Source organism: Rosa chinensis, chromosome 7 (assembly GCF_002994745.2).
Source record: "Rosa chinensis cultivar Old Blush chromosome 7, RchiOBHm-V2, whole genome shotgun sequence".
NCBI classification, from domain to species: Eukaryota; Viridiplantae; Streptophyta; class Magnoliopsida; order Rosales; family Rosaceae; genus Rosa; species Rosa chinensis.
In genome coordinates this window covers 15318038-15459704 of record NC_037094.1, presented here as the reverse complement: position 1 = coordinate 15459704, position 141667 = coordinate 15318038, and the positions used below count along the sequence as shown (strand labels likewise).

The following is a 141667-nucleotide window of genomic DNA, read 5'->3' as shown; positions in this document are numbered from 1 at the left end:
CCAAAAAAGATGAAGGCCTGAAAAGCTAGTGGGAAGTCGGTTTGCACTTATTAGGGAAAATCATAAGGATAGCTACTGAGATTTTCTTAGTTATGATAATATCTTTAATATCTGACACTATGCACGTAACATTAGTAATTGGGCAAGTAGTATTACGTATAATTAATAAGCTGAAAGTTTATTTACGTACTACTATTACGAAATTTCAAACATGGAGTTGAAGAGCGTCTATGTGGTGCTAATGATAGTGATTCTATTCATCAGTACTGGAGATGCAATAGATAAGGAATGTCTCGAAGATAGCCGCTTTAAATGTGGAGGCGAAGAATTTTGTTTCTATAGATGTATAATACAGTGCCCGGGCCGAGCTCAGATAGGACGAACACGCTCACCATTACTATTGTAAACCTGGCTGCTCTTCAAGCCAGTGTCTCAAATATAGCAATGGTACACAATCGATCTCCCCTTTCTTTCTTTGTGCTCTCTCTCTCTCTCTCTCTCTCTCAAATACATACGTATGCTTAGTTGTGTTTTCATGGCAGATAAATTAAAGATGAAAAGTTGCATGGATCACTGCGAATACACAATCTGCAACATCAAAGCTGGAGCTCCTAGTCTTGATTAGTCCGGAGGGTTAATTTTATATGTATCATTGTGATCGGGCTTGTCCATGGCACGGTGTCAGTGCATGATGGGAATTTAATCAATTTATGATTCAATAATGCCCTTCTAATAATAGAATTAGAAACTTCGAAATTAAGTTTGTATCTTAGAGTTACTTTTTCTTGTTGCAGAGAGGATTTCTTCAAATTTAAAATTCTATATTTTCTCAAATTAATGTGATTTAATAATCAGTATCATTCATTTTTTATTTCCCTTACAATTAAGCATCAATACTCCTACAAACAAATTAAACATATGAATAGGAAATTGTTTATCCATGTGATAAGCCTAATTTAGTTATACTATTACCAGATAGACGTACTGTTGATGAACTAGAGCTTCAACCATGTATTTTTAGTACCCAGGAACTCTAATTCGAACTTGTTCAACATTTAACATGTGATCAATATGACATTTACTTTACTGCTAAAATCTATAATATGCGAAAAGATCAAAAAATGAAATGGCAGCCTATAAAACCAGCAGAGAAATAACAGTAAGGGTTAAGTCGTTATAATTTGTAGTACAAAAGAAAAATGGCCCACCCACGTGGAAATTACACTTAAAAAAATAATATTCTCCAAGAAACCAAAACTATGATTTCTCACGCACCATTTTTGGCCAAAATTGCATTTTCATATTTTCGTACCAAAATTTACCCACCATAAAATAATGATTTATAAGCACTTCTCAAACTAACATAACTCAGAAATCGAGATAATTTTTTTGTTACGATTTATCATAGTTAGAAAACAATATTTATGGTGTTACTCCGATATAAAGGAGTAGTGGAATGGCCGAAATATCTTCAAGAAGTAAAGGAGTAGAAAAGTGGAATGTCCGAAATATCTTCGAGAAGTAAAGGAGTAGAAAACAATATATATATATATATATATATATATATATATATATATATGAAATATTCGGCCATATATATATTCAGAATGGAATGGCATGTCGAATTATGCTAAATCTCAACTACTAAAAGGAGTAACGGCCATATATCTCAATGGTAGGAGAGATATATAATGGAATGGCATGCCGAATATTTCGGCATTATTTGCTGATATATTGTTTTCTACTCCTTTATCATAGTTAGACAACCTCAATGGCCGTTACTTCTTGAAGATATATATAGTGTTAACAAGATTTAGCATATTTCGGCATGTCATTCCATTGCATACGTTCCCCTATGACACCTTCTAACGCGTCAAACCATGTCAAACCTCATTTCTTCAAGTTTTTATGTTTACCAATCTCAACATTTGTAAAACGTGATTTTTAGAATGTGTGCCAATTGTTGGAATACCAAAATCTCTAACGATATTTTTTTAAAAGATTTTTCAAAATCCAAACGTAAGAAAATGTATTTTTGAAATTTTTTTTTAATTTAGTGTTTCACAGGTTTAGTCACATTTTGAAAATCATAATTTATGAATACTAAGTTCATGACATAGCTAATTTTAAATACATATACAGTACATAAGGTGAACCATCAACTTTTATAATGTCAAGTATATGTTGGTTAAGTGAAATCAAAGTAAGCATATGATAACCACGGCAAGTGGTTCAGTGGATGCAATAGGTCTTGTCATGGGAACGTTTAAGATGTAAAACTTCACGTCCTACATACCAACGCTGGGTTGGTTATTTAGTGTTATTTACTGAATTATAAATATGATCAGAGGTGGGACTGCAATGCCCTATTAGCTATTCGAGCTCCCAGTGGATTAATCTTTGGATCTAAAAAGTCTTTGGGATACCGCGAACAATCCAAAACAAGTGTCAGAGGGGAAAAAAAAAAGGGTTAGTGGATGCAAGGGCGGAACCAGATTCTAGGATTTTTTTTTTTGGCACGGGGGTGGGGGGCTTTAATTTTTTTTGTTTGAAGATAAACTTGTTTTTTGTTTTAAGAGAGAATACAAAATGTCGTATATAAAAAGGGTGGTGCTATTTACACACACTTATTTTCTCTATTCACACACCCCATCTATTTTTCTATTACTTTAATTCAATTTTTTATTTATAAATTACGCTAACTACCCTCTCTTGCAATTATGTTTTTTTTTCTTTTTTCTATTTGGCGAGTCCATCATAAATCAAACATCATTATACAATAAATCATTTTTTTTTTGCTACTAAGACATTATGATACTAAGATCTTCCAAGTAACACTAATTTTTAGCAGTAAATGTAGTTTTGCTCTCCACACTCTGATTGTTAGGTAAAAAGATACCAAACCTAATTCAACATTGTGAAGAGAATGCCAATACGGTAACTAGTTGGTTATTTAGAGTAGTAGTTACAGTTACTGAACTGAAATGTATAGATGGTAAAAAGTTGGTACGCATATAAAAATGAAATGCATAAACCATAGTTAGGGCTACAAAATCAGAGAGTAAAAAGTTACACATGATCTTACAGTTGCAAAGAGCAAGCTATCCTTATTTCAACACATCTAATTCCTTCCAACTAAAAGCAATGATAAAATTGTCAACACAAATACTTCAATAATGTATATCAGAGCATGAATTACCCCAAATAATTTGGCAGAAAATAACAAAAACCAATGTACTAGCCCACAACATTGCTTCATAAAAATAAAATTAAGCTTCAAAACCAATCAACCATCCATATAGAAAATACAAACCCTTGCTGAAATCCACCGCACCCCTTCAAACAACCACTCCTTATCTCTGAAACCCCCTCATATTATAGTTTTCCTATGACAAAATCTTTAGTATTCTAGCATAATATAGTAGAACAAATCATCTCTATAATCACTAGGCTATTGTGAAGTTCTATAGTTGCTTAATGGATTCAAATACACCAAATAATTTCAATTAGAATCTAACCAGGAATGATGGATTCAAAGAGGCTCGAATGATCACTGAACTCATATTTTTCTTCCATGTCTCCATTACAAATTAAGTGTAAAATTTTCTCCAAAGATGGGTCTAAATTAAGTTGCTTGTTCTGCTTTGATTGAACTTCAAAGCATCACATTAGAGAGATAGAATGACTATGCTAGAGAAGTTTTTGATGGAAAAAAGAAAAGAAAAGGGAATCAAAAAGAGTTTTGAAGTCCTCTGTGCCTACGGAAAAATAAGGGTTTAGGATTTGAGAATGATTGAATTGTCAAATAGAAAAAGAAAAAAGAAAAAGAAAAAACTTAATTGCAAGGAATGGTAGTTAGGATAATTTGTAAAAAAAAAAAGAATTAAAGTAATAGAAAAATAGAGGGGGTGTGTGAATAGAGAAAAATGGTGAGTGAATAGCCCCACCCTATAAAAAATGAAATATAAATTGTTAATTATGTTATGCTTATTAAGGAATACAAATAGGAAAAGAAAGGAAATAAACATTTCAAATTTGATATAATTAACATAATGTAACACAAATTGAAAGAACTGATAGATAATTTTTTTTTTTTTGAGTAAAATGAGGTCAGACCTTTATTGAAAATTTGAAATTGAAAGATTACAACGATACCATGCCAATAGGCATAAAAAAGAAAATAAACAATGCAAAAGGAAAAGATGCAAAAATTTGCATCTGAAGTACAAAGCATTAAAAATGCAAGAGCAGTAGTGTTGAAACGCAGCGTTGATTTTACACTACGGACTGCAGCCGTGTAGTGAATTGAGTAGTCGGTGGTTTGACTACCCATCGAACTCCAACGCACAATTTGACAAAAATCAACTTGGCGCCAAAATGAAGGCACTCTCCCACCTAAAGATTGAAGCCGGCCAAGGGTGTCAGAACATGGTCATGTTGGCAGACGATCTTTCACGAAGAGGTACCATAAGCTTGGGTCTCGAATCCAATACCAGTAAACAAGAGTCCCAAACCAATCTATCAACTGATATGCAACCCACCAAAGATAGTGGGCCATATACCAAGCCCAATCTCCACCCGGATCCCAGATCTAGACCCGTGTGACAAAACCACCTGGATCCCAGATCCGGATCTGGAACCTTCTGCATATCTGCCATCATGATCCCTGATGGCCAATCCACCGCCACCGCCTGCTCAATCCTTGATCCCCAGCCCACCATCGACTTGGAGAAGTCGAAGAGAGAGTATGAATCAACCTGCACAAACAAAACCAAAGGCCAGAATCACCATGAACCCATAAACCCCCAACAGTCGAACGTGAAAACCAACCATGGTCACCATTAGCCAAAACACCACTGTGAGCGACCGCCGAAGACCATGATTGGCCTTGCACTCCTTTAAGGCCAGAACTCAGAACCTTCGTCCCCGAGTCTCCAACCCTCAATCGGCCAAAATCCTGGCAAACCACCCCATAGCAAAAGGCAGGAAGAATGATAAGAGACGGACCAAAGCCAGTGAATAACTCCATTGAAGTGGAGTAGATACAGGGAAGACCGATCTCAAATGAGACGCCACCGCCCCAAACCCTAGCAGAGCTAGGTCGAGAAAGAAAGGATATAACTTGTTTTGAGATGAGATTGATTGGGTTTTTGAAATGGCAATGACTAGATAATTCTTTATTAGATTTGAAAACAAATGCATTTTTGTTAATCTATGGATGGTCCATTAATGAATTTGAGTAAGAAATAAGCTATAATTATGCTAAACAAGGAAGCTTAGTTAAAGGGGGGTCTGGACCCTCCCTGGCCTGGCTATAAAGTCCGCCCCTGAGTGGATGATCTGTATCCTCGTTGGATATGACATAAGCAACCAATTAATGACCATCAAACTTTTGATATCACTGTAATTTTCTGAGTTATGACAAAATCCGTCCACTATTACACTAGAAAAGAAAAGAAAAATCTAGTTGAAAGTGGCTTTTCTCTGCTTAGGTTAATTACAGTAATCAGATTTTCTGAGTTGTGATTTATATGTCCGTATCTGATTTTCACCAACCTATGATCAATGGGAGGGGAATGAAAACCATAAAAGGTGTTCTTGGGTCCCTGGTTTGGTCGACAAGGTGTATTTCAGTAGTATTCTCATCAAAGGCTTCAGAAGCTGAAACATATATGTACTAGTATATATTACGAAAGTTCAAATTAAGAATTTAAGATGGAGTTCAAGAGTATCTCTGTGCTAGTGATGATGGTGATTCTATTCATCCATACAGCAAATGCAGATATGAAGTCATTCAATCCAAATGGGGATGCGAAGAAATGTATATTTGATTGCGCTGATAAATGCCCAACAGGAGACGATCTATGCTTCTTGAACTGCCTACAAGATTGCCTGAAACAACCTCAGACACCTCGAGATCCCCATTACTACTGCAACCTTGGCTGCTCTTCAAGCCAGTGTCTCAAATTTAGCAATGGTACCTCTCTCTCTCTCTCTCTCTCCCTCTCTCTGTGCTTGGCTAATTGTGTTTTTCATGGCAGACAAACTGAAGATGGGAGATTGCGTGGATCACTGTGCAGACGGAATCTGCAAAACCAAATAATTAAGATCCAAGCCCTAGTCCTCTGTGTTAATTTAATATATGTATCATTGTGGGCTTGTTATACCATATTATATAGGGTTTTTTGCACCAACAGTGTCTGGAGACTTGGGTGACTGACAATATGATACCCGAACTTACAAAGTTATCAAAGTAATACCCAGACTCAATTTTTCGTATCAACGTGGTACCTATGTCAATTTTCCGTCACGTCTCCGTCAATCCTAACCACGTGCGATGCACAGACTCATTAAATGAGGCTAAAAAGACTAATTTGCCCCTCAATTCATTAAATTTTCTCTCTTATTCATCGTCTTCTTCTTCTTCTCCATTTAGGCGGACACCCAAGTCCTGGTCCCGATGATTAGAATGGCGAGACTGCAAAGGAGATGATGACGTGGCAGTGGGGGAGGAGGAAGAGGGAAAAGGATGGAGGAAATGTTGGTGGGATGAACTGGTGGAGTTTCCCGACCGTTGATGTTCTTGAAATCTCACCCAGATTCAACAAATCTCGGCCATCCATTTCGGCTCCGTTGGCCCCTTCTTCTTCCGAGAAGAAGATGGAGAAACTAGCGGTGGTGGAGTCGAAGCTGGCGGAGTTGCCGCCAAAGGAGGAGGATTCAGAGTGTGGGCTGATGCTGAAGTTGGACTACGACGACGTTTTGAGTGTTTGGTCCAACAAATTGTCGCCATTTTCGGAGGAGTTGTAGGGCGGCGCCGATGGAAACGATGTCTCTGTATGTTTCTCATCTCTGGAGGGATTGGAGCGAGGCGGCGGTGGTGGTGGAGGTGAGGGAGGAGTCAGGGAAGATGGCGTAGAAAACTGGGTTGTCTGGAACGCGGGAGTTTTTGTGGAAGAAGATGGAGGAGGATGCATTCTTGGGGGTTTCGGTTTCTTGAAGATGTTGGTTGATCAATTCTTGGTCTTTGCTTTCCTCTTGCGTGGTAATGCTGCTATTTCTCTGCTCTAGCTACTGTGATTTAGTTCAGTCCTTGGTTTCATTGCTATGATGATGCTTAGCTCAGTGTTTGGTAACCTTCAAATTGAGGAGAATTGAAGTGTTGGGGCTTTGATTTTCACTCTGCATTGCTGCAATTTGATTTCTGTAGAGATTAATTGGTAATTGTTTGTCTCTGTAAGTAGGGTTATTTTGTAGAAGAGATCATATTCTTGGTGGAATCACTTCCGCTGTGGTTTTCTACAGCTGCAATTCTGCAAAACACATGTCATCCAATCTAAATCAAAATTGGGGAGGGAGGAAGTGATGTGGGTTTGATGGAGGGAAAGAATGGTTTATTATTACCAGGTGGTGTTGAGGAGGAGAGGAAGAGGGTGATGGGTTGGAGAAGAGGAAAGGAAGAGTGAAAAAGTCCTTTTTAGCCTCATTTAATGAGTCACGTGCGTCGCACGTGGTTAGGATTGACGGAGACGTGACGGAAAATTGACGTAGGTACCACGTTGATACGAAAAATTGAGTCTGGGTATTACTTTGATAACTTTGTAAGTTCGGGTATCATATTGTCAGTCACCCAAGTCTCCAGACACTGTTGGTGCAAAAAACCCTATTATATATGATGTAAGGGTTCTTGTTCTTACTATTTGGAACTTAAAAAAACAATGAAAAAGACAAAGAAAAGTTTTTTTTTCATCATAATTTGGCCTATATTCAGAGGCACATGACTGCTATACTATTTTTATATATATCTTATATAATTAAGCCAATTCTCAAATGAATGGTTAAATTTTTGAACTACTATATTTGTCCTCACATAATATAGACTAGTGAAGATATGGAGGATAATGAACATGATGGAGATGGTCTGGGAAGACAAGAAATGGAGGTGTTAAGAAATGCAATTGCACAAAGTCTAATGAATGCATCTACTAGTTCCATTTAATTGCAAATTTCAAGTGACTTTAATTTATTTTGTGTAATAGTTCCTGTTGAACTATGGGCGAGAAATTAATCCAAATATTCTATACTTATTTTGTGTAATAGTAAAACATAATATGCATATTGAAGGGTTTAATTTATTCGGTCCAACCAAGAGTAGAAGAATAATACATGAGAAATTTTTTCATTTGGTATGATTACATAATCAAAAAACAAAATTATGTATTTTAGTAGCATATCTTACTATGTATGCCCATTTTGGTAATTATACACAGGCAAAACATTTTTGCCTTGCAACTTACCAAACACCTAGAAATTGTTTTTTGTTCTCACATCACTTTTCAAAACAGTTTACCAAACACCTCAACTGGTTCTTCTCACAGCAAGTTCGGAAGTGCTTCCTCTTACAGCACAGCAATCCCAAACTAAGCCTTATACTGCCGCTGCATAGAAAATTTTTGATCGTAACAAACCTACTTAGGGCTAGTTTGGGATTGCTGTGACTTTTAAAAAAAAAAAACTGTTGTTGAGGTGTTGTGAGAATAATCAGCTGTGAATTAAAATAGTTTCGTGTTTGATAAATAATATTTTCAAAAGTGTTGTCAGACAATTGCAAAGTGTGTTTTGATCCACAACAGCTTCTAAAAACAACCTCTAGGCTGCTTCTAAAATCTGCTACATGTCAATTGACTTTCATTTTTATGTTTTTTATTTTAAAAAGTTATCTTTCCTGATATTGGGAAAGTTTCTTCTTTTTTAATGGAAAGTATTGTAAATTTTTAAAATATGACATAGTCAATTGACTATCTTATCCTCATATATAAATAATTTATTTATTAATATCTATATTATGTGAGGACAAATATAGTAGTTCAAAATTTTAACCATTCATTTGAGAATTGGCTTAATTATATAAGATATTAATAAATAAATTATTTATTAATTATATCAGATATTAACTAGACTCTACTGTACCATCAATCCATCTTTTTTAAACAAACTAGAAAGTACTCCCGAGCGATGCTGCGGGTTTAGGCGATAAGAGTAGTAATCACAATCTTAGAATGTTTGCCGAATATGCTATCGTTTTACATATCATAAAAGCTGATTCACAAACTTTTTCACTAACTCTTACAAACTTGAGACTATTCCAGCCTACATGCATAAGAGAAGACAATTGGTAAGGAAACGGATGAGGTACGTTCATTGGTTTAAAATGGTACTAACTTTGGAAGTAAGTTGTCCTTTCGCATCTCTTCTAGGACCACATTTCTCATTGATGAAATTTACGAAATCTTTTAAGTCTCAGCCTCCACCATACTCTTCACCATCCTTGTTTCCCTTTGGAAAAAAGAAATTCAATATCAGATATCAACTCACTCCATACTTGCACAGGACTTGCATTAGGCCATGTATTTATCCCTCTATAATATCATTTTTGTTTTTAAAAGAAATTCCTTTATCATACTTTGTCAATGTCAAAATAAATTGACCAAAACATAATAAACTCACTTCTCAACCACTGTCAGTGCTAAGATCACTCCAATTGCTCCTCCAGATAAGGATGCTACTATGGGATCAACTTCACTGCAATTTGATAGAGAAGCACGTCAATCAATATATGAAACTGGAAAAGACATTAGTATTAACATCATTAGCTTGATATCCACATACGTAACATGGTCAGTTTCCTAATGTCTGAAACTTGAGGATCCTGACCCTACTTCTTGATAGTTCTAAATCAGAAGATACTAAAATGAGAATAAAGTTGAACTGAAAAACAAAAGGTACATGATAAGGGTGCATGCATTAGTTATATTTTTCTCTCTAATTCTTCTATTATCAAATCTATACATTCCTCCATTTCTGCCTTACAGATCACCAGCCTCTTCCACATTGCAAGTTGAATTAGATGTAAGAGAATACTTCTGTGTGGCTGAACATTCCAGCAAGACCAACCTATATATAATCTCCTCGATTTTGGCTGCAAGGGACGAATATGCCAGAGCCAACAATTCCATAGTCAAAGCTTTGTTTTCTTTTCTTCTTTCACGTTTGCTCTTCACTTCGTGAAAAGTATCTACACAACTGCAAAATTCAAAAATCAATGATCAATGATCAATTGATGAAAAAACAAACATAACAAAAATCAATCACTGTATGTCACTATAAATACAATCTTCCAATTACAAAAACACCTCCAATTTCTGAACTAAATGACCACTAATAAATTTCCAAAAACACCTCCAATTTATGAAGCAAACACCTGATTTACAAAGCCAATTACTAATTACCTAGTCCTCCCATTTACTGTAAAGTTTGTAGGCTAATTCTAATCTAACAAAAACAACGAAAATCAACCATAAACTCAAAAAATACTTGATCAGCACTCCAAAGTTTGTAGTTGATTTGTAATATAAATCATGTCTAGAAACTGTCAAGCCTTAACAAATTCCCCTAGAACCTGCACCCAATATTGGCCAACTCCTCCATCAATCCAAGAATAATACCTGCATTCTAGTCTTATAAAGACTCGTACTCAAACTAATTGGTCTATAACTAATAATCAATGAGAAATTACAATAATTAAATCATGAACATTCCAGGTTTAACACATTGTAAAATCAAATGACACCATCAACTTGGGAGCAAACTTTTCTTTCAAAAACTAGATATAAATAAACGAATAAACACACAAGTTCATCCCACTTGGAGCTTAAAATGCTCAGACCATTCTAGCTGCTACGAATCAAAGGTTTACTATAATAAGTTAATAACCATCAAAACTTCTTAACATATACACTGCTTATTCAACTAGCAGAACAAGGTAGTCCATATTCCGCTTATCAAGCTTTAAAGATATATAAATCAGTTCTTCACTGTCACACTAAGCTTGCCTATGGTTCAGGTCAATCTAATTCAGAAATTTCACAGTGAATACTCTAAGGCAATGATACTACCTCTTCAAATAATCACTAACACATGAAACAATAACAATCAAGAACGGCCAGTGCCGAGGGGCCTTTCATCAAATTTCAACAATCAAAGCACCACAGGTAGTCAAATTCATCGCAAAACCAATCTCTATCTTAAGCAGGACAATTGCACTAACTCAAAAATTAAAACTTTCAGCTTCGTATCCGAAATTAAGCAACAAACAAGATTTAATAATGCTTAAAAGCACAAACCCAACTCACATAAGAATACCAATTACATGAGTACGAATCAAAAAAAGATTGAATATGAAAGAGTAAGGCAAAGAGAGAAAGATTGAACCTTTCAATGACGAGAATCCACGAATTGAAGCTCACCACCGATGAGCTGAAGAAGAAGACGCAGACGAAGGCCGCGAGAATCCATGACGAGTTGAAGAAGACGGCGCAGAGGAAGGCGACAATCCACCAATTGAATGAGGTCACCAGCGATGAGCAGAAGAAGAAGGCGATCTGAGAGAAAACTAGGGAGAACCAGACACCGAAGAAGAGGAAGGAGGAGATGTGGAATGGCAGTGACGGCATATCTGCCGCGATGGGTTTGCTGTTTCGATGTAATTTTTAGAAAAGGAGGAGGACAGAATTGGCAGTTCTGCAAATTTTCATTAAACTCTATTGTTCATGCTCTGTGTTTTCCCAAAGCAGGTCTTCAAAAGCTACAAATTGTAGCTTCCCAAATTCAGCTTTACGGAGAAGCAATTTCACCCAAAAGCAGCTTTTAGAGATTTTACCAAACATCATGTTTTTGGCCCAAAAGCATAAGCAGCCCCAAAAACACCTCAGGAATCAATCCCAAACTAAGCCTAAGTGACCCAGCATCTATTAGGTAATTTCAGCTCTTAATATTTGTAGTTAAACTTTTTTAATAAAAAAATACAGTTGATGTTGTTTAGCCATCCATTTCTGTGGGTAGAAGTGCACATCGGTGCTCGATCTTAATCTCTTTCCTACCACTATAAGTTACAGAATTGAGTTATAATTTCCAAAATAACTAAGAATGCACAGTAGGATTGATGGAATTAATTAGAGAGTGAATGAGAACATGCATAACATGTGCGTCGTATGCTATAACCAAACACTAGTTAAACCCAACAATGAGCAATCCCAATTTGGTTCATAACCAAGTGGGTGGCATTATTGGCGGAGGGCAGTGGTGTGAAGTAGGGGAATAGGAGGTACAAATAGAACAAATAATATGGACAAAATTACGAGGTCCAAAGAGTAAATAGGGAGGTCTAAATAAAATCACCATTTACAATTCAATAATTGTTTAAATTTTCCAAAACTGTTGACTATGCTGTTAGAGGTTCACATTTTGATAATAATAGGCTTTTATTTTTTATTTTTTATTCTACCTCATGTTTTATGTGCGTCTAGCATTTATTGCTTGTAGTGAGGTTGAAAAATGAAAATCAATGAAGCAAATAAAAGATTGTTGATGAGGATTGGGCAAAGGCTGCTGGTAGCGGATCTGTGAGGTTGTTAGAGTGGGGATTGGAGTCGAGTTAGGATGGCTCAAGCCTGCTGGCAGTCTTGGGGTTATGATGTTCTGGCGTCGTCGACGCAATGCGGTGGTGCAATTTCGAGCAGGGTGGTAGGGACCTTGCAATCCAAGGCTGGGCATCAGTGTGGCTTGCTGGTAGTGTCAGAGACCAGGTTGCGGGTCTGGGTGCCTAGAGGATTTTCTCTTGGGCTTAAGCCTATGCCTTGGGTCTATTTGGCCCTTTGTAGGTTGATGCTTTTAGGCCTACTCATTTATGGGCCCGTATTTGCGTCGTCTTCGGGTTCGGGTTTAATTATTATTGTTCTGAGGAAGTCCCCTCTGCATAGGGTTGTCATGGAATCTTTTGAATAAATTAGGGTTTGAACTCGACTAGCTCGGTTCATTTCCTAGTAGTGTCAGGTTACTTGGTATTTGAATTACATACATTGCTATCCAAGGGCTTCCTTAGTTAAGGTTTAAGCTTCTAGGCTCTAGGCAGTAGCTCGATTCTGACAAGCTGTGTATTCTATGACTCTCTACTTATTTAAAGGATTGACACCCCTTTGTTCAAGGAAAATTATAACATGGTCCCAGACCGTCGTACACGTGGTGGTTTGGGGTGATATTATTGGCCAATGTGACTCATAGTGATTTCTGATTGGTCTCTTAAATTAATTTTTCTTTTATTTTTTAACCCTTTGCATGGTCCCCACCACATTCGAGTGATATTATTGGTTGAGACCACCACATGGCAGTGTCACGTGGTACTCCGGGACCACAGAATAATTTCTCGTTGTTCAAAAAAAGAAATTAAAAAATACAAATAGAAGATTTTTTTTATATAAAAAAAATACAAATAGAAGATTGTTCAAGTAAATCCTTATTTGTGTGTCTGACCCAACTCTAGGTTACTTGACCTAGTGGTAATAAGATTTAATTAGAAGGATCTAGATATTCCTATTCAATGTATGATTACATTTCCTTGTATGATTCGGATTCAATGCATTGTAATCCTCTAAATAGGCCCTTGATATCAATGAGAATACACAACAATTCTCTCTCAAATATCGCTTCTCTAAAACACGTTATCAGCACGAATCCCTAAACCTAAAACAAATAGCCAAACCTTGATTCAAGAAGCTAAAAACCTTGAATCCGAATACAAAACCTTGGAGTCTTTTCTACCTCCACGTTACACCTTGAAGCACTCGATTCCAGGAGTCCAAAACCGGCGGCGCCACCCGAAGAACAGGCCGGAAACCTACCGAACCGGCCATCGAAAGCTCCATACACTACTAAAAAAAACTCCAATTGCGACGGCAGTTTGCGACGGCAATTTCAGTATTTGCGATGGAAATGACGGCGTTGCAATAGGTGGCGTCACAAAATCCATTTGCGACCGTAAATTTCCGTTGCAAAAAGTATTTGCGACGGAAAATGTTTCCGTCGCAAGACAAAACCTACTGCAACGGCAAGGTTGCCGTCGCAAAAAAGAAATTTTTTTATAAAAAAAAAAATTGGTGCTAATTGCACCATATATTTCTTCTAAGAACATGCAAAAGTAATTGAGACCCTTCATTAGAAATTTCTCATACATGATGGCTTATGGAGCCGAACTACACGTTTCATTAAATCTTGTTCATACCCTCTTCCCCCTTGTGAAATCTTGTTCATAAATCCTATCTCCCTCTCTAACATGCCACCACATTTGAGTTGCCTGAATTTCCAATGCGGCAAGCATTGATCTTGTAGCCACAATGCAGCTGAGTAGTAAGCAGTCATCATCTCACTTATGCTCTCGTGTTTCCTTCCCTCTTGAAATTCAATTAACAATGATATACGCAAGCTCCAAAGTGCTCAAATCTCTCCAATGAATAGCTGTAAAAGTCCACATGAAATGTTAAATAATACTCGAGCCTATCATAAATTATGGAAGACAGTATACAAATAAAAACTACTGACTATAACCACTCTTCATTATGAACTATATCATAGATAAAAACTACTAACTATAACCACTCTTCATTATGAAATATATCATAGATATATAAGAAGATAACATAAAAACCTTATATACTAGGAGCTACAGCCAAAACCAAAGCTTATAATGCGTGAACCACATGCTAAAGTAAAAGCATAGAAGTACAAGGTATGGAAAAGAGATTTACTAACCAGCACCTCCTTCCCTTCATTCAGTCTATTTGCTCATGGCACTCTGGGGCTTCTGCTGTTTCTATTGGTTTTTTCTTTGTTCTGCTTTATGAAAAGACACAAGAAATCAAGAGTTTAGTGAATGTCCAGGAATAAAAAACACAAATTTATCTCTTCAAACTAAAAGAACAATGCACACACACACACACACACACTTGATTACATAGTAGCGCCTTTATAGTAATTATGACATTACTCAACCACATAGTTTAGAGTTGAGACTTTAAGCTTGAGGTTTAGGAGAAAACCATATTAAGGACATAAACCAGAAAGCTAGAACAATGCACACACACACACACACACACTTGATTACATAGTAGCGCCTTTATAGTAATTATGACATTACTCAACCACATAGTTTAGAGTTGAGACTTTAAGCTTGAGGTTTAGGAGAAAACCATATTAAGGACATAAACCAGAAAGCTCTTGCAGTCTTGCCCATTATTGTAAGAAAAGGGAAAGAAATCAATCGATTAGTGAACCAGTGAAACTTGTCAGGAAAAATGCATAAGAATGAATGAAATGGAACAGGAACGTCAAAGGAGGAAGCATCAAAGAGGCACAAAGCTTGTGAGTGAAATCAACGTTTAACATCAATCATGGTTAGTAAATTCCATCATCAAACAAGTAATACATTTGGGAATAAACAACAGTAGAAGTGCAAGAAGCATACCATAGCAATATGTCTCCCAAAGTCCTTGTAATAAGAATAAGCTTCACCACGATGGACTGCAAGGTTGCCAGTTCATCTTCAACAATCCCTTGATTGCATGCTCAGGAAACTACCTTCCAGATTGGAGTAAAAAATAATTAAGTCCAGAGCAAGAAAAACTGAAATAGCATGCAGATGTAATGTACTTGTATCCATTCACTTACTGGGAAGTTAATGAGAAAGGACAATAGCAACTTCACTAAAACCATCTTCGAAAATTTTAGTTGAAAGCAGCAAATTCATTTGCTAGATAAATGTCTTGTAACGTCAATTGCACTTGATCAACCAAAAGTACTTTGCCTTAAAATTAACTAGTCAATATGTACCTTCTATATCCCATGTCATTATTTTATATATTCTGAAACGGAATTCAGGATTTTCATAATAAAAATTGAGATATAAGCATGAAAGAGAGGGGTAAAAGGAGCCTATACCAGCACTACACGAGGTAGGCGGATCCTTTTGCAAATCCTCGACCTCGTTCAACATGGGTTTTTACAAATACCCATTTAACATTGAGCAGTGATAAGCTAAACAAAGACAACTGACCAAGTGCATAATTAATTGTATGTTTCACATAACCAAATTGACCATCAAGCTCAAAAAAAGTAGTTCGTAACTTTGAATATCGATCTAAACACCTCAAGCTTCCAAAGCTAGTTACTGTACATTCACTGATCGAAAAATTGTATGGGTAGACACTCGGTGATTTATTTTCTTATTTAGAATTAGAAAATGAACAATGTCCAATAATTAAAGAACGCTTCTTCCTTTCATAGGGATAATTCTAACCATGAAATGAAATATCTATCTATCCAAATTTCTAAGCAACCAATCAAATAATTAATGGAACTAATTAGTCAAGGAAATTTCACAAGAACTGAGCAAATGGAACAACAAAAGCATATAATAAGAGAAGAACGAAGAAACAGACCACCATGAAAGACAGAGCGCTGAGTGGATGCCCATTACTGGAGCTAAAATCGATTTCTGGGGTGAATCTGAGAGACTGATCATTTGGGGAAAGGTCCTTCTCCCAATATTAAATCCTGAATACCCAGAAAGAAAAGCGAATCAAAATTAGATCTTGAGCCCTAAACAGACCCAAATGAAATCCACATAAATTCACACAATACCAAATTACAATCAAAGATCAACACAATAGATGAGCATGAGAGAGGAGAGGAGAGACAACATGGCGATAATGGCAACATGGAAAGAAATAACGGATAGCCGGATAGGTTACCATAGATCTGAAAACGATGCGAAGTATCTTGAGATCCAACTCCAACAGAGAGAGTGCAACGCAGATAACGATTTGGGGAGCCTTGCCACAGAGCTACGGCAAATAGAGCGTGAACCCGAGTCCTCTTGAATAAACAACACCCATCGGAATGCGACGTCGTGTCCACCCTTAATCATGCAACCCTTTTTAATTGCCGTAGCACACTTCTCAAATGTATGCAACAGCAAAGCTGTCGTCGTGTATCCCGTCGCTAATGCTAGGCTTTTGCGACGTAAATTGCCGAAGCGAATGCAATTTTTTTTAGTAGCGATACAACCCGCAGCAAATATTCCACCCTTTCACCATCTTCCGGGCATCCAATTTCAACCAAATTTTGTCAGCAGACAACTCTCAATTTGACGATTCAGGAACCGGAAGAAAAAGCACAAAAACCTGCCTAAAAGTGGGTGAACCGACCGACTAAACCTTATGCAGAAAACCTGCAGAAAAGAGAAGAAAGGCAACCCAAGCGGCAGCCACTGACGCAAGCCACGTCAGCAGCACTACCACGTTATCACTGGACCCCACTACCACGTCATCAGTCAACGACCGCCGGAAACTTTTTCGGCTAGATTTTCAAGCAAGTTTTCCAGATACCGGTGACTTTGCCGACCACTTTTTCCCGGCCAAATTTTCGAGCGACCTATTTCAAGGTACTTTTTACTAAACATTCCCGCTTTTTAGAGTTTTTTTAATTCAATTTCTCTTCTTTTTCGGGGACTTGCAAACTCCATTCTTCTACCTCCCTTTCTTCATCATAGGGGAGACCTAATTAAGCCGAACAGTGGGGGTTCGTGCTCACTCCAAGCTTTTAGAGCTTGTTGAGATCTCTAAACTTAGAGTTTGTAGAGAATTTATGATCGACCACTTACGTCATTGTTTCGATCTAATCCAATACCTCTTGGAATTGAATTTCTTGGAAGCGATTACGCTCAGAAATTCATAATTTCTTGGGAGCAACTACGCTCAGAAATCTTAAATGTTTTCGTGGTAGCCGTTTACTCTCTGAAACTAACCCTAATTTCTTGTTCTCTTTTAGGATGAGTAACCTGAACAAATTGGACTTTACTCCATTAGGAACAACTGGCTCTGAATATCACAGGTGGGTTCGTGATGTCCGCCAGCATCTCAAGGTCGATAGAATCCTGGATACGATTCTTGAGCCTAGCCAGGACATGCTAACTGTTGACAAAACTCAAGCTTTGGAAGCAAATAGAGTAGCCTTAGAGGCAAATAAGGTGAAAGTCATCATCTTAATGACTCTTCATATGGATGATTCGCTCCAGTACGAGTGTATAAATGAAGAAGACCCCTGAAGACTGTGGGTCTCACTTGAAGAAACATTTGGCAACGTTCGTGACTCCCTGCTTCCTGACCTAGAAGTGAGATGGCATAGCCTATGTCATCTCACTTCTGTGATTTTAAATTAGTTCTTGACTACAACTCAGAAGCACTTCGCATTAAATCCTTAATGGAATTCTGTAGTAAAGAGATCACAGATGCGATGTTGATTGAGAAGACTCTCTCTACCTTCCCCATCTCTGCATTGATGGCTGCTAAGAACTATCGAATCAATGTTACTGCAGGACGGATCACAAGGTTTCATGAGATTATTGGAGCTATGAATGTCGTTGAAAAGCATGACAACATCCTTGTGAAGAACTATAATTCAAGATCCATGGAAACATAGCATATTCCGGAATCTAATTATAGTCGTGCCTCTAAGAGAGGACGCCAAGATTGAAACCCTAATTTTAGGGATATTTCTGGATGTTCTGGTCCATATAATAGCTCTACTTGGGAAGGTAACTGCCAAAATAGGCGAACATGGAACCGAAGAGGTAAACGTGGAAAGAGAGAGGGAGGCAATGCCTCTGGCCATGTTGGTGGCACCACCAACACTAAGAGCCATCTAAATGACACTTTCAAAGCGCCTCAATCAATGGAGTCTGAGCAAAGAGATGTATGTTCTCGATGTGGAGTATCTAGTCATTGGGCACACATTTGTAGAGCTCGTGAAGAAATTATCACCGCCTACAAAGCATATTGTGAAGCAAGAGAAGCTCACGACGTGGAACAAGAAGATTAAGAAGATGATCTAGATAGCCAATTCTGTTTAAGTCTTTATTTTTCCAAAAGATGTAATAGGCGATTGCCATATATTTTTGTACTGAATGCCAATGGTTTAGTTTTTCTTCAAAGTAGGCTCACCCAAAGTAAGTGTGATGTCTAGGAAGGTTATGAGATTAGTGGTACTTAAGCGAGCCTTGCTCCATCGACATCTCTTTACTCACCTGGTCACATTTATTTTGGAATTACCGAAAGAAGTTAGACTACTACCATTGTTTTGCATTAGCTAGCATTTTGGATTAGATTTTCTCTCGTCAAAGAGACAATGATGTAACTCCGTTAGCTTATGAATAAAATTTCGAGTTCTTTTCATTATGACTCAATTTTGATTCTGAGCATATTACTTTGTGACTACGATGGCTGGGTCATCGGTATTAATTCAAGGACATGGAATAGCCCAAGTTCCACTTACCAAATGGCACCTTGATTACTGTCACAGAAACTCTTTACGTGCTTAGGGAAAATCGTACCCTATAGCCAACGGATTCCATGCGAAAACGCATATAGAGAACGGAAATGAGCTCCTTTGCAATACCTCTACTGATTGCGAATGTTGGACATTATATTCCCATAAACACACCCAATTGATCTTGCGAAAATGACTACGATGGTAGTCCGGACATTGGTAATGCACACTAATTTCCTTATATCCGCTTTGGGTGATGTAATATTGCATGCAGCTATGTTAATTCGTTTATGACCCATTGCCACTCAATGTACCTCTGCGTTATAGCTAGTGACTGGGTACAAGTATCGTACTTACGCATATTTGAGTGTGTCATTTATGTGTCAATTGCACTGCCACAATGCACTATGATAGGTCCTTACAGACGAATGGGCAACTATGTTGGATTTGAGATTCCAACAATCGTCCGACACTTAATGCCATTGCTAGGCGATCTCCTTACCGCTAGATTTGAGGATGTCACTTTGATAAGACAGTCTTCCCGTCGTTAGGGGGAGATAAGAGCACAAATGTTCAGTATGAACAACAGGAATTGTCGTGATCTGTCCCCACTATGTCTCATCTTGATCCCTGTTAAAGTGACGAGATCACACACATTTGCTGCAAATATGCCTGCAAGGAAGGACGTCCCTACGAGAGGACGTAGCGCCACCCTACACAGAGGTAGGCATGGCGCCAACGCCAAAGAGAGTGACACTCTGGCATTACAGGCCATGGCCCCAGCTAGGATATGGGGGAGGCCCATGGGTTCGAAGAATGCTTTAGCACAAACCAATCCTTGGATCATTGACACTCAAAATCTGTTTCATAAGTATCTTCCGGGTTATGGTTATCATTGGGGGATGCCTCAACGTCAGAACCTATTCCTGAGAATATAGAGCTCTATGAAAATTACACTAGTGTACAGTGTACATGAGACGTGGGATAGAAGCTCCATCATAATTGATGATGTAGTTGCGCATTTCTTTGTGCATGAGTTTGTTTGAGTCCGATGACATCAAACCACACTCCGTTGATGAATGAATGCCAACGTAGAGAGATTTGGCCTAAACGGAAAGATGTCATCCAGGTTAAGTTGGATTCTCTAACGAAGAGGAAGGTTTTTGAGCCAGTGATGCCAACTCCTCCTAACATAAAACATGTTGACTAATGGGTCTTCGTTAGAAAGCGTGATGAGAAAAAGAGATGGCAATCTTGCCTTTTGGCCAAGGCTTCTCACCAAACGCCCTGGAATCGACTACGATGAGACATATTCTCTCGTAATGGATGTCATTGCACTCCACTATCCTGTCAGTTTGGTAGTTTCCAAATAACTGATTATGCAGCTTACAAATGTGGTCATTACGTATCTCTATGGGGATCTACATAGGGAATATACATGAAGGTTCGTGGTGAACTTCATTTACCCAAGTCAAGTGGCTCTAGACCACGGAGCGCGTTTACAATAAGATTGAAACGCTTACTAAAGTGACTACTTGATTGGGAAGGGATATGCCCACGCGTTTCCATAACAAGTTTAGGATTCTATCGCGGTTCATGTTTGACATGATCTTCATTGGAAGCCCTTAAAAAGTTAAGGAAAACCGCTAAACACTTGAAATCCTAGTTTAAGATGAAGGATTTTGGGAGAACACGATTATGTCTTGGTTTAGAACTTGAGCATCGTGTTGATAAATGCTTCGGCATTTTGACAAGGTCAAGGCTTCAAGCACCCCCATGATCGTCCATAGTCTTGATCCTGAAAATGATCATCTTCATTCAAAGGATGATGACGAAGATGCTCTAGGGGCAGAAATGTCCTAGTTAAGTACAATAGGCGCACTATTGTACTTAGCTCAATGCACAAGACCGGACATCTCATTTGCCATGAACTTTTTAGCTATATATAGCTCTGCGCCAACGCGACGCTATTGGATTGGTGTAAAATATATCATTCGGTACTTGAGATGTACGATTGATATAGGCTTGTTCTATCCCTACAGAGAGGTGATGGATTCGGACCCATCACACACTAGGATCGCCGCCAACACTGGCCTGCTTCCTCTATCCCCATCCCAAAACAACATAACTGTTTTGGAAGGTTTTGCTGATGTTGGGTATCTCTTTGACCCATACAAAGGTTATTCTCAAACTGGTTAAGTGTTCACCATGGGAAAAGACCGTGATATGTTGGAGGTTTACAGAACAAGCCTTAGTCGCTATATCTTTGAACCGTGCAGAGATTATTTCTCTTCACGAAATGATTCGTGAACGTATATGGATTGGATCTATAGTTACACATGTTCAAACAATTGTGATTTGAAGTCTACCACAGATGAGCCTACGAGTATTTAGGATAATGCTGCTTGCTTTGAACAAATGAAGCAAATGCTACATCAAAAGCGACAACACCAAGTATAATCAGCAACAACAAACTCTCCTTAAGATCAAAGTGAACTAGGTTCGATCTGAGGACAATATGGCAGACTTGCTCACTAAGTCATTGCCTAAATTCCACTTTAGAGAAACATGTGTTTGCGGAAGTTATCCGAACTCCAATAACCGTAGTCATTAGGGGGAGATGCAGACATTAGGGCGAGGTGTCTACATGTATGGTCTCAAAACGTAAATGGTGTGTTGTGCTCTTTTTCCCCTTCGACCGAGGTTATTTTTGTCCCACTAGGTTTTTGTTACTCGGCAAGGTTTTTAGCGAGGCAATGAGAGAAGCACCGCGTTTGGGCGACACAAGGGAGAGTGTTCAAGTAAATCCTTATTTGTGTGTCTGACCCAACTCTAGGTTGCTTGACCTAGTGGTAATAGGGTTTAATTAAAAGAATCTAAATATTCCTATTTAATATATGATTACATTTCCTTGTATGATTCGGATTCTATGCATTGTAATCCTCTATATAAAGATGTCCCTGTTATCAATGAGAATACACATCAATTCTCTCTCAAATATCGTTTCCCTAAAATAAAGATATTTTTATTGAATAAGAGCAAAAGCATTTTTTTTTGGTCAATTTATTGTCAATAATAGTGATTTGATATGAGAATATATGTCATTTAATAATTTATAAATAAGAAAGGTCAAATGAGTAGATTTAGAGATGGAAGAAAAATCAAAAGACAGTTAAAAGACGCTTTGCATCAACTAGAGAAAACCAAAAGGAATTAATGTCCTCGAGATTTTTTGAGTTATGATTATATCTATCAAAGTATCAGTATCAGATTATATACACTTTTCTTTACTAATGGCTGAGCAAGGAGGACTATTTAAGTTGTGTTCATGGGGCTTCGGTTTGGTGAAGGCTTGCTTGGGAAGTATATATAGTTGTTTCATCGATCGAGTTCTCCAGCTTAATTAAACAGAAGCTGAAACTTGAATTCCTAATAGTATTGATCAAACTCAAAGATGGAACTGAAAGCAGGTGTCTCTCTGGTGGCAGTGATAGTGACTTTGTTGATTTGTACTGGAAATGCAAAGCATGAGGTGGCGTGTTTATTATTTTGTGTTGACAAATGCGGACCACATGCCCCTGAATGTGCCCATCAATGTTATCAAGACTGCATCAAGCAGAGACCTCTGGATCAAATTACTACTGCAGACTTGGCTGCTCCACAATGGGTGTCTCTAATTTAGCAATGGTGCACCACCTAAGAAATGGGTAAAAGGCAGACATGTAGTATCTGCAAAACCAAAGCTCCAAGTCCTTGTTCCGGCCGTGTGTAGATTTAATTTTTATTATTGTGTGCTTTCCTCATTGATGGCATACTATATGATGTCATTGGCTAGGTATGAGAATAAGTTTATGATTCAATAAAAAGCCTAATTTTAATGTGTTATTATTAATATATCACAATGTTTAAATAATTGAATAAGATGAGAGAATTGACATTAATTTCATTTCACAAGTACAGACTTACAATTTTACTGAGAGTTAATAATACAACACACTTTTTTTTTTTTTGAAAGAAGGCTGAGGTCCCAGACATGGATTATGCAATATTAGTTTTGTGAAAGGCAACAATGTAGGAATAAGGTCTCACCCTCATATCCAAAGTGAAGAAACAAAAAAATGATAGAAAAGTCTGAAAAGCCAAACAAAGGACCTCCCATCTCCTGTACAAAACCAACAGGAAAGTCAACCAAAAGAATGAAAAGACTAATACTCGATGACCTAAAGAGCAAGTAGACCAATTTGAAGCTCTAGCCTCGTCGTTGTAGCAGCTCCTAATGAAGAACATTTGCAACTCATCAATATATATACGTACCATAAGCTGCATTTTAAAATTGGCGGCATCCCTCCCCGTGCATCCCTTGCAAGGCAATTAATAATAGCATCAGCAAGACTTAGCTCTACCTTAATTTTCTTGTAGCAGCAAACTATATAACCACAAAACAATAAAGACTTGTAGTGAGCTTCCCATTCTTCCTCCCTTGCCCATTTGTATACGGCCAATGATGGCTTTGTCCGGCTCGATTTTCTTGTTCTTCCCATTTGGAACTTCAAGAAGAGCGTTGGGCAATGAGGGCTATAATATTTGTTCTTCCGAGTTGGGACCTTAGACATACTCACATGAGCGAACTAGTTTTAAGAATTAGTGTATCCAACCACAATTAGCAATCGAAAAAATAAAGATTATTATCTCTAAAATCAACTTCGCTCTCTAAAGGCGCCGCACCACCATTGGTCGAGTCTTCAGCCGAGATCCTCTCGTCCGGCGGCACTTTGGGTTGGTGGGGCTTATCTTGTCGTCGCTGGGAGGTTGCCGGACGGGTGTTGATGGTCTAGGGTTCCCTGGTTCATAGATCTACAGTGGCTCGAGGTTTGTGTCTGATCTGGTCGTGCTTGGGTCGAAACCACTCTGTGACTGGGGGAGTCGTGGATCTGCTTCAAGGGACGGGGCGGGCTGGTGTTTGTCTTCAGGCAAAGGAGGCAGTGCAGCGGTATCGCAGGGATGCAGTCGGTGCTCAAGGGGCACAGGGATCCTTTCTTTTTGGATCGAGTTTTGTGTCATTCGGGGTTTATTGCCCTCATGGTGTGGACAGTGGTCCTTGAAGTGGGCAGCGACGGCAAGGTGTAGGCATGGCAGCGGCTGGCTTGCGGTGTGCGGCGTCCTCAACACAGAAAGGCAGAAGCTCAACAGGGCTGGGTCAGCTAGTTGGGTTTAAAGTTCTGCTCTTCTTTGGGCCAAATGGGCCATTAGTTAGCTTTTATTATTTTCTAGTTCATTTAGGCCTTTTTTGAGGCATCTAGTGGTTTTTTCCTATCTAGTTTTTAGCATTGGTTTGGTCTTTGTCGATTTAATTCTTAGTGTCTCTAGTTGTACACCAATTGAGGTCTCTAGGTGACTAGATTTACTGTTTTATGAGTTAGGTTGGGAGGACTGGGCCTTCTAGCACCTCCGGCGTAGTACCAAAGGGGGATCCCGCTTTGTCTACGTACTTGCTTATACAATGAGTAGGTCTATTTTCCATGTACAATTGTGGGTACTGCCACTGTCTTCTTGTCTGTTTAGATGACAGCGGAAGGGTATGTAACGGTCTATTCTGGCTTCTGATGAATATATTTTCGCCTACTAGCTCTATTTAAAAAAAAAAAAAAAAAAAAAAAAAAACCATAATTAGCAATCAGTGGAGAAGGAGGCGTAAATGGTGGATTAAAATTAATTCGGATACGCACATCAATACATTTTCCTTCTCTCATTCAACAAGTTGGGAAAAATTCAATGTAAGGCAAACAAATGATGCTAATCTGCCATATATTGATGTTCTTGGATCATTATAATTGAGATATAGATGAGAATAGGCAGAAGATTGTATTTACAAAGAATGTGCAATCTTCACAATGAAGATTGTAATACATGAACTTTTACCTAACATAGTTCAACCTTGATTGATTTTGAGACCTCGATCTCGATCAGTTTGCCCATCATCACGTTTTCTTTTCTTGTTCAACAAGTTTGGCTTGCACTCATCGGATTGAGCCTTACAGACGAACGGGTGGGTCAAAAGTTGAGCTGTCGCGCGTCCACCTCTTGGAGGCCTCCTTGTGCATGCAACACTCAAGAAAGCTCTAAAAGTCTTCAGACGCGCCCTCCGGCAAGCATGGCGCCTCTCTAAAACAGATGGCTCACATAAGGGATGCCCAGTCCTGTCTCTAACCCTTGGGAAGCAAGGGAAAGTAACCCATATAGAGTTCCATTATAGTCACCCCAAAGCTCCAAATATCACTCGCATAGCCATTGTAACATCCACCATATCTTTCCGGGTCAAACCTCTCATGGACTCATATAAGCACAAGTCCCCATGTACGAACTGCAAGACTTGTCAATACTATTATGGCTCATGATCTCGCTGCAACAAAAGTCAGCGATCTTGACCTCCATCTTGCTATTCATTAAAAGATTCTCGGGCTTGATGTTGTTAAACAGCGACATACGTGACCCGTGACCTACCATTGTACCGATACTGTCCCAACTTAACCACCCGATAGGTGTTGGGTTTTAATCACAAAAGGCCTCAATACAATTGGGTGGGATCCACCCACTTATAATTTATATTTTATTTGTCACTTTTCCAATGTGAGATCTTTCCTCTCTAACACGCCCCTTCACGTGTAACCTAACTCTAGGTCTGCACGTGAAATTAATTAATCCAATTTCCACATTGGAAATTGGGACACAACTCTCATATCAGAGACTTGGTCAATACAATCCAAGGCCCACATTGGACACATGGTAATTTCGATGGCAATACAGGGAACCTCAATTTGGGCTCATGATACGTGCCTACGTGGAGACGCAATTGGAAAAGGACCCGCTCTTATACCATGTTAAACAGCGACAAGCGTGGCCCGTGACCCACCATTGTACCGATACTGTCCCAACTTAACCATCTGATAGGTGTTGGGTTTTAATCACAAAAGGCCTCGGTACAATTGGGTGGGATCCACCCACTTATAAGTTATATTTTATTTGTCACTTTTCCAATGTGAGATCTTTTCTCTCAAACAGATGTCACGGCGAACAATCTTGTGAGTGTTGTGAAGCAATCGAGGGCTTGGCGTGCGACGGGGGCAAGCTTTTCTTCGGATAAGGGACTTTGGGACATGAGCAAGGTTTCAAGAGAACCCAAGTCCATGTACTCCATGAGAACCGACACGTCTCCGGAGGGCTTCTCAAAGATGGTGTGGCAGTGGACAACGGAGGGAGAGCCGGCCGTGGATGTTGAGTTCACTGTGAAGTCTGTTGTTATGGGAGGAGGAGTCAGCAACTGGCTTGAGTTGTTTGAGAGCGTAAGTGGTGGAAATGGGCTTGTGAAAAACTTTGTAGACGGTGCCACCGCTTCCGTGGCCCATGATTTGGAGTCACTCGAGGTCTGAGGCCGAAGCAGGTGTGGTAGAGGAGGAGATGAAGGTGGTGGTGGTGCCAGCGGGGCGAGGAATGGTTTGAAGAGAGAGAAGTGGGCGGTGGTGGACAGAGATGAAGGGTAAAGACAAGGGGAGAAGGAGATTATTGATCTTGCGGCGTTCTTGGACAAGAGCCATACTGATCGAGGTCAGGTGAAGTTTGTGAGTGGGATAGTACACTGATGGTCTTGTCAGGCCCGGTTATATAAAAAATTTGGAAACTTTCCGTTAACTAGGTTTTTAACTTTTTATGTTTGGTGACTACATTAGGGTTTTATGGCTTGGTGACTAAAACTAGTTTTAATAATTCTCTGAAATTAAGAAAGTTATTGTTTATATATATTTTTTTTTTGGACTATGAAAGTATTTGATTGAAATTGCAGAAAAGCAGCAGAAACCCATACAAACTGTAAGAAGGAAAAAAATCCCCTTTAGGAGGTGCAGGCAAACCATCACTCTTCAGCACATTGACCAGAGAGGATGGAGGGTGCAAATACCCAATTACCAAGATCCATCCCTCTTTTAGCTCGACTAGCAATTCAATCCACAGCTGCGTTTGTAGATCTCTTAACCAAATTCCATTGACAATAATGAATAGCATACTTTGAAGTCCTCTAATGTCCATGAGAAGAGGGGAAATTCTAGTGTACTTGTGGGTATCTCATACCCACATTTACAAAAGTGACAACAAATTTGTTGTCAGAGTGGTAATGTTGAGTCCCATTTTGTGTAATCTTAGTTCTAATAATGGTAATTACATCTCTTACGACATTGTTACAAGCTTTTGAACAAATTCGTTGTTAATGTTGTAATTTTTGTTGTAATCTTAGTTCTAATAATGATAATTACACCTTTTACGACATTGTTACAAGCTTTTGAACAAATTTGTTCTCAATGTTGTAATTTTTGTTTAACTATATGTAAATAGTGTAAATGAATATGGTAACTTTTGTTCTCAATGTTGTAATTTTGGTTCAAATAATTGTAATTTTTTTTCAAATTGTTGTAAATGAGTGTATGAGATACCCACAAGTACCATAGAGACAAGAGGGCAGATTTTGCTTTTACGAAGTGGCCACTGGCAGTGAACTGATTCATGTTTAAATACAGAAATCCAAATCACAAAATAAGTACTGCAACTACCTACACTGGCCAGAAAAAGGAATTTATATGCCTTTGACCCAGATCAATATGATTGATAATTTCGGCCAAAGTAGTTAAGATATTTTGAATTATTTTTTCTTTTCTTAATATAAGAGGATAGGAAGGATCATCTCTTCCTTACCTATCCAAGCCTTTATATATAAAAAAATAAATAATTAAAAAATAAAAAGCAACAACAAGTCAACAACAACAACATCTGTCAACTCTAAAATTTTGCTTGTCTCTGAGGTGGTGATGATGGTGATTCTATTAATCACCGGATATGCAATGGCAGATGATTGTTTCCATTATTGCTTTCTGTACGTAATGCAAAGGTGATACTAGGTGTATCATGGAACAATGAGAACATGTTTGGCGCAATGTATGGGTCTTAAGCATCTGGATCACCATGACTTCTGTCAACTCAGGTGCACATTAGACCGGTGTCTCAAATATTGCACTGGTACCCTTCCTTCAATCCTATCTCTACGTGATACCATTTAAATCTGTCATACTCTCTCCCTCTCTTTATCTCTCTGATCCTTATAATGTGCTTGTGTTTTGTCAATGCAGAGACAAATAGGATGGGACTTTGCATGAGTCACTGCTCACATACAAACTGCGACATCAAAGCTCCCCTCTAATTTCATCCGTATCAAACTATCAATGCGGCTCTTTCCATGACTTATATTTGATGCCAACAAAATGCTGAAATTCAGTATGTTTTTAACATGAAGAGCGGACCAAATTACTACCTTCAATGCTCGACCGGTCGGCCCACAAGATATCAACAATGAACTAACTCGGTTACCCAAACAGTACTTTGATTTCTTCTTTCATATCAACATTTTGAGCAGCAAAAATAGGACGTCATTAACCAGGGGAAACCCGTTAAATTTATTCTCAAGACACAAAGAGGCTGCTGGAAGTTTCACTGAAATTTTTGTGCAATTCCCAGTCCCTACAAAATAGAAATGTATAGATTGTAGCAATAAGTTTTATCAACATATATAGATTCTAAGATCAACATAAACTGCAGTAACTATAATAACTGCTTGGAAGTTGGATCCAACTGTATCGCTGACTTTTTCAGGGATCTGCATGCAGGACTTTTTTCTGTTAATGGACTGTAAACCTCCCCTTGCTATAAATTAGACAATGCCTCTTGGGCAGTCTAATTTATAGCGAGGGGAGGCATTGTCTAAACTTATTGCTACTCTTTATTGAAAATTCTTGAAAATTCTACAATGTGTTAACGTATGAGAATAGGATGATCAAAATCATGTTGTTTGTGGATAGCAATGCAATCTACCATATCACCGTCTGTTGATAGAAAAAGAGAAAATTAGACAGCTAATTACAAACTGGTGAATCCAATATATTATACTGTCTCTACAACTATTTCAGCTACTAATTAAAGTATTAAACTACCTGGAAACTCTTTATTGCAGAATTTTTTTTTACATGTTTAAGCTGTGTCTCCAGCTCCAAGTCTTCTGCATTTGATAATCTTCCCAATCCTTGGCTCAGTTGGCTGCATCTTCGCAAGAAAGTTTAGCAAACGTTGCCAGCAATGCAATTATCATTTTGTTGGAGAGCCTAGCAGCAGCCCATTCTCATAGACCAGCTTATGAACATAAGAACTTCTGGATGTCAGTTTAATATGAACTCAGAAAATTGTATGACAGATCCTTATCTATTAGACTACTTATTTATATTCTGCCACTTCCGAGAGAAGATAAAATTTCACTCTGTATTAAATGAACAGAAACTATTAGTATTGTCGCCACCACTTTCAAACATTAAAAGTTCTGATTCACTACTTACCAAAAGCAAAAGGTGTTCTGATTCAATATTTACCAATGAGAAATGGGTTCTGATTTAAACTCTAGCCTTCAATAATTATCTCTCTTTAAGAGCATTGTGCATGTGAGGATCAACAATGGAATTAGTCCTTTATCAACCAATATGAAGCGTCATTTCAAAAATAAAAGCCTCATATTGACCAACTATCAACGCATGGACTGCTCATCCGGTCATATTATTCCTTTTCTTTAACTGTAAATTGGATTTGGGGGGATGAGGCAAAACAAGAAACAAGTGTACAGTAGAGGACTGCAAAGTGCAAACTATCCTAACACATAGAAGAGCCTAGGCACCCCAGCAAGATCTTTCTTTAAAGCAAAAATTAGTACCTAACTACCTGTATACAAAGTTATAAACTATACACAATATACAGGAAACTTGAGCCTTCTATTGGATTCAAGGGTATACCGCAGAGGAGCAGACCGATCATATGTACATCTGGCCATAAAGATGTGTTCAATGGTGTACTGCAACAAGAAACCTCAGAAATCCTCCCATATCGTGTCATCTCCCCATGTTGTGGTCAACTTGTAAAACTGTGTTTGCATGATGTGTTCGAGGAATCAGAAGGCATTTCAAGTATAACTTCAACACCCAGTTTTTCTAACCTACTGATGCTTAACTAATTTCCTTAGTCCAGCGCAGACAAATGTGCGTCTATATAGCAATATACTATTCGTCTGAAGGGCAGCTGCTAAATTATGGTTTCTATTATCAATTCTTCTAAAACATCTTCTACCATCTGAAAAATGACATCCTCAGCATCCTTCCGGATATCTATCCATGTTCCAGATCGTGCTATATCCATCTGAACAACCTGCTGCAATGTCCGGGGTGACGGATGAAGTGAGAGGTACCAGTCAACATACTTCATCACCTTATGAATCACAGTTTTCTCAATCGGAAGTTGTCGAACATTTGGCTTGATAAATGACAGCCAAGGGGAATATCGAAGGTCACTGTGGTATACTTCGACAAGGACTTCATCTATACAGTCAAAGAAGAGCATGCAATCACCTTGGAGTTGGTTTGCCTGCAGCTTTACTGTGTCAAACAAGAACGGGTCAAGCAGTTGGTCTGTTGAGTCGCACATCATTGAGATTTCATCCCAATCTAAGCTTGCAGCTCGCAGCACTGCCTGAATATACTCGGAGATCAATTCATGTTCATTCAAAGAAGAGGTACTGCTACTGTCAGTGCGGATAGGGGACCTCACATGACGAGCAGAATGGTGCTCTTCAGCTGCAGATATATTTGGCGTAACTCAATTAGAAGAATTGAATAGAGATAAAAGAAGAGAAAGAAAGGGGAAACGGTAGTACAGGATGACGGCCTACCAGGTTCAGATATGGTATCTACAAAAAACTGCTCAAGTACAGATACCGGACTTGGGTGCTCTCCTTTATCTTCGATGCTAGCAGAATCTTCCCCTCTCTGAATTCTTGGAGGTGACTGGAAAACATCAGGTGAAGATGTTGATGGCTGCTCCTGAAATGTTAATCGAGAACAAGCTTAAGATCAGTAGCGAAACAATGTAATTAAAAGCACATGAATTTGCAGCAAAAGTGAAACCTACATAATTTGAAAGACAATCAGTTCAAGTAACTCACCTGTCTGGAGGTCCTAATATATTCATCTTCCTCGTACAAGTCAGCTTTATCTGTACTCCAATCAAGAGCCTTGTCTTTGCAATTTAGTTCAGACTGTGTCTCTGCAGGATCAGTTTCTCCTTGGTATACAGTATCACTAGTTTCTGTGGTACTGGTCTTCTCCATGCAATTGGATCTTCTTAGAGCTCCCAAAGAACTATTTTCTCCTGGGTGGACAGTATCTTTAGTTTCCACAGTACCATTTCTGCAAGCACTTTCTGATTCAGAGGGCTGTTTTAAAGAATTGATTTCTCCTTGGTGCATGGTGCGATTATTCTCTGCAATTCAGACAGATGATTGCTAAACAAAAGAGCACATAAGATAATGCAAAATCAACAATTAGTAACTTCAAACCTGTAGGACTTGAGCAGCTGGTTTTTTCTTTCTGAAGCCTCCATTTGTTCTCATATAACAGTTGGCAGTTGCTGTTGGGTGAAAGTCCTACAGGACTGCGTGTAGGCAAGAAGTCGTGCTCAGGAAATGATATCACCCTTTCCAGGGTTTTCAGTTCCTGCTTTTTGTGGTTTTTGTCCTTGTTTCCACTGTTTAACAATTCCAACAATCTAGCCTCCAAAGAACTTTCAGACTCCTTTAGCCTAGGATGGCAAACAACTGAAATGTTTAAGTTCCCAAGACCACTTCCACTGGTTGATGCAGTTTCACACTGAATTTGTGATTCACATTCTCTCCCCTCGCTCATGTTGTCTCTTTTCTTTACATCAAGAGAAGACATTATCATTCCTCCACCAGGTGAATTTCTTCTAATGATCTCCACACCTTTTCCTTTACAATCCTCTTTCGAGCCTTCATAGGGAGATCCATGTAATGTACCATCCATTGACTTAGAGTGTTGCTCTTTTCTGCTTACCCCTATAGCATGTCTCAACTTCTTCTTTATCTGACTAAAAGAAATATTCGCAGGCATTTCACTCTGCCCGTTATTTCTCAAGCTGTAATAAGATTGCAGAGAGGAACACTTAATATTGTCTTCAGCACTTTGCATGCTACTTGGGCCGGGTTTCAAAACTACTATTCTGTCTGAAAAATGGGAATCATCACTTTCCTCAGAAGAGTAGGTATCACAGGATTTCGACTTCTGATTACCAGCAGGACCACCACATCGCCTTGGTTCTGAAACATTGATGTCAGAGGGAGATTTAATCTGATGTTTTACTGCCTGAGATTCTCTGAGGTCTTCAATATGTTTTGCTAGAAGAGAATTTGGGTCTTGTAGGAGCTTTATGAATAATTCTTGATTAGAATTCAAAATCTCTAATGCATCTGATAATTGTCTAGACTGGTGGTTCACCCCATCTGTCCTGATGTACTTTTCATCAATGAATTTCTGATTTATGATGGCCTCAGCTGCATTCTTCTGTACTTGTGGAAGAGTAATCTCATAATTAATACTTTTACAACCAAATCCTCTTCTCTTTTTTCCACGCACCTCTTTTGCCAATGCTGCCGAGTTGAGCTTGTTTGAAGATGTTTCTACTGAAACTGAATAAGAAGGTTTCCCATTCTTAGCTTCACATTTCAGACCCTGAGGTGAAAGAGGATGAGATATCTGACTAGTTTTGCTAGCCTTTCCTTTCTTCTTAGGTAACTGACAAGCAAGTTTTGAATTGGATTGCATATGTTTCAATTCATCAGAATCAATTTTCTTATTCATCTGCAGCTCAGTGGATAACTTTTCCCCCTTATGCTTTCTTTTACTTGCCATACCAGAATCAACTGTTTGAGTTCTGTCCGTCATTTTGTCCTGGAACAAGTAAAGTTGCTAATCAGCTGATCAAGTAATCAGCAGTCAATTACGTGAGAGAATACTGAAGGCAAAGAAAACAAAAGTAAATAAAGAAGAAAAAATCCTGCGTAAAAAGTTGATATAAAACTGCTAAAAGCTCATGCATCCAAAGACATCAGTCTGTTGAAGAAGCATTCTGAGTACTTAAAAATATGCGCCAAATTCATAATAAAATAGTTAGGTGTAACTTACATCCATGCTTTGGCTCTTCTCATCCAAATTGTTAAGCAAATCCAACTTGTTCTTAGAAATTCTATTATCTACATACAAAGGAAAAAAAATATATAAAGCTTTGATCTTATTGAATATGAAACAGGGGAATTTATAAAAAAATGCATGCATTTAATGAGAAATCAAGAAACAGTATAATCATGGTGTATCTTTTTCAGTACTTTTAGCAATTATGATTAATCAGATGTGGTAACCGGGGAGTAAAAGCAGCTCATAAGGACTTGCACCTGCCATCGTTCAAAATGATTCAAAAGTTCTTACCAAATCTGTTTGAATGCCTCTTATTATCTGAAAGCAGCTTCTTATCAGAATGACTTTGGCGAAAGTCGAAGAGGCCATATAAACGCCACATACAGCCTGTCTGGTACTTCTCACATACCATAGGGCTCTTTGGTGGTGTCATCCTTGCCATGATGACTGAACTATGAGAGCTTGCCTATAACAGACACCAAATTTACAGCATCAACCTAGGAAATAAGTAGAAACTTCATAGCATACAAATTTTCTTCATTTGAAATCCAATGATCCAAATAACAATCCTTTTCTTTTCTTTTGGGGCGGCATATTTGTTCTGTGCCCTGGAACGTAAGATTAGAAAAACATAATTGCACACAGAGAAGGTTTGCATGTAAAGGACAAGGCTTTCTAGTATCCAAACACATATATAAGTACAAATAAATCTATTTGTGGACTTTAATCTACTATAAATATCCAATATAATTTTCAATTATGGATGTGTTAGAAAGAGTATGATGTAGGTGTGACAGAAACAGGTGGGTCTGTGCTGAGAGAAAGAGGGGTCTTCTCTGCATTTTGTATAACTAATTTGTCTTGTTTTAGTTTGTCCTCTTTTTATGTCCATATGACCCACCATGTGTTTTCTTCAACAAATCATACCTAATAAGATTTGTTTATTGAAGAAAAAAGGAAAATTGAAGCAACCTGTTTTTTATGATAGAACATAACCCTCAAGTCATGACTCAAAACTTGAGTGATAGAAAAGCCATGAAGATGTGAATTCATTTCCCAAGAAAGATGGGACACTTAAAAGAGACTATTCCCCAATAAATGGAAATTAAAGAACAAAAAAGGAAAAAGAGGAAAGTCAGGCCACAATATCTTTAACTGTGTTACCCAAATCTTAGTGCTGTTCCACCTGTCCCTATAAGGTGATTATCAGCTAACTTAATACCAAAATTAGTATAAACAGGCATTTCTGTATGTTTCTGGGGAAAATTTCTCAGAAATGAAAATTTGTCAGATAACCAAAACAATTTTACTTAAATGAACCTACCCACAATTTCATAAGTCAGAAGCATCAAAACCCAGAAACAAAAGTTGCTTAATTCCTCATGAGGTAAAACATAACAAAGTGAACGAACAGAGAGAGAAGTACCTGAGACAATTAACTTGAAGATCCTGCTCAATGCTTGAGAAAAAAATGGAAGATTTTTGCTTGAACAGGACAGAGAACACAGAAAGCTTAAAATTTTAGCTCAAGGACTTGTTGTAGTAGTATACCAAGTTCAAATTTTTAGCATCAAACTGAAGTTATAAGAAGAAACCCCAGAAAAGTTGAATGTTGAATGGGAGCTTGAAGATTGATGAAGAAGAACTTGCTCAATGCTTGAGAGCAAAATGAAAGCTTCCTGCTTGGATTTGACAAAAAAGCAAAGAAAGCTTAAACCTTTATCTAAAGGACTTGTTCAAGTCCCATCCCAATTTGGAGTTTCTAACATGAAAATGGAACTTATAAGAAGAAACCCAGAAAAGTTAATGTTGAATGGGAGCTTGAAGAGTCATGAAGAAGAAGAAGAAGAAGGATCGAAGAATTCAATGTGGGATGAGAAATGTGAAAAGGAGAAGAAGAAGATAGGAGGGTTGGGATTTATGGTGACAGTGACTGATAATATTGCAATTTGGCAATGATGACACCAAGGATGAGATGAGGATTGAAGACAGAGAAGGAAACTGGAAAGCTTTCAACTGAAGCAAAAAGTAAGTTTAGTTGCTTTCTTTCCCACCTCTCTCTCTTTCTTGTTTCTCTCTCTAGGCAACCTTCAAATCAAACCGTCATTAGAGACCCATCACCTCCTTGCTTTCTCTCTCTCTCTTCACGTTAAGCCAAAGAGAGAGATGTCAGTTACGTGTTTTGATTTTTTTTAACATAAGATTTTCTGGTCTGCCATAAATAACTGCTTATAAGATCAACGTAGCAAAGGAAAATAATATTGTAGATGAATAGATTAATATATTGGAGGTATTTTTCATGAGGTCCAAAATTTGTATCGCTCATCCCCTCATATTAAAAAAAGAAGGAAAAAGAAGGTATAGGGATCAGAAATTGGTACTGATTGAAATGAGACTTTTTTTTTTTTTTTTTGAGAAATGAATGAAATGAGACTTGAGACAACGTTCTCGTGAAAAATATTAATTAAAATAGATATTATGAGCGATTGTTAATAGGCAATATTGTATCTACTACATTGTACCAACACGGAAACAAGGATTTACAAGAACATGAGCTGTCTGCTCTCTCTAAATTCTAGCCGTTATAATTTGGGGTTCCGTTGATGTCGCAAGGCGTTGGTTGCTGATAAATTATTAGGAGATTCTTTTTCGGTCTCTCATTATCTATTGGTCAGCGCTAGCGTCGATCAGTGTCAGCATTATCAAGATATGTGCGTTAGTTTCAAGATCACCGTGGATTGTCACACTACCAAAATCACATCTCATTGAGTTAGAAGTGTGGTCGCCGGCATGTTTGTTTTCAAGCACTCATATTTGGCAGCCTTAGGCATTGGATTTTGGGTAACATAGCTGGTATGGAGGCTTCGTCCACACAAGGAACGTCTCAAATATGATTTTTTTTTTTTTAATCAAATAAGGGATTATGCGATATTAGTTCCTTAGAAGCAGACGATGTATGGAGGAAGTCCCACCCTCAATCCCGAAGGAGAAGAGTTTGCCACACTTTGGGAACCCACCGCCCGTCCCCCCATTCATATTTTATTAATAAAACAAAAAAAAGGAAAAATACAAAAAACAAAGGGGGGGGGGGCGGGGGACATAAACCTTACCGCAGAATACCAGAGAAGCAAATAAAGCACAACTCTAATCAAGCACTATGCTGATAAGGAATGCCCATATCATCCCTAAGCAAGAAAGGAGACAGAGTAGATGGTGCGGTTGAGTACCAAACTAATGCAGTGGATGCCAAACCCATGTTTGTCAACCTATCAGTAACTGTACTCCCTTCACGGAGCACATGAGAGCAATGAAAGGTTAGCGAATGGATACAGGCTAAACAAGTCGACCAAGCAATCCTTATAGGCCAAGGAGGGACAAATGAAAAAGAGACAATGCAAGCAAGAACACTAGTGGAGTCACTTTCAAGCCATATGTTATTCCATCCAAATTGAAAAGTGAATTCAATTCCAATAATGACACCCATTAGTTCAGCGAAAAAAGCTACCTGATGACCAAGTCCTTGACAAAAGCCACCAAGATAACGACCATTCTCATCCCTAAAAACTCCACCACATGTAGCTGGTCCAGGGTTACCCATAGCTAAGCCATATGTGTTGAGTTTGATCAATGGAGTAATTGGTGGATGCCCAAAAACCAAGCGAGGAGCTACTTGTCTTCGTGAAATCAGTTGAATACCCAAACCCACAAGCAACTGAGAATCCACTAAACCAACTGTGCGTCCTAGTGTATGGGGTGCGATAAAGTGAAGCCATACTCTAATGGAGCGAAAAACACGTAATAAAGAAGGAATCTTATTGTCAAAGCGAATCTTGTTACGCGCTTTCCAAATTTCCATGAGTGCATAAAGACAGCCGGTTATCCAAAGATTCTTCAGTTGAGGTGAGAATGTTTTACCCTTGATTGTATTCCATAAATCAACAATGGTACCATGAGATGGCAGAGAGCAACCAAAGCAACATGTCAACCATTGTCATACCTGTTGAGCAAAGGAACAAGAAACAAACAAGTGGGTGGAGTCTTTAACAAACCTGAAAGAGCAAAACTGACAGACTGAAACTGTAGGGATGCCTCTTTTTTGAAGTTGCTCATCGATAGGAATTCTATTATGGAAAAGACGCCAGGCAAGCATGGAATAGCGAGGAGGAATAAAGTGTCTCCATATAGTAATGAATTCGGCAACTGAAGCAAAACATTGGCAAACCACATTATATCCCTCAGAAAAAGAGAAAATACATGAGCGTGATTTTTCCCAAATTAAAATATCTTTCTCCGGTTCAGATGGAAGAGGAAGGTTGGTAATGTTATTAGCCAAACCAGGAAAAATATTTGAAAATCCATATGGCAAAACTCATTGTTGATTAGAAATAAACAACTCAACCTTAGTTCTTAAAGGAACCAGGAAATTATCTGCCTGAAGCTTATCAATAATAGGAATATCGAGCCACTTATCTGACCAAAACATGACTGACTTTCCATCTCCAATTAACCATCTAGAATGTTGAAAAATTAGAGGAAGAGCAATTTTAAAACCATGCCAGATAGTAGAGGCACAGTAATGATACCGCATCTGATGACATATAAAGAATCGCTGACAAGCAAAAGATCCCCATAGTGATGTTGATGTGATAGTGCTTCAATCTAAGCTCAAAAGAGCTGCTTTGTTAAGGGACTGCAGACTTCGCAACCCAAGATCACTCTTTAACTTTGGAGCATAAACTTGTTGCCAGGAAACCGTTACAATTTTCTTAGTGGCTAAGTCTCCCGAGCATATAAAGTTTATGGCACAAGTAGACAAATGCTTTAGTAATGAAGAAGGCCACATATAAACAGAGAAGCTATGAAATAATAAGCTCTAAAAAACATCATGAACTAGCTGTACTCGCCCTGCCATGGATAATAATTTGCCAACCTGCCAAATGAGACTTTGCTTTATCAGCAATACATTGAAGATGAGCACGTCTTGGCTTTCCTTTAAAAATTAGTACTCCTAATTAAGTGAAGGGATCAACCCCTAATTTGAAGCCCAAAACAGGTTGTACATGGCTACGCCGATGAGAGCAGGAAGCCCCCACAAAAAAAAAGTACTTTTTTCTTTGTTTACCAATTGACCTGAAGCAGCACCATACTTATCAAGGAAGAGTTGAAGGTTCTTGAGAGATGAGTTATCACCACGTCAAAAAATAAATAAGTCATCAGCATAAAGCACATGTGTGAGTGTACAACCCCGTGGAAAGGAAATAGACTTCACCCGCCGAGTAGAAAATATAGATGAAAGTCCCCGACTTAAAGCTTCTTCCGCCAAGCAAAATAGAAGAGGGGAGAGAGGGTCTCCTAGCCTCACACCACGAGCACAAGAAAAGAATCCATGAGGAGACCCATTCAATAAAATAGACAACCTAGAAGAATGTAGAATAGTGCTAACCAAGTCCATGAATCTTGCAGAGAACCCGAATCGAGCCATGACATGAAATAAAAAATGCCAATTCAATGTATCAAAAGCTTTAGCAATATCAACTTTAATACCCACATTGCCGCCAGCTATTTTTCGTTCTAGTAAATTAAATGCTTCTTAAACAAGCCCGATGCAATCAACTATTCTGCGCCCTCTAAGGAAAGCTGTCTGCTGAGGAGAAATTATTCTAAAAGCAATAGGACTCAATCTATCTGCCATGATCTTCGGTATAATTTTAAATAGGAAATTGGCGAGTGCAATGGGCCGAAATTGGGAGATCTTATTAGCCCCTTCAATCTTTGGAATCAACACAATGAAATTGGAGTTGGTGTTAGGATATAACCAGTTTTGCTGAAAGAAGAACTGAACAAAAGCAATAACATCCTTACCAACAATATCCCAACAATTTTGATAAAAAGAACCTGGAAAACCGTCAGGACCGGGAGAACTAGTAGGACCCATAGAAAATACCTCACTGCAAATCTCATCTGAAGAAGGGACAAAAACCAAACTGGAGTTCTCATCATCAGATACCATATTAGGAATAACTCTACAAAAATCAGCCACACGAATAGGGGCAACCCCTGGGCCATACAGATTCATATAGAAATTAACAATATGATCAGCAATGCTCTGCGGGGATGAAAGTAAAGTAGCCCCATCTTGTAAACTATGAATTATAGCTCAAGAACATTTATTCCGAGCATACGCATGGAAGAAAGAGGAACATTTGTCACCTTCCTTAAGCCACCGAACTCTAGCTCGATCTCTCCAAAAAGCCTCAGAACGACTAGTAGCCTCAAGCACAGCAGCTTTAGCATTTACTTCGGCCTCAAAATTAATATCAGAAGCTCCATTTGAAGCAATTTCTTGTTAAATGGCAGTCAGATTAGCACGAGCCGTGTCAAGGTGTTGATGGACATTCCCGAATACTGTGGTGTTCCAATTTTTTAGACAAGCCTTCAAGGCCCTCAGTTTCTGCAAAGTAACATACATCGGGCACCCTACTGACATTGTAGTGGACCAACAACTGGCTACTAGTACCTTAAAAGAGGAATGGAGAAGCCACATAGATTGGAAGCGAAATGGCTTTGGACCACTTAGGAGAGACTTACTTGCTGAGAAAAGAAGGCTGTTGTGATCAGAGACTACATGTGGAAAAGCCAAGCAGCTAGACAATGGCCAAGCAACAAACCACCGGTCATCACATAAAGAACAAGTCGTCGCTCCAAATGATGTTGACCCCGCCTTTTAGACCATGTATAGAAAGCCCCAAAAGTATCCAAGTGTGTAAAGTTGCAAAGAGTAGTGGTACTCCGAAAGTCCTCACAAGAAGAACAATTTGGGATGCCCCCTCCCATAGCTTCATGGGCCCCTAAGTCTGCATTGAAATCTCTAATGACCATCCAAGGGACAGTGGTACTCTGTCGGAGAGATAACAATTCGCACCACAGCGTCCTACGCTTGGCAATTGTGGTCGCAGCATAGACAAATGTAACCTGAGTGAGAGACCCCTCTACTGTAAACTGAACATTAATTTGTTGATCTGAAATAGAAACATAGGAGATATCGCAAAAACTTAAAGAAACAAGAAGCCAAATATTAGGAAGGAGATCACCTCTATTGTTCAAAGAAAGTAGTTGAAGATTTAGTCAAGCCCAAAAAGAGGTTGGCACAGAGTCAAAAGGAACCATCGGCTCAGAGATGCAAACCAAGTCTGGACGATGCTGACAACAAATAGCTGATAACTTGGATTGAGAATCCGTGTTACCAATACCTCTAATGTTCCAATAGAGTACCTTAATTGGAATCGCTTTGGTTTATTGCGATCCCTAGATGGGTTGATGCGTACAGTTGGAGTATTGGTAATCTTCTTTCCTCTTTTCTTTTCCAACTTCTGCTGGGATTTTGTAAGTACTGGAATAAACCCATCAATATCTTCTCCATTTACAAACCTCGTAACAACATCCAATTCCAAAGCGGCACGGGAATTTGAACGGCCAAACCCAGGAGGTGGACCAAAACTAGGAGGAGCACTAGCTGGTTCTACTGTTTTTACCATTCCATCATGCTCCTCCTCAAAAATGGCACTCCAAGTACGAGAAGGAGAGTTATGAACATAAGAACCACTATCAAAGGAGTCATGACTCATGACCCTCATATTTCAAGTCATTATTGGCGTCTGTCACTAAGTGACCAACTTGTTCTGCAACTTCTTTATTCCCAATTCCTTTGTTTATACCAGAACTCTCATTATGCATACTTGGGGAGGCAATATTAGTAGCTTCATTTTGATCAATCTGAACAACCTGTTTGTCCAGGTTAATAGCTTCACTGGTCACTGTACATACATGTACATTTGCAAGCATAATTAGCTATAATGGGCCATGCTCATTGTACCGCCAAAGGTACTAATTCCAACCAAAGGAATGACATACAGACACACCGCCAGACGGGCTACAACCTCAGCATCGGACCACCTCCAGATCGCCACCAACGCGCCGCCACGCGCCGCGCCAAGATGGCATCAGAAGCTTCTGAAACTGGGAACTGAAGCATATCAGTCCCACATCGAAAACAAAGACGAGATCAGTCTCTTCCTCACCTATAAAAGGTTCTCTCCTCTCTCCTCATTAATTACGCATTCAATACTTACCTACTGTTACTTTGTCAACATAAATACATTGACTAACTTAGGCATCGGAGAGTTGAAGACCGCCCAGCGCGGTCACCCTCTGACGCCCATTGTATTTTACTTGACAGGTAACGGGAACTACAATACTAACACAAGTATCGATCCGCCCACCGGATCAGAGTTAACTAAGGTCCGGCTACCGCTAGACCTTTAAACATTAACAGTCACTAATTGCTCTATAATGGGTGACTCCTCCACCCTATTCAAAACAGGTGACTTTTCCACCCTGCTCACAATGGGTGGCTCTTCCACCCTGTTCACTCTCTCTGACAACATCATTGATAGTCTGATCCTTGTTAGCAGCAGCACCATCATTGTCAACCTGCAACTTATTTTTGACTCTATATTCTTGGTGTAGCTTCGTCTGCCTAGCCCTTACCTCTTTGGACTTCAGTTGTCTACAATTCTTCATTTCATGCCCTACAAGACCGCAATGAGTACATTGAGGTGGGAGATTCTCATACTCAATCCCAACTGGAAAGCAAAGATTCTCTCTTTCCACCATGATCGAGGTGGGAAGTGCACCTAGGAGGTTAACATCCACTAGAACTCGAGCATAATATCCAAATCTCTGCTCTTTAGTTGTCGCATCAAGCTGCAATGGTGTACCAACACTGCTAGCGATTTCCATGATATTTTGCTGATGCCATTACTCTTGACTGAGGCCAGAAATTCAGACCCATAATTGAGCATGTGTTTGAGGATGAACTTCTTTGGGTTTGAAGTCTGATTGCCATTGCGACAATCTAAACAGTCCTAACTCAAGAGTGCAAGTACCAACACCACCCCCCCCCCCCCAAAAAAAAAACCTTGTGCATATCAGCTTCAGAACCAAAATGGAGGTCATAATAACCCTTGCCTATAGGGACAAGCCGCCAAGGCTCTAACGGCTGCCATAAAGAGTTCAAAGACGCTTTAAGGGACTCTGTTTTCATTGGAGTTGTGCCTTTCAGGAGAAGTAATCGTCCGATGAGATTTGTGCGACATGCTTTAATCTGCTCTTAGTAGATTTGTTCATTGATCTTGACATACACGGTATCGCCTCGAATGGTTGGCGCTGACAATTGGCTAAGTGAAACATTAGGCTCTACGACTCCGGCAAGGATTGAGGCAAAAGTCTTGGGCTTCTGAACCTTTGGCGTAGATGTTGATGATGAGTGTCGAGTATCAGAGAGGGGATCCAGAAAACTCCACGGGCAGATCTCCTGCGGGTCACCCATGGATGGAGGACGACACTATAGCGCAGCCACTGGAAAAACCCTAGGTTCGAGTTTTTCGTCGTCTCAAATATGATCTTATTTACCTGTAGAATCAAGATTGGATCTTGATCGATGTTCCAAGTCCTTTTCAGATTTGGACCTGAGATTCGGGTTCTACAATAGGTTTGATTCTGCCCTGCACTTCATCTGATGAATAGTAGTTTTGATGCTTGTTTATTCGGTGGATTGATGAATACTACACTCTATGAGTTTATGTATCAACGTTATGTGAGTACCACAATTACGTACTTAGGCGAGCAGTTCAAGCTATGTTGAATGAGCATGGTATGGATCCGTCTGTTGTTTTCTTTTTCAAAAAGCACTCCATGGTTGTTTAATTCACAACTTTCAAGATATAATAATTTCACACTTATGGGTAATTATCTTCTTGGAGATGTTTACAGGTTTATTTGGTTTCTGCTCAAATCTATATAGTTGTTTTAGAGTTACGCTCAGCTTCTCCTGTAATAGGACATGCTATTGGTGTGTACATCTTTTAGTGTGGTATACATTAGCTCTAGCTTCAAGCAGTTTGTAGCTTGTGTCTGCTCTCAAAGTTGTTTGAGATGTCATTCTAACAACGATTGTAACCGTTAAAAGTTTCAATAAAATCTTAAAAAAAAAAGAACGGCAACATGTGTATACAATTAAGACATTCAATACAAAACCAATTGATCATGGGGTGAGAATTTAAAACATTATAAATTGTAATATGACTTTACACCTCGGTGAAGGAGATTCTAAATCAACACATTTTGTCAACTTGAGTTAGATTTTTATTTTTATTATTTTTTTTTTAATGAGGCAAAAAAATTGTCCATCACCCGTGTAAACGTTGTTGATACCTATACTCGGACCAATTGCATATTCGATTCATGTGTTCTATTTATATTGTAATTCCGGTAATTATTTTTATTGATGTGGATTGTGGAATACTAAATTTGGTCATTATAACGTCGTCAAAAAACTACCATTGCAACTGCATGTTAATGTAAGATCACATGAAAAGCTGCAGTTTTTTCTTGTCAGGGATTGGGACTTGTTCTATGGTAACTCTTTTTCTCATGAAATAGGGTGCGTTTTCGTATTTTGTGGAAGTGTTGTCGTCGTAGGTGACAAAATAAACTTATTAAGTTCTTGTCAATTTGATGATAATGTTGAAGCAGCCCCTCCCCTATAGATTTGATTTACTTGTCTCTCTCTTCTCTTCAAAGCTTTTGAAATTTTTCGTATCAAAAAAAGCTTTTGAAATTTTTGTCTTACTTATTTTTCAAATTTCAACGCCCTCGATTTCATTTCACAATGCTTCTGGATTGGCAGGCTGGACTCTCTTGCCTTGGCACTATCTTCTTCACTGTCAAAAAACTCAGAGAGAACTCATATTTCCAGTCAATTTTGGTGTCAGAAATAGTTAAGGCTCTCAAATCTCAATGTTTGAAATTTTATCGACTCCATATTTGAATGTGTAGTAAGTATCATATACTTATCTTACACCACGTAAATACAGTTCTCTGACAAATAAAATTATGGCCTAGAACTGAACATGTTAGTTCATTTTTCTAATATAATAATGGTTCTCTTTAATTTATTTGACAGAATTTATTGAAAACTATATTTTGCATGAAATATATTGGACCTTTAGTAGTGTTAAAGCTTGAAATAATTTGGCCGTCGTGGATTTATTTCATGCTCATAATCTTGTAAACCTTAAAGATTACGTGACATTAAATTGAAATGGAAGCTGTGATTTTCTCAGCAGCTGTGAGGGTTTCAAAATGAGCTAACTAGCAAGCTGTCGATGGTTGCCACACCACAAAATGTGATGGTCCCAAACTGGAGAATGTAATCAAGTGTCTTCTAAGCTCATATTCGTGAGCCAACAATGAACTGTTCAAATTAAAGACAAAGGGAAAGACATACTTCTTGGCTCAATCAAAACTAATGGCTCCAATAAGTTCTACGTACATAGCTCTACAATTCCAACGAGAACAAGGAAGATATGGGGACTAATGAAAGCAATCAATTGAAGATAGCTAGCTATATCAACTTCTATGATATCACATCCACTGAAATGAATTAGATACGCGTTTAAGGAGCGGGTTTAAAGAGTGTAAACATAGCAACTATCCAAGAATATCCTTGAAATCGAGGGGTATGTGGTAGCAACTCGATCGATCAAATTAATCAAAGTTCATCTCAATTATGTTTATGATGAAACGTACTAATAGTCTTGGTGATAGTTCAGTAACTTTTTTTTTTTTTTTGACTTTGTCAAGAGGAACCCAAAGGCTTCCTAGGCCCAAGATAAACTCCTTCAGCACATGTGAAATGCTCCAACTGTGCATTGCAGCACAGTGCCTGGCCACTTTGACAGCTTCGGGGTTTGAACCTAGGTTGAGGAGCACACCCAACTATGCAAGAACCACTAGACTACTTGCAGTGGTTTCAGTAACTTAATTATATATATTTGGAGAATATTTCACTGTGATCAGATATATTTGGAGAATATTTCTCCCCAGTAACCTTGTAGTACAATTAGGATGTGAAGCATTCACATGACTTATTAAAAATTAATTTTAAGATAAAACCTCACACATATGGTTGCATTTCAATGTGGTTAAGTGGAGATATATTCGTATTATATGCATAATAAGACTAAGAGCTAGTTTGGGATTACTGTGACTTTTAAAAAAAAAACTGCTGCTGCTGCTGTGTTGTGAGAATAATCAGCTATGAATTAAAATAGTTTCGTGTTTGGTAAATAATATTTTTAAAAGTATTGTCAGTACATAAAACAACTACAGAGCGTGTTTTGATCCACAACAGCTTTTAAAAGCAACCTCTGGGCTGCTTCTAAAATCTGCTGCCAGTGACCTATAACTTTCAATTAAAACTGCTTTTTATTTATTTATCAAACACAATAAAAACTAAAATTATGAACAAAATCTAATTTTTTTAAAAAACAAAGAAATCCCAAACGGGGCATAAGAATGAAGATCACGCATAATTCGCTACACAACATTGCATTTGCCTAATTTTAACCATTAAAAAATTGCATGGTAGTTTTAGCCATTACGTTGGTTAAAACGCTTTTAGGTTTAGCTAACTCGACTTCACAATTTTACTGACCATTCAAAACAACCTACTTGAGGAGGTCGATCGAATCTATTGATTTGGCCATATATGCATGAGAACTGGACAACGGATTTCCTTATATATAAACATATACACGGCACCCGATAGATTATCCAGTTATCAAGTCTATGATTATAATCATATATATCAAGAAAGAAAAAAGTCTACGAATCATAATGATAATTGATTTGAATATATGAAACTAGTATTGGCAATTGCATCTCATGCGTCGGCTACTTCGGGTTGGGAAATAGGCCAAACTGGGGAGAGTACCAACAACCACATGACGATGGCAACACAACGAAGGAGCATCAAAATTGTGATGGTACAATATTGTTGTTTGTTCACACAAGAAACAAGAGCCTAGTCTTATTCTAATTTACATACGGTCAATGCCTGTCTAGCTATATATACATAACAAATCTTAGTTAGATAATAGGGGTTGTTGGTGTTATGAATGACAATTGACATATGACCATCCATATCAGTGATTATAATAATAGGTTTTTTTTTTGTTCCGGTCGGATATACTTTTTTATAAGAGAATAGAAATCATTTATTTTGGACACTCTCGACATAAAAGTCATTATAAAACAACAACCTCATTCTTTCACTATAGTGATAACTTGTTTGTAATTTTTAGTTTGTATCTCTAAAATCAACGAAATACAAACTAACGTTAACAGAGTTAACTTTTTTACGGTTGAGGGACGAAATTACCCCTCAAAAGTTAACGGAGTTAACGTTTTTACTGTTGCCAGGTATGGAAATTCGGTCGGGGCCAAAACTTCAGGTACCATTATGACATTTTTTCAAAGTACAGGTATGAAAATTAATAGTCTGAAAAAATTCAGACACTATTTAGACGAATTTCCCGTTACCCTATATAAAATCGTAAATTATAACCAACAACCCATTAAATCATATTTTTTTTTCCAACATGATTAGGAGGACAGAACGATGTATCTATCAACTATTGCATAATGGTACCGTTCTACTATTCCTTTAATAGGGAAAATGATCGTTTACCCCATTTCTGTGACATTTGACCCCATTTACCCAAACACTCTAAGAGATTGCCCAATTAATCATTAGTTTTCATTTTTAAACCCCAATTACCCAACTTTTTAAACGTGTGGCTGTTTTATTCATTTTTGTGGACGCTTTTGCCCTTTTATAACTGAAAGCTCTATAACTGAACGTTTTGAAATCGTAACAGAAACGGGATTTAGGGAGCGAAGCTCTCCGATTTCAGTGTGAGAGGTTCGGCTGTATCTGTAGATAGAGAAGTTCTCCGGTTTTGAGTGTGGAGCTCTTTGATGTTAGAGAGAGAGAGCAGCTGTGCGATTTATATAGGCAGGAGAGAGAAGCGTCTTGTCCTGGTTAACGAATCTTCGGTGTTTTTGGTGTGTGAATCTTCTGCGATTTAGAGCTGGTGGTAGTAGTAGTGCGATTCATATAGGGGAGGAATTCTGCTGTGATTTTCACATGGATCGTGATTCAGATGCTCTTCGAGTTCATCCACTGAGGTTTGCTTTTGTTTCTTTACCTCTATCTAATCCGTTTGGCTTTTAGCTCTGTTTAATATGTTTGATTTTAGGTTTTTTTTTTGTACGAATTGTTGTCTTATTTGCGAACTGAATTTTCTGAATCAGAGCCTAAAAAGATAAAAATCCAAACATGGCTTTTGTTTTGATTATGAATTGTTTTTGTAATTTTGGTATTGAACTTCCAGGTGTTTTTCAGTGCATTGTGTTAAGTTTGAGTTTTTGTATTAATTTCGTGTTTCTTTCGTTGAATTCATGTTTGGATTTTGGGGTTGAGCTGGTACCCGGAGTGTTGCGGTAGTTCTGATTATATTCTTGGGAGGCAGTAATTTTTCTAGTGGGGGCCAATAATGTTGTTCAACGATATTTTAGTATCTATAATTGTTGCTTACTGATGATTTATTTTGAATACATTGCAATTTATTAATCTTACAAATTTTAAATGGCTGTTTTGACAATATTACTGGGGACCAGTAATTTGTGTATTGGGGGGCAGTAATGTTTTAATGTGTTATTAAGCAGTTGTAATTGTTGTTTTTTTTATCTTTTTAGTCATTTTGAAAGTTGTTTGGTTCTAATTCATCTTCGTTTTGGTAGGTTTGAATTCATTATTGGGGGGTAGTATTCAGTTTACTGGGGGCCAGTAATATGTGTTTTAGGTTTTAATAATAGATTGGTGTGCCTGTGTTTTCTTCGCAGGTCTATGCCTGATCCTCTGGTTGCAAGGTGTCTTTACTCTGGCAAAGGTTATATGATTCCTTTGAATCAATGCATGGACTACTCTGAGTTGTATGAAGACATTTTCCGTACATTCCAGTTTTTCCCAACTGATAATGTTGAGCTTCAGTATTCAGTTCCAGGTTGTGAAGTTTGTTTTCTGCGCAATGATCGTGATTTCCAGATGCTGTTTTGCTCTGCCAGGATTCATAGTCTAGAGTGTGTCGATATTTCAGTTTTAAAGGTTGGGGGAGTTTTTAGGAGAAACGGTTCTGTGGATAGTGGTTCGGAAGTTATTGATGAAGATGATTATTTGGGTGATGCATTCAGGACTGAAGTTCACAAGACGTATTTGTCTGATGAGTGGAGTTCTTATATCCATAATGTCGGGGATAAGTTTCATGGCGCTCTTGAGCTCCGTGAAAAACTCAGGAAGTATGCAATTGCAGTTGGTTTCGAGTTTGTATTTCTGAGAAATGATCTGGACCGTATTCATGCAGTTTGTGCAAACATTGGAACGGAAGGTTGTGATTGGCATCTTCGTGCTTTTTCATCATCTGCCAATGGTTGCCTGTATATCACAGAGTTGAATAATACTCACACTTGCAAGGGTGTAGTTAGGACTCAAAAACACAAGCTTTTGGGGTCCAAGGTTGTCAAGACTTGCATTGCTTCTGATGTTAGTTTTAATCTCTCATTGAAGCCAAGGGAGATTATGAGCAAGTTTAAATCAACATATGGGTTTGATATTTCATACAAGGTTGCCTTGAAAGCAAAGCATCGAGCCAAGGAAGCGATTTATGGTTCCGATGCAGACACGTTCAGCAAGTTATCTTGGTATAAGGAAGCTGTTTTGCAGAGTAACCCCGGCTCTTCATTTGTGTTGGAGGTTGAACCATCTTCCAATCGTTTTCAGAGGCTTTTTGTAGCTTATGGAGGTTGTGTAGAAGGCTTCCAATTCTGTTTGCCAGTGTTGTATGTTGATGGAACGTTTGGTAAAAGCATTTACAAGGGGCAGATTCTGTCTGCAACTGGAAGGAATGGGAATCAAGGTAACTGAATTGTTTATTCCCCCCCCCCCCCCATAAATTTATTCTTGTCCCCCAGTAATATTGTCCTTTGTTATAGTTTTTTCTGTGAACTTAATATTTATTGTTTTAGTTTCTTTCATTGTGATATATGTCATTTTTACATTGCTGTGCGACGTTGTGACATTGTACTGCCGTGAAATTAAAACATTATTGACCCCCAGTAGACTGATTTTTATGTGATCTGTTTTATGCAGGTTTCTATCCTCTAGCTATATGTTTTTGTGATTCAGAGACAGATGCAAACTGGACATTCTTTTTCAAACATTTGAAAAGTCTGCTTGAACCTCAAGGGAGAGTTATCACATTTATTAGTGATCGGGGTGTTGGATTGTTGAGCGCTTTCGATAAGGTTTTTGCTGGTAATCCTCATCTGTTTTGTTACAAGCACTTGGTGGCAAACCTTGCCAGTAAATATAGGGGTAAAGGTAATTCAAAACTGATAGAAGATGTAAAGCAGAAGTTTTTTAAGGTCGCATATTCGTCGACTCAGAAGGAATACCGTTTTAATTTGCGGTTGCTTAGAGCAGCTGGAGGTGCCGATATTATTGACCCTTTTCTTTCTGAATTGCCTGTGGAAAATTGGTGCCGTGCATTTTATACTAGCTGCCGATATGGAATTATGGCTAATGGGATTGCTGAATCATTTAACTCTTGGATTGCAATTGAGCGTTTGATGCCAGTCTACAGTATGCTTGACCAGACAAGAATTAAACAAATGGAGATGGCGGGTAAAAGGAGAGAAGAAGCAGAACGTTGGACCACAGAACTAACTCCCAAAATGGAGGAAAGGTTGAAGGTGCAGATGGAGAAATCTCGTCGTTTCAGTGTCCATTATTCAAGTCCTGGAGTTTATGAGGTTCGATCTGACTTTTCATATGTTGTCAACATTTCCGATCATGCTTGTTCATGTGTTAAATGGCAGATCAATTGTTTTCCTTGTCCTCACGGCCTCGCTGCATTACAAGCAGCCTCTGAAAATGTGTATGATTATATTGATAAGTACTTTCATGTTGGTATGTTCAAGAAGAGCTACAGTTTTCCTATCCATCCGATAACCAATGTTGATATGTCTTCTTCGGATTCTGCCTCTGAATGTATATTACCTCCACTTGCGAAGAGGCCCCCTGGGAGGCCTAGGGTGAAGCGGTTCAAGTCGGCTGGAGAGGTTGAAAAGAAGCTGATTCGTTGTGGTCGTTGTGGAAAAATGGGCACTCATAACAAGTTGAGCTGCACTGAACCTCTCGTTCAGCAGTAGTATATGTTTATGTAGAGAGTTTTTAGGGTTTGACTTTGTCTATTGGGGGGTAGTAATTGGTTTATTGGGGGTCAGTAATTGTTTATATTCATAATCAAATTAACATTTTTTATCTCACATGTCAGATTGCAACTGTTATGATGATAAAAATTGCATCTACATAGCACAATTTCAATTTTGCAGCAGGATTATTAATTATTGGGTGGCAATACTGGGGGCAGTAATTGAATTATTGGGGGCCAGTAATTGTTTTTATCCAGGCTGAAATAAACATTTTCTTATTTACATGTCAGTTTCTTACTGTTGGGATGATGATTTAACAGGTTTAATGCTTATTTGGTGTCAATACTGGGGGGCAGTAATTGGTTTACTGGGGGTCCGTAATTGATAGTATTCAGGCCCAAATAAACATTCCTCCCATTCGCATGTCAGATTCTTAATGTTGGGATGATTATAAGTCAATCGACGTAACACAAGTTCAATTTACCATCAGTGTTATTGCTTATTGGGTGACAATACTGGGGGCCAGTAATTGGGTTACTAGGGTGCAGTAATTGTTAGTATTCATGCTCAAATGAACATTTTCCCCTTCGCACGTCAGATTCTTAATTTTGCGAATGGTTAAAATTGAATCGTCGTAACAAAAGTTCAATTTTCCATCAGTGTTATAGCTTATTGGGTGACATTACTGGGGGCCAGTAATTTGGTTACTGGGGGACAGTAATTATTAGTATTCAGGCTCAAATGAACATTTTCCCCTTCGCAGGTCAGATTCTTAATTTTGCGAATGATTAAAATTGAATCGACGTAACAAAAGTTCAATTTTCCATCAGTGTTATAGCTTTTCGGGTGACATTACTGGGGGCCAGTAATTTGGTTACTGGGGGACAGTAATTTTGAGCATTTTTTTAGTAAAGCTCCTGCTTCTATTTGAAGTCAGCATCAGTATACTATATCATCTAATAATGCAGTTCATTTCAACATAGTTTGAATATTAGACTAGTACGATAACTGTACACGCCCTACTCTTCGGATATGAAAACTACATGTATAAATATGAAATATCTAATCCCATGACTCACTTTCTTCCCAATACTAGGTGCATGAACCTCTCAAGCAGTCTTTTTCTCATGTTGTCCCCACCTTCCTTGGTTGGTTCCACGCCGTTTACAATGCTCTCCATGTAATGTAGCATAAAGGGTCCGCAATCACCTCTGTAAAGAAGAAAAAATTAGACATGTTTAGGAATGTACGCAGCAACGACAAATGTTATACTTACAAATAATTTGCTTCAATGTACTTACGATGATGTGTTCTGTTGCGGGCAGTCAAAGTCTTCATAGAGTTCATAGTCTGTCTCCGCAACGTCATTCTGTAAGATCCAGTTCCTGGTCTGTTTTTCTTCCTCAGTCATTGCTTCCTCAACAATAATCAGGTTTTCGTTATCATCTTCGCCTTTGCATTTTTCTCGTGTGACATTGGGATCTTGGCTTTCTCCCGGCATTCTAATCTTAGTCAAGTTCACAGCATGTATGAACTTCTTTATGTGCTTTACCTGTTTTTAGCAGATATAGATTTTTAATTCCACAAAAGCATGCCAACAGTAATTAAAAGATAAAACTGAATTTCTGTAATTACTACATACCACTCTAGCTGCATTCAGGTGGTACTTCTCCTCATTGTTGAATTCATCTACTGGTGGCCTCAATGAATTCATATGGCTGAATCTCCTTGTTTCATTGTCGATTACCAGTAATGTGTAGTGCATGCTTGTGATGTGGTGAATTGGTAATAGCACCTTTTTGAAACGGAAGACGGACCACAGTGGTTCATAAATCATAGTCTCGACTCCACACTCAAAAGGCCGAGTGTCCTCTTCCTGTTCTTTCGTCTGTTCATACTTTATGGCATAATACTGTAAACATAACGTAACCAAGTTAATTCAATTTAACAATAAAACTTATCATTGAATCGAGTTCTAATTTTGCTCAATCAGTGGGGGTAGTAGATTTATTACAAGGGTGCATTAATATTACGATATGAAATTCATATACAGAACCGCTTCAAAACACAAAATTATATATACTTATTGCCACAAAGTGGGCCATAAACAATCTACTGCCCCCCAGTAGATAGATTACTACCCCCCAGTAACAACAAAGGTACTCCATATTTCAGCATGTTACTCAATGTGGCTTCCGAATAAACACATAACTGAATAGATTTGGTTTATGCTACTTACAGAAGCGTCTACTGTGAGGAATCCCACTTGCGAACTTTGCTTTTCTGCATCAGACTTCAGCAAGTCAATGTAAACGGCGATCACCTGCAAAATTCAGTACGTGGACTATGCATCAAAACTTTATAAGTAATATGACAAATGAAAATTGCATTAATTGATGACATTACTGGGGGGCAGTAATCATTAAAATGGGGTGCAGTAGATTATTGAATCGATCCACTGGGTATTAATCAATCTACTGGGGGGCAGTAGATGGTTGAATGGATGTCCAAATTGAAATACTCACGTCAGTTTCAATGTCCCCCTCCTGGATTATTACTCTTAGGTCGTGCTTCGTGATCCGGCGCAGAAGATCACTGCTGATCCAGTACTCGGTCCTATTGAAACAGAAACATTAAATTCCAACACATGTTTTATCTGTAAGTAAACTGGAAATTTAATTGTCACACCAATTTTAAACCACAATGTGTACTTACGTGTCTTTCTGAGCAACGTTGAAGAAGTCTCGATAATACCTTGCCACTGTAGGATCCAATGTCTTCCATGTTTGCTTATCGCATTTGACTCCCTTAAGCTTTAACTTGTTGTGAAATTTTCCAGGGGCTTGAAGCATGACTCCTGCCTTCTTAGGTGCAGCTCGCTTTGAAATTTTTGCCTCTTCTGGAGTGTCGTACTCCCACTCCTCCTCTCTAGCTTTCTTGGCACCCCTCCGGTATGTCTTCACGTTTTTCACTATCGAATGTATTTCCGGAGTTTTCTTAGTCTGTTCCTCATCGGCATGTGTCCCTTCCTTCTTTTTTCCCTTTTCAACTAATTGCATCACTTCTGCCTCAGCAATGTTCCTTATAATGTTGTCAAGCTGGGCATCTTCATCTTCATTCCCATGTTTTTGTTGCCCCAGTGGAAAACTGCTTTCATTTACTTCTTCAGGTACTTCCTGTGCAATAGGAAACGCTGACGTAACCGTGTCCGTCGACTTTCCCGCACTGGCTGCATGATGGGTTTCCTCTCCGACGCTCGGTCCAAAGTTTGGATTTTCATCCTCAACTTCATCATGGTGGACCACACCTTGCTTGAAAGGAACTATCTCAAGTTGGGTTTGAGGTGGGGGGACCTCTCCTTTCTCCCTTTCAAGCCGTATGTACAACGCCCTGATGAGGTTATTTTTGGCCCTCTTTTCAATTTCCAACTCCCTAATTCTCTCGTCGGCAACCCTCAGCTTTCCCCATAAATCCTTGTTCTGTGCAGTCAGGTCCTCATTTGCCTTGGCAAGCCTTGCTAACTTTACCTCCATTTCTTTTGCGGGCTTTGTCTCACCAATGGCTTCCTCCATCTCCCTAATCAGTTCCTTGACATTCCCTGTCAGCCTTTCATTTTGTTGCTCTTCTGCTTGGCTTGCCAGTGGTACCTGCCAACAGAACATAACCATAACCATCAAGCTATTGATCCCCAATAATGTGTTTACTGGGGGCCAGTAACAAGATTATTGCCCCCCAGTAGACTTGCAAAGAAGCACATATATACATGTAAACAATTAAATGATTTTAAATTTGAGCAACAAAGATCAGAAATTCCCTTTTTGGACTATGTTTATCGTATCTATTACCGGCCTATTACTGAATTAACACATTACTGGGTCCCAATAATGTGTTTATTACCCTACATATAGTACTGCCCCCCACTAGACAAGGTCAACATATTGTCTACTGCCCCCCACTAGACCTGAACAAGCATCACAATTTGCATCAAACAAACAACGCATCCCAAGTTTCACGGTTTATAGCAGTTATTCACAGTCAAAATAAACACATTAATGTTCAAATTCACACATTTAGATGGTAATCTAAATGTCTACTACCCCCCACTAGACACAGTTAGAAGCTCAGTTGTGCCACTCACCCAGTTGTCAAAGCTTGGTGTGTCCTGCACCTCTTCACCCAGCTCGATGTCTTCCAGTCTAATTTTGGCAGACCATGGTCCCGCTTTTATCAGGTCCTGATACATTTAACAGGTAAGCAATGTGTAGTCAACATTGAAAATAAGGTATAAATATATAATGTTTTTGTAATTTTCTTACCACGGCTAAGTTTTCGTTCATGTACAACTGCTCCAGGCTAAAAATTTCCTTTATTGACCATCGGATGAATCGTGGAGTCTCATTCTGCCTTCCAGGAATCCAGGTCTTTGCCTTGGTTTTCTCAAGGAACCAGTAATAGATGAGAAGAAGGCATCCATTCAAAACAGATGGACTGTTCCTCCTATACTTTTGTAACCCTTCCATCAAGAAGTTGAGAATTAATCTAGGCCAATTGTACATGTTAATGGTCTCAATCCGTTCACAAATCGCGACCATATCCCAGGTGATCTGAGCACCGGTTCGAGTGAAGAAGAATGTGCTGAATAGATATGTCATCATTAGCACGGCTATCTTCCTGGCATCTTTCTCTTTTGCCGGCTTTGTCAACTCATTTATCAGTGTCGACTCCACCCTTGTTCTGAGGACAGCCTGCGTCTTTAAAGGGCTGCCAAATATTGGGGAGTCTTCCATATCTTCCCTTACCACCCTCCTGTTCACATTGAACACTTCTCCTTCAGCAGGGATGTGAAACAAAGTCGTGACATCCTCCTCCGTTATTTCCATAACAATATCACCAAACTTCCACTTGTTGTCGGTACGGTCGAAGTGCCTTAGGAGTATCTCGAGGTCCGCTTCATGTTTGTGCAGCTGGATCTCTGTTATCTTGTCCTGCCAGAAAGGCTCCATCATTTCACCAAAGTTGGTGCCCATCAAAATATCTTTCGTTCGGTCTGGTATTCTGTCTTTGTGTCCGTTGACAATCCTCCAGAACGCACTGAGCGTGCACTTCTGTTGCTTCCACTCAATCTTTGCTTTCTTTGTCTCAGTTTGCTCCTCCTTTTTAACTGCCTTTTTCATTTGCTTCTTCACTTTCTTCTTTGGTTTTTCTTCTTCTGAACCCACTTCCTCTATAAGTTGTTTCCTTTTTGGTTGTTTTCTCGTTTTGATTACAAACCTTTTCGTTGTCTGTTCACCCTCTGATTCTGATTCTTCTTCAGACGATCGGCCTGAATATTCTTTAACTTCTTCTTCAGCGGATCCTTCTTCAGAAATATATGCTGCCTGTTGTCGCTTCCTCTTTCTTATTTCGACAAACTTTGTTTGCAGTGTCTGGTTAAATGTGGCCTCAGTACAGTTATCGGAACTCTGTGAATTCCGGTCTTCTTCCTCTGAGTCACTCATCAAAGTGAATTTTGGTCTACCCATTCTGCACCAAAAATAAAACCACAATGATAAATCAAAAATAGCTAATAGAAGGGTTCATACTACTTAAACCATATTATTGAGGGGCAGTAATGTGTATACTGTCATCCACTAACTAGTCTACTGCCCACCAGTAGACCATCAAACAGTCCACCGCATCCCATGTTTCACGGTTTTCAGCAGTTAATCACATCTCAAAACAACAATTAACGTACAAAACCCCACATTAGGATGTTCAATAAACTGTCTACGGCCCCCCACTAGACTGCATTAGGATGGTCAATAAACTGTCTACTGCCCCCCACTATACTACAAACCCCTCACAGTTTGCATCAAAAACTCCACCGCATTCTATGTTTCGAGTTTTATAGAAGTTATTCACACTCACAAAAACACTTAATGTCCAAAAACTAACACATCAAAAATTGTCATTATTCTGTCTACTGCCCCCCACTAGCCATCACAATTTGCAAAAAACCAAGTACCGCATCCCAAGTTTCACGGTTTATAGAAGTTATTCACAGTCAAAATAACAATTAATGTACAAATTCAAACATTTTAGATGGTAAATGTACCGTCTACTGCCCCCCAGTAGACTGCAACATACAACATATCTTAACCAGAATAATCGACTACTGCAGTTTTACACAAAATTATACCAAATAAGCATATTTCATTCAGCCAAATGTTTGAATTAGGCATAATTGGCCCCCAGTACGTACTCTACTGGGGGGCACTAATGATACCAATTTAAAGGGGCCTCCACAATACGCTACAGGTCCAACCTCATTGCATCTAAAATAAATGTTTGCATCAATTACTGATTAAGATTCGAAGCATATTTTCACAGGTAAGCAATGGAAACCCTATATTTCACCGATTTCAGTAATTGATGCAAACTCGTTCTAGAAATTTCGCAGAAATGTCACCAAAATGTAACTTCAATCAACTTAAAACGAAAGATTTTGTAATAGGTCCACCAGAAATCAAGCAAAAACTGGATAACGGAGTCGTAATATGGTTTTTACCTGTTTCGATATCTTCCAACCCGGAAAAAATTAGAAACACAACCGGCGGACAGTGAATCTTCGTCGACGTATAACGGTGAAAATTCAGGTCAGAGACACAGAGAGAAAGATAGTTAGAGAGGGAGTGAGACAGAGAGAGAGAGAATCGGGTATGGAGGGAGGAAGAGATTTGAAACGTTTTGACGTTTGATTGGGATTGGTAACTGACGAGTCGTGCGGTGTTAGTGCAGTGGCACTACTGTAATAATGTTTGTTTGCAGAACCTATATGAGTCTTGAACCTATAGAGTTGGGTAAGTGGGCAAAATTATATGAAGGTGGAGTGAGTGGGCATATATTGGGCTAAAAATGTGTAACTGGTCACAACCCCTTAATTTAATATGAATTGTGTCTTTATCCAAGTGGATCGCCTTATTATTGTCATGCAAATACGTCAATGTACAAATTAAAATTAAAATCAACATCAAACTCATATTTATTGTTGATTTATATGATGTTATTACAAGTTAAAGTCGTTGTTTGAGAGAAAAAAAAAACATGATGATCGAGGATAAATTTTGGAAGTAACATATACAAAGAAAGAACAAGGATAGAAGTTATGTATATTGTAATATATCATTCAAAAAAAAAATGTTATATATCATTCAAACATTGAAGTCTGAAAATGAACATAAAGGAAGAGGCAAGAAAAACTGCATGCATCTAGATTCTAGAATATCTATGAAGATAACGATGCAGGCTTATTTGGTCAAATTAGAAGTAATCAAACCCTTAACCCTGTGACCTATCTATTCTTTAGTTTGTTTACACGGTTTGAGGACTCGGAATAGAATAGAAAAATGTTTGATTTTTCATGTTTGGTAAGAGTAATATGGAGAAAATAAAAAATTCCTCTACAAGAATAGGGAAAAGGTCAAACTTCCATTCTTTTCATGATTTAGGGGACATAATGCTTAAATGGCAAGCAACATTACGATCATCCTCCATAAGAACTTTTAAAATAAAAACATTGAAAATGATAACAACATATAAGAACTAATCTATGAGCCACACTATTTGCTTTACAGAAAACACATACATTTAGATAACTAAAGCACAAATATCTTCCCTCATTTCATCATATATCAATAGTATCTTCCCCAATCACGGTGAAACAATTACTCTCACTTCAATTGACATCCCATAATTTTGAAGAGCGAACATTAACACATTAAGACTTAGACTCCACTTAGTTGTGCCAATCTCACACAATAAAACTTGGGGGGCCCAAACATTTGACAGTCCTTCTGCGGCCCAAATTCTCAAAGAAGCCCAAAACAAACCAAAATGGAAAGTCCGACCCAAAAGACTTTACCCGCCACGCGAGCAATAAACCTCCCTCTATCCAAAATCTTAAACCTCTTCCCCTCTCGCTCTCTGCAACTTTCACTCTCTCAGTCTCTAATGGCCTTCACTTTCCTCTCAATCCCCAACTTTCTCTCTCCCCAACCCAACTTTCTCTCCCTAAAACCCCAATTCGCCTCTCTCCGACCCTCCAGCTTCCCTCTCCCGGCCCGCCCACTCAAACCCGCCCACGCAATCGGCCCCGACGGCAAGTACTACCCGGACCCCTCCGACGACGACCCGCCCGAAGCCCCCGAAGACTCCGGCCACGGCGTCTCCAAATTCCAGCAAATCCAGCGCCAGGCCTCCCGCCACCAGAAGCTCCAGGAGGACGACTTCAAGAAGCACCAGAACACCATGCTCTCCGCCATTGCCGACGTCGAGGACCCGCCGGAGAACCCCGGCTCCGGAACTACCCCCAGCTCCGGGGACGATTTGTTCGGCGACATCGACGAAGCTATTGCCTTGAAGCGCAAGGAGTTTGTGAAGCAAGGGCTTTTGAAGCCGAACCCTAAGGTGGAGGCGGTGGAGGAGCTGGAGCTGGAGCCGGAGGAGGTGGTGGACTTGGAGGAGATTGATGAACTTCAGGGGCTGGCGATTGTGGGTGAGGATTCGGATGAGGAAGGGACTGAGAAATTCGACTCAAAGGTTGGTGATTTGGATGAGAAAGATGGTGTTTCGGTTTCGAGTTCTTTGTTTGATATGGATTTTGATAATTATGGTAAGACTAGGGCTAGAATTGTGGAACCTAAGTTTAAAATGAGCTTAGCTGAGCTTTTGGATGAGAGTAAAGTGGTGCCTATTTCGGTTTATGGTGATTTAGAGGTGGAGATAACCGGAATTCAGCACGATTCGAGGGTGGTCAGTGCCGGGGATTTGTTTGTGTGCTGTGTTGGGAGGAAAACCGATGGTCATTTGTATTTGAGTGAGGCTATTAAGAGAGGAGCGGTGGCTGTAGTAGCTAGTAAGGAGATATACATGGAGGAAAGCTTGGGGTGCAAGGCATTGGTCATTGTGGAAGATACCAATGCTGATTTACCGGCATTGGCTGCGTCGTTTTATAGGTATCCGTCAAAGAATATGTCAGTGATTGGGATAACGGGGACGAATGGGAAGACGACGTCAGCATATTTGATAAAGGGGATGTATGAAGCGATGGGATTGAGGACGGGTATGTTGAGCACAGTTGCGTATTACGTACATGGAGATAATAAGTTGGAGTCGCCTAATACAACCCCGGATGCTGTTTTGGTTCAAAATATGATGGCCAAGATGCTCCATAATGGGGCTGAAGCAGTTGTCATGGAGGCTTCTTCTCACGGGCTAGCTCTGTCTAGGTGTGATGAAGTTGATATTGACATAGCGGTTTTTACAAATTTGACGAGAGACCATTTGGATTTTCAGGTGACTGAGGAGGAGTATAGGGAGGCAAAGGGTAAGTTGTTTTCAAGGATGGTTGATCCAGAACGGCACAGGAAAGTTGTCAACATTGATGACCCAAATGCACCTTTCTTCATTTCACAGGGGAACCCAGATGTTCCAGTTGTGACCTTTGCCATGGAGAATAAGAATGCAGATGTCTATCCCTTGAAGTTTGAACTTTCCTTGTTTGAGACACAGGTTTTAGTCAATACTCCCAATGGTATATTGGAGATATCATCAGGGTTGCTTGGACGGCATAACATTTACAATATACTGGCTGCAGTAGCAGTTGGGATTGCAGTTGGAGCACCATTAGAAGACATCGTTAGGGGAATTGAAGAGGTTGATGCTGTTCCAGGGAGGTGTGAGTTGATAGACGAGGAACAGGCGTTTGGTGTGATTGTGGATTATGCTCACACTCCTGATGCCTTGTCCAGGCTATTGGATTCTGTACGGGAGCTTGGTGCAAGGAGGATTATTACTGGTATGCTTTTTAACTTTTAATTATAGATTCTGAGTTCTACAGCTCGAATTCTTGTTTGCATAATTGCAGTATTATAGCCATTAGTCTGCCTTTTCAAAACTTTGCTTTTCCTATTAGGAAGTGATAATGTCTAGGCTGACTAAATAGTGGGGTTGAAACCATTTTGTACGAAGATGATGACTATAATAGCATATTCTGTGTAAAACAGGCATTTTGACCATAATTTTTTTTCTTCTCAGTTTTGTTGATTAAAGTGCGATTATTGTTAGTTTGGCAGCCTATCAGTACTCATCTGAAATATAGGGTTTGCAAAGAATGCAATTTTTTTTTTCTTCTAAGCTGACTGACTTTTGGTGCTTTATGTGAAGTAATCGGTTGTCCTGGGGAGAGTGACAGAGGGAAAAGACCTATGATGGCGAAGATTGCAACAGATAAAAGTGATGTGACAATACTGACATCTGACAATCCAAAGAATGAAGATCCATGTATGTATAGCAAACTCCAGATTATAAAACTATGGTATAGTTGTTTTTGCATGCTACCATTGATTTTGAGGGAACAATTAGTTGACTCTTATAGATGTTCTTTTTGATAGATTGTGTAATTTTCATAAGTTTGCGTGGCTATTCATTTAGACATGGCCTGTGTGGGTTCATGTCTTTAAAAAAGCTAGTTTACAATATTTAGCCTTGTAAGATCAGATGCTTACTTTCCTAAATCGTACACTTACATCTCCATCAGTGGACATCTTGGATGATATGCTGGCTGGTATAGGATGGACAATGCAGGAATACTTGAAACATGGCGAGAATGATTACTACCCACCTCTTCCAAATGGTCATAGGATTTTCCTGCATGATATAAGACGAGTAGCCGTACGGTGTGCTGTTGCCATGGGTGAGGAAGGTGATATGGTTGTAAGTTCTTGAAGCCCCAATCTAACTCCATGTGCAGAATTTATGTCTAAACATTAGAAAGCAAGAAAGAAAGAAGTCACACAAAATTATATATCCACTCTCTCTAATACTGGAAAGAAGTTAATGCTTCATATTGGAATTTAACTACAGAAACATTTGGATTTAAATGGAAAAAGATTTTTCCCCCTTTTTGGGCCTCTACATTATCAGTTGTACAAAAGTTTCTAGTGGATGCACTGCATCTAGTCATTTCAAATCCTATATCTTATATTGTCAACACGTATCAAATACATTTTCTGGTGATTTTTTTTTCTCTGACCACGGAAACAGATTTTCTCTTAACATTGAATCTGAACCGCTCTCTTAAATTTTGCATCCAACTGCACAAAAATAATTGCTATTTATTTACTTTCGTAAGATGCAGAGTTGTGTTCATCTTTAGGTTTTGGAAGTACACCAGTTGAAATGACTAACAACCGTAAACATTTTGAGAAAGAAATATGCTTCAGGAATGAAGTGAACAAAGTATGATTACTCTAGTAACTATAATAATGATGAAAAAGGAAATTCTGATTTACTTTCCTTTTTGCTTGTGGTTAATGAGTTATAAACTGTACCCTTCCTTTAGTTTTTCTTAGATTATGTTGCCTTGCTCCAGGTGGTTGCGGGCAAAGGCCATGAAGCGTATCAGATAGAAGGGGACAAAAAAGAGTTCTTTGATGACCGGGAAGAGTGTCGAGAGGCATTACAGTATGTTGATGAGCTTCACCAAGCTGGAATTGACACAAGTGAATTCCCTTGGAGGTAGGTTAACTGTATTGCATTTCTCAAAGCACAATTTATCTCTGACTTTTAACATCTCTAGAAGATTGAACTATTCCTTTGAGGAACTATCTCCATCAATGGAAAACAGAAGGCTTGACTAATAGTTTCAGTCTTGTAAATGATAAGTTTATCCTAAGGTGCACCATGCACTGCACATCGTACAGAATGATATATTCATCTGGAGTGACAAACAGCAATCCTAGCCTCTCTATCGGAGTCTCTTTTAAATAACTATGGGGTGCTTTTTCAATATTTTTCAAGTGAGGTATCATCCATGTACTGTGCTGATCAATCTTTGTTTTTTTCAGGTTACCTGAGAGTCATTGACCTCTTCCAAAGGGAGTAGGTGAGTACAGGCAAATTTCAGGGAGCATTATGCGCACATGCTGTTGGTTGCAGTTAGGCGATTATTGCCGGAAACACACAGCACATGTGAACCAAGTGTATCAATCTGGGTTTGTAGGAGTGAATGATGTAGAATTTGTGTGAAGGCAGTTGGATAGTCTTGGTTACGAAAGAATGGTATAAATTCTACTACATAATCTTATTGCCCGATGTTTATTTTCTTAAAATACAAATGTTATATCTTAACTCTCTCTTTACGCAGGCTAGTGAGCTTTTGCTCTCAGAAGGGGTGTACTTTTGGAGAAGGCTGAAAATGTTCACCCTTGAAAGGTTATAGGTACAATTTTTGTAGATGTATCTGTAGACTGTATTGCTATGTAATCTGAAATCCTGGCAGTTTTAAATTAATCCAATTGGTTGGTCCAGTTAGTTAAAATATAGTAACTTTCTGTATAAATATCAATACGGAGCAGTGGTTGTGGTCATTACTCATGAGAACTTTGTTGTTGGGATGACAGAGGATCAATTGGTTGGTCCACAGAGTTGAGTTAGCTGTAATGGTTCATTTCTGTAGCGCAGTTCTTCTAAGAACACTTTCCTATGTCTCTCCGACACAAACAAGTCAGCAAAATTAAGTGTTAAAATGTCGTATAATTTTCGGGTTTGTACTATGTAAAAGTTGATATCGACCTACAAATAGTAAACTCTTTAATCTTTGGAGTAGCTATGTACCTGTGGGTTGGATTAGTTATTGGCTTAATGCATATACATAATATGTGGTACAATACAAAATATTAGTACATATAGATAGATGTACTGGTGTACTATATATATGTAGTGAGTTTTATGCGTGTGCATTTCATGTGTTCCATGCCAACCTGTGATTGGTACTAGCTTTATGAAACAAAAAGATGGTAAGCAAATCAGTCCTAGAATTATTTTAATTAATTCCATTCAATATATAACTAATTCAATTTCAAAGTAAAGCATCAAATACACTCCCAATTGTGTCAGCCTGGCTCAGATTTATTTTCATTTCTTTTCTAAAGGAGGATATTACCTACCTAAGATGAAACGTATTTCCAGTTATTTCACAACCCAAAAAACGTTTTTGAATAAACAAAAACTCGAAATAAAATGAAGAAATGATAAAAAGGAGAGACCTGCAAATTTTTATATCCAAAAAAGAACAAGGAAAGGCAGGAGAAATTCTTGGTGATGCAAACTCTGCCTGCCATCATGAAACGAAAAGGAGGGGTTTGGTAGAGGCAGATATGAAGTGTTGGGGTTATGAATTTGGGTTCAGAAAATAACCAACCTACTGCTAAATAAACTACAATTCACTTACCAAACCCAGAGCAATTACCCACCTCCATAATATTCCTATACCAAATTATATTTATTGGACATATCAAATGCCCAATAGGAAACACCACCATAACTTTCTCTCTCACTCCCCTCCCCCAACTCACTGAGCAACATACACTGCACACAGTGCCTGACACAAATTAATAATCCTCACAGCCCACAGATACTGTTGCTTTCCTTCTGAAAAGACCCAGAATGAGAAATCATATAGTCTGAGGCAAAAAAGCTACTTTTGAACATGGAGTTATGGATTAGGATGAGCAGAGAAAGTACATGCTTTCATCAACATTCCATCCACTGATGCTTTCACGGTTTGTCTTTGTTATCTTCCATACTATTGTTGATGATTTCATCATTTATTTGATTCCAATGTTTCATATTGTTGTGATCATGTTTCTGGGTTTTGGTGATATTATGGGATTGTGCATATCAGTCCTTTTTTTTTTTTTTAAATGATCAGTGTTTTCTTAACGGTTTGTTGTTGCATTTCTTTGATGATTATTGGAGATTGATTCACCTCAGTTACTTCTTGCATGTGAGTTTTGCAATTTGATTATTGATTGCTATTTCCAGATTAATGTTCTTGAGCTAGTGAGGCTTTTACATATTGATCAAAAAGGAAGCTTTCTGTGCATGTCTTCCTTGGCTGTTGTAGCTTTTGTGTTAGATATGGGATTCTTAATCTGATTGTTGTTCTTGATCATTTGCATTAAATGTGCCCCTTTGTAGAAATTGAGGTTTGTAGCAATTCAATTCCTCCATACCATATTTTGTTTGGAACTTTGGATGGTATATAAAAATTGGATATAATTATTCATTTCTGGATGAAATTTCTCCATGTAACTAGATTTCTGCTTTTTTTTTTTGTTCATCCATGAGTATATTGAGGTTGTTTTGTACTGTTTGATTCTGATTCAGCGATGTTTCTGATGACTACTCAATCTGTATACCAGTTATTCATTCAAATTTGCATTGGCTTCTCATTTTGCAGGTTTGAGAAAGTAAAGCAAGGAAAGATCCAGCCTAATTTGACTTCTAGATAGCCATATGTCCAACTTGATTTGGAAATAAGCGCAAGTGGGTGGTAGTGTTGTTAGCCAAAAAGTAATGTGCTTCAAGAACCAATTGGGGTATTGATAGGTGGGCCTCATAGTCTCTGTTCAATATTTTTTGGGTGTTGGGTTCATTCACAGTTCTTTAGTGATACCAACCGAGTAGTGCTGATCTGCTGTTACCCAGCTCTATCATGGGTGGTGACCTGAGGTGGGAGTTTAGGAGGAAGGACAATGGCGATGAGTCTTCAAGTGATGAATCTAAATCAAGTAGTGAGGCAGCTCACGAGAAGCATAAACTGGTTTCCTCTTTGATTTCGGTTGAAAATGATGAAGAAATTGGAACTCATAGAGTCAAGCAGAATGTCACGAGCAATCCTCATACAGAGGTTAAAATTATGACTGGGAAAGGCAAAAATGTGCATTCACAAAGGAGCGGAAAGGAAAGTTCAATTCATGATGGCACAGAGAGGGATTCTCATGAAGAAGGCAGTAGAAAAAAGAGTAAAACCAGTGTTTATGAGCCTGCTGCCATGGATGAGATTAAGAGATTCATGGAGTCCTTATTAGAGGATCTTAAAGTGACAAGAGATAATTTGTTTTCATGGATGAGGCAGGAAATGCAAAAATTGGTGATGGATGATACTCATCCACCTCTTGAACGGAGAGAACAAAGTTTTGGAGAGAAAAATCTCCTAGTGCAACATGGAGAAATCGTTGAGAACACCACCTCTAAGGAGAATAGACAAGTGAACAAAAGAAAGTTTGAAGAGAATATTCAGATACGTCATCAAAATAACTATCCGAAAGATGTTTTGGTGCCGCATGAAACCAACTTTGAGGATAATGTATTTGCACAACATCATAACAACTTAAAGGAGACAATCCAAGTGCAGCATCAGAACAACTCCGAAGAGGCAGATGTTCAAGTGCAATCTCAAAGCAACTTTGAATCTGGCATGAGAGCTCAAAAATGTAATATTGGATCTTTGGAGGGTACTGCTAGAAGCAATCAAGCAAGTGGTTATGATAATGGCTATCGAGTACTTGGAAAACAAGTTGATAATGGCCAAGACACTAGAGCCTTGATACCAAGGGAAAAGTTTGGTTCACTTGTCAAGCCAAATTTTCAGTCCTGTTCCACAGAAATTAATGCCCAGAGGCAGCATCAGACAAACTATCTATTGGGCATAAGACCTCCAAATTACAATTGCAGATCTTTGGAGAGTCCTTTGAAAGGCAAAGAGAGAGCTCAATCTAATAATTGCCATCCATGGATCGAACATCAAGTTGATTGTGTTCGAGATATTGGACCTGTTGCATCGTCTGAAATAGAAAGAAGAGCGAAGTTGACGGTACCTATCGAGTCAAGTTTTTCTTCCAATGTTTCCAGTCAGGTATCTTCTTCCATGTATTTGACATTACCCTCTGTGTTAACTAGGCCCTATGGTGAGGATCCTATCCTTGGCACTTCTTCATATAGTTATATTCAACCAACAGTTGCCGGAAACAGATTAGGCATGAACTATGAGAAAGCAAACACAATGCTCAAAGTAAATGCTCATTATGGAAACTTTACAGGCATGAGTCACCAAGTAAGAAATGGAAGCATTGCTCAAATAGGGTCCCAAAATGTGAGTTATAGTGATAGGCAAAGCATCCGTAGCTCAAGTATTGGAACTGGGTTCCCAGGTGCACTTCATCAAGGTATGGATTTTGGTGTTAGCTTTCCAAGCCAAGCAAGTATCGAATATCTTCATCGAGATGAAAAGAACATAAGGGGTTTGAGGATGAATGAAGGAGCCAAAATGTTCTCCGGAGGAAGCTATGCTGTACCCGAAGACTATGTTTCCAACAATTTTTTCAGTCGTTCTGTTAGTAAACCTCAAGGTACACTTCAAGCATTTCAAAAAGAAAACCTTGAAAAGGGCAATATGTTCCCAAAGTAGTACAAGTTATAAGGGGTTTGAAAAATGGGCAGGATTCAAACTCGTGTTATAGAATGCTTTTGTAGTAACCAAATGGTGCTTTCTCTACTTGGTTGTTCCAAAGCATGAAATGGTCAAGTGCAATTTCTCCTGCCCTTTTTGATGTCTTTGATCATTTTGATATTTAGATCAAATTTTCCTTGGTTTTCTCGATGAAAAGCTTAGAATAGATTGCCTTTCCCAATCTCGTTGTAGAAGTCTTCTTGACGAGTGGATGTTGATATTTGCTGCTGAGTATCTGAGATAATAGAACCTTGTGAATTCTTTTTTAAGATCTGGACATGATTTGATAGTGACAGTATTCCTGTTACTTCTTTGTCAAACTGTAACTATTGATCTGTACTGTACTTCTGTGAATCTTGAAATTCCCTACAACACTATTTGATTGTCTAGCGAAAATCTCTTTATCTTATTTGTCTGCCACTAATGACCAGCTAGGATCGAAAATATTGGTCGTCAACCTTGATCTAATCCTCATTTTGGAGTGCAAGAGGGCCGGCAACCTCTATTTTATTAAATTTCTATTTCCGCATACGAAATATTTAAAAGGGAAAAATTCATGAATAGTATCCGAAGTATTGCCCACTATTAATTTCAGTACACTACGTTCCAAAACATAAACTTTAGTACATGAGGTTTTAAAATCGACCCATTATACATACACGACGTCAATGACGCCGTTGGTATTGTGTCAGCTGTCGTATTTCAAAGGGTAAAACGGTCTCTTCACATTTTTTGCTCTTAGCACCCATCTATCTCTCTTATCTTATTCTGGGCACCTAACTCTCTCTCTCTCTCTCTCTCTCTCTGTCTCTCTCTCTCTCCCTCCCCAAAAACCCACCCTGGAACACGACTAGTCTACTGCTATCTGGCCTCACAGTAATGGCGACCTCCCTCTCCTCAATTCTGAACCAACCTCACCTTCATCTCTAGAAGCCATGTCATTTCGCTCTCAGGTTCCTCGATTGGAAATCGGAAGCAGCTTCAGGAATTCGATGCTACCATCAATAGCGAACCACTACTCTGCTACAAAGGAGGAGTTGTGGCTCCAGAAGCTTCTTTCACTCCAGCTCTTCTCTTCCAAACCACTTCAACGGCAGCAGCCTCTGCCACTTCGTCGCCTAGACCGTCGCTGTCACTACCTCTAAAGCCGGAGAGTCGGATCAGGTCGGTGTTGAGCTTGGTCCGGAGGAAGAACTAGAGCGAAAGGGCAGACGCCAGACGTGTGAGATTTCGGGTCGTGGACCAGAAAGACGGTCCCCATGTCTCCCTTGCAGAGGACTATGATGGCTTTGAGGTTGTCGAGGTTCAGCTCCGGTGAAAATTCCGACTGTGATGGGGCTAGGATTGAGGATATGGGCTGTAATCGGAGGTGGTGAAAAGCGGTGTAGAAGAGTGGTGATCAGTGGTGGTGATCGGTGACAACGAAAAGAATAAGGAAAAAAGATCCAGGCGGTGATGGATATGAGAGTGGCTATGAAGGAGATAAGAGGAAGAAGCGAAGTCACAAAAGGCCAAGGGGTCATGATTCTAGACCATAATCTAGTGCTTCTGATTCTTCAAGTGATGACAAAAGACATAGGCCTCTTGAACCCATACTTCTCGTCGTCAACGGTGGCGGACACGGGAGAGAAGTCGTCGGAGGCCATTGTTAGAGACGCCCTTCATTATGTGCATAATGGCATGCGGACTGACGGAGTTATTGACGTCGTGTACGTATATTGGGTCGGGCTTCATATTTGATGTACCAAAGTTTATATTTTGGAACTTAGTGTACTGAAATTAATAGTGGGCCATATTTCTGGTACTATTCATGAATTTTTCCCTATTTAAAAATATCAAGGTGAATGGTGTGCTTGGTGTTCAAAACTTGTAACATTTATGTTTGCGCCACAAAAATCATGACATAACTGGCTCCCCTTCAATCTTCAACATCAAACATAGTTCCTAGACTTCATTTACAAGTGCAAGTGTCAAAACAAAAAGACTATGAAATGGAACTCAATTTAATGGAGTTACAATTTTTTTTTCCTTTTTTTTGTCTGATCTGTACTTATGATTATCTATTTCTATTTTCACATACGAAATGGTCAAAAAGGTAAATCATAAATGTTATTATCTTGTTTAGTGTTCGAAGTCCCGATAATTTTTGAAGTTTAACCTTTGATGAGTAATGAATATTATAACACATAACTGACATAAGTTATTAATTGTATCCTTGAATCATAACACCTATGCTATCATTTTCTCATATAATCAATCTATTGAGTGAGTTATTTGCGGAATGAGTTTTTCTTTGTTTTGTTGTCAAACAATGTTAAGAGGTGGAAAATTTATTGACCAACAAGAAATATATTCAAATTTTTAGAATTTAAGAGGGAGGAATTTGAGACTCTTGAAATTTTTATGTCGTTGAGACTTGAGATGTTAAAAGTTGAATCGTAGAGATAAATGTTCTTGAACTCTTGACGCCAAAATTAAAGACCCTTATATTTATTATTATTATTATTATTAATTTTTTTTTTTTTTTGTGTTCTTGAGACTCAAGACTTGAGTTCAGCGTTTCACTCAATATTTTATCATTTTCTTTTGTATGTATCAATTAACTTCAATGGCATTTTATATCAATTTATGTTACACCTATGGACATGGCACATGCCATTTAAAAAACAACAAAACACAATGGCCGGTCCAAACACGTCTCTGTCGAGGACTTCTATGCAAAAACTATAAACAATAAACCTTTTATGGATCATTTCTGCGAAGAAAATAATGGAAGTGACATGGAGTAAGGACAAAAACTTTCTCTTATATATGAGAACACTAATAATAATTCTTATCATTTTTTAAACAACTTGGATTAGACTATAGAAAATTGGAGAAATGATCATTTACCCAATTTTAGTTTAAATATTGCCTACTTACTCAAATACTTTAAGAGATTGTCCACTTACCCAAACACTCTAAGAGATTATTTTCCTAATACCCAATTAAGTATTTTCTAATTCATTTTTATTTATCTTTGAGATAATTTTGCCCTCTCCTTTTTTGTCACTTAGAGAAATAAGTCATTTGAGACCTTGCTTGACTCCGGTGGCGGACTCCGGCGACCGGTAACAGGAATTCAGCGGCCTGTCACAGGAATCCGAAATCCTGCTACCGGTCACTAGATTCTGGCGTTTGAATTTATTGCCCCCTAATAATACCCAGTAACCATATTATTGCCTTCCAATAATCATATTATTGTCCCCCAATACTCATATTATTGACTCCCAATAATCATATTATTACCTCCAATAATCAAATTGTCGCCCTCCAATGAATTGCATAAACTCCCAAAACCAAAATGAATACACTACAGGCACAATTGATCAATTTATATGCATATTATTGCCCCCCAGTACTCATATTAGTGCCTCCCAGTACTCATATTAGTGCCTCCCAATAATCATATTATTGTCTCCAATAATCTTATTGCCCCTCAATAGATATATATAACTACTCAATAAAACTTTTTTTTTCATTCTTCTTTCTTCTTTCCTTTCATCATTGCTAACACAAAATCTAATCACCTCCCTGGTCTCATGCCCCAACCACGTTCCTCAAGAACAACAATTCTCAAAGCACAAGTCCTCCCACAATTAATATCACCGACACATAAAATAAAATAAAAAAACTCCTCATGCCCCGTGAAACGACGTCGTCAAATCCTTTTTCTTCCAAATCAAAAACCTAAAATTTCAGAGTCACGGACTGAGAGAGAGAGAGAGAGAGAGAGAGAGAAACAACGAACCCAATCCTTTCATGGCTCTCTCCTCGTCTTCGTCGTCACTGTCCAAAGGCATAGTGGTAACTGTCCCGGTACTGGTCCTCTCGGCCTCGATCGCCGTAGTCTTCTTCTTCTTCCTCCTGTCCTCTCTCTCGTCCTGCTCCTGTGGCAGTGGCAGTATCGCTGTCGTCGGCGTTCCGAGTCAGTCCAGCAGCGGAGATGTGGCTGCGGCGACTGGAAGGTGGGAGAGCGGTGAGACGATACGGTCATCGAATGAGGATGTGGAGTGGGTGAAGGATCAAATCTGAGTGAATGGGCTGCATATGCAGGATAACGTGTTGCGGAAGGGAATTAACCCTAGGGTTCGGGCTCAGCAGCTTCAGGATCTCTTTCAGTATGTATACTCACTTTCTGATAATCTCTCTGTGTTTCGATAGGGATGTTCCTCGCCGGAAAGAGAGAGAGAGAGAGATCGGTCAGCAGCTGTAGAGAGAGATAGAGGAAAGAGAATGAACCTGTAATTTTTTAATTAATTGAAGGTTGAAATTGTCATTTAACACTGAATTGGGTAAATAGAGTTAAAAAACTCTTAGTGGAGTAAGCGGGCAATTTTGAAGCTAAAATTGGGTAAGTGGTCACGTTCCCTTGAAAAATTTCTTATATTAAAGTGGAATTGTTGAAAATTTGTCCGGTCACAAATTACAATAATTATTAATTAAGACTTGACAGATCTCACAAGTTTTTTTTTTTTGAAATTCTCAACTGTCTTAGTTAGTAGTTACTCACTGCATAACTTATTGAATTACATAAATTTTGTCATTTTGTGAGTTTTCAATGAGTATATTATAAGAGCTTATTGAAAACTTTGAAGTTTAAACCAACTCATTTAACGAAGTCTTATCTATATTTGAAGCCAACATCAAAATATCGTGGAATGAATCCAAAACTTCTAGATCATTTTAATGCTTCAAGCACAGCTTTAATGATGTTTTTTTTATGATAAGTTCTTTTATTTATACTGTATTAGCCTTTTACTTGTGCATTTATAAGAACTCACAAAGGCACGTAAGAGCATTTTTAGCAATGCTAGTCATTTTTTAGTCAAATTTTAGCTAAAGTAGCTAAAAGTCATTTTAGCTAGCCACTTTAGAATTACGTCTGCATCAATGCTCTATATTTTAGCTAGTTTTGAATTTATATTATTTTTTAAATGAATATTAACTTGTTTAAATGTATTTATAAATTACATAAAATAACTTAAAATGAATGTTTAAAATTATAGAGAGTCTCATCCCGCTCTCTATATTTAGGAGCGAGATAGCTAAAAGTTATAATAGAGAGCCACTTATGAGTCTGGTGCAGCTGTGTTAAACATGCTCTCTAAAATAGCTAAGGAGCCACAATAGAGAGTCTGCTAAAAATGTTCTAAAAAAATAAAAATACTATTTTGTTAGCATGATCTTTAACTCTTTCTTTTCATCCTTGATCAACCTATTTTCCTTCCTTAAAAACAGCATAGGTGGTTAATTATAGTTTATCACTTTATCCACTTGCTTTTAAATGAGAGAATTTGGAATAAGTGTAGTTATCTATCATATACTCTTCTCAAGACCCATGTCTCTTCCATCATTATCTCTTTATTTATTTACTTGTGTTTATTTCTTTTATTTTTTACTACAATAACATTTGGGTGGTGCTATTCGCACACTCATTTCCTCTATTCACACACTCTCTCTATTTTTCTATTATTTTAATATATTTTATTTTTACAAATTACCCTAACTTAACAAAAAACAAAAAACTAATGGGCATAAAGAAGTGCAATATGTCGAAAGTTCTGCAATTAGTGCGGCAAAAAATTTAGGCCTCAAATAAAAAATCATGATGTAATTGAGTTTGGAGATTTATGCATGTCATGTCTGCTATACAAAACTAAAGAAAGGTATAAACTTATCACCTAAACTAAACAAGATCCAAAACCTCTCACATATGATTAACTAACATTGATTCAAGATACTATTCCAAGTGACATAAAGCATTTTGTAGAGTGATGATATGACTAATTTTTTTCAACCCTTTAATCTATGTCTAGCGTATGTAGCAAAAACAGAAAACAATAATAAGAATGTATTATGCAAGGCCAGAATAATCAAAATATGATTGAACATACAGTTGTCAACAATGTCAGTCAGCATCTTCTAAATCATGTAGAATGATTACCTCAGCAAAATTTCATGATACCACCAGTACTTTGTACTACAACACTATAGTTAATCTGGTTTCTAATATTATGAGGAATCTCAATAGAGAAAACTATGGAACCTCTGTTTCTAATCTCAAAAGAATAAGGAAAAATCGTCTAGCTCCAAAAGTTAAATTTATAATAGCAGAAAACTACATGAGAAAACACAAGAGTGCTTAGAACAGAACTTGCATCCAAAGAAAATACAATAGCACTTTAAGCAAAAGATTGTTCCTACGTCATGGCACTACAAACCTACACCAAATAAACTTCAAAGCATCACATTAGAGAGATAGAATGACTATGCTAGAGAAGTTTTTGATGGAAAATAAAAGAAAAAATCGCAAAGAGTTTTGAAATTCTCTGTGTCTGTGGGAATTTGAGATGATTGACTTGCCAAATAGACAAAATGAAAAATGAAAAATGAAAAATGAAAAATGAAAAATGAAAAATGAAAAATGAAAAATGAAAAAGGAAAAATGAAAAAGAAAAAGAAACAAAATTACAAGGGAGGGTAGTTAGGGTAATAGGTAAAAAAAAATTAAAGTAATAAATAAATAGAGAGGGTGTGTGAATAGAGAAAATTAATGTGCGAATAACACCACCCTAACGTTTATATTTATTTATCGGTGAGTCGTGACTTGTTGGTTAGCTAGCCTAACTAACACTGTGGAGGTCACGGGTTCAAATCTCACTGACATCAGGGATGTGGTGGGGTGGGGAGTTACATTGTCGTTCAGAGTCAAAAAAATAAAATAAAGTTTATATTTATTTATTTGAATTAACTCAGTAGGGATAATTAGAGTAGTTTAAAAGTAGATACTTATGTTTTATCTAAACTTAGGGCGTGTCGTCGGACGGGCCAAAGGGGACCTTGTATCCGGTGATTCGCCCAGTCGATGTAATGGCAGCGTGGGAGATGCTTCGCTGGTCAGAATGCGTGGGTTTTTTGTCAGGGAGAGGAAGGGGTGGCTGGCAGTGTGGAGATTGGATGGCGCGTGATGTGACCTGGCCGAATGGTGATGAGCGTGTGGCTGCACTGTCAGGATCTGTTGTGCTCTGATCAGATCAGAAGACAGCGATTTGGTTTTGGTTGCTAGGGTCCGATCTGAGGATGGAGGATGGTGGGAATGATGGCACTCCTAGCTGGCGGCCCGAGAATGATGGCGGGATAGAGGGATCTCAGCGCAAAGCAGGGGATGCCAATGACACTACATATGGTGGGACGCCATGGGATCTGCAGGCGGGCTGGTGGTGCAGCAAAAGTCATGTTGGACACCATAGACTTGGGCTTGGTAGTCATTGGGTCTAAGTTTTGGATTTGGGGCCATGTTGTTTTTCTGTTTTGTTTTATTATCTTTTACTTATAGTAGGTTATGGCTTTATGCCATCAATAATATCCTACTATGCTTTGGTAGGATGAACTGGGCTTTGTCCATGTATGCACACTCAGTGTGCCTTGTCTGGCCTAGAGAGGCAGCTAGCTATTTGTTTGATTAAATGAACGCAACCTCCTAGTGGCAGGATGAAATTGAGTGCCGCCAGATTTATTTATGTGAGGCAACATAGTAGGAAAACTGTGCTATTTGTAATTATGCTTCTTTGTTATAGAGTTATCTTTCCAATATGTCACAGCTATGTCAAACCAAATGAAGTAGCTTTTCGTTAGGGGTCATCATTTAGCCCGTGGGCCTAGTGGGCCGATGGAGGCCCGCCGGCCAGGAGGGCCAAAAGCCCGGCCCGGCCCGCTAAAAAGCCCGCCATAGGCCCGGCCCGGTGGGTAGTGGGCCGGGCTTGGTTTAGGGGTTAGAAGCCCGGCCCGGCCCATAGGCCCGGCCCGCCAAAAGCCCGCTAGGCCCGGCCCGTCAAAGCCCGCTAGGCCCGGCCCGTCAAAGCCCGCAAATAAATATATATTACATAATATTATATATATATATATATATATCAATATATGTGTTAGTGTGTTTATATATACACACACACACACACATATAAATATATATTTGTGTGTGTGTTTATATATATGTGTTATATATATATATATATATACATAAATCTATATATATATGTGTGTGTGTGTGTTTATATATATATATATATCAATATATATATATATATATATATCAATATATATATATATATGTGTGTGTGTGTGTTTTTATATATATATGTGTGTGTGTGTTTATATATATATATATATATAGATATATATATATATATATATATGTGTGTGTGTGTGTGTGTGTGTGTGTTTATATATATATATATGTATCAATATATGTGTGTGTGTTTATATATATATATATATATCAATATATGTGTGTGTGTTTATATATATATATATATATATATCTATAGAGATATATATATATATATGTGTGTGTGTGTGTGTGTGTGGAAGTTCTTATATTTTTATATAAAATATGTGCTAATGTGCATATATATATATATATATTCTACATATCGGTTGACCAATCCGATCGGATTCGAAAATATAGTGAAATTGGCTAAATTTTTTACCACACTCATAATTTATTGCAATAATCACATCCAACGGTCGGTTTTCTCATTTTCTTTGAATTGCTATATGTTGCTCTTTGGAGTGTATGATGTATAAATATAGATTTATAAGAGAAACTAGGTTTGACCTAGTTGATCGAATTCGAAACGAAAACCAAATTTGCTGGATTTTTTACAACCACCATAAAATATTACAATCTATCCATCAAACGGTTGGTTTTTCCAAATTCATTTTCCACTTCATGTTTGCTTTAAAATGAACCTCAACAATTTAAATGCAATGTACCAAGTCATACAACTTTAAGAGGCAAATTAGTATAGGCCAATGTATTTGTAATTAAAATTGATTTTTTTTTATCTTATGTCCACGCACATCCATCAATGAAATATATACAAACGTGATGTAAAAAAATGAGCAAGTTTTGCGGTCATCACGCCATTAGTCAACTAAGAAAACATGCAAGTGACTATGGTTGACCAATCCGATCGGGTTCGAAAATATGGTGAAATTGGCTAAATTTTTTACCACACTCATAATTTATTGCAATAATCACATCCAACGGTCGGTTTTCTCATTTTCTTTGAATTGCTATATGTTGCTCTTTGGAGTGTATGATGTATAAATATAGATTTATAAAAATTAGTGTCTTTAAAAATGTATTTATCAATAAATTAGTATCTATATATAAATATAGATTTTTTTGGGTACAATATAGTTATATAGATTTGTTATATTTGGTTGTATTTGATAATTATCCAATGAATTTCCAAACCCCTTAAAAAAAATATATCATATCTTTAAAACTTCTTTTTTTAATGAAGCCCGGCCCGGCCCGTAAATACGTGGGCTACCCGGCCCGGCCCGAAAAAGCCCGCAAGGCCCGCCTTTCCGGGCCGGGCTTGGATCTTGACATTTATAATAAAGCCCGGCCCGGCCCGGCCCGCTATTTTTAAAAAAGGTAATTAGGCCCGGCCCGAGCCCGCCATGAATGGGCCGGGCCGGGCCCGGCCCGGCCCGTTGACGACCCCTACTTTTCGTGTACTCTTTACTAATTGGTGCTTGTTAAAATACATAAATTTTGTGGAGAGTCCTAGTATTATTTCAGGATATTCTCTTTATGCTTATTGCAATATGGGGTTCAGACTTTACGTCACCCCTTTGTATTCTTCAATTTCATTAATCAAGACTTGAGGGCAGCTGTACCCGCCCTATTTAAAAAAAAAATTTATAATAGTTTAAAATTTAATGAAAATTAGTAGTAGAGATTTAAGAGTTGTTAACCATAACTGAAAATTTTGATATAAATACAAAAAACATAGAAAATCTGTCTAATATGAGGTGTAATAACGTCAGATAAAAAAAGCAAAAAATAACCTCACTTTACCTTTTATTAATATGTACTCTCTTACAAAAAATAGCCACTCAGCACCCAACACCTCATCGAGTGCGTAGAAAATTAATCAAAACCAAACCTGACCTGAACTAAATGCATGTTCTGTTGTCTTGAACTGCGTGAACGTACGGAGACCCATTGGGGTGACAAGACAACAATAGATAGTGATCATTCTAAAAACAAAAACTCAGGTTGTCAAGGCAAACTCACCCCAAACGCAGCGTTTGGTTCGTCTTTGTTTTCGGGTAAAACGTCAATCCCTGCAACAGTAGATCCAAAGGTTCAATTTTTATTTCTATATTCCCTATTCACATTTATTCCATTTCCAATTTTTTCTGAGCTAATACTAAACCTCTTTTCTGTTAGCAGTAGCATCACAAAACTTTAAAGTCTTTCACTTTTCTCTGTCTCTCTCTCTCTCAAAGCTTGGAGCTTTTTGATGCAGAGGAAGAAGACCCAGAAGGGTTATTGAGTCATCATGGATTTGCAGAGACTTTGTGGGTTGGTGTTTGTTTCAGCTTTGATTCTAGTGATCTGTAATCCCAGCTCTGTAAAAGGTGGGGATATAGTGCATGATGACAATTCAGCTCCAAAGAAGCCTGGTTGTGAGAACAATTTTGTTTTGGTAATCTAATGCTGCTTTTTTGGCTCTCACCCTTTTGTTGTTTTTGGGTTTTGGCTACTGGGTCTTTGCTCTTTTTGTGTATGAGGGTTTGTTTGTGGAAGAAAAATGATATGGTGATTGTAAAGAATTGATCTTTTTGTGTTATTTGGAGGTTTAATGAACCTTATGAAGTTGGAAGTAATGAATTTGCATTTGGTTTCTGTTGTTTTTGGATTGGAATTGGATTGTGGTTCATTTAATTAGGTTTACTCAATTTGACATAGACTTTTATTGTGTAAGTATCTACGTTATCCCCATCCTGGTGTAGGACTCAGGAGCATACTTAGATTTCCTTTCCTTTTCTCCCTCACCATCAAAATGTTGCTCTTTTGGGTTTGGAGGAATTTGGGCTTGAGTTTTAGTTGTATACCTTTAACACGTATTAACTTTGGTGATGTTTTTAGGTCCTTTGGTTCAACTGTACAATGATTATGGATCAAGAACTGGTAGTGGCAATGGTGTACCGGGCAAAGTTTAGGAGTTTTTGAGAAGTAGAAGAGAGAAACTATACCTAACCTTCTTAATTTTTTTGATTCAGAATCATGATATTTCTGTTTGTTTTCACTTCTCTGTTGGTTGTTGTAATTGACTTCTGGTCCTTTGTGATTGGGTGGGGATATTTGCAGATGTTTCCATCAAATATGCCTTTCCTATAAGGTTTAGTGAAGTTTATTCTGGATGTATCATATCTTTCACAGGACCTTCAAGTTACTGATATGTCACAAACTGTATTGCAGGTAAAGGTACAAACTTGGGTAGATGGTGTTGAGGCTAGTGAGTTTGTTGGTGTGGGTGCTAGATTTGGAACTACCATTGAATCAAAAGAGAAGAAGGCAAACCAAATTCACCTTATACTTTCAAACCCTCGAGATGGCTGCAGTCCACCGAAAAATAAGGTTTTGAGAGTTAACCTATATTCTTTAGACATTTAGGGTCATACGCATAAAAGAAAAAATTATATGTTTGTCAATATCAATGTTTTTCATTTATATGTTGTGTAGATTGCTCGGGATGTCATTATGGTCGACCGAGGCAACTGCAAATTCACAACCAAAGCAAATTATGCCCAAGCTGCTAATGCCTCAGCTATCCTTATTATAAATAACCAGAAAGGTAAACAATATATGTTTCCGTTGTATGATACATGTGTTGACTATTAATTCTGTGTCAAAGAAACTTCAGTATCCTGTATCCATATTATGTATACAGGAAAAGGTTCGGGTGCCAAAGTGCAAAGATGCACGGACTGTTCCAAGCTCAAACACTCAAATCTTTGGGAGTTTGAATGCTCAGTGCATTTTGCACAGTCATGTGACTGTCAATTTTATTTTTAGATTATTGCTGCTGTTCCATTTTAGGTATATGATTATTAGAATATAAAATGTAAGTTGCAGTCTGATTTTCATATCAAACTTGTCTCTTTTTACTACAGAACTTTACAAGATGGTGTGTGAGCCAGATGAAACTGCTCTAGATATACACATACCTGCTATCATGCTCCCACAGGATGCTGGCGTGACCTTGGAGAAAATGTTAATGAGCAATTCAGTGGGTAAGCTCTTCTATACTCTGATGATGTATATACCACACAAATTGTAATAATTTATTCCCTTAGCTTTTCAGTCAGATGATTCTTAAGCTATTTTTTTCTTCGAAATAATCGACATTTGTCTTAGCTTTTCTGTTGCTAGGTATTTGTGTACTAGTTGTTTTTTTCACCTGGGGTATAATATTTTTGCCAATTTTTTGGGAATCCATGTGCATGTTGTATGGTTTTTTAATTTTACTTTTCTACAGTGTCTGTGCAGTTGTACTCTCCACAACGGCCAGTGGTTGACATTGCAGAAGTATTTTTATGGCTGATGGCAGTTGGCACCATCTTGTGCGCATCTTATTGGTCTGCATGGAGTGCCAGAGAAGCTGCTATTGAACACGAAAAGTTGTTAAAGGTTAACTTTTGGCAAACTGAGCTATATAGGTCTCAGTTCTTTTTATTTTATTTCCTTGCTCATAGTGGTGTTCGGCTGACCATATTTTATTGTGTATTGATTACAATTTTTTTTTTGTCTTGTAGGATGCTGCTGATGAAATTCCAACTGTGAAAGCTCCTTTAGGTGCTGGTATCGTAGACATTACTACAACATCAGCAGTCTTGTTTGTCATTATTGCTTCATGCTTCTTGGTCATACTGTACAAGCTTATGTCAGCGTGGTTCGTTGAGCTTTTGGTTGTTCTTTTCTGCATAGGTGGTGTAGAGGTATGAGTGCTCCCAATTTTAATTATCAACTTTTCGTTCATCTATATACTAAAATTATTCAGTTATATATATATACTTGGACAAGAAATCTATCTCAACTTCCATTTTATATATATGCACAGTAAAAGTTTATGGTCCAAAGTGTGGGTGTTCTGCAGGCTGTCGTTTCGTAATTTGAATGTATTTGGCATTATGTAACTTGTACTTATTGCTTTGTCCAATAGTTTATTCTGCTTGTTGTATATCTTACTTCATTGTTTCTTTGTATCCAGGGCTTGCAAACATGCTTGGTGTCTCTCTTGTCGAGGTACGATTAGTTCCTTTCTTATTGGGATATAATGGCTGGAATTTTATGAAGATTTCTCTTTCGAATACTTAGCTAACCGTACAGTGCACTTGCTGGCTGTTGGTTCCAACTCTTGTATGTTACTTGGGAAGATTAAAATGAGTGTCATTGGTGTGATTGTATGCATGTGTCTTAATCAATTTATCCGTGTAATTATTTAAGTGTCCCGTTTATCTGGGAATGGTTTTTTATACACATTCGGAATTAGCTGTCAATGAGGACGTTGTCATTTTTCTGATTTTCTTATTCTTTCTTATTCTCTTAAATGTTTGCATAATCATTATGAAAGGTTTTGGGGTATTAACTAAACTCTTAAGCTGCTGTAAATTTAGCTTTGACATTTATCGACTGAATCAATTCATAAGTCAAGGCAGATGAGAAAACTGGTGGTGCATACTTCTCATGCAGTGATAACTTGTTTTAAGGCCTTAAACTAATTCTATACTTCTGCAGGTGGTTTAAACGTACCGGAGAGGCGTACGTTAAATTACCTATCCTGGGAGCAATCTCATACCTAACTTTGGCTGTTTCTCCATTCTGCATAGCATTTGCTGTTCTCTGGGCAGTTTTTCGCACTGTCTCCTTTGCCTGGATCGGCCAAGATATTCTTGTAAGATATATTTACCCATCGAAGAATTATTTTCTGTGGAATCTTAGTCTTCTTTGTGCACTTAAAAGTGTGGCCATTGCTCGGCTGTGGCTTAGTGCCATTGGTAGCCACACAAGCCATCCAAAGAGGAGCCCAAGTTCAAGTTTCCCCTTAAATGTTATAAAGCTGGCTATTACAAATGCCGAAAAGGCAAGTGATTGACTATTCATGGCTTTACTTTCAATGATTCTTTTGATCAGGGAATTGCACTGATAATCACAGTTCTGCAAATTGTTCGTATACCCAATCTCAAGGTAATAATCCAACCTGGATGATTCTTTAGCACTGGGTAGTATCAGTTTATGTCAAAATCTTTAATGAAATGAATATTGATTATGTGCATACATTCCTGGAAACTGATTTGGGGTACTTTTGTTAATCAGGTTGGTACGGTCCTTCTCAGTTGTGCCTTCTTGTATGACATATTTTGGGTGTTTGTTTCTAATAAGGTGTTCCATGAAAGTGTGATGATTGTGGTAAGTGATCCTTGTACTTTTCTCTTCTTGCTATAATTAATCTATGCCTGCATATTGGATGGGTTGGCTATTCAACGAGTTAAATGCTCGAGAGCTATTAACGCCTTTTATTTGTTTTGCAGGTAGCTCGTGGTGACAGAAGTGGAGAGGATGGTATTCCAATGCTACTCAAGATCCCCCGCATGTTTGACCCATGGGGTGGTTACAGCATAATAGGATTTGGTGACATCCTGTTACCAGGCCTGCTTGTTGCATTCTCACTCAGGTTTAAGCTTCAACCTATCTTAATTTGCGGAAAAGACTTGTGCTCAGCTTTGCTCCATAAATCAGATCTTGACACAAAGTAGTACTGTTGATTCTTTATTGCAGGTATGATTGGTTGGCAAGCAAGAGTCTGCGAGCTGGTTACTTCTTGTGGGCAATGATTGCTTATGGATTAGGTAACAAATTATAAACAGAATCACATCACATATTTCAAAACACATATTTATGGACAAATCATGTGCTGGTAAACTAGTTTTTTAGATTCCAACAAAACTACTTGATTAAGATCGCTTAGATGTGTTTTCCCAAAAAGGCATACATCTGATTCTTCCAATTCTATGGCAGGTCTTCTTATCACATATGTGGCATTAAACTTGATGGATGGGCATGGCCAACCAGCACTGCTTTACATTGTTCCATTTACACTAGGTAACCCATTCTTCCTCGTTCATAAGAGTATCATCCTTTCATTCAAAATTTAAGTAAGAATATCAGCCTGCGCAATGATACCAGAAGCTGTTGCTCTTTTGATAAGATAGGCATGCAAGGTGGTGTAATCTTGAATTATACTGATCTCACTTAAATGCAGGAACCTTACTGACATTAGGGAAGAAGAGAGGTGACTTACCGATTCTGTGGGGTAGAGGAGAGCCGGATAGGCTCTGCCCGCATGTTCGACTTGAACACAGTCGAGAACTGAGGGAAGAATAAATAGTAAGAATACTTGTTCCTTGTATGATAATGTAGTTTTGGCAATGTATAATCAATAGAAATCTGGTAAAGAACGGTGGCACAAGAACTGCACTTTACTGTAGTTTTGCTGTATGTATGCTTGTATTATAGCCTTTGAAATGAACAACGGGGCTCTTTATATTAATTAAAATAGATTTCATTTGGCATTTTCAGTTGGTCACCTCCTTGATGGATAATGAAAGAGAGTATTTAGTGCACCGACATGCACTTATACTAATAAGATAGAGGGCTGGATAACATGAAGTATTTTTTTATTATTATAAAAAAATGTTGCCCTTGATGGATAATGAAAGAGAGTAATTAGTGTACCAACATGCACGTAAACGGATTCAAATTTGCTCATTATTTTTATTTTGTGGTGATATCACTACTCAATGAAAATTTGTCACGTCATGTAGAATTAATGTAATACTTAAAATTTATTTGTTAAATAAAACATTATGATTAATTATAATTATGTTTTATAACACATGACAGTTTTATATTGAGTGGTGGTATCACCATTAAAGTATTGGTGGTGAGTAAATTTGAATCCCATTTATACCAATAAGATAGAGGGTTGGATAACATGAAATATTTTTTTATTATTAAAAAAAATATTGCCTATAAATATCAACGGTTGAGATCAACTAACTTTGCTGGTTCATTTGTATCGTTGGTGTTTTTTCATAATAAAACTTCATCGCATATTATGTTTATGAGTCATGAAGTTTGTGCGCGTCCTCATCAAGAAACATATGGAAAGTTGAAAAAGTAAAAGGGGCAAAGTGGCAAACAGGACTTAGTCCCAAACGGGCCTATCTGGATTAGCACAGCTTATGAATATTATGTTCATAAGCTTATCGTTTATGAAAGGGATTGAAATGCAAATGAAGCTGAATGATCTCAACAAGAATATAATCCGGATATTATGTGCTTATTATGCACATTTTAATCTTACAGAACTATAGAAGATGATATATTCGTAGAAAACTATCAGGAGGAAAAGAAGAATATTGTGATTCCATCACTGGCATGATTGTGATTGGTGCATCAGTTCAATGATTCCTCGTTCCTACTTACCAGAATAGCCCACTTCAATGTTTGGCAGAAGTGTATCCATTTATTTGTGGGAAAAGGCCCATTTACTCAATTTCAGCTTAAAAATTATAGAAAATTACAAACAAGTGTCATTTTGAAACTTAAATTAGCCATAAGGCCACTAAAGATTTTTTGTACACATAAGGCCACTTTTATCTTAAAATTATTTCCTTACTGACGATTTTGCCCTTCATGGAAGAAATTAAACGGACTCCATCGATCAGTCTCTCACCAAAACGACATAAATTCACTCACTCTCTCTCTCTACTTTTATCTTAAAATTATTTCCTTACTGACGATTTTGCCCTTCATGGAAGAAATTAAACAGACTCCATCGATCAATCTCTCACCAAAACGACATAAATTCACTCACTCTCTCTCTCTCTCTCTCTCTCTCTCTCTCTCTCTCTCTCTCTCTCTCTCTCTCTCTCTCTCTCTCTCTCCCCCCCCCCCCGACGAGAAAACCCTTGCTCAGCTCCGGCAGCTCCCTTCCTCACCATCTCGCTCGGCTCCGGCGGCACCCTTCCTCAACGCCATCGCCGATTCTGTCGCCGATTCCATCTCCATTACCTTTCTCAGTCGAAGCGGACCCGAACGGAGACGAGCCGGAGTAGATTCTCATCATCTCCGCGCATGAGGATAACGTCGCTGGAAAATGGATCATCGAGGTCCTTAAATCCACTGCCTCTAACACCAATCCGGCTATCTCACGATCCCGCAGCGCAAGGTGAGAAGGATGAAGGTGAAGTAGATCTGATCTGATCGGCGTCTTCGATACCGCCGCGTTGTTCAACTCCGGCGACCTTAGGCTCCTCGTCGAGATACGAGGTCGTCGATGTCCTCTAATTCAGCCTGAGCTGATTCCAGAAGCGTTCTTCGTAGTCAGGCCTGAGCGCAATCGGCCCTAATTCGTCATCGTCGTCGAGCTTCAAGTTTACCTTCTATTTCCAGATTGCATCTCCGAGCTAATTCAGCCTAGGATTATTTGATTTTTGAACATTCGGAGCTTGTGGAATTCTTAAGTTTGATTTACTGAGTATTTGGATTCAGAATTTCTTGAGTTTGATTTGCTGTAAGAATTGAGAAACCTCTACATGATTACAAATTGTTTAGAGCGATTGGAATAGTTAAGTTTGATGTTCAAGATTTAAGTGAATTTGTGATGTGTATTTGATGTCGTAGAATTACCGAGTGGCTGTAATTCATATACTAGTCATCAATTCAAAGTACTAGCTCTGAGACCTGGATAAGCTTAATCAATTCAAAGCCTGTTTGGTTTCTCATTTTGTGCTTCTGTCACCCTGCTGGTAAAACTCTTCATATATTGCCTACCATTTTCTTGTGTCAAGTTCCTCTGTCCCTTTGATTCTTTTTGATTCTCTTTGATTCTGCACAGACTAGTTTTAATGTTCTGAACTTATGATAGCCTCTGTTGGCATTTGGACCTGCTTTGGTTTTAATGCATTTGTTCTCACAAGTAAAGAACCCTCAAAACTCTCTCTGTTTATCTAAGATGCGGTTTTCAATGTTGGTAAGAGTAATTTTCAGAGTTGGTGAGAGTAGCTTTCAGAGTTGGTGAAAGTAGTTTTTTATTGTTGGTGAGAAGAGATTTTGATGTTGATGATGGTATCTTTTGTTGTTGGTGAGAGTAACTTTTGGTGGTGATGATTGTAGCTTTTTGCGGTGGTGATAGTAGTTTTTGTTGGTGGTGAATGTAGTTTTTTGTGGTGGTGGTAGTAGCTTTTTGTGTTTGTGAGAGTAGCTTTTGTTTATGGTGAGAGTAACTTTTGTTTATAGTGAGTAGTTTTTGATACTGAAATAGCTTTCTAGTGTTAGTGAGAGTGGGTCGCTGGTATTGGTGATAATAATTTTTATTGTTGGTGAAAGTAGCTTTTAGTGTTAGTGAGAGCAACTTTTGCTATTCGTGAGAGTAGTTTTCTGTTATTGGTGAGAGTAACGTTTGTTGCTGATGAGAGTAGCTTTTGGTGTTGGTGACAGTAGCTTTTGTTAGTGGGGATAGTAGCTTTTGGTTTTAGGGAGCATTAGGTCTTTTTGGTAAGCAGTAGCTTTTATGATTGTTAATAGTTGCTTTTGTTATCCCATCGGAGGTTGCCGGAAATCTTACTAGAATAGTTTTTGTTGCTAGTGACAGTAGCTTTTGTTCCTAGTGATAGTAGCTTTTGTTTCTAGTGATAGTAGCTTTTGTGACCTCGCCGGAGATTGCCGGAAATTTTTTCGGAGTAGATTTTGTTGCTAGCTACAGTAGCTTTTGGTGTTAGTGACAATAGCTTTTGGGTTCGCCGGAGTTCGCCGGAGGTCGGCCGGAGACCCGCTGGAATTGGCCGGAGACCTTGCCGGAGAGGAAAGAGAGAATGATTGTTGACTTTTTACTCTAGTGGCATTTATGTAAATATGTTGGTTTTTAATATCCAAAATATAACACATTTTTTAATCTAGTGGCCTTATGAGGGAAAAAACTTATTGGTGGCCTTATGGCTAAAAAAACATTCAAAGATGCACTTATATGTAAATAACCCTAAAAATTATGCACTTGCTCTACTAACAGTTTTTTAATCTCGTTTACCCAAAATACTCTAAGGGATTATTTCCCTAATACCCAATTAATTCTTTTTATTTATTTTTGAGACTTTTTTCCCTCTCCTTCTTTCTCACTTAGAGGGAGAAGTCATTCTCCACCTTGCCCGACTCCGGTGTCCAGTGGCCGGCCGCCGATCGGTGACCGGAATCCTGAATCCGGCAATAGGACTGATGTCGGGATTCCGGCGTCTGAATTTATTGCCCCCCCAATAATACTCAGTAACCATATTATTGCCCCCCAGTAATCATATTATTGCCCCCCAAAAATCATATTATTGCCTCCTAAAAAATTTTCTGTTTATTAAATAGTAGTAGTGTGTGAATAGGGGTAAAATGGAGGGCTGTTGGTTGGTATACTGGGGGGCAATAGACAGATTATTTCCCCCCAATAATCTATTGACTCTATGTTATTATTTGTGGGAATTATGTTTTTGATAGCTGATACGTTTATTTGTGTTTATAGAGTGGAAATGTAGTGTACTATGTTGGTCTATTGGGGGACAATAAACATATTATTGCCCCCCAGTAATGTGATTTTTAGGAGTCAGTAATGGCGGCTTTATGACATCAGCCCAACACCAAGCCAATCAACAACTCTGGACGAGAGGGTCAACAACTCATGTTCAACCAATCAACATCAGGCTTAAACGATGTGTCGTCCACCCGTTCGCCCACATTGAGATTCCAGTTCATGCTTTCGGGTTTTGGCAGAACGTCGGCTACTGCAAGGAGTAGGTTGAGGACGCCATTTATTCCTGCAATGGACGGCCCACGGTGCACGGCTCGTCTTCTATTTGGCTCGGAGATTTGTACGCCGAGGAAGAGAGGGAGTTGCTTGTTGAGCTTCGTATTCCTACCTTGGCGGCTGGGAACCACCATGTTGGTCGTTGGGCGGACCCATAGTTCTGCGTTGGGTCAAGGCGGCGGAGCCACCGCAGTCTTCCTCTCGGGTCTGGATTCACGATCTGGATCCAGGCTGCATGGGTTTGGGATCGTGGAGTTGGATGGCGTCCTCCTCTGGTGGTCCGATAGCGGGGACAGAGCGGCGGCGGTGGAGGCCCGACATCGAAGGTGGAGTGGTGGGCGCGGTGGCTTGATGGTGGAGGCCCGACAATTCGAACCCAAACCCAGATAGAGAGAGAGAGAGAAATCAGTTAGGGGGGGAGGAGAGAGAAAAGAGATCGGGGAGAGAGAGAGAGTCTGAGAGAGAGATGTAATTTATTAATTAAAATAAGGGCAAAACTGTCAATGAATGTTAGATTGGGTAAATGGGGTTAAAAAACTCTTAGTGGAGTGGGTGGACAATTTTTAAGCTAAAAATGGGTAAGTGGTCACGGCCCGTTTATTTTTTATCTTTTTATGGGAAGTTTATGCTGTCAAAATTCTTTGTGTTTCTTTATATTTTATTTTGTTGGGAAATTTTTAGCAATGAAATGTTACTTGACAACTTTTTAATGTTATTTTTTAGCAACAAAGTTTTGATTGTAACACTACATCTTTTGTGTTTTAAATTTTTTTTATTACAGGATACTTGCCTAAAAAAATGTTGGTCTGTAAGTTTTTTTTTTTTTTTTTTTGAGTAAAAGAGGTCATCCCATTATATAATTCAGTAAGCAGTACAAAAATGATCCACTCCTGTGGGATTGTAAAAAGAACCGTTTCTTAGAAACTACTACAAAACCACTTCTAACAAAAGAGCAAACAAGCTAGTAATCTCGTAGCACACCCACCTTTTAGAATTAAGCCCAAAACAAAGAAAAGTAGAGCCTCAAAAAAGATTAAATTGGCAACTAGGTCTCTCTTTTCTTTGCGATCTCTCCCACTCAATGCAAGAAAACAATAGGCCCATCATCCACAAAAGAATGAAGGCCCAAAGCTACATTAAAATGTAAAGACAAAATAACTGCATGGGTCCAAAAAACCCGAGCAGCCCAATCATAACACCTAGGGCAAAACCTAGATGAAAAAGCAAGCAAGCCATCGCCGCCATACATGCCAGCTTATGTCCCGCCTCCACCGCTGGTGGCCCCCAGATCAAGCCCAATGTCAACAACCCGAGACAAATTACCGCCTCCACCATCGAAGACCAGATGCTTTTCCCTCAATAACCAAAGACAACCAGCTGCCCCGGCCACCTCTATCACCTCCAAGATGTCTCCGATCGGATCTGCATCCAGATCAACTTGAACCCAGCCGTCAATGAATTCCCATCCGACCTCACCTAAAACGAAAGGCCCAGCGTCGCTTAAAATCAACGAAACAACTTGCGTTTTTGCAGCCAAACTGACCGCCATCATGGGACACCGTCGAAGCCAATTGCCGCTGCCACCAAGTAGGGAAGAAGAAAGAGGAGCGTCGCCACCCTTCCACCTCCAAAGCCACTACGTAGCCCGGAAACCTCTCCACCGAGAGTCAAGCAATTTGTAGCATTGTTGCCGCCAATCAAGGTCGGCTGTGGCCTGAGAATTTCTCTCTCGAGAGAAAGAGACAGCATGATAGTCCTAGTATATTCTTGTACATGACAGTACATAAAACTTTGTTAGCAGTGGATTGACTAATATTTTTCAATTTCAGTAGTTTGTATCTCTTTTTATATAGAAAAATTTGTGAGATTTATTGGATCAGAAGTTATAGGGGCCGGGGTAGGCCTAGTTCGGTTGGGTGAGTCCCACCACCATATCAGTGGCCACTATATATGGAAGGCCATATGAAATTTCCTCCTCCATAATTTATTCAAGAATGTGTTATATAGTGCTTTGGAGTATTGAACTTCATTGTCGGGAGTGGTTGGATACTTAGATTAGCTTATTCTATTGGATACACTGTAAACTGTGATTAATTTAATGACTCCCGACTTCAAAATTTCTTTACTCTTGAATGCTACAAAATTTTTGGATAGAAATTTAAATTATTGTGTTTAGTTATAGAAATTAAAGACCTCTCCGGTGCATTATCTGGATGCCAAACTTCTGATATCACCAGACATAACCATATGTGACATAAGGTGCACAACTTGCTCCACAAGGACCACGTACCAACCCTGAAAGTTCAAATCACTTGCACAAACACAAAACTTAAAACCAAATGGTTTGGCTTAAGCTTCTTTTCTTTCCTTTTGTTTCAAACTCAGAATTGGTTTGGCTCCAAGCTGGTGTCTATTTGGAACAGTGTATACAAAAGATGCACATCAAGAAGGCCAAAAGCCATGTTAACGGATATCTTTTCTTGATTCCCCCTTTTCTCTTTATGGGTTTTTGGGATATATAACCTTTTCTGTGTTGTTCCTTTTTACAATGTTTGCAAAGTCACAGAAATGGTTACTGGTTGGCATGGACCAAATAAAGGCTGCATGCATTTGTGGGGTTGAGGACTGCATGTGATGGGTCGAGTTGGGGCAAGCAGAAGACCAGGAACAAGAAGAAGAAGCATGGCTATCCCATGAATATGAGTTGTCCAGGGCCTACTACCCCCATAAACTAGTTTACAATTCAAAATGACAAGGGTTGGTCCCCAGAAAGAAGAAAAGGTGGCCGGGTAGGGACGAAGGCATGCCCTTGCATGCAAATCTTGTTAGGTATTATTACAACTGATCAACTGACAGGTAGGGTTTTCTTACTGAACAATTTGATATGAATTTAAATCAGGCATTCCTACATAGATGTGAAAAGACTCATAATTAAACAGAGTTGAGATTGATAACATGACGATATCAAGTGGATAGCCAAGAGAACAAGTACCTATATCTCATTTTACAGGAATCCAGAACATTACAACCTTGATGAATAATCTTACTCCATATATACCACAACCTATCTCCATAGCGCGTATCCATTGCTTAAACAATGGATCTCATGCTCACCCCTTCTCGACAATCATTCTTTTCTAACGGAAAGGAGGAAAATGTCACACTCCGATCATCTGAAGAAATCAAGATCTTATACTTCGAAGATGCATGAACATAGTGCTTCACTAGTGCACACCAATAAATGATGGTGAAAGTTTCGTCACCGGTTAGGTATCATATTTTTTTGAGTGAAGTAAGACTGTAAAAACTTGGCCAGTTTCCCAAGCTCACCTTCGAATTCACCCTCCCCATTTCTGTGAAGATGGACCCGGACCCGGACCCGGGTACATGTTGGGCGACATAGATACCACAGTAATATCCGCAGGTTCATGTTGTCTTCTTGTGTCCACGTGCTTACAAAAGTGATGTCACTTTCTTACGGTCACAAGAAAATTAAATCGCCAATTTCTCTAGGCCATACAATCCTCCCTCCTTAGTCCTTCCCGTTGTGCTTTGTAGTTTTCTGTGCGCCCTCCTCTGGTTTTCGTGTCCTTTGAGACAAAACCTAATCACCTTCTTACTGTTTTAGGTTTAGCCCCCTTCGTTAAGGTTAACAATATCCAAGAAGAACCTCTCTCCTTCACAAAAACTAGTGATGGTGATGACCAAACTGGACCACTAACAATTTACAGAAAATCAAAATAATGAGGATAATAACAACATAACCAACCAGTAGGCACAACGGGTCAACTTCCCCCTCCGGTTTCTCTCCTTTCCAGAACCATCCCCTAAAACCCTAACACGCCCTCCCCAACAATTATTATAGACATTACTCGCTAATAATGGCATTAGTTTAAGGCAATGCCACACAAACTTTAAGGAAATTTAAAGAAAAAAACAGAACCCTGCCATTATTTCATGTGTCATGTAGTAGCAGTGCTAGCTAGACACCTTAGCTATAAAGCTCTCCCCTTATCTACACATTTGTAGCAACTCACACATTTAACCTCTGCTTTGAGTTTCTATAGAGAGAAACAAACAAAGCTAGTTAGAGAGAGAGAGAGAGAGAGAGAGAGAGAGAGAGAGAGAGAGAGAGAGAGAGAGAGAGAGAGAGAGAGAGCAGCAGCAAGAATGGAGGGTAAGGAAGAGGATGTTAAGGTTGGAGCCACCAAGTTCCCAGAGAAACAACCTTTGGGGACATCAGCTCAGACACACAAGGACTACAAGGACCCACCACCAGCTCCATTGTTTGAACCTCATGAGCTCATCTCATGGTCTTTCTATAGAGCTGGGATTGCCGAGTTTGTGGCCACATTCTTGTTCCTCTACATCAGTGTGTTGACTGTGATGGGGGTCGATAGGGAACCAACCAAGTGTACCTCTGTGGGTGTTCAGGGAATTGCTTGGGCCTTTGGTGGTATGATCTTTGCACTGGTCTACTGTACTGCTGGTATCTCAGGTATTTTTAGCTTCTCTAACCTTTAATTTTGCAGTCTTTGATTTTAAGTTGACCAACTTCCTGTGCGTTCAAGTTGATTTACCTTTGCGTCTCTTTATTTTTGGAGTCTTCAATTAAAGTTGATAACTTTAAGTGAAATTGAACTTCCTGTGTGTCTAAGTTGATGTCTTTTTACTTTGGGTATATTAATACGGTGGCTAGTTTAACAATCTTTGATGTGCTTTCTTTGTTGTCTGTAATTTTTAGCCATATAATACTTTGTCAACTTTTAATTGGCTTTGGGTTCATAAGTTGTTTTTCCTGTGCTTCAAAGTTGATCTTTTTTTTCCTCCAGAAATTATTGTTTTGGGTTAAATATTGTGGGTTTCATTTACTATCATTCATCTTGCCTCTTAGAAATTGTTTATTTTTTAGGGTTTAATTTCTAATGTGTATTTGCATCTTCTGAAGTGCAATTCTGTCTAGTACATGCAACCCATGATGCTTAGAAATTAAGGTCCTTTAGTAACAATATCTCTGTTACTTCGTCTGTGTAAACAGGTGGACACATTAACCCAGCTGTGACCTTTGGTCTGTTCCTAGCAAGGAAGCTCTCCCTCACCAGAGCTGTTTTCTACATCATCATGCAGACCCTTGGAGCCATTGCTGGTGCTGGAGTTGTGAAGGCCTTCCAGAAGACCCAGTATGAGCTTTTGGGTGGTGGAGCCAACTATGTGAACCATGGCTACACCAAGGGTGATGGCCTTGGGGCTGAGATTGTTGGCACCTTTGTGCTTGTTTACACTGTCTTCTCTGCTACTGATGCTAAGAGGAAAGCTAGAGACTCTCATGTCCCTGTAAGTAATTCTTTACTTTAATCAAGTTGTAAACTTCATGTTAAATAACTTAATATACATACTTTTTGCAGCTTCTGATCCCGTAATGGTTTTGTTACTTTGACCCATGTGTCCATTAGAAATTAATTATTATTGTTGCTACTTGCCTGCAATTTCTAGTGCTTCAAAAGTTGCCCATTTTTCATGGGCTAGCTGCTACTGAATCTTTTTGGTTGATTTTCTAGTTTTTTTCATTCTTTCATAGTTTTTATTTCTTATTTATTTATTTATTATTTATTTTTTTATGAATAGCATTCTTTCATAGCTTTAGAGGTTCCATATTGCATATTCTGAAATCGGGTATTCTTATTTCCATTGAAGATACACTTAAATGGTTGAAATGGGTGTGGATTGAGTCATTAAATTGGACTGTGCAATTCAAATTGCATGTGCTTGCTTTGTTAGCTACTGTCATTGGTTGGCGTAGTAGTGTCTTTTAGGTGAAATGTGTTGGTGTCCGAAGGGTCTCACATCAGATAGTCACATGCATGTAAGAGTAAGACCCACTGGTGGGGGGTTAACACTTAACAGTGCTTCCCAGGACAAGGATCCTCCTTTAAGCCAATGTGAGCATAAATATTATATTGCTGTAGGGTTAATAGCGCCTTCCAGAGTTCCAGGACAAATGTTCCTCCTCCTTTAAGGCAATGTGACCCACCATGTAAAATTTAACAAGATATTGTTTGAGCTGTGGATCTACTCATTTGTACATCGCAATATTGAACAACTCCTTGGCACTCATCAGAGTTGTTATTCCTAACTTAAACCTCAACACTTTTCTTTGAACTCAATGAGGAATTTTGTATTTTGGACAATGTTTAAGTAAATTGCAGACATTTACATAGCAATGTTGAATTTGTTAGGAGCTGAATCAAAGGTAGTTAATTGGAGTGTCTTTTTAACTTAGAATGTATGGATGCAGATTTTGGCGCCTCTTCCAATTGGGTTTGCTGTGTTCCTGGTTCACTTGGCCACCATCCCCATTACAGGAACTGGCATCAACCCTGCCAGGAGTCTCGGAGCTGCCATCATCTACGACAAGGAGCGTGCTTGGGATGACCAGGTATTTTGTTAAAGCTAAAACATATTACTTGTTCATTTGACTTTTTATTGAGTTTATGTCAAATGTATAACAATGTACTTGTTTCTGTTTACAGTGGATCTTCTGGGTTGGACCATTCATTGGTGCTGCACTTGCTGCTATGTACCACCAGATAGTCATCAGGGCCATTCCTTTCAAGTCCAGGGCCTAATCTTCTTCTTCCTACTCACTCTAGCTAGCTCTACCTTTCAAGTCCCATCTTTTAGTCTTATTAGTTTTTAAATTCGGTGCCTTTATTTCTCCTCCCTTAATGTGCGTTGCATTTGGTGTTAATGTGAGAGATTGTGTGTGTAAATTATGCAGTAAGCTTGAGACATGTTTTGAATGGAGAATAAGCTTAATCTTTTTAGTTGATTGTGTAAGCTGTTTATGATGGTTTGTGTATAATTTACATGTCTCAAGCTAATGCGAGAGATTGTGTTGTGTAAATCCCGTGAACCATGAAAAGTTCTAATTTCGATAGGATGAGACGGTACCATATAATGATCTTTGAGGGCATGAAGAGCTTGCATCCTGATTTGATGGCGTACCAAATCCGGTATGAAGAGCTTGCATTAATCCTCCACAACCCAACAGAATTCTTTTTTTTTTTTTGATAAGTCCAACAGAATTCTTAAGAACTCTAGAAGATTGAATTGAATTCTACTATTTAATTTTGTCTACACCATTCATATCTCTAAAAATTAACATGATGTACTCTATGAGGGTTTTTGTTTTTGTTCTAGTACTCAAGGTGTAGGTATTATGTACAATCATCTTTCTCATATTAATAATAAGGGTTATTATCATAAATGATACTTGAACTATACCTCAATCTTATCGATGATACCTGAATTTTAATTTTGATCACAACCAGTACCTGAACTTTTTAATTTCATTTTAAATGGTACCTAGAGCCACCCTTGGTCACTATTCCGTCTAAAAACGGCATGTAAGGCAATCATAGTGATAATTTTTGATGATTTCAAGGGTTGCGATCATATATAGTGATGATCTTTTTGTATCTTGCCTTGAACATTTTTTATATTTTAGATTTGGTTTTTTTTTTTTGCTGGAATAGTGACCAAATATGGCCTTAGGTACCATTTAAAATGAAATCGAAAAGTTCAGGTATTGGTTGTGATCAAAATTGAAGTTCAGGTACCATCGATAAGATTGAGGTATAATTCATGTACCATTTGTGATAATAACCCTAATAATAATAATGGGCGTGAGGCTGAGTTTCCCAATTAAACTGAATTTCAAACCCCTTAAAAAAAAAAAAAAAAAGATTAACAGCTGCACTTTCAAATCTCTTTTTTATAGAGTTTCAAATAATGAACTTTAAATGTTATATCCCTTAAATCTTTGTTGAGACTCGCAATTTATCAAAACAAATGCCACATAAAACTATATTAATATACCAACTTAAAAAGAAAAATCGAGAGCTTCTTCAACAGCTTGTCGATAATGTGAAGAGACACGGAAATTTTATTCCTTATTTAATAGGTGATGCAAATAATAAATCATGACTTTCAGAAATGGGTTGTTGCTACGTTTTATTTCTTCTAGTTGATGTGTCATAGATTGGGCAAAGGAGCAAATTACATGGATGTGTAAGATTGGCCGAAAGAAGAACTATGTCCTCCTAGGATTCAATGCTTGATCATGTCATCACCTATGATAGGCACTAAAAGAAGATCAACGGCTAGCAATTGTCCATCAGCAGTTCAGAATCAAAGTGGGATCCACACACCGCAACCTCTAAGTCTAAGGTGATCAAGAATCGGAACCCTATAAAGCCCAACTTGCGGACTGCAACAACAGCACACATGACCTTGAAGGAAGAAGAAAGTGGCAGTTTGTTGAATAATGTGGATATTTGGGTGGAAAGGGCCTTCTGGGTTTTCAGCTCGCTCGACAGCTGAGGATGTTACTCAAGGGATTGATGGAACTGGCCTCACTGCACTTGTTACAGGTCTTTCTTTTTGCTCACAATTTATCACATGTTTGATTGCTGTGACAAGAAAGTTTTAAACTTTATCAGTTTCTTTTGACAACCCATTTGTGATTTGGGTGTTTATGATTTCGTGGTTTATTGTCGGGTGTTTCTGTGGTTTGGTATTTTTGATTGAAGGTCTGTGTAAAGTTAAGAGCTTTTTCCAGGTGGTAATATAGTTACTGAGTATTGATAAGATGTAGTAGTGAGAGTGAGGACCAAGGTGACTATTGATGCTTTCTCTTATACATATTCATAAAACTGGTTGTTTAAGTTTGCAGAGAGTGTTTAGATTTGATGAAACAAACAAATGTGTTGCATGATAAACCCTATTGTAAAGACTTAAAAGTCAATAAACAAGAAGTAAATGGATTTTTGGTCAAGTTGAAATCTTTGTATTTCAGGTTTTTTTTTCGCTTTCATTTGGATTGTTGCACTATGAATCCAGTTACAAAGAAGAAGATAAATTATACTGATATTGACTTCTTTACCTTGGAACTTTATAAACGCTTTGCTTTTGGCTTGGAATTGGTGAAATTTGCACACTAGGCCTTATGTTCTTATCCTGATGTTGGATCTCAGGAGCTTCAAGTGGTCTTGGTTCGGAAACAACACGTGTTTTAGCATTGCGTGGTGTTCATGTTGTCATGGCAGTAAGGAATACAGATGCGGGTAGGGATGTCAAAGAATCAATACTTAAGGAAGTCCCCACTGCCAATATTGATGTCATGGAACTAGATCTCAGCTCATTGGCATCAGTAAGAAAATTTGCATCGGAATATAAATCATCTGGTCTTCCATTGAATATTCTGATGTAAGAATTAATTACTTATGATTACTCATGTCACATTTCTTATAGTTAAAAAATAATGAAAGTTTATTTTGTATAAGAGTTCAACAATTAGGAGTCATAATTTTTCTTCTTCTTTTCCTGTTACCATCAAGGAGCTATAATTTCTCTTCTCTCTTTGAAGTAATAATGCAGGTGTTATGGCAACTCCATTCATTCTTTCGCATGACAACATTGAACTGCAGTTTGCAACCAACCATTTAGGTATGCAAAGCACTAAATTTCTTTCATGTTCTCCTGATGAACTTTCATGAGGGAGCAGGGTTGAACTATTGGACATAAATAAGTTCTAGTTGAGGAATTTCAAATTTTATGTTTCTATTTTGAGAAATCTTATTAGTTAGACTGCAACTTTACCTTGTTTTTTGGTCTTCGATGACGTTTCTGTTTCTCATTAGAAGAATTCTGGTGATTTGAACTGTCTTGTCATCATCCCTTTATAAATTGGAATCTTAGAGGTCTTAGTTCTTACCATAAACCATAATTTACAGGTCATTTTCTTTTGACAAACCTTCTATTGGATACCATGAAAAAGACAACAAGTGAAAGCAAAAAAGGAGGAAGGATCGTGATTGTATCATCAGAGGCTCATCGGTTTGCATATAGTGAGGGGATTCGCTTTGATATGATCAATGATGAATCGGGGTAACAGTCTATGCACCAAGTGCTGTAGATAATGCATTATATAGTTTTATGGTTTGAGATGTTCACATGATGTATTGAGTCACTTGTATATCTACAGGTACAACAGTATGTATGCTTATGGACAATCAAAGCTAGCCAACATATTGCATGCTAGTGAGCTTGCAAAGCGCTTGAAGGTACCATTGAATTTATTTAAAGAACCTGATACACAGTTCTTGATTTTTTTTTGTTTTGTTTTTGTCCGGAGTACATAGTTCTTGTTGGCTGGTAAATAATAGGCTAAACAAGCTCGTTGGTTGGTAAAAGTATTTAAGAGTCAAATCTTTAAGCATCTGCAGGGCCCTGGCTTTATTACATCTCTTTTGGTCAATATAAGAGAAAAGAGTCATAGACTTTTAGTGCGAGTATTTTCTTCTTCCTAAGACATCTTTACTTAATTAAGTTTGTCATCTGAGGGTCGACCACTCTCAGTTCACTGAAAAAACGTTGCAGATGGTTATTCTTCCCACCTTCATTCTTAATTTTTAATTTTTTTTTTAACAAAAAACATGAGCATCAAGTATAGGGCTCTACTCTGCTGGGGTTTCCAATCCAAACAAGACATGTCCGCATGCAAGAGAAATTCTAATATTGTGTTGGTGTCTGTATTATTATGATTTTCTCATCTTTATAATTTTTCATCATTAACAGGCAGAAGGGGTTGATATAACTGCTAATTCCCTTCATCCTGGATCAATTGTTACCAATCTTCTACGGTACCACAGTTACATTAATGGTAAGTTTTTTAATTACTGATATGCTTGGAATTGTAATTTTTATCTGGGTTGTTGGGGTTCACATGAGAAAGTTCTCGCTTCATTGATCGGGGATTAAGGTCATGCATTCTAAGTTTAATTTGTAGAAAATTTTTATAATTATCAGTATAATGTCTAGTTACAGACCCTTGGGGAAGAGGGTTGTATATTATGCCATTGACCAGGACATAGGGTCTACAACTCTACCACATCTGTTCAGTATCAGTACATAATGACTAGGAGAACAAACCATTTAATGATATGTTCTATGTGCATATGCTATATACAATGAAATAATGAATTAATACTAGTAAGGTAAAAGGAAGGACAAGTGAAGGCTCCTTTTAGGTATTTTGTCAAATTGGTTATTCAACATAGTTCTTAACTATGGCAAGTGCTTAACCAAGCGAAATTTACTGTGTCAATGGACAATGATCTTTAGTATCGGTTTCTCTGATAAACCATCTTGCAAATTGGTTATAACTTCCATCATTTCCTGCAATTTTCTGGGTTCATACTAAGATATTCATTGTTTTGGCCTAATGCAGTTGTTGCTAATATGGTCGGCAAATATGTGCTTAAAAATGTTCACCAGGTATGTTACCAATCTGATACGCCCAGCAAACAATAAGTTTAATGTTTATCTTCAAATTTTAATATCCTTGCTCAAGCAGCTTCACTGTATTGTAGTCGTCTTCTTATACATATTCAACATAACTGCAGGGAGCTGCGACTGAATGCTATTTGGCATTGCATCCGCAAGTTAAGGGTGTAAGTGGTGAGTATTTTATGGACAGCAACATTGCCAATCCAACGGCTCTGGCTAGAGATGCAGAATTGGCAAAGAAGCTATGGGACTTCAGTTTGAGCCTGACAGAACCGAAGTAATTGGGTATAAGGCTTCAACTAGTTTGAGTAGATTTCTGTTGTAGATCGTAAGTCAGTGTACTTTTTACTGGTTCTGAGTAGCCGCTAAAACGTTGAATGACCATGTAAATTAAAAGCTGTAATTAAAGATGGCACATGAGCAATGTGTTGTTTTAAAACAAGGCAGTGGAATCTATTAACAAGTGCTGGAGGTCTAACTAAGCAAATGAAAGGGTTCAGAATCCAATTATTATTTTTATTATTATATTTTTTTTCAACAAGAAACATAGGCCTTTCTTCTTTGGAGATTTCTTTTGGTCATGTTCTTTAAAGTTTGGGAATCTTTGAGAAATCTTCCAAAAAATAACATGTTTGCGTTGTAATCCAAAAATGGTCGCCATATTCCTATGCTAATTTGCATTACTCTCATCGAATTTAACTCTTTTGTATTCTTTAGCAGAGCAATATCATAAACGTCATAGCTTATTACAATTGCAAGAAAATTTTGCCACCTAAGAAAACCATTATGTATTCTATCGGTTTCTAATTATCTATATCAAGTGGTGCACTCGTAGGATCCCATTGTCCTAACATTAGCTGTCACTCTCTACGTGCAAATATTATAAGAACAGGGGTACGACTTGAGAGTACTACATATATTGCTTTGTGTGTGTTGAAAGTTGAAACCTGACTATCATCTGGACACTTTAATGGGACTCTTTAGCAAGAAAGGGCCTTCTGGGTTTTCTTCAACTTCCACAGCAGAGGAAGTTACACAAGGGATTGATGCAACTGGTCTTACTGTCATTGTTACAGGTTAGTTTCTAGTTTACCTAGGCAGATAGAATAAGAATTCATTTTGAGAGCAATTGAAATAAGTAGGTATGTAGGAGATGTAGTGCGATTCAGTGTCTTCCCAGAAAGTAGAAAGATCACGGATTTCAAGTAAACTTCACTAATGCTTTTGGTGAGTTACAATGGGTTTTTTCTTGATTAATATATTGGATGATCATATGTTATATTCTGAAACTAGATGAAAGAAAGATGGTTCCTTCTATTCAACAAGTTTTTTTCTTATTAGATATTCTCTTTTGGGTCTTGGATGTATAATATATTATACATGATCAGTGTGAAAAAATATTCAATATTCTTTTTCCTTTTCTAAATTTACAAGTTAATGAGCATTTCTACAAACATTTCAGGAGCCTCTAGTGGTATTGGCATGGAGACAATGCGTGTTCTTGTGTTGCGTGGTGCTCATGTGGTCATGGCAGTGAGGAACAAGGATGCTGGGACAAATGTCAAAGAAGCACTTCTCAAAGAAATTCCGGATGCTAAAATTGATGTTATGGAGTTAGACCTCAGTTCATTGGCATCTGTAAGAAAGTTTGCAGAAGATTACATTGCCTTGGGTCTCCCATTGAATATTCTTATGTAAGTCAACCGATTGCCATTGTTATTACTGCACTCGAAAGTTTCCATTCAGTGTGTTCTGTTAAACAATGTAGATAGTATACTTGCAAGTTAACATGAATACATGATAAGTGATGAGTGGTTCTGATGCCATAATCGACAACTGCTGGCCCCTAAAAGCTCGAACTATCCTTTCAAAAAAAAGAGAAAAAAAAAAGAAGAAGCTTGAACTATTAAAAAATAGATCAACAACTTCTGATTGTATTAAAGCTAATCTGTATGTTGGTACTAGCTCTAACTTTCATACATGCATAGATTGCAGTTGAAAGCTTATATAAACAGAACTTACTTTTATTTTTGTGGTATATGAAACTAAGAATAAGTTGAATCTTTTCTTTGTTGAAAGTAACAATGCAGGGGTTATGGCAAGCCCATTCAAGCTTTCTCAAGACAACATTGAACTCCAGTTTGCAACTAACCATTTAGGTGTGCTACTGCTACCTAACAATTTCTTTGGATTTTGTCATGTATGCCAATGCATAAGTTTTCTTTGAGTTTCTTTGATCATTTTTTTGGTTACTGATATTTCCATCCAATCCGCAGGTCATTTTCTTCTGACAGATCTTCTGTTGGATACCATGAAAAGCACCTCAAGAGAAAGCAACATTGAGGGGAGAATTGTTAACTTATCATCACTCGGCCATCAATACAGCTACCGTGAAGGAATTCGTTTTGATGCAATTAATGATGAATCAAAGTAAAATTTTGGCAGCATTGTCTTGATGAATCCTCTCTAGGGAGTCTAGGCTACTCTCTTTTAATTGAGGTGCTTTGTCGACATATATACATGTCAATAATCTGTCCTTTTACTTGCGAATTTGCAGATACAGCAAATACTATGCTTATGGACAATCCAAGCTTGCAAACATACTGCATGCTAAAGAGCTTAACAGGCGTCTCAAGGTATTCAATTGCTTAAAGACGTCAATCAAACATGTGTACTTTCTATGAAAATGATATGTACCTCTTGGTTGACGTGGTATATGTTTGGAAAACTAACTAAACAGGAAGAAGGAGTCGAGATAACTGCTAATGCTGTTCACCCTGGAGCAATTCTCACCAATCTTATGCGCTATGATAACTTTTTACATTGTAAGCTTCGTCTTCTCTACTTTATCAGTGTCATTTGATTCTTTAGGAGAATTTGCTGCAGTGATGATTGTAATCAGTTTATACAGTATTGATCACCTTTTGTATTCTATGATAATTGGAGTTCTTGACATTGAATTTTGTCTGGTTTTCTACTGATCCACTCACCTTCTGTGTTTTTCTTGACACAGCTGTTATGAAGGTGCTGCGTCCATTTATCACTAAATCTATTCCCCAGGTACTCTTTTACGTTCCAAAGTATACACAATCGTCTGCCGTGTGTGTGTGTGTCTTTGTTTGCTCAAATTCGTTTGTGCTTAAATTTGAAAATGGCTATGCAGGGAGCAGCGACCACATGCTTTGTGGCACTGAATCCACAAGTCAAGGGAGTAAGTGGCGAATACTTTGTGGACTGTAATGTTGCCAAGCCGAGCTCTCAGGCAAAAGATGCAGATTTAGCTACCAAACTCTGGGATTTCAGCTTGACCTTGACCAATGTCAAGTAGTAGTGAAGGTTTTCATCTTTGATGGGTGTAGCTGGCTCCTTTTCTGCACTGTTTGTTATGAAATCAAATTGCCAAACCACATTTGTACCGTACTTGTAATTTATTACCAGTTGGCCGTCAAACAATGTGTCCTAGTTAATGACACAGCTCCATATATAAGAGCGCGCAACATCACAAATTTCATTGCTTATATTATATATTCCAAATGTGTTCCATTTACGGAACGTCTAGGCTTATTTACATTATTACTCATCTTTCATAATAACCATTTTGTTTTCTTAGCAGATTAAAACCACAAACGTACTAACTGGGATGTTTGCATGAGTTGAAGACTGTTATGGTTAGGTTATGTCATTTATTGAATCCACATTGTTTGATTCTTATAGATGTCACTAGTTACATGAAGGGCTGTTTAAAATGCATAGGAAAGGACAAAATCACATCAATCTAATTTGAACGCATTTTTATCCCCTGTATTGATTGGGTACTAGCCCAAAGATAAGACATTACATAAAAGAAAGGGTTAAAACTTAAAAGAAAAGAAGATCTATAGACTTGCTACTCTAGGAGCTTAAACTCAAATCTTGTAGTGATCTTTTTACTCAGTACAACATTTGAGTTTAGGTGATGCTTCTTTTTCAGTACAAGAGGGTTTTGTACGTTTGTAGGGTTTTGTTTTGCAAGCAAGTCTTGTAGATCTTGAACTTTATTGACGGTCTTACATGTGATTTTTTTTGTCTTTGATACACTTAATGATTATCATTAATCCAATTCTCTGACAAGAATGTTAGCTGCTCAAGATCTCCCAACAAATCTAGAATACTACCGTTGAAGAGACTACCCTGTGTTGGTTGGCCAAATGAAAGTTCTGAATTCTCTGTTGGACTTTGGTCTTGGATGCCAATGTAAACTTTAAAGAGAAAGAGTTGATAACTTGAATTGTGAATACAAACCGTTGGTGATCTCTGAGGCTTCCATAGGCCAGGTTCATGGCAGGCTGCAGGAGTCTTTAGTGGTCTCTTCATCTTGGACTAATTCAAACATGTTGTAGAGAAAAGAGATTCGGGTAAAAATTGATATATATTCCATTAATAATAGGCGCCTCTATATATAGAGGATTACACGTACAATCGCCTTGCTTAGTGTCACGAGCCGCACTTAAGAGTAGTGCTATCGTGACACTTTGTGAAGGAAATGCCGAGAGGGGCGAGCCTTGAGACAAGGAGAAGCCAAGAGGGGCGAGCCTTGGAAGCCCAAGGGCAAGCTAGAAGCTAAAGTGAGGACGAGTAGCATTGTCGTAATTAAGTGGAAGTTTGGGTTCGAGGTACTTCAGCTTGGAATTTGGAAAAACTCAATACACAAGAAATGTCCGGGACGTCGAAAGAGTTTAACGCACTTGACGGCATGTCAATTGGATTTTCTGTGAATTAGTTATGGACAATTAGTCTCCTCGGCTATTTTGATGTTTCCTCCTGCCAGGTTCATGTAAGCAAGATATGCTCTATAGGGGGAGACATGGTGTTAAGCTCTCCACCACCCCCGGTGCTGGACTTCATGGGGCACTAAGTGAGCTTCTCCCAGGCACCCGTGGGGGCCTAGGAGACCGGGCATGTGTCGTCAGAAAGGGGCGGCATATGTTTCCTCAAGTCAGGAAGTCTCGTGGACGGTATTGGCCGAAAGGCCGATATTGCGGTCGACGTCGGGGACGAGGTTTGTGTGAGGGCGATCCTTATGCCATCGGCGTTAGACAAACATGTGGGCTTACGGAAGATATGTCGGGAGCTCGTGGTGCTTATTGGCCACGGAGCAAGCGACGTGGGCATGTGTTAGGGTTCGACCTTGCCCAAAGCAAAGTGATGCCAGTAAGCATGGGAGGGGCGACCCCGTGCTAGATTGAAGGAAGCTTAAGAGGGGCATCAAGGATGAGTTGTTCACTCAAGTAGCGTGCCAACAAGTAGGACGACATGCCTTCTTGGGGATTGGCCTATGGGCTAAGTATGCCTTGGAGCCATGACAGTCATCAAGAAGAGAACATGGTAGCCTTGTTGGATGGTAAAGGCCTCAAGGCCTCGATGACCTGTCAGGTTGGGTACTCAAGGCTTGAGTAGACAGGCAAGTGTTACCCATGAGCCGAGTGGGCTATCTAGGTGATGTCCATAAGGCGAAGTATGAGGGCATGTGTTGCCCAAGAGCCCAGTGGGTTGCACAAGAGATACCCTCGAGGCAAAGATACAACGGCAGGTGGTGTCCATGAGCCGAGTGAGTTGCACAAGTGATGCTCATGAGGTGCAGGATGAAAACAAGTGTTGCCTATGAGTTCATAGGGTTGTGCCAGTGATGCCACAAGATGAAGTAAGCGGGCACGTGCTGTCAAGTAAGGTGTGTAAGTGATGCGCACAAGGTCAAAGTATGCGGGCATGGATTGCCCTTGAGCTGAAGACTGAGTGGGTCGCATAAGTGATGCCCATGAGGTGAAATATGCAAGACATGTGTTGTCTTGGAGCTGAGTGGGTGGTGCGAGAGATGCCCACGAAGTGATGAAGGTGTGCAAGCTACTAAGGAAGGACTCATGGAAGAAATGTGAATGCCAACTTGGTCTCGGTACACAGTCATGCTACTTGCTATTGACGTGCAGGACGCACGCGGGTCAGTAATAGGCTGGCTCAAGCTGGGATGACATGAAAGCTTATCGGTTGGGCGAGTGTCTTGGAAGACAACCATGACACAAGGAAGCGATCGGTTAGTCACAAGATGTGAGACTCATGCGTGAGTAGCTTTCGTTGGTAAACCTCAACAAGTAAGAGGATGATGTCGAAGGGGGTCAAGTTGACAAGAAGAAGCACATAGAAAGAAAAAGAAAAATAGAGTATCAGGGAAGTAAGAAAAATAGGCTGGCCTCGGTTCAGAGGAACCTTGGCGCCTCACGGGCTAATTCCGCTGCGTATAAAGTCGGCCCGTGACACTTAGCAATGAATCTTATATAGAAATAGGAGATCAACATAATATTCTTTCTTATTACATCTAGGGTAAATAACCCTATTTGGGCTAGGCACATAAATGCTAGATTTCCTGCAACATTCCCCTTGAGCAGTCCAAACAAGACGTCATGTAACGTTTATGACGCTCCTCATGTTGCTTTATTAAAAACCTTGTTGAGTAACAAAAATTTGTGGGGACAAAAATAACCTTGGATGAAGGAAAAAAAAAAAGGCACAACACACCTTCACATTTCGAGAATTTTTGCAGACCAATTCTACTCACATGTTTCTCGAATGTGGATTTAGACAATGATTTAGTAAATAAATCTGTCACATTGTCCTCCGATCGAATTTGGTTCACTTTGACATTGAGGAGAGATTGTTGTTGCTAGGCCTGGGCATTTTAGCCCGAAAACCTGGATCGGACAGATCCGGACCTTCGGGTTTGGGCTGGGCTTTGAAAAAAAAAAAGACACCAAAAACTGAGGCCTAGACCGTTTATGAGAAAAACGGGTTGGTCCCGGGCCTTGACTTCCACCAATCATAAAACCCGGAAAACCCGAAATTAAATATATTATATATATTCCACATGTCGTTCTGTGATAGGCTATCTACACAAGCCTATACTTAAAATTTGTACTCGACCTTGGGTTATCACCTACAATCCTTCCTCAGCTTTACATTCATGACTTGTCTAGAATCATTTTCTCCCCAATTACAAACCTTTCTTCTCTGTTCGTCGAAGAGAAAGAAAAACAAGAACTCAAGAACCCTAAATTTCCAGAAAATCCCAACTCGAAAAGAAAGAGCCTAGTCAGCCAGCCTTAATCACTTCGTCTAAACCTCAATCCCATTTTCCCTGATTTCTGAGTTCTAACCCTTTCTCTTTGTTCTTTGTACTTCGAAGAGAATGAAGAACAAGAATGAGGACCCATCCATTTAAAGAAGAACCAACCTACATCTCTTCGTCTAAACCTCAACCCTAATCCTAAATTCTCAATCCCAGTTCATGTAAATTATTTGGTTGTGATTTGTAAAGTTTATTTGGTTTGGACTTTGCTCAATTGCTGCCTTACTGGTCTGGAACTTCATTTCAATCATTTCAATGATTTCCTCACTTCTTCATTTGGTTTGAACTTTGAACTTTGCAATCTCATTAGTTTGTATTTTGTAACTTCGAAGTTTGGATGTTATTTTCTTCAGTTTGTAGCTTTAGATTGTTACTATGTGATTTGTATGATGGGGTAAGCAATACTCTAAACCAGAAAGTAAGAAACAGAATGAAAGTATGGAGAAAATGAAAATCAGCTTAATGGGACATTTGGGCCCAAAAAAACTGGAAGGACCGGCCTATTCATTTTCGGTCTGGGCCTTCCCAGTCCCTAAATGTTGAAACTAAAATTTGAGCCCAGCCAGAACATTTCGGGCTCAGTCCCGGGCCCTGCAAATACCATAACGGGCTGGACCCATGCCCAGGCCTAGTTGTTACTGATTGTAGAAGAACTTAAACGATATATGCTTGGTGTTGTAGTCCTTGATGAAACCTTGCTTTATTTGTTCAATGCAAGCAGCATTATCCTCATAAATGCACATAGGTTAATATGTGGAAGGCTTCAAACCACATACACTTGAATGTGCGTAATTATGGATCTAAGCCATATACATTCATGAATTGTTTCATAAATAGCAATAATCTCTGTATGAATCGAAGATGTAGCAATGAGGGTTTGTTTAGCAGACCTCCAAGATATTGCGGTGTGTATTTTATGAACAACAACATTGCCAATCCGATGGCCCTGGCTAAAGATGTAGGATTGGCAAGGAAGCTATGAGACTTCAATTTGAGCCTAACAAAACCAAAGTAATTGGGTAGAAGGCTTCAACTAGTATGAGTAGATTTCTATTCCTTGGAATTGGTTCTAACATTGGAGCGTCCCCCAATGATGTCTCTTGGACATAACCATAATCCAGAATATCTTCATGAGACGGGTTATTTATGTCGATGATTAATGGATATTTTTGTGCCAAACTCGCTTTCTTTCTCAGGCGAGAATCCATTGAACCTTTGGGCCTCCCACGTTTCCTTGCTGGGAGCCCGGCCTGAGCCACATTGCCATCACCATAAGTACAATTGGCACATAAACTGCACACCTAAATATGCGTAAGTGTGAGACATCAGGCTCATATCCAGTAACCATCTGGGACGCAGAAAAAGGTTGAGTGGCAGTAGACCTCAGACGAATGAGCACAGCTGCATGCAATATTGCATAGCCCCAAGCAGAAACAGGGAGATTGGTGCGCATAACCAATGCTCTAGCAACCATTTGAAGTCTTTTAATGGAAGCTTCTGCGAGACCATTTTGGGTGTGAACATGAGGAACAGGGTGTTCAACCTCAATCCCAATGGACATGCAATAGTCATCAAACGTTTTTGATGTAAACTCTCTAGTATTGTCAAGACGAATTGACTTAATGGGATGATCAGGGTGGTGAACCCTTAATTTAATGATTTGTGCTAGGAGTTTAGCAAATGCAGCATTTCTTGTGGACAATAGCATGACATGTGACCATCGTGTCGATGCTTCAACCAACATCATAAAATATCTAAATGGTCCACAAGTTGGTTGAATAGGTCCACAAATATCACCTTGGATTCTTTGCAAGAATGGAATATTTTCCTTAGTGTCCTTTGCATAGGATGGTCTCGATCCTAATTTTGCTAAAGAGCAGGCTTTGCAAAATGAAAGATGGGCTTTAGAAGCAACCAGGGAAGTATCCGGTTGAGCCATGAAGTCATAATTGACTTTAGAAGTAGAAAAAGGAACCAAGGAGGTATTGGTGGCGTCAATACCACTTTTGGGCGGCAGGGGGTAAGCGGCGCCAGCCCTATTTTGGACCGAATTTCAGTTCTGACTTATTTTCGTTTTGAAAAATGGATGTTCGTGTGAAGTCTTTAATATACGGATCATCATATCATGACCTGGATGTCCCAGACGATAGTGCCAAAGCCTATATGTGTCAGAATCCCATAAGTCATCTCTCATGACATGGTTGGATTCAATAATTCGAATAGTGGTTGCATACAACCCACTAGATCGGCACATAAGTTTCTCTAATACTCGTTTATGTCTGTAGTCATTAGAGGTGATGCAAAGGAACTCTTGTCCATTCTCACAATGTGTTTCCACAGGAAAACCATTGGCTCTTATATATTTAAAACTCAATAGGGTCCTTCCAGCCCTAGGAGCATATAGAGCTTCAGTGACATTAATACTTGTGCCATTTGGCAACATAAATTGAGCTGGTCCTCGACCATGAATCAATTGTGATGGTCTAGGCGTCATCCATAGGAAAAATTGCCTATGTCGCAATATAGTATGTGTGGTGCCACTATCAACAAGGCATTCCAACTCTCCAGGAAACATACTGAAAAATAATAAAGTTCAGAATTAAAACATGTCCATGACATCAAATAATAATACTATACTTTATTAATAAAAATAGCTAATGATTACATCAGAGGTCCCAAAAAGTCTAATCCAAAATAAAATCAAACTAAAACATATTGTAGTCACTCTATCCATTTGGTAACTCCAATCAAATATGACCAGGAAAGTAGAGAGAGATGTTGGTGGAGCGAGGCTCTCTTAAGTACCAAATATCTAAATTACTTTCCTAGACATCATATTTCATTAGGTACACCACATAAGAAAGAGTTTAATACAATTGTCATTTATTGACTAAGGCATATTGCCATTACAAAAATTCTTGAAAAATAAAAGGACTAATCTAATCAAAGTCTACTGCATCCTTGTGCACTTCATCTTCAGCTTTGAAGTCCTCTATGGTGAGATTGACATCTCCACCATCTTTTTCTTCTTCTGCAAGGTACACTTCTTGCTCCCTCAGGTCCTTGTATGCCCTGTATCTTGAAGCTAGTTGCTCGCTTGCCTTGCATTGCTTGAACCAATGCTCACTTGATCCACATCGATGACACATGTCATTGTGGTTGCCTCCCTTTATTTGAGGTGCACGTTGTGGGCGTTCCCTATGAGGGTTGGTGCCACCACCATGACCTATGGCGCCTCCACCACGAGCCATGGTGCCACCACCACGAGCCATGACGCCACCACCACGACCAGGGATACCACGACCACCTCTCCCACGTGTGGCATTGCCACCACGTGTGGCATTGCCACCACGTGTGGCATTGCCACCACTTGTGGCATTGCCACCATGTGTATCTGCACCAAACCTGCAGTTTCCTTCCTAACCTGCGGTTTCCTTCCTTGTTAGGGCGGTTATATGGACCCATACGTTCCTCATATCCCTTATTCTTAGGGTTCCGCTCCTTGCACCCTCTTTTGGGTGCATTATAATTCGCCTCATGAACGCTCTTAGTTTCAATGGGCCTTGAATTATAATTCCTCATGAGTATGTTATCATGTTTCTCAGCTAAATATATAAGATTGATAAGCTGATGAAACCTCATGATCCGTCTAGCATTGACTTCAGTGCGGTATTGCTTTGATACCACAATGGCTGAAACGGGGAAGGTGGAGAGAGTTTTCTCAATTAGCTCTTGCTCTGTGACAGGTTGTCCACAAAATCTCAATATGGATTGTATGCGAAGAGCTTCTGAATTATATTAAGCAACGGACTTGAAGTCAGCAAAGCACAGATTGTTCCATTGAACCTTCAAGTCAGGGAGGAGGGAATCTTGGACATTGCCAAAGCGCTCTTCTAGCACTACCCATAGCTCTCTTACATCCTTGATTGACATATACTCCAATTTGAGTGCTTTGTCCATATGACGTCGCATCAAGATGACTGCTTGAGCATGCTTTGCAGGTGTTCGGACGAACACAAGTTTCGGGTTAGGTGCCTAGATTATGGGTAATATTCCCTTTGAAGTAAGATGGTTCTCAACATCGGTTACCCAACTGTGGTAATCCAAGCCTGTTGAGTTAAGCATGGGAAAATCGAGTCTAGGTTCATTCGTCATCCTGAAAATAAGAAGAGAAGATATAGTAGTTTCGGAGCTAAACTTCCACGAAAACTAAAATAATAAGATTTCCGAGCTATGCTACCAAGAAAACAATTTCCAAGAATCTCTTTTTGGATTAGACCAAATAATAATGTTTTAATATGGTCACAATTTGATGCTTACAGACGCTCTTAGTCTAAGCATTATGAACACTCTTAGTTCATATGAACGCTCTTAGTTCGTTTAATTATGAACACTCTTAGTTCATGCGAACACTCTTAGTTCGTTAACCGTGAATCCCCACAATTTCACTTTGTTAAATACTCAAAACCATTTGGCAACATATATTCCAACATTCTGCAGAAAATAAAAGGAATTTAAAGTACAAAAAACAGCAACTTTAATTACAAAATCTTACGTGATTGTTTTTGGCTTGAAGACACGAGCGTGTTTAGGGCAATAGTAACAAGTGGCGACAGCAGCAAGGGGCAACAAGGTTTGAGGCCTTGAAAGGATCGCAGATGCTGCTTCAATCCCAAGCTAGGATTGTAGTAGCTGTTCGATCCTAATCTAGGATTGCAGTGGCTGTTCGATCCTAAGCTAGGATTGCAGTGGCTGTTCAATCCTAAGCTAGGATTGTAGTGGGTTTGCAATCCTGGTCGTGGTAGAGGGCCGGAACACAGGGCTGCAGTGGGTTGGGGGTAGCAGGGGCTGCAGGAGGCGTGCGGCAGGAGGCTAGGGTAGCAGGGGCTGCAGTAGGCTTGCGGCTAGGGGCAGAGGCAGCAGTAGGCTTGCAGCAGGAGGCTGCGGCAAAAGGCAATACATATAGGGTTAAAGAATCATGCTGATAACGTGTTGTAGAGAATTGGAAAAATTGTATATATTGTATTCATCTCACCATGAAGTTTATATAGGGTTACATCATGTATACAAAAGGCAATACATAATAGCTATACTAATCAATCGCACATTACAAGTATGTCAATCGCATACATTACGAGTCTGTCAATCGCATACATTAAACAATACCTATTGCATGAATAGTCATTATCATTTACAACAACAAGAACATTTATAAAGTACAAAAATGTATTAGACCTAGTACACACAGATGTATGTGGCCCCATGGAAGTTGAATCACTAGGTCATAATAAATATTTTGTCACTTATATTGATGATTCTTCACGAAAGGTTTGGGTTTATTTGTTGAAATCAAAAGACCAGGTGTTCCAAACCTTTAAGGAGTTCCATGCCATGGTGGAGAGGGAGACAAGAAAAACCCTCAAATGTATCCGTAGTGACAACGGCAGAGAGTACACTTCGAACGAGTTCAAAGATTATTGTTTGAAGCATGACATCAAATACAAGAAGACAAGTCTTGGCACCCTACAACATAATGGTGTAGTAGAGAGGATGAACCTTACCATTCTAGAAAAAGTGAGAAGCATGCTAAAGACGACCAACCTGGCAAATTAAAGGAGTTTTGGGGTGAAGCAATGACAATCGCATGTTACCTTATCAATCGAACACCGTGTGTACCGTTGGGCTTGGAGACTCCCGAAGGCGTGTGGACCGGTAGAAGTGCTTCATATTCCCACTTGAGGGTGTTTGGGTGCAAAGCATTTGCACATGTACCGAAGGAGCAAAGATCAAAGCTAGATGACAAGGCCATGCCGTGCATCTTTCTTGGGTATGGCAATGAAGAGAGGGGCTATCAGTTGTGGAATCCAAAGATCAAGAAGTTATTCAGAAGCAGAGATGTGGTGTTCCATGAAGGTCAAACCATTGCGGATTTTGACAAAATGGAAGTAGAACATGCAGACGACCTCACCTACGATTTATCACCGCTTCAATAAGAATCTAGAGACAGAACTCAAGATATGGTAAATGAAAATGTTCCTGATATGGAGGAAGTAGAAGAAGCAGAAGAAGCAGAACCTGGAGATGATGATAAAGCAGAACCTGGAGATGATGATAAGGAGGATCATGATCAGGGGGAGCAGCTAGAAAATTCTCAAGTACTGGTTCAAAGATCCAACAGAGTACCAAAGCCAATTACCAAGTATCCTTCTTCACAGTATATTGTGTTGACCAATGATGGAAAGCCTGAATGCTTTGAGGAGGCAAAGACTCATGCAGACAGTGATAAGTGGATGTTGGCGATGAAGTTTGAGATGGAGTCCTTATTGAAGAATGACACCTATGAGTTGGTGGAGCTTCCTAAAGGCAGAAAAGCACTCAAAAATAAATGGGTGCTCAAGTTGAAGAGAGATGAGAATGAACAATTGACAAAGTTCAAGGCTCGCTTGGTAGTAAAAGGTTTTGGATAGAAGGAAGGAGTAGATTTTGACGAGATCTTCTCACTAGTTGTCAAGAAGACTTCTATCAGAGTTATTTTGGGCATGGCACCTAGCATGGATCTTGAGGTGGAGCAGTTAGATGTGAAAACGGCATTTCTTCATGGTGATTTGGAAGAAGAAATATACGTGGAGCAACCAGAAGGTTTCGAGGTTGAGGGAAAATAGCACATGGTTTGCAAGTTGAAGAAAAGTTTATACGGGTTGAAGGCGTTGGTACAAGAAATTTGACTCATTCATGGTGGGTCATGGATACAAGAGAACTGATGCAGATCCATGTGTGTATATCCAGCACTTTACTGGAGGTAACTTCATTATTCTGTTGCTCTATGTTGATGATATGTTAATAGTGGGCCAAGACGTTTCTATGATTCGCAAGTTGAAAGCAAATTTATCAAAGTCATTTGATATGAAAGATTTAGGGCTAGCTAAGCAGATTTTGGGCATGGAGATTACTCTTGACAGCTAAGCACATTGTCCTAACAGTAGCTGTCACTCTCTACGTGCATATATTATAAGAACAGAGGTAAGACTTGAGAGTACTATATATATATATATATATATATATATATATTGCTTTGTGTGTGTTGAAAGTTGAAACCTGAGTATCATCTGGAAATTTAATGGGACTCTTTAGCAAGAAAGGGCCTTCTGGGTTTTCTTCAACTTCCACAGCAGAGGAAGTTACGCAAGGGATTGATGCAACTGGTCTTACTGTCATTGTTACAGTTCTCTACTTTACCTAGGCAGAGAGAATAAGAATGCATTTTGAGGGCAATTGAAATAAGTAGGTATGTAGGAGATGTAGTGCGATTCAGTGTGTTCCCAGAAAGTAAAAAGATCACTAATTTCAAGTGAACTTCACTAATGCTTTTGGTGAGTTACAATGGGTTTTTTCTTGATTAATATTTTGGATGATCATATGTTATATTCTGAAACCATATGAAAGAAAGATGGTTCCTTCTATTCAACAAGTTTTTTCCTTATTAGATAGAGATATTCTCTTTTCGGTCTTGGATGTATAATACATTATATATGATCAGTGTGAAAAATTGTCATTATTCTTTTTCCTTTTCTAAATTTACATGTTAATGAGCATTTCTACAAACATTTCAGGAGCCTCTAGTGGTATTGGCACTGAGACAACGCGTGTTCTTGTGTTGCGTGGTGCTTATGTGGTCATGGCAGTGAGGAACAAGGATGCTGGTATAAATGTCAAAGAAGCAATTCTCAAAGAAATTCCGGATGCTAAAATTGATGTCACGGGGTTAGATCTCAGCTCAATGGCATCTGTAAGAAAATTTGCAGAAGAGTATAATTCCAAAGGCCTTCCATTGAATATCCTTATGTAAGATAAGGTCCTTCCGTATTATCTAATTTCTTTCTTAAAATGATAGTTCCACTAGGTCTCTTATAATGAGAAGCTCATGTAGAAACAACTAGTTTATACCTAATAGTCGTTTAGTTAGTTTATAGCTAATACTATGAAAATAACCGGTAATATACTTCTTTCTTTGTTGGCAGTAACAATGCAGGGGTTATGGTAGATAAATTCAAGCTATCTCAAGACAACATAGAACTCGATTTTGCAACTAACCATTTAGGTCTGTTACCTACAAATTCTTCCAAGGTTGTTTTCTACAAGCTGCTATAATGAATCAATACATTTGTTACTTGAAACATCCAATATGCAGGTCATTTTCTTCTCACAAATCTTCTGTTAGAGAACATGAAACACACATCGAGAAAAAGCAGCATAGAGGGGAGAATTGTTAATGTATCATCACTTGGCCATAGATATACATACCGTGAAGGAATTCGTTTTGAAATTATTAATGACAAATCAAGGTAACACTATGCATGGTAGCATGTCTTTGATGAATCGTCTTTAGGCTTTGCTGGTTTAAGATTATTAATTAAAATGTGTTTTACTTGCTAATTTACAGATACAAGTCATACAAAAACTATGTTGCTTATGCAGAATCCAAGCTCGCCAACATATTGCATGCTAATGAGCTTACAAGGCGCCTCAAGGTAGTGATTTAGTGCCTTTATATTTTAGAGATGTTCTGCTTTCTAAACTTCTTGGTTCACTTGGTAACCTTTTTTTTTTTTCGAAACATTAACTAAACAGGAAGAAAGGGTTCAGTGCTAATTCTCTTCACCCTGGAACAATTCGCACCAATATTATGCGTAATGATATCAGCGTAAAGTGTAAGCTTCATCTGCTGTGTTTACCAGTGTGAACTGGTGTGGGTTTTGAGTTTTCAGTGATGAACTAACTTATTGTTTGGTTTGACACAGGTCTTCTTAAGGTGCTCCGGCTAATATTTATTAGCAAAACTATTCAGCAGGTACTTGCTTCTTCAGGTTTCAAAACACATGTATCATCATTATTTTGAGTGTAATACCGCATGGACTCATGGACCATATTCATAAACTACATTGTAGGTAGCTAGTGTCACTAACGATATAGGATCCACATATATAAAGGGGTCGCACGGCTATTAGAAATGTGACATACATTGTGATTCAAATGGTAATTCTCATCGAACTTGGTCGTGCAGGGAGCAGCAACCACATGCTTTTTGGCACTGAATCCACAAGTTAAGGGAGTAAGCGGCGAATACTATGTGGACTGTAACATTGCCAAACCGAGCTCTCAGGCAAATGACGCAGATTTGGCCAAGAGACTCTGGGATTTTAGCTTCAGTTTGACCAATCTCAAGTAGTAGTGGAGGTTCAAGTCTTTTTCTGGGCCATGTTGTAGGGATCTGTAATTCGGCACTATTTGTTATGAAACCAATTGGCAGATCACATGGTTGTGCATATAGAATAAATGACTTTAACCCTCTTTCTCTTCATCCTCTACAATGGAGTGTACTGTAAATTAGCATAGCAAACTCACAAACTTGGCCCATGCTTATACAATTCCAAGAATTGACAAAGCACTTGAATGCTTTTGGCAGAAATAGTTATCCTTGGTCGTCAATTAATGATACTTCACCAGCCAACCGCACCCTTCCATATGTAAGAGCTGTGAGCTCATAAACGCAATTTATTATTACAATTTCAAGTGGCTGCATCTTGCTACGAAGTTTATCATTACTCTACGAATTTACATTACCATCACCATTGAAGATGACCCTTTTGTTTTGTTTAGCAGAGCAACATCCCTGTGGAAATTGTTAAGATAATTTTCTTTTATTTCAATGTACAAAGATTACACATATATATAGGAAGAGGTACAACACGTACACCTTCTCCAAAGTCCAAACAAGCCCATACCTATCCCCATACTTTTCCTAATGACCATTCCCTATAATTAGGCTAGTTACAATGTTACATCAACAGTATATACCAACTACCAACTAAGCATGGTGGTAATCACCACACAACCTAACACTAGGTATGGTGGTAAGTAACACCAAGATATGACAACTCTTAATACTCCCCCTCAAGCTGGATCCAGAAGATTGATGGATCCAAGCTTGGAAAGCAACTGGAGAAACTGGATAGAGGGAAGAGGTTTTGTGAAGATGTCTGCCAGTTGATCATGGCTTCGAGTGAAAATAGTATCAATCACCTTGTTTTGAACTTGAGATCTAACATAGTGGCAATCTACTTCGATATGCTTGGTGCGCTCATGGAAAACTGGATTGGCAGTAGTGTGCATTGCTGCTTGATTGTCACAAAACATAGGAATAGGTTAATCATGGTGGATTCCTAAATCAGATAGGAGATATTTCAACCAATCAACTCACAGGCAGTAGAGGCCATGGCCTTATATTCAGCCTTGGCACTCGATCGAGCAATTACAGTATGTTTTTTGCTCTTCCAAGACACTAAATTGCCACTAACAAAAGTGCAATAACCAGTGGTAGACTTCTGATCACAGGCATTTTCAGCCCAATCTGCATCAGAGAACCCCATTATCTTTGCATGTTGATTATTTTGCATTAGTATTCCTCTTCCAATGAAACCCTTGAGGTATCTGAGAATCCTTTTGACAATCTGCAAATGTGCTTTAGTAGCTGCATGCATAAATTGGCTAACCAAACTTACTACAAAAGTAATGTCTAGTCTTGTAATCGTGAGGTAGATCAATTTCCCAACAAGTCTTTGATACTCACCTATATTGTTGAGTTTATCACCTTCCAATTTTAGTTTCAATTTGCTGTCAAGGGGTGTGGCACGAGGCTTGATGTCCATCAGTTTAGCTTCTTCTAGAAGATCCATTAAATACTTTCTTTGGTTTAGAAATAGCCCCTTGTAAGATGTGGCCGTTTCAATACCAAGAAAGTATTTCAACACTCCCAAATCCTTAATGGCAAATTTGTGATGCAAGGATTTCTTAAGAGTGTTGATCTCATCTTCATTCTCTTATGTAATAATAAGATCATCAACATAGACAAGCACCACTAATCTCCCAGAACTACCACTTCGAACAAACATAGAGGAGTCTACATGCTTCTTTTGAAACCATTTGCCTCTAGAACATAACTGAGCTTAGAGTACCATGCTCGAGGAGACTGTTTTAATCCATACAAGGGTATGTGAAGTTTACACACCAAACTGAGATCACCTTCTTGGGGATGACCTAGAGGAAGTTGCATATAGACCTCTTCTTCAAGATCTCCATGAAGAAAGGAATTTTTAACATCCATCTGATATAATGGCCAAGCATTATTAACTGCAACAGATAGGAGAACACGAACTGTGTTCATTTTGGCAACTGGAGCAAAGGTCTCCTTATAGTCAACACCAAAGGTCTGAGTGAACCCTCTCGCTACCAACCGAGCTTTGTGTCTTTCGATTTCTCCATTTGACTAGAACTTTGTTTTGAAATTCCATTTACTGCCTACCTCTTTTTTTCCTTCAGGAAGTTTAACCACACTCCAAGTTTGATTTTCATCCAAAGCTTTCAGTTCTTCTTTCATAGCTGTAGTCCAAACACTTTGCTGTGTGGCTTCTTGATAGCTTTTAGGTTCTGATGCATTAGAGATTTCAGAGAGAAAAGCAGCATATGAGTCTCTGAGATCTTGTTGTAAGATACAAAGTTCTCCAAGGGATACTTAGTGATGTATACTTTGTAGTCTTGCATCTTGAGAGCAGGTCTCCTAGTTCGAGTAGGATACCTTCTTGGAATGGGGATAGCTGGTCCAGGTTCTGGAATAACTTTTTCTGGGTCAGGGGTCATCATGGGCCGGGCTAGGGCCGGGCCGGGCCTAGTCAAAGTCAACAAAATTTAGGGCCGGGTCGGGCCGGCCTTCCAAATATGGCCAAATAGGGCCGAAATGGGCCTAAAAGGGCTTTAATTTGTTTAACAAAAAGAAATACATTATTCTTTTTTCCTTAAAATGTGGCTCCATGGTCATATAGGCAATATAAGACTCATTGTTTTTTGTTGATCATATTTAATATATATATATATATATTGAGATTAACTTATAAGTTATAACATTTATAAATATTAGTTAATGAGGTTATATTTAATTAACTATCTCTCTAAATCTCTAAATTAATTTTTATTTAACAAAGGAAACAAGAATTAAAGAAAATAAAGCTTAGGAAATCAATTACCAAAAAAGAGATAAGTTGTATGCTATAGAAAAAAGAGAAATTTATTTTTAAAATAGAAATTATTAGGGCTTAAACGGGCGGGCCTAGAGGGCCGGGCCGGGCTTGGCCCTAACGGGCTCAAACGGGTAAGGCCGAAGGGCCGGGCCGGGTTTCAATTGCATGGCCCTTACCCTACCCTATTTGAGAAAGGGTCGGGCCGGGCTGCCCTAATGCAAGGGCCAAGTAGGGCTTCGGCCCTATGGGTCGGGCGGGCTTAGGGCCAAAGGGCCAAATGATGACCCCTATTCTGGGTCATCAAGGACATCATTTTGGTAGTCACCATTGTCTTGAGCAGGAGAAGAGTGAGTTTCTGGTGCAGGTGGTGTATATGGTACATTTGGAGCCGTGAGATCTGTTTCTATTTGTTGCATGACAATATCATCACTGTTGTAGTAAAAATGGAATTGCAGAGAGAATTGTGCATTGTTATTGATAATAGGAGCTCTTTATATAGGGATTTACAGAGTACATGAAAGGTAATAGAATCCGAACATAACTAGGAAATCTAGAACCTTCTCCTATTACAACTCTAGGACTAAGCCCTAGTTTGAAGACACACACATGATGTCGACATCCTTCAACACTCCACCTTGTGCCGCTCAAACTTGGTGATGACGCTTTGATCGTTGCCTCACTAAAAACCTTGCCAGGTAACAAAAACCTTATAGGACAAAAAATAACCTTGGTCGAAGGACAAAAAGAGCACAACACATCCTTCACTCTTCGAGATCGAACATGTAGACATCATACCCCCCCTGATGTCAATATCTCCCCCTGATTGCTACAATCATGGGAGTTCGGATAACCTTCTCAATCCGATGCTTTTCACATGTTTCTCGAATGTGGATTTAGGTAACGACTTAGTAAATAAGTCTGTTACATTATCCTCAGATCGGATTTGATTCACTTCAATATTTAGAAGTGCTTGTTGTTGTTGATTGTAAAAGAACTTAGACGATATATGCTTGGTGTTGTCGCCCTTGATGAAACCTAACTTCATTTGCTCAATACAAGCTGCATTATCTTCATAAATGCATGTAAGCTCATCTGTGGTAGACTTCAAACCACATGTTCCTCGAATATGTCTAATTACAGACCTTAGCCTTATGCATTCTCGCACGACTTCATGTAGAGCGATAATCTCTGCATGATTCGATGAAGTAGCAACATGGGTCTGCTTTGTAGTCCTCCAAGATATTGCAGTGCTTCCCATGGTAAAGACATAACCCGTTTGGGAGCGACCTTTATGAGGGTCAGAGAGATACCCTGCATAAGCAAAACCCATCAAGACATCGTTGTCATTTTGATCGAGGGGAGGAGGAAGATGTCGGCCACCATGGACGGCGGCGCCAACGTCAACATCATGGAAGGTGGCGTTTTGCCTTGTGGGGTCTGATCCCATACTTCTGTCATGTCTTTTCTCTCTGTAGGGATAAAACAAGCCCATATCAATCATACCTCTCAAGTATCAAAAGATTGTCTTTACACCAATCCAATGGCGACGTGTTGGCACAGAGCTATGTCGAGCCAACAAGTTCACTGAGAACGAGATGTCTAGTCTTGTGCATTGAGCAAAGTACAATAATGCACCTATTGCACTTAGATAGGGCACTTCAGCCTCTAATAAGTCTTCGTGCTCATCCCTTGGACGAAACGGATCTTTTCTGGGCTCAAGACTACGGCCAATCATAGGAGTACTCACAGGCTTTGCTTTATCTTCATTAAAGCCCCTCAGTAATTTTTGAGTATATGCTGACTGATGGATCATAATCTCATCACTACGGTGCTCGATTTCTAGTCCGAGACAAAACCGTGTTTTCCCAAGATCTTTCATCTCAAATTCGGATTTCAAGTATTTAGCAATTTCCTTTAACTCATCTAGAGTTCCAATTAGGTTAATGTCACGACATAAACTGCTACAATTGCAAATCCGAAATTTGTCCTTTTTATAAACACGCATGGGCATATTTCATTGTTGACATATTCCTTCCCAATCAAGTAGTCACTACATCCGTCCGGATTGTTTCAATCCATATAATGAGCTTCTCAATCTTATTGAAAAAGTACTCCGTGGTTTAGAGCCACTTGACTTGGTAATTGGAGTCCATCTGGAACCTTCATATATATCTCTAAATCTAGATCCCCATAAAGATATGCTGTAATCACATCCATAAGCTGCATGTCAAGTTTTTTGAAAACTACCAAACTGACAAGGTAGCAGAATATAACGTCCATTACGGGAGAATATGTCTCCTCGTAGTCGATTCCAGGGTGTTGTGAGAAACCTTGCGCCACAAGGCGGGCTTTGTATCTAACAACCTTATTTTTCTCATTACGCATTCTAACAAAAACCCATTTATGGCCAACATGCTTTATACTTGGGGGCGTTAGCGTTATAGGCCCAAATATCTGTCTCTTTGTTAGTGAATCCAATTCAACCTGGATCGCATCTTTCCATTTAGCCTAATCTGCTCTTCGTTGACATCTTTAACAGAGCAAGGTTCGATATCATTGTGTTCTATAATTTCTTGAGCGATAGAATATGCAAACACATCATCAAGGATAATAGAATCTCAATTCAACGTCTCATGTACACTAGTGTAATTCATGGAGATCTCCCTATTCCCTGGAATTGGTTCTAACATTGGAGCGTCCCCCAATGATGTCTCTTGGACATAACCATAATCTGGAATATCTTCATGAGACAGGTTATTTATGTCGATGATTAATGGATTTTCTGTGCCAAACTCGCTTTCTTTCTCGGGTGAGAATCCATCGAACCTTTGGGCCTCCCACGTTTCTTTGCTGGGAGCCCGGCCAGAGCCACATTGCCATCACCATTAGTGATAGTGGCGCCATGTCCATGATTTTTAGGGACTTCAATCATTGCAGGCACGTTTGCAGCAAGTATGTGTGATCTTGTCATTTTAGCGATATCAAAAAACGCATCAGGCATAGAGTCTGCTATGTTCTGAAGATCGAGAATTCTCCGCACTTCAATTTCGGACTGTGCGGTTAGGGGATCAAGATGAGACAAAGTGGGGACAAATCACGACAATTCATGTCGTTCCTGTTGAACATTATTATTCTTATCTCCCCCTAACGAAGGGAAGACTATCTCATCAAAGTGACAATCTGCAAATCTAGCGGTAAATAGATCGTCTGTCAAGGGTTCTAAGTAGAGGATAATGGTTGGAGAGTCATATCCAACATAAATGCCTAATCTTCTTTTGAGGGCCCATTTTGGTGCACTGTGGCGGCGCAATTGGCACATAAACTGCACATCCAAATGTGCGTAAGTGTCAGACGTCAGGCTCATATCCAGTAACCATCTGGGACACAGAAAAAGGTTGAGTGGCACAAGGAGGAGTATTGAAGGATGTCGACATAACTAGGAAATCTAGAACCTTATCCTATTACAACTCTAGGACTAAACCCTAATTTGAAGAGATACACATGATGTCGACATCCTTCAACAATCTCTTGGTAATTCCAACTGAGAGGTTCTACCATCCTATAAGGTTGATCCAGAAATCGACAAAGAAAGGAAATCAAGAAGGAACTCCCCCTAAGTAGAGGAATCAGTAGCACTAAAGAATGGAGTGTTTTCAACAAATCAAACATCCCTTGATACAGACAGCTTCTTAGTGTTTGGATTAAAACACTTATATCCCTTCTGTGTAGATGAATATCCCAAAAAAATGCACTTAGCAGCCTTGGGATCTAACTTATCCCTGTGAGCAGATTGAACATACACAAAACAGACACAACCAAAGACTTTGAGGTGTGTAATGTCAAGTTTTCTCCTTTCAAAACTTCATAGGGAGATTTGAAATTAAGGACTTTACTTGGCAATCTGTTTATAAGGTATGCAGCAGCAGTGAGAACTCCTTGAGACCAGAATCTCTTGGGAACATTCATTTGAAACATTATGGATCTTGTCTTTTCAAGGAAGTCCTTGTTTTTTCTCTCAGCAGCACCATTTTGTTGTGGAGTTCCTACATAACTTGTCTGGTGTAATATCCCATGAGTGCTTAGAAAATGTGACATGATTTTAGACATATATTCGGTACCATTATCTGATTTGAGAGTGTGGATTTTAGTTGAAAACATAGTTGTGACAAGATTATAAAAATCTTTGAAGGCATATACAAAATCACTCTTAAGTTTCAGAAGATATAACCAAGTGGCACGAGAAAAATCATCAACAAAGGTAACAAAGTACTTATAACCATCAAAGGAATCTAGAAGAGCTGGTCCCCAGATATCAGAGTGTACAATTTCAAAAGGTTTGCTAGCTTGAGATATAGATGAGCTAAACGGGAGTCTAGTAGACTTAGCTAGATGACATATTTCACATTGAAAAGGTTCTTTACACAGATTTGGAAAAACAGAAGACAAAACATGCTTTGAGAGATGGGCTAAACGCTGGTGCCATAGCTGGTGTTCTTGAGCTAGACTGAGATTAGCTTGGGAGACTTTGGGAACTCTAAAATCCTTTGAAAGGTAGTACAGTCCATTAAGGTAAAAACCTTCACCAATATGCTCCTTGGTGGCTAGATCCTAGAAAATAACCTTGTCAGGATAAAAAATGGCTAGGCATTTTAGAGAATTGGTAATCCTTCCAACTGACATTAACTTGAAATGAAAGGAAGGTACATACAAGGCTGTGGATTTTATGGTTTCTGAAAGAATGTTTATTTTCCCCTTTCCTATAACTGGCACACCTCTACCCACTAGGCCAAAAAAGCAAACAGACAACGGACCAAAATCATTGTGTGATTTGGACAATCTTCGTTGTGTATCGGAGCGTTGTGTGATGAAAAATGGCACAATGGTGGAAAGCCGTTGTGTGAAACACAAACAGTCGACATTTTCTTTGTTATCAGCGTTTTACCTTCCCTCAGCAGATGTCGGGCACAGTTGTCGCACAGCCATGCTGTACGTGGCAGGTGCATCCTTCATACAATAGAACTTATTTTCAAACTGTTGTTGGTTAAGCTTGTCAGACAACATGTATTTGAATTTTATTGTCGTTTGATTGCTCCTCACACTTCAGTTTGTAGACTGTTGTATGATTTAGTTCAGACAACTGAATTTTAATGTGTTATAAAAAGTCTGTTGTGTGAATTGTTGCTTGATTATTATGTAATCTGAATTTTGCAGAATTAATACTCCATTGTTATCTAAATAACAGTACCGATCCATATTAGAAAGAAATCTAAATGCAATTCATCAATGAAGTACTCTAATCCATACATTAAAGCATCAAATGTACTATAAATGTAGTATTTCTTAATCATCCATTCATTAAAACACAAGAATAAAATGAGAACAATATTACTAAAGGCGAACAACTACTCTTCCTTGAACCTCTCTTCACTTCATCCAGGCTTTCAATATCCTTGGCAGCACAAACAATTTGAAAACAGGTAGATCAACCTACATGATCACAAAAATTGAGCAGTAAGCACACCAAAGCATAAGACTTAGTGACATTAATTGGAGATAATTCATATATGATCAGCGTTCTCGCTAACTAAACGACTACCAAACACGAACTAATTTAAGTGGTAATGCACACAACCTATAGAGTGAAGTACCTGAAGGAGCATGTGGCTACTGAGTGACTTTCACAAATGCAATTAGCTTCTAAAGCTTGTTATATTCCCTTCCATATCTCAGCAAGAACCTCACCTAAATGTTAAACAAAGTTGTTATTATCTACTTTATAAGATTTAGCTATTGTTGCTGTAACTAAAATCAAACATAAACATCAATCAACTACCACATTCGTTTCCAGCATTGAATTCTTTTCTCCAACAACATCAATCATCTAAATGTCAACTAAAAATGATACATACAAGAAGCTGCAGAGAAAGACGAAAGAAAAAGACTTGCATCTACATCTGAAGGTGGAAGAGTAGTGTAGGAACATAGTGTTTTGTCTTTGGTGGTTTTAAGCTATGAAGATTTTGAGTTGGGTGTTAGAAATATTATGCTTAAGCAATCACAAACACATAAACTGAAACCTATACTAGATCAAATCATGTATATTAAATCTCCTTGAGTTAAATCCAAGTAAGAAGAAATCTCCTTGAAGAAGATTCAAGTGAGGTGAAATCTCCTCTAGACAGATCTTAGAGAGGTAATATCCCCTTGAGATGGATCCGAGTGAGGAAGAAAATCCTTAACGGATCCATTTGAGACAGATCTAATACTCCTCAATGGAAACTGATTTCTGCAGAAAACTAAACATAAGAACATGAACCCAGAAAACTTACTCGATGCACTTGCATTGTCCATGACAGCTTTCTTGACACAGTTGAGTTTTCTATCTTAGTCTTCTCCTGATTTCACCTTTAGCATCCTCTTAGTGATGGGACTAATTGATGAGAATGATTCGTGCATCAGAAGGGACCAAAATATCTGATATATAAAGCATTGTATTGTCAGTTTCTTCCATCAAGAAACTGACAATGCATCCCAACTGCTTTTTCAAAAACCAGATAAACTCTCATGAGTCATAACTGTATTTATGAATTTCAAATTCTAACAGATGTGATAAGTTGGACCAAAATGATTTTCTTAAGTCCTTAACTTATACTTGACATTTGAATTCAAAACTAAATCATATATGAATATATACTTAGGTTCTACACAATGTCGGGTTCATAAAATTTTCTTACAATCTCCCACTGAACTTGACATTGTTTAGAAACTGAAGTATATATGATTTAGATTCTAAAGTGTGCGCACTTTGAATTCAACTCACATCAAACAATCTGTTTCAAAATTCTGTCAATTATGGTCAACTACAAGGAATCAAAGAATGTCAGGATGAATTAGAAAAGCATCAGCATTCCAAGATCACAATGCAGCATACATAATCACATGAATTACCTCAAAATACAGTAACATAACATATGCCTAATCCATAATCCATAATCCATAACGATCGTTCATAATATAAGCATATGTTATCCTGCCAGAATTTCTAATAACATAGAATTGGCAACCATATATTTCACACTACTTAATATTGTCAATCTGCAAGATTTGCTATTCATTGATAGCTTGCTGAATTTGTACAACTTGAGTATGCAGAAAGATAATAAGGTGAAATTCCATAAATGTAGGTGAACTTTACTGATCAATTTAGTCTAAAATAATGAAAACAACTCTATACAATGATAAATAAGAATGATAAACATCCAACTGACCTTGTATAAGTTATATTTTCCATGCTTTTCTTTAGAAAAGCATTTTTGGGGCACTAGTCTTCATGAAACTAATATGCTTTAGACATTGTTGACGACTTGACTCTCCTTTTGTTTCCTTCAACAAACAAATGTTGCTGCTAGAAGATAACATATGATCATCAACATATAGGATCAGAAAAATGAAGTTTCTCCCACTGGTCTTAGTGATCATCGATCTTCTACAAAACCTTCAAGCTGCAGCATTTAAATTTCTGCATTTTTCATTATTCATAGACTGCATTGCTTCTATAACTGAAATAAGATCATTCTTTTCTTCTAATCAGTCACCATGACGATCAGATACATGTAATTATCATCTGATGTGGCTGGTTTTCTTGCTCTTAAGGATTTTCTCAAGATTATATTGTGATGCTTCTGCAATTTCTATGGTTTGTATTGACACTGTACCACCTGCAATCTGCTCATTTTGTGCATTTGTGCTAGTAATGACATTATCCATAATTGAATCACGTTGTGCTGCACACTTGGATTTTTCTCCATTGTCTAGGATTGATATATTGCTGCAATCCTAATCTGAAACTGATATATTGCTGTCTTGAGAGATAAATCACTTATCCATTTCATCAGCAACTTGTGATGAGTCTGCATCTATTTCTGAACCACCTGCTGCTATATTTCTAGAATCAGCCATTCCATAAACATGTATAGTCCCAACCTCCTCTCTTGTAACATACTCCTTAATCTCATTAACCATACTTCTTGATGTCTTGCCGAGAACTTTTGTGCCATTGCTTATCATATATCCAACTACTTTGGATTCTTCAACATTGATGACTTTATTATATATATGCTTATCATATGTATATTTATATGCATATACACAAGATCGAGAGGATTTGCGAACCTGTTATAGCTTGTAAGGATGTTGGTCTTTGTCTTGATGATGTCTAAAGTTGATGTAGTTGATCCAACTTTTCTCTATGTTTTCTTGCAATTCCTTATACTAAAGATTTCCTTAGCTGCTCTTTATTGAGGCTTTCAGCAACTAACCATTCCTCTCTAGCCTTGATTGAGTGTTGTTGAGCAGAATAATGGTCACCTCTTATAAAGATATTAGTGGCAGCTTTCGAATGTTGAGACGCTGACCTCATCATCCTTAATGCATCTGTTCGTATCCTCAAGTAAACATCATCCTCTTCCCTCTTAGGTTCGATGGGTACAGACTCCAAAATCCCAATAGTTAGTATCATGTCTCCAGCAAGCTTGGGTCTATATAAATCATTATCCATTATAGCCATAATATCCTCCACCAAACTATAATCAGCCTAGGAGCAACTTGACCCTCTTCATGGAATATCTCTTGTAGCATTTCCATCTAATAAGGATCTTTTACCATCCCTATTCTCTGTCATGATAGTCTTTAATGCTAATGGCTGGGAGGATGTGGCTCAATTTGTTTTGCTTAGTCAGTTGCTCCATGAACATCTATCGTATTGTAACTTTCTGCTCTATTTTCCTTGTGCAGTTTCAGTATCTATTCATCCTTGAGAACTTTCTCCCTCTATTTTCATCAATGAATTAACCACCAAAATGATATTTCATTTATGAAAATAACACCAAAGACTGATAGAGCAAAGACAACTCCAGAGAACAAAAACAAGAATACACAATAGTCTTGAAGGTTGTCTTGAAAGTTGCGTCGTTCTAATGCATAGAGTTAATTTCAAAACCAACTATGTGAAGCCTTGAAAATACCAAGTAATCAACCACCAATTCAAAAGCCAAAATAGTATGTATATTCCTCAACTTCTTTTCCAAAATCCAAACTGTCAAGAACAAGTACAGAAATCCAACACCGCCATTGAAAATTGTCGAGACTATTTGCTAACTTGAAAAGTCTTAACTTGCTGGAACATGAACTCATTTTGATGACTTCATAAACATACTGAACAAGAGCACCACAAGAAGAATTATGTCTAGGAAATTATCAACGTATGATTAATGCATGAAAAATGAGGAGTCAGAAAATCAAAAGCTGGAACTCCCACAGATTTCTCATAGAATCTGGTCCATAAATCCTCCATCATCCTTTTCAGTTACTCTAGACCTCTAGTGCTTTTCTTACTCAAACTTTGGACCCTTCCAAAAGTGTACCTTTTCTTTTCTTGATGAACTCTACTAACATTGCCTTGTCTGTTGAAGCTATACTTGGACATTAACATTTCTGTACAAATATAACTAGGATAGATACTGCACTTGCAATCCCAGAATTCCAGAAAACAAAACTTGAAGAACAACAAACTTACTTGAGGAACTGGATTCTTTCATTTTAATGCTTCTCCTTGCTTTTATTTGCTGCCAATTCTCAGATGGATTTCTTTCAACACATGATTATAATCATGTACTCCAAGCTCAACCCAATGTTCCTCTACCATTTTCTAAAATTTGAGTCATCCTGTAGTTCAACCTGATTGATGCTCAAAGGAAAATGTCTATATGTATATGAAGTTGATCAGTAAAATCATTCTAGTTTATCATAATACTAGAATTGTCTGTATGTCCCAAAAATGAAAATTCATGATTTGAACATTCATTTCACACCAAATGCATATTTCAGAAAATAGAACTCAACCATTTTCAAGATTTTGACATCCTTTGGGGTGTACTAATCTCTAATGATATCTGAATGTTCAATTTTGATCATATACAAAATCAAGAACCAAATGTTTGATACCAGACTTCTTTGGAAATAAGGATCAAATTAAATTTTAAGTTGCTTGATTTTATTGTTGAAAACCAAACAAGACAATTAATCTTCTTTACACTAAGCCATTTTGACAGCATTTAGCATTTAAGAAGATTAAATTGACTTTATATCAACAATGTGATCATGGCCAATCTAAAAGCCATTTATCGAATTATGTATGTATATATGCAGAAAATGAACTCTTCTATTTTCGAGATTTTGACATCCTTTGTGGAGTACTAATCTCTAATAGTTCTGAATGTTCATTCACCTAATATATACAAGATTATGAAACCAAATGTTTGATGTAAATTTCTTTGGAAATTATACTCAAATTTAATTTTAAGTCTCATAATCTCATTCTGATGAAACTGAATACAGTGTAATTGCTATATATTGGCCACTTTGACAGCACTTTATTATGCAACATATAACTGAATTCATACTAAATATTTCACCAGCATATTTGATCCTTTAGAATCTTCATATATGAGACCACTTTGGCAGCACACCACATATGAAGTTTTCAAGATCAATATCAGAAACTTTAAACATGCATATCCATCATTTTGCATTTCGAAATAATATGGAAAACATAAATATGCACTGAGATGAATATAATGTAATCTTCACATGAAATAGAAGTCATGTATTGGATCAAAGGTGCTATAAGAATCTACCTTTGGTTAAACTTAATAAGCTGATATCAGAAAATTTTCTGTGACTGACTCCTGACTTTGGAAATTCATAACTAATCCCAGAAAATTCCCTTTTGGGTGATTCCAATTCCAAATGACTCTTTAAGATGTCTACTAAAATTCTTTAGAATAGACTGACCTCAAATTCCCAGTAGATCAGTACATTTTTGCAAAAGTAAGTGACTGAGTTGAAATTCCAGAAAATCTGAAAAATGGCTAAAATCTCTTGCTTTGGCCAAAAACCTTTTCATCACACAATTTCCCAACCAAGAGAAGTATTGTGATTTCTAAGCAATGTTCTAAGGCTATTGCTCGGATTTGAAAAAAACATCAATTAAACAAGTAAACAATCACATGTCCCCATGATATAATGCTCAATCTGTAATGTATGAATGACAAAGCAAATTTGATCTTGTTGCTGACCATTAAGTCAATAGTTATCTCTAACCATGTTAACACTTGGACATATATAGCAACTGAGACAATTAAAATAGCAACATCATTTGTCAAGATCTGTCATGCAAATCATACAGATATAATTGATTATGAATTTCGGTTAATTCTGAGTATGCCATAATACAGATCAAAACATGCTAGATACTTAAGATGACTATGCCAAATATAAGATTGTAAATCAACAGCAACATGAATCAAAGCCAAAATACAATCTGCAGCAAATTAAATATTAAAGCTAGAAAGCAAAACCGAAGAGTATGTGGTACTAACAAGATGCAGTTCCAACATCCATTGATGCTTCTCCAAGACCCACTCATCAATTATAATTCAAGCAGAAATCTTATCTGCTCATAAAGCAAGACCTGGATCAACACCAACTTGGTAGAAGGCTCTATTTGGCGATCAATAAAAGTGATAGAGGTTGGTGATTGCCTTAATTGCTCTCTGGTTGTTTTCTCCTCCTCTCACTAAATGAGGGTAATGGATACTAAATTTGGGAGACCCCAATTTCACTTACATCAATCCAGAGCAAAATGGATTTGCAAAGGTGAGAGCATGCATGTGTGGATAGATGCATCAGATATGCAATATACATGTAGATAACTGTATGCGGATTATATGAACAAAAAATTCCCAGAATTCACAATTGTAATGCAGTTAGTTTCTTCAACATGTAATTGATCTATGTATGGTCGCTCTAATACCAATTGTTAGAAATATTATGCTTAAGCAATCACAAACACATAAACTGAAACCTATACTAGATCAAATCATGTATATTAAATCTCCTTGAGTTAAATCCAAGTAAGAAGAAATCTCCTTGAAGAAGATTCAAGTGAGGTGAAATCTCCTCTAGACAGATCTTAGAGAGGTAATATCCCCTTGAGATGGATCCGAGTGAGGAAGAAAATCCTTAACGGATCCATTTGAGACAGATCTAATACTCCTCAATGGAAACTGATTTCTGCAGAAAACTAAACATAAGAACATGAACCCAGAAAACTTACTCGATGCACTTGCATTGTCCATGACAGCTTTCTTGACACAGTTGAGTTTTCTATCTTAGTCTTCTCCTGATTTCACCTTTAGCATCCTCTTAGTGATGGGACTAATTGATGAGAATGATTCGTGCATCAGAAGGGACCAAAATATCTGATATATAAAGCATTGTATTGTCAGTTTCTTCCATCAAGAAACTGACAATGCATCCCAACTGCTTTTTCAAAAACCAGATAAACTCTCATGAGTCATAACTGTATTTATGAATTTCAAATTCTAACAGATGTGATAAGTTGGACCAAAATGATTTTCTTAAGTCCTTAACTTATACTTGACATTTGAATTCAAAACTAAATCATATATGAATATATACTTAGGTTCTACACAATGTCGGGTTCATAAAATTTTCTTACATTGGGGATTTTGCTCCCAGCAGTCTCCCATGATAGGAATGTTCAGTATTAGCAAGGTTCCTCACAATGATAAAAAGCAACATTAGATAAAGCAGGATAATTTAGTGTTTCTAAATAAATATATCAGATGAAAACATGAAAAACTTTCAATAAGGTTAAGTAAGCCTCTTGGACTAAAGTTTAACTTTCAAAGCATGCTTTACATGTATAATTTAACATGCTAAAGACTGAGGACTGAGAAAAGTGTAATAGTTTCTAACATAATTTGTTTTGTAACAAGATTGCTGCAAGTTTCAGAAATTTTCATAAAACTTGTAGCAAAAAAGAAAAATTCACCAACAATCATCCTTGTAGTGCTTTCAAGCACAACTCTCCAGATTTGAACTAGAAATGTAAAGCCACAATTTCACAAAATTTCAAGTTATTCGGAGTTCAAATGAATGGTCAAACAGAGATCCAATCCTGAAACACTGTGTTAACTTCAAAATATCATAAGTATCTCATTTCAAGTTTATTTTGAGTGAAACCAAGTTTAAAACAATCATTGAAGAATCTATTTTAAGGTGACAAAAACTGAGATTAAAAGAAGAAGTATAGGTTTTTCGAAAACAACAAAATAACCCACTAGTTCAGCTTGGTGGTTGTCTTTGAGGCATACTATCAAACACATGGTGTGCAATATTTGAACCTTAATCTATTTCAGTTATAAGCATTCTAATGGAGTTACCAAAGCTAACTAATGGTCAAAAGTGTATTCCATAACAACTTTGAACACATGGACATAAATTTTAACACATATAGGTCTCACAATAACACTCATCAGGAAGATCAATGATAAAATTATACATACAAGCTTACTGTCTTGCTGAGCTCACACTTTGATGGTGGGCTGATTTGAATCTTCCAACCAAGACACAATTTTGATCAACCCCAATGAAATTATTAAATGAAAGAAGAAACAAAGAGAGTACTTGCAAGACCACAATTTTTTCCATCTAACCATTCAACCCCAAACCAAGAGTAAGGGTCAATATCTCCGTCTTCATCATTCCAATTCGAAAAACCACCAAATGGGTCACTCACTACTCACTCTCTAAAACTTCAAAGCTAAACCTGCACAAGATGCAACCTTTAAGCATTTTCCTTCACTTGGCAAGGGAGGACTTGGAGGCGGCGGATCTGGCTTGGGCGAGGAGCTGGGAGCTTCGATAGTTTGAATGGATAGTAGATTTACTTTTGAGTGGGATCCGAGGTTGGCATGGAGCCATGGACTTTCGATTTCCAGGAGAGAAGAAGACTGAGAAAATTGTGTTATGTCCAAGTGTTGGAAATTGATAAATGAAGTGGGACACAAAAAGTCACTAGCCCTAGCCTAATTAAGTTGTCAAAGATGCTGTTAGTTGGATATTTTTATTTTGTATTGATCAGACAACACATAAATGAAGTTATGTTGTCTGATTCTGCACACATTAAATTTGAGCTGAGGCAGCATGGAGGGAAAGTTTCTGCCTATTTACAATCAAAATATCAATTTTGGTGCTAAGGATAGGCATTTTTCATTCAGACAACACAAACAAGTAATTACGTTGTAGGAGTCAAATACCATGAGGTAGATTATCAAATAAAGTCAAAGTACATTCCCGCTATGTGCAATGGTTTTGGCGCTAGGATAGACATGTTTCATTCAGACAACACAAATAAAGTTTTTATGTTGTAGGATCCTTAAATCATGACATATATGTAGTACATATTTGGACCCAAATTTATGCCAAGCTAAAAGGGAAATTTGCCGCTATTTTTTTTTATCATTCACACAACAAAATATTCTTGTCAGTGTAGTGCGATCACCTTCTCGATAAAGTCTTCAAAAATTTTATGGCCTTATACAACGTAAGGTTCTTAAACGTGTTGCATGACTGACTTTCCATCATCACACAACAACTCTTTTTTTTCGTTGTGTAAAAAGTGTTGTATATTGACGTTATTGGCCTAGTGACCATTAGCAACAGAGACATGAGAAGGAGTTGACAATTTTTTAAAGTTTTGAAGCTTAGAATTTGGGTTTGTCATGTGATCAGTGGCACCCGAATCTATTATCCAAAAATCATTCATACTACTTGCATGTAAAGTTGTAGAGAAAGCTTTTAAGATACCTGGCACATCATGCTGAGTTATTCCTTCGGCTTCTGCTAGAAAACTAGCGAAGTTTCCAAGTAAGGTTGTTGAGTCTTCAGTAATAGCCTCTTGTTCATTTCCTTGCTTCAGTTGGAGATAAGCTGCAAATTCATTTATCAATGCAGCTGGATTTGTAGTGAAGTTTAATAATCCCTCAGTGGCAGAAGCAACATGATTTGCCTTGTGACCATGATTTTTTGGAAAGAGCCTAATATCTCTGGCTTGCTTATCAAATTTGGGTTTGAGTTCAGGATGCAATATCCAGCACCCCTCTCTGAGATGTCCAGGGTGATCACAGTAAGTACAGAGATAAGGACGTTTACCTCATTAAGGTTTCTTCTCAGTTAACTTATGATCACTTGCAAAAGCTCTAGCTTCAGAGACAGATGTCTTAGAGTCTTCATTCATGACTTTTCTCCTAGTCTCTTCATGCTTAATGGTAGAACATATGCTGGACAAGGAAGGTAGTTCGGGACACATGAGTATGTGGCTGTAAAGATCTTTATACTCAGGTCCTAAGATGGCTAAGAGCTGGAACACTTTATCTTCTTCAACCCTTTTTTGTAGAATAGCTGCATCTGTGGCGTGAGGTCTATAGATATTTACCTCATTCCACATGCTTTTCATGCTGCCAAGATGATGAACAAAAGAAGTTGCTCCTTGCTTAAGACTGGTGATGTCTATTTGAAGTTGAAAAACTCTGGCACAATTATTTTGATTGCCATACATCTCTTTCACAGATTTCCAGATATGCTGAAAAGACTCATAATAGCTAAAGATGGCAGCAACTGATGGCTCCATAGAATTTAGCTAGGAGCCATGACATAGCTAGCTGATCTTTGTTGAGCCATGCTTCATAATCAGTAGATACAGGTGGCCGGTGGGATTTGAATGTCACCATTAATGTAGCTGAGCTTGGATCTTCCACCAAGAGCAAGAGTGATTGCTCTTGACCAAGATATATAGTTGAACTCATTGAGTAAAACTGAACACAGATGTTGATTTGGGTTTGAATCACTTTCAGAACTTTTTGGTGTAGAGGAAGAAGAAATGGAGCTATCTCCTTCAGCCATTTTTAGACATAATACAAAAGAAAGTGTCAGGCTGGAAATTGGTCCTACTCTGATACCATGTGGAATTGTTAAGATGATCTTCTTGTATTTCAATGTACAAAGATTACACTTATATATAAGAAGAGGTACAACACGTCAGGGGCGGCTCTGAGGGTGTGCAGGTAGTGTCGCTGCACAAGGCCTCTGAAAATTGGAGGCCTTCGACTTTGAGTTTCAAGTATATATAGGTATAAATGAATATAATTAATTTAGTTCCCCATCCATGCACAGAATCTTGTGTAGTCCAGTTGGTAGGCTGCCAAGGCGCGCACGGGTTTTATATCCTTGTATCCCAGACTTCCATTTTTAATCTTCTTTTCTCTTCCTTTTTTTTTTTTAACCTTTCGTGTCCCTGATTTTTTTTTCTTTTCTCTTTTTCTTTTTTAATCTTCCTTTTTTCTTTTTTCTTCCTTTTTTCTTTTTTCTTCCTTTTTCTTTCACTCTCCGTGTCCCTGATTTTCTTTTTCTTCTCTCTTTTCCTTTGTCTTTTTTTACATCTCACATTCCTTTAGGGTTTAGGATTTTCTTTTTCCTTTTGTTAGTCGATTTTGTTTTTTGGTAAGTGACCCTTTTGTTTTGTTTTGGTAAGTGACCCTTTTGTTAGGATTCTCTACGAATTTAAATTACCATCACCATTGAAGATGACCCTTTTGTTTTGTTTAGCAGAGCAACATCCCTGTGGAAATTGTTAAGATAATTTTCTTGTATTTCAATGTACAAATATTACACATATATATAGGAAGAGGTACAACACGTACACCTTCTCCAAAGTCCAAACAAGCCCATACCTATCCCCATACTTTTCCTAATGACCATTCCCTATAATTAGGCTAGTTACATCAACAGTATATACCAAGTACCAACTAAGCATGGTGGTAATCACCACACGTACAACCTAACACTAGGTATGGTGGTAAGTAACACCAAGATATGACTACTCTCAATACCAAACGCCATTGCATAGTGATTATCACAATATCTCAATAAAACTCTGCCAACAAGAGGTCTACTTTGGTATCTTTGATTAGTGAGGCAGCCGAAGCTTACCCTTGTCTTGAAATTAGTTTTCATTTTTCGAATAGAATACAAGTCAAGAACTTTTCACTTTTATGTTGGTTTTGTAAGCACTCTAGCTCTGTGTTGCGATCTCATTAGTATCATTAGCAAAATTATGGGGTTACTTAGCAGGACAGGGCCATCTGGGTTCTCAGCCTCTTCCACAGCAGAGGAAGTTACTCAAGGGATTGATGGAACTGGTCTTACCGCCATCGTTACAGGTCATTCAAGCTCTATTTTTGTTGAGCTTACTATATTTCATACGATGAATGCTATTGTTGCTTAGTTTGCTATGTATTTCATTTCATTGTTTTAGAAGAAGAATTATTTATAGGGGCCGTGACCACTTACCCAATTTCATCTTCAAAATTGCCCACTTACTCCACTAAGAGTTTTTTAATTCCATTTACCCAATCTAACATCTATTGACAATTTCGCCCTTATTTTTATTAATAAATTACACACACACACACACACACACTCTCTCTCTCTCTCTCTCTCTCTCTCTCTCTCTCTCTCTCTCCTCCTCCTCCTCGTTGGAGCATCGGACCTTAATGTCTTAACCTATCCGATTTCGTACGTCTTCCGGTGCGATCTTCCTGAACCTTCAGCCGACGTCGTTTTCCAGGAATGAGAGCTTATGTGGCTTTGTTTTCAACGAGCAGCCGACGCGATTATGTGGATCATGGCAGCGCGATTATGTCGATCATGGCGGCGATGATTAGGATAGGGCTGTTTGTCCTCGTCGCCTGGACGAGGTGCTTTCACACGAGCTACAGCTGTCGAATAGAGGATAGGCCCAGCGTGATTATGTGGATCATGGCGGCGGCGTTCAGGATAGGGCTGTTTGTCCTCATCGCCGGGACAAGGTGCTTCCACACTAGCCACAGCCGTTGGATGGAGGATAGCCCCTAGATCAGATCGTGGAAATTGACGGCCTTCCAGCGTTTGAATTTCACGGCGGAGGATTGGGTAGTCAACCTACGGTAGTGTTCTCTAATACTACATCTGGAAATTGGTATACTCAACCAGTAAATAGGGACACTGGAATGTTATATGGTGTCGCATTAAATATTGATTCAAACTCCATGTTCACACCAAATGCCAGTTGGTTCCAACAAGCCTTAAACAACATGAGTGGGTATTCGTGGCAATAACAAGATTATTGGGAGGTAATAATAATATTACTGGGGGGCAATAAAATATTTATTGGGGCAATAATAAGATTATTGGGGAGCAATAATATGCATATTAATTGATCAATTATGCATGTAGTGTATTCATTTTTGTTTTGGGAGTTTATGCATTTAACTGGGAGGGCAATAATATGATTATTGGGAGGCAATAATATGAGTATTGGGAGGCAATAATATGATTATTGGGGAGCAATAATATGGTTACTGGGTATTATTAAGGGGCAATAAATTCATACGCCGGAATCCAGTCACCAATCCGGTAGCAGGATTCCAGATTCCGGTGACCGATCGCAGAATTCTGGTCATCGATTGCCCGATTCCGGTCACCAATCGCAGGTCGCCAGAGTCGGTTCACCAGACGTCAGAGTCTGCCACCGAAGTCAAGCAAGGTCTCCAATGACTTCTTTCTCTAAGTGACAAATAAGGAGAGGGCAAAATTGTCCCAAAAATAAATATAAATAAATAAATAAATACTTAATTGGGTATTAGGGAAATAATCTCTTAGAGTGTTTGGGCAAGTGGGTAATCTCTTAGAGTGTTTGGGTAAGTGGGCAATTTTAAAGCTAAAAATGGGTAAATGATCATTTCCCCTTCTTTGGATATCCAAAAGATTTTTTTTTTTGGTCAAAATATATCCAAAAGATTAAAGAGAATAAGATCAAAAATTGAAATTAAAAAAATTCAAAAAAGGATTCCATATGATTTAGTTTGCCAGTGTAAATATAAAGAGATAGAGATATCTTGATCAGTCATTTGAAGTGCTTACTTTAATTATGTGATATATGGTCTAAACCTTTTTCCTCTTTTTTAAAAAGAGAATCAAATGATTTCACTCCTACCCTCATGGTGACTCGAACCCATGACTTCGTACATAGGTAGTGGGTGCTCTAACCACTGAGCTAACACCACATCCTCATATATGATCTAAACCTGTTCCTCCACCTTTGACATTTGTTTTTAAATTTTCATGTCAATGGGCCTTTGTAGCTTAGTGTTTGCTTAAGTAAGGTTACTAAATGTTTCGGTTTGTAATTTTTGTTTAATTTTCAGGAACCACAAGCGGTCTTGGTTTAGAGACATCGCGTGTTCTTGCATTGCGTGGTGTCCATGTAGTTATGGCAGTAAGGAACACAAATGCAGGGGAAAATGTCAAAGAAGCAATCCTTAAAGAAATCCCCAATGCTAGAGTTGATGTTATGGAGTTAGATCTCAGCTCATTGGCATCTGTAAGAAAGTTTGGAGAAGAGTATAATTCCTTAGGCCTTCCACTGAACATCCTTATGTAAGATAAGCATATGTCATTGTTATTCATCTTTCATTTTTTTGGTTTAGCAAATATCATCTTTACTATTGCAACATATCCTGCAGGTTAGGTTGTGTTTATTCTACTCTATTTCCCCCTATTTTATGTTTTGTCAGACAAATTTAGACACATGCAACCAATATTGTCTTAGATAACAACTCGACTCCAAAAGCTTAAACTCTTAGGAAATGACAAGCACTAGTTAATCAACCTCGTACATGCACTGTTGCAGAGTAAAAGCATTAGTAGACGTACAGAAATAACATGAGACAAGTTATGGTATTGTGATGTTTATCATACATTTAATTTACATTTATTTGAACAAAAATTACAATTTATATGAATCAAAATTACAAGATTATGAACAAAGTTACCATATTCATTTACATTATTCACATATAATTAAGGGTTTTTTGCACCAACAGTGTCTAGACACTTAGGGGACTGTCAAGATGATACCTGAACTTACAAAGTTATCAATGTAATACCTGGACTCATTTTTTCTTATCAGCGTCGTACCTCGGCCCATTTTCCGTCATTGAGCCGTTAAAATTAAGCACGTGATACGCATGTGACATGATTTTCAAGGGTAAAATTGTCTTCTTACACCATTGAAAAAAATATAAACATTTTTTTTTTTTGAGAAAATAAACTGAAGATGCTTTGTTAAAAAAAAAACAATTAATTAATATAAATCTTATTGTTTTATATTTTCATTTCGTTTGACTACCCCAAACCAAACACAGTACCCTCTTCATCTCTCCCTCCTGTCTTCCTACCCAAATAAAAAACACAATAAATGTTCTCCATCCAACCTTCTTCTTTTGCTGTTGCCTGAGCTTCAACTCGTACCTACTCATTCCTCTTCATTTTATTTTAGCTTACATTGGAAACAGCATAAACAATACTAATCCTAGATTCCTAATCAGTAATAATCAAATTAAAATGAAAAACATTGAAAGCTTAGTAGAAGTAGGAGTCTGGCTCTGCATCCAAATCCCATTCCATAACAACAAGAAGAACAAAGGTATTCTGGAAACTAGTACTAAAACAATTGTGATATTTTTGGAATATGTTCTAATCGTAAGGAGAAATTCAGAATTAGCTTGCAATTCACTTATTAGATTCTCCATCTATCACATTTGGCAATTAAACAATGAACAGAACATGCCATCAAAAGAAAGCAAGACTCTTGAAACTTTGGCAACTGATTGCAGATCTCCATAATTATCCATTATTGAAAGTCTTATCAATTATTCAAACAAGACAAACAACAAGACCAGCAATCAATGATATAGACAATCTCTCCGTCCTCCTCCTTCCTCGACCTCAAGTCCTGCTTTGAGATCTAATAACCCATCGCCTCCACTGTCAAAATTTACAGAGAACCCAATCCAAATCCAAATCCCAATTTCAATTCCGTCCTCCAGAATGACGGACAGAGTCTTCTGGAAGCATCGCTCGTTGGAGGTCTGAAATTGGCGATGGAGTGCGCCCCCGCTGATCCTTTCGTTGGGGCCGTGTGCCTGAAATCGAGGAGGACTGAGGTGTTGTTGCAGGACAAATCAGCTAGCGAAGTCAATCATTTTAGAGAGTCGTTGACTGAGGGGTGAGGAAGAAGACGAGAGGTGGAAGGGTAAAAACAAAAGTAATTAAAATTAAAAGTAAATAGATTTTTTTTATTAAAGATATTTAAAATGATAGGGCAAATCAGTCTTTTTACCTCTATTTTGTACATCATGTGCCTCACACATGATAAACTTAACGGCTCAGTGACGGAAAATGAACGGAGGTACAACGCTGATAAGAAAAAATGAGTCTAGGTATCACATTGATAACTTTATAAGTTCAGGTATCATCTTGACAGTCCCCTAAATGTCTAGACACTGTTGGTGCAAAAAACCTTATAATTAAACAAAAATTTACAATATTAACAACGAATTTGTTCAAAAACTTGCAGCACGGTCAAATGTCGTGTAATTACCATTAATAGAACTAAGATTACTCAAAATATGACTCAACGTTACGATTATGACAATAAATTTGTTGTCACATTTATAAATGTGTGTATGACATACGAGTATGTATTGTAGAATTTTCCAAATAACATCCGCTTATCGCAAAATTTGACAATATAAGGGAATAAATAATCTCTTCTTTGTTGGAAGTAATAATGCAGGGGTTGTAACACCATTCAAGCTTTCTCAAGACAATATAGAGCTCCATTTTGCAACTAATCACTTAGGTGTGTTTACTTACAACTAGTCTGAAGTCATTACTTTAGGCCTAAAATCAGTTTTCTACAGTACATTCTTTTATGAACCTTATTTGTTACTTGAACCATGCATCCAAAATGCAGGGCACTTTCTTCTCACAAATCTTTTGTTGGAGACAATGAAACGCACATCGCGAGAAAGCAACAAAGAGGGAAGAATTGTAAATTTATCGTCAATGGGCCATCAATATGTGTACCGTGAAGGAATTCGTTTTGATAAAATTAATGAGGAATCAAGGTAAAACAGTTACAGCATCACTGATGATTCCTTTTTAGGTCATGCTTTGCTGATTTAATGAGTTAGGGTAATGCTGATCTTGCCCGATGTTTGATATGTTACGGGGCTAGACTCTCGATCTGGTACCACACGTTCAAATAAAAAACCGCATTTTCAATGCTAGAGATTGACAGTCTAAATTTTCCAAATTAGTATATGTGTCAATTAACAATCTGCTCCTTCTACTTTCTTACAGCTATTACACATATTTGGCCTATGGACAATCCAAGCTTGCTAGTGTATTACATGCTAATGAGCTTACAAGGCATCTGAAGGTATTGAATGTTTTCTGGTTAAGAAATGTGCTGATTTCTGAACTTGTGGTTGACTTGGAACTGAACACTAACTAAACAGGCAGAAGGAGTAGAGATCATTGCTAATTCTCTTCATCCAGGATTAATCCAGACCAATATCGTGCGCTTTGATGGCATTTTGCATTGTAAGCTTCATCCACTGTACGTAGTTTTAAAATGTCACTAATTTTTTAGTGAAACCCTCTGCCGCGAAGACTATATGTGATCAGTTTATATGATATGCATGGACACATTATTGATCAAACTAGCTCATGATCATAGTTTTTTACACTGCAATATTTGTCTGGTTTAATTTCCATTGACCAACTTTCTTTTCTGTGGCTTGACACAGATATTGTGAAGGTGTTGGGTGTATTTATCATTCCGTTCATTAAAACTGTTCAGCAGGTACTTTTTTAAGTTCTACATGCATACATATGTGGTAGAGATTCTTCTTTCACTTTGTGTGTGTTCAGTTTTTCTTAGAACAGTACTTGTGCATAATACTCTCCATATTGAACATGATTGTGCAGGGTGCAGCAACCACATGCTTTGTGGCACTCCATCCACAAGTGAAGGGAGTAAGCGGCGAATATTTTACCGACTGTAACATTGCCAAACCGAGCGATCAGGCCAACGATGCAGATTTGGCTACCAAACTTTGGGATTTTAGCTTGAGCTTGACTAATCTCAAGTAGTATATGTACAAGGTTTTAATGTCAACTTGCTGCACTGTTTCTCATTGAATCAACAAATGTGTGAACAAAGTAAACTTGCAACTAAAAATATATATGTAGGGTAAACAAAATAGTTAGTAGGGTGGCAATAGCCGTACCCTTAATAATTTCTCTTAATAATTTGTGAGCATGCAGATTCTATTATTCAAGATATCAAAACAGCTATATACTTGCTTAAATTAATCTCTATCACCTGCCTTACACGTACGTACACACATGTACTACAAGCTTCCTAATACATTATGCAAGTTTTTATGATACTATGAAAGTTATGTTCAATCTTCTCTCAACGTTTGGTGGTGGTTAGTTTAATCGGAAAACAGATTCTATTATTCTATAGCTGATTTGTTAATATTATTTGTGAGCAAGCAGATTCTACTTGATAGGTTGGATATATGATCGAGGAATTTTATTGAGAGATTGAGTTTTTACACAAACAGGTAAACTGTGAGCAGTGGCGGATTTAGGATTTGAAAATAGGGAGAGCTACATATTTATGTGTCCCTTTGGGCGAAGCCCAAAAAAAAATTTTTAGTACAATAATGCACAGGTGTGCGAATGCAAGAGTGGGGAGGTGAGAATTTGAGAGTTCAAGTGTTGAAAGATTGAATTTAATCCGTAATTTAGGCCTTTTTGCGAAGAAGAAGAATGAGAATTTGTGATGGACGGAGAGAATGGAAGAGCCAGAGAGGAGTTTAACTTCAATAATTTGAGAGTTCGGGTGGCTTTGTTAAACAAACATACATATAAACAAAAAATATACATCACATATATAGTTTTTTTTTTCAACCCAAAAGTTTGTTCTGAATATAAAGCCATGGATAGGACGAAATAGTTAGCAAATAAACCCAAGCCCAATCTGCAAAGTTAACTCTATAAACTTGAATTGATTACTCGACATTCGAATGAGGCCAAGCTCCTGGCTGAGATATTGGGATAGCACAACAATTGATAAAATGATAAGTATTGAAATCAATTAAACCCAAAACAATTGCACAGCAGAAAGAAGACCCATTGATCGACCTTGATAAGTTTTGAAATCAATTAAACCCACTTACCCACGTCAATTAAACATTTAAACCCACATCAATTAAAGTATACATCTAATTTTTTTTAAGCCTAAAAATCTCGGACGGGCTCCAGCCCGCCCAAGCTACTACTTGGATCCGCCCATGACTGTGAGGACATAAAACAAGAAGTAAATTGTGAAGACATACAACAACAAAATGTTCTGTACATTTTCATTCATGTTCAGTGCACAATGATTACATGGGAGGAGAAGCAATAGTTTCTTCGCAATTTGATTAAAGGGTTTTTATCATTTAAGGGGGGTCTAAACTTTTGAGCACTAGACCAAGTGATACTCAACTTTTGAAAGTGATAAAAAAAGTACCTAGACTTTCAAAAACACATCAACAGGTCATTAACGGGCCGGGCCGGGCCGGGCCTTGCTATATTTTTAAATAATTGCGGGCCGGGCCGGGCTTTATTAA

At 38.3% G+C, this 141667-nt stretch overlaps 11 protein-coding genes, 3 long non-coding RNA genes and 1 pseudogene across 24 annotated transcripts; 9 read left to right on the top strand and 6 right to left on the bottom strand.

Annotated features, from left to right (window-relative positions):
• Positions 1 to 14552: 14552 nt before the first annotated feature.
• LOC112180362 lies at positions 14553 to 16765 on the bottom strand. The gene is made up of 4 exons (XR_002928248.2): positions 16641 to 16765; positions 16329 to 16443; positions 15356 to 15464; positions 14553 to 14724 (listed from the first exon to the last, which is right to left on the bottom strand). It is a non-coding gene; the product is annotated as an uncharacterized LOC112180362 (long non-coding RNA).
• An 8379-nt stretch (positions 16766 to 25144) lies between these two features.
• On the bottom strand, positions 25145 to 26807 carry LOC112177475 (annotated as a pseudogene).
• A 2960-nt stretch (positions 26808 to 29767) lies between these two features.
• On the bottom strand, positions 29768 to 35468 carry LOC112176833. Of its 2 annotated transcripts, XM_024314921.2 has the most exons (7): positions 34759 to 35468; positions 33624 to 33798; positions 33324 to 33391; positions 31682 to 33089; positions 31289 to 31605; positions 31016 to 31166; positions 29768 to 30920 (listed from the first exon to the last, which is right to left on the bottom strand). In XM_024314921.2, the coding sequence occupies exons 2-7, from the start codon at positions 33772 to 33774 to the stop codon at positions 30373 to 30375; spliced, it is 2643 nt and encodes an 880-aa protein (XP_024170689.1). In that variant the 5' UTR covers positions 33775 to 33798; positions 34759 to 35468; the 3' UTR covers positions 29768 to 30372. The 2 variants fall into 2 exon arrangements, with proteins under 2 accessions (XP_024170689.1, XP_024170690.1); XM_024314922.2 differs by lacking the exon at positions 34759 to 35468 and having other exon boundaries at positions 33624 to 34670.
• Positions 35469 to 41699: 6231 nt separating this feature from the next.
• LOC112177474 lies at positions 41700 to 42131 on the bottom strand. Its single transcript, XM_024315763.1, has one exon. The coding sequence runs from the start codon at positions 42129 to 42131 to the stop codon at positions 41700 to 41702; it is 432 nt and encodes a 143-aa protein (XP_024171531.1).
• Positions 42132 to 49868: 7737 nt separating this feature from the next.
• LOC121050609 lies at positions 49869 to 50504 on the top strand. The gene has a single exon (XM_040511343.1). It carries the CDS (start codon positions 49869 to 49871, stop codon positions 50502 to 50504), a length of 636 nt encoding a protein of 211 aa, XP_040367277.1.
• A 1864-nt stretch (positions 50505 to 52368) lies between these two features.
• LOC112176484 lies at positions 52369 to 53044 on the bottom strand. Its single transcript, XR_002926958.2, has 3 exons — positions 53033 to 53044; positions 52747 to 52830; positions 52369 to 52419 (listed from the first exon to the last, which is right to left on the bottom strand). It is a non-coding gene; the product is annotated as an uncharacterized LOC112176484 (long non-coding RNA).
• A 5406-nt stretch (positions 53045 to 58450) lies between these two features.
• Positions 58451 to 66059, top strand: LOC112179161 (UDP-N-acetylmuramoyl-L-alanyl-D-glutamate--2,6-diaminopimelate ligase MurE homolog, chloroplastic). 3 transcript variants are annotated; one of them, XM_040510767.1, is made up of 7 exons: positions 58451 to 60342; positions 60711 to 60827; positions 61084 to 61259; positions 61918 to 62063; positions 62393 to 62606; positions 62692 to 62766; positions 64789 to 66059. In XM_040510767.1, the coding sequence occupies exons 1-5, from the start codon at positions 58497 to 58499 to the stop codon at positions 62409 to 62411; spliced, it is 2304 nt and encodes a 767-aa protein (XP_040366701.1). In that variant the 5' UTR covers positions 58451 to 58496; the 3' UTR covers positions 62412 to 62606; positions 62692 to 62766; positions 64789 to 66059. The 3 variants fall into 3 exon arrangements, with proteins under 3 accessions (XP_040366701.1, XP_040366702.1, XP_024173263.1); XM_040510768.1 differs by lacking the exon at positions 64789 to 66059 and adding an exon at positions 62948 to 63200; XM_024317495.2 differs by lacking the exon at positions 64789 to 66059 and having other exon boundaries at positions 62692 to 62980.
• LOC112179483 lies at positions 65044 to 68038 on the top strand. Its single transcript, XM_024317900.2, has 2 exons — positions 65044 to 66739; positions 67794 to 68038. The coding sequence occupies exons 1-2, from the start codon at positions 65044 to 65046 to the stop codon at positions 68036 to 68038; spliced, it is 1941 nt and encodes a 646-aa protein (XP_024173668.2).
• Positions 68039 to 76989: 8951 nt separating this feature from the next.
• On the top strand, positions 76990 to 82323 carry LOC112179220 (signal peptide peptidase-like 2). Of its 4 annotated transcripts, none has more exons than XM_024317573.2 (15): positions 76990 to 77007; positions 77208 to 77387; positions 78164 to 78322; positions 78428 to 78539; positions 78859 to 78978; positions 79224 to 79375; positions 79501 to 79683; positions 79956 to 79990; positions 80483 to 80639; positions 80879 to 80932; positions 81062 to 81154; positions 81277 to 81419; positions 81524 to 81594; positions 81764 to 81847; positions 82008 to 82323. In XM_024317573.2, the coding sequence occupies exons 2-15, from the start codon at positions 77241 to 77243 to the stop codon at positions 82127 to 82129; spliced, it is 1632 nt and encodes a 543-aa protein (XP_024173341.1). In that variant the 5' UTR covers positions 76990 to 77007; positions 77208 to 77240; the 3' UTR covers positions 82130 to 82323. The 4 variants fall into 4 exon arrangements, with proteins under 4 accessions (XP_024173341.1, XP_024173342.1, XP_024173338.1 ...); XM_024317574.2 differs by lacking the exon at positions 76990 to 77007 and adding an exon at positions 77023 to 77042; XM_024317570.2 differs by lacking the exon at positions 76990 to 77007 and having other exon boundaries at positions 77094 to 77387.
• An 8242-nt stretch (positions 82324 to 90565) lies between these two features.
• Positions 90566 to 93546, top strand: LOC112180430 (aquaporin PIP1-3). Of its 2 annotated transcripts, XM_040511986.1 has the most exons (5): positions 90566 to 90703; positions 90757 to 91092; positions 91633 to 91928; positions 92890 to 93030; positions 93125 to 93546. In XM_040511986.1, the coding sequence occupies exons 2-5, from the start codon at positions 90765 to 90767 to the stop codon at positions 93218 to 93220; spliced, it is 861 nt and encodes a 286-aa protein (XP_040367920.1). In that variant the 5' UTR covers positions 90566 to 90703; positions 90757 to 90764; the 3' UTR covers positions 93221 to 93546. The 2 variants fall into 2 exon arrangements, with proteins under 2 accessions (XP_040367920.1, XP_024174755.1); XM_024318987.2 differs by lacking the exon at positions 90566 to 90703 and having other exon boundaries at positions 90710 to 91092; positions 92890 to 93037; positions 93125 to 93534.
• Positions 93547 to 94838: 1292 nt separating this feature from the next.
• LOC112179118 (short-chain dehydrogenase TIC 32, chloroplastic) lies at positions 94839 to 98462 on the top strand. The gene is made up of 8 exons (XM_024317439.2): positions 94839 to 95026; positions 95630 to 95861; positions 96022 to 96101; positions 96389 to 96542; positions 96640 to 96718; positions 97233 to 97317; positions 97885 to 97931; positions 98060 to 98462. Exons 1-8 carry the CDS (start codon positions 94921 to 94923, stop codon positions 98222 to 98224), a joined length of 948 nt encoding a protein of 315 aa, XP_024173207.1. The 5' UTR covers positions 94839 to 94920; the 3' UTR covers positions 98225 to 98462.
• Positions 98463 to 98642: 180 nt separating this feature from the next.
• On the top strand, positions 98643 to 101507 carry LOC112179119 (short-chain dehydrogenase TIC 32, chloroplastic). Of its 2 annotated transcripts, none has more exons than XM_024317440.2 (8): positions 98643 to 99019; positions 99406 to 99637; positions 100023 to 100102; positions 100220 to 100373; positions 100501 to 100579; positions 100684 to 100768; positions 100957 to 101003; positions 101107 to 101507. In XM_024317440.2, the coding sequence occupies exons 1-8, from the start codon at positions 98914 to 98916 to the stop codon at positions 101269 to 101271; spliced, it is 948 nt and encodes a 315-aa protein (XP_024173208.1). In that variant the 5' UTR covers positions 98643 to 98913; the 3' UTR covers positions 101272 to 101507. The 2 variants fall into 2 exon arrangements, with proteins under 2 accessions (XP_024173208.1, XP_024173211.1); XM_024317443.2 differs by lacking the exon at positions 98643 to 99019 and adding an exon at positions 99044 to 99170.
• A 10709-nt stretch (positions 101508 to 112216) lies between these two features.
• LOC112180599 (short-chain dehydrogenase TIC 32, chloroplastic) lies at positions 112217 to 114609 on the top strand. Of its 2 annotated transcripts, none has more exons than XM_024319151.2 (8): positions 112217 to 112319; positions 112707 to 112941; positions 113118 to 113197; positions 113288 to 113441; positions 113540 to 113630; positions 113732 to 113807; positions 113898 to 113947; positions 114161 to 114609. In XM_024319151.2, exons 1-8 carry the CDS (start codon positions 112217 to 112219, stop codon positions 114323 to 114325), a joined length of 954 nt encoding a protein of 317 aa, XP_024174919.1. In that variant the 3' UTR covers positions 114326 to 114609. The 2 variants fall into 2 exon arrangements, with proteins under 2 accessions (XP_024174919.1, XP_024174920.1); XM_024319152.2 differs by having other exon boundaries at positions 113732 to 113823; positions 113932 to 113947.
• Positions 114610 to 122447: 7838 nt separating this feature from the next.
• LOC121050392 lies at positions 122448 to 131082 on the bottom strand. 2 transcript variants are annotated; one of them, XR_005802835.1, is made up of 3 exons: positions 129751 to 131082; positions 122819 to 122912; positions 122448 to 122657 (listed from the first exon to the last, which is right to left on the bottom strand). It is a non-coding gene; the product is annotated as an uncharacterized LOC121050392 (long non-coding RNA). The 2 variants fall into 2 exon arrangements; XR_005802836.1 differs by lacking the exon at positions 129751 to 131082 and adding an exon at positions 123500 to 124107.
• A 2979-nt stretch (positions 131083 to 134061) lies between these two features.
• On the top strand, positions 134062 to 140334 carry LOC112179819 (short-chain dehydrogenase TIC 32, chloroplastic). Its single transcript, XM_040510133.1, has 8 exons — positions 134062 to 134314; positions 136340 to 136571; positions 138761 to 138837; positions 138952 to 139105; positions 139341 to 139419; positions 139499 to 139583; positions 139790 to 139845; positions 139971 to 140334. The coding sequence occupies exons 1-8, from the start codon at positions 134209 to 134211 to the stop codon at positions 140133 to 140135; spliced, it is 954 nt and encodes a 317-aa protein (XP_040366067.1). The 5' UTR covers positions 134062 to 134208; the 3' UTR covers positions 140136 to 140334.
• Positions 140335 to 141667: the final 1333 nt, after the last annotated feature.

Bases quoted from the DNA above. Each gene is read 5' to 3' on its own strand.
- LOC112179819 (XM_040510133.1), top strand. From the start codon at position 134,209: ATGGGGTTACTTAGCAGGACAGGGCCATCTGGGTTCTCAGCCTCTTCC. The intron at 136,572-138,760 runs GTAAGATAAGCA...CTTTGTTGGAAG, and splicing joins CTTCCACTGAACATCCTTAT to TAATAATGCAGGGGTTGTAA. The intron at 138,838-138,951 runs GTGTGTTTACTT...TCCAAAATGCAG, and splicing joins TTTTGCAACTAATCACTTAG to GGCACTTTCTTCTCACAAAT.
- LOC112179483 (XM_024317900.2), top strand. From the start codon at position 65,044: ATGGGTGGTGACCTGAGGTGGGAGTTTAGGAGGAAGGACAATGGCGAT. The intron at 66,740-67,793 runs GTACACTTCAAG...TTTCGCTCTCAG, and splicing joins TTCTGTTAGTAAACCTCAAG to GTTCCTCGATTGGAAATCGG.
- LOC112179161 (XM_040510767.1), top strand. From the start codon at position 58,497: ATGGCCTTCACTTTCCTCTCAATCCCCAACTTTCTCTCTCCCCAACCC. The intron at 60,828-61,083 runs GTATGTATAGCA...CATCTCCATCAG, and splicing joins TCCAAAGAATGAAGATCCAT to TGGACATCTTGGATGATATG. The intron at 61,260-61,917 runs GTAAGTTCTTGA...GCCTTGCTCCAG, and splicing joins GTGAGGAAGGTGATATGGTT to GTGGTTGCGGGCAAAGGCCA.
- LOC112180599 (XM_024319151.2), top strand. From the start codon at position 112,217: ATGGGACTCTTTAGCAAGAAAGGGCCTTCTGGGTTTTCTTCAACTTCC. The intron at 112,320-112,706 runs CAGTTCTCTACT...CTACAAACATTT, and splicing joins TGGTCTTACTGTCATTGTTA to CAGGAGCCTCTAGTGGTATT. The intron at 113,948-114,160 runs GTACTTGCTTCT...TTGGTCGTGCAG, and splicing joins TTAGCAAAACTATTCAGCAG to GGAGCAGCAACCACATGCTT.
- LOC112179118 (XM_024317439.2), top strand. From the start codon at position 94,921: ATGTGGATATTTGGGTGGAAAGGGCCTTCTGGGTTTTCAGCTCGCTCG. The intron at 95,862-96,021 runs GTAAGAATTAAT...CTCTCTTTGAAG, and splicing joins CTTCCATTGAATATTCTGAT to TAATAATGCAGGTGTTATGG. The intron at 97,932-98,059 runs GTATGTTACCAA...ACATAACTGCAG, and splicing joins TGCTTAAAAATGTTCACCAG to GGAGCTGCGACTGAATGCTA.
- LOC112179119 (XM_024317440.2), top strand. From the start codon at position 98,914: ATGGGACTCTTTAGCAAGAAAGGGCCTTCTGGGTTTTCTTCAACTTCC. The intron at 100,103-100,219 runs GTGTGCTACTGC...TCCAATCCGCAG, and splicing joins GTTTGCAACTAACCATTTAG to GTCATTTTCTTCTGACAGAT. The intron at 100,374-100,500 runs GTAAAATTTTGG...GCGAATTTGCAG, and splicing joins GCAATTAATGATGAATCAAA to ATACAGCAAATACTATGCTT.
- LOC112179220 (XM_024317573.2), top strand. From the start codon at position 77,241: ATGGATTTGCAGAGACTTTGTGGGTTGGTGTTTGTTTCAGCTTTGATT. The intron at 78,540-78,858 runs GTAAACAATATA...TTTTTACTACAG, and splicing joins TATTATAAATAACCAGAAAG to AACTTTACAAGATGGTGTGT. The intron at 81,155-81,276 runs GTAAGTGATCCT...TTTGTTTTGCAG, and splicing joins ATGAAAGTGTGATGATTGTG to GTAGCTCGTGGTGACAGAAG.
- LOC121050609 (XM_040511343.1), top strand. From the start codon at position 49,869: ATGGCTAATGGGATTGCTGAATCATTTAACTCTTGGATTGCAATTGAG.
- LOC112180430 (XM_024318987.2), top strand. From the start codon at position 90,765: ATGGAGGGTAAGGAAGAGGATGTTAAGGTTGGAGCCACCAAGTTCCCA. The intron at 91,093-91,632 runs GTATTTTTAGCT...CTGTGTAAACAG, and splicing joins CTGTACTGCTGGTATCTCAG to GTGGACACATTAACCCAGCT. The intron at 93,038-93,124 runs GTTAAAGCTAAA...TTCTGTTTACAG, and splicing joins TTGGGATGACCAGGTATTTT to TGGATCTTCTGGGTTGGACC.
- LOC112177474 (XM_024315763.1), bottom strand. From the start codon at position 42,131: ATGGAAATCGCTAGCAGTGTTGGTACACCATTGCAGCTTGATGCGACA.
- LOC112176833 (XM_024314921.2), bottom strand. From the start codon at position 33,774: ATGGCAAGGATGACACCACCAAAGAGCCCTATGGTATGTGAGAAGTAC. The intron at 33,392-33,623 runs GTAAGAACTTTT...CTTTGTATGTAG, and splicing joins GAGGCATTCAAACAGATTTG to ATAATAGAATTTCTAAGAAC. The intron at 31,606-31,681 runs GTTTGAAGTTAC...TCTGAATTGCAG, and splicing joins CAGCTGCTCAAGTCCTACAG to AGAATAATCGCACCATGCAC.